General features: G+C 60.6%; 7 protein-coding genes and 1 long non-coding RNA gene across 12 annotated transcripts; 3 read left to right on the forward strand and 5 right to left on the reverse strand.

Annotated features, from left to right (window-relative positions):
• Positions 1 to 1,967: 1,967 nt before the first annotated feature.
• SGCA (sarcoglycan alpha) lies at positions 1,968 to 5,909 on the reverse strand. Of its 2 annotated transcripts, none has more exons than XM_054801739.1 (10): positions 5,737 to 5,909; positions 5,085 to 5,237; positions 4,374 to 4,516; positions 4,208 to 4,280; positions 3,920 to 4,118; positions 3,640 to 3,802; positions 3,353 to 3,558; positions 3,150 to 3,176; positions 2,482 to 2,661; positions 1,968 to 2,072 (listed from the first exon to the last, which is right to left on the reverse strand). In XM_054801739.1, exons 1-10 carry the CDS (start codon positions 5,774 to 5,776, stop codon positions 2,069 to 2,071), a joined length of 1,188 nt encoding a protein of 395 aa, XP_054657714.1. In that variant the 5' UTR covers positions 5,777 to 5,909; the 3' UTR covers positions 1,968 to 2,068. The 2 variants fall into 2 exon arrangements, with proteins under 2 accessions (XP_054657714.1, XP_054657713.1); XM_054801738.1 differs by having other exon boundaries at positions 4,374 to 4,519; positions 5,737 to 5,907.
• Positions 5,910 to 7,384: 1,475 nt separating this feature from the next.
• Positions 7,385 to 18,030, forward strand: PPP1R9B (protein phosphatase 1 regulatory subunit 9B). Its single transcript, XM_054801736.1, has 10 exons — positions 7,385 to 9,036; positions 12,317 to 12,449; positions 12,574 to 12,694; positions 12,842 to 12,946; positions 13,356 to 13,491; positions 13,640 to 13,792; positions 13,895 to 13,948; positions 14,675 to 14,904; positions 15,396 to 15,492; positions 16,813 to 18,030. The coding sequence occupies exons 1-10, from the start codon at positions 7,750 to 7,752 to the stop codon at positions 16,864 to 16,866; spliced, it is 2,370 nt and encodes a 789-aa protein (XP_054657711.1). The 5' UTR covers positions 7,385 to 7,749; the 3' UTR covers positions 16,867 to 18,030.
• Positions 18,031 to 18,815: 785 nt separating this feature from the next.
• SAMD14 (sterile alpha motif domain containing 14) lies at positions 18,816 to 23,794 on the forward strand. Of its 3 annotated transcripts, none has more exons than XM_054801742.1 (10): positions 18,816 to 18,952; positions 19,683 to 19,734; positions 20,735 to 20,892; positions 21,068 to 21,326; positions 21,431 to 21,518; positions 21,751 to 21,825; positions 21,899 to 22,055; positions 22,409 to 22,522; positions 22,620 to 22,775; positions 23,283 to 23,794. In XM_054801742.1, the coding sequence occupies exons 2-10, from the start codon at positions 19,695 to 19,697 to the stop codon at positions 23,436 to 23,438; spliced, it is 1,203 nt and encodes a 400-aa protein (XP_054657717.1). In that variant the 5' UTR covers positions 18,816 to 18,952; positions 19,683 to 19,694; the 3' UTR covers positions 23,439 to 23,794. The 3 variants fall into 3 exon arrangements, with proteins under 3 accessions (XP_054657717.1, XP_054657716.1, XP_054657715.1); XM_054801741.1 differs by having other exon boundaries at positions 18,825 to 18,952; positions 21,227 to 21,326; XM_054801740.1 differs by having other exon boundaries at positions 18,825 to 18,952; positions 20,756 to 20,892.
• Positions 23,795 to 24,242: 448 nt separating this feature from the next.
• PDK2 (pyruvate dehydrogenase kinase 2) lies at positions 24,243 to 30,637 on the reverse strand. The gene is made up of 11 exons (XM_054801911.1): positions 30,479 to 30,637; positions 28,951 to 29,092; positions 27,880 to 27,951; positions 27,406 to 27,590; positions 26,497 to 26,586; positions 26,119 to 26,196; positions 25,914 to 25,990; positions 25,735 to 25,833; positions 25,504 to 25,611; positions 24,996 to 25,109; positions 24,243 to 24,912 (listed from the first exon to the last, which is right to left on the reverse strand). Exons 1-11 carry the CDS (start codon positions 30,594 to 30,596, stop codon positions 24,772 to 24,774), a joined length of 1,224 nt encoding a protein of 407 aa, XP_054657886.1. The 5' UTR covers positions 30,597 to 30,637; the 3' UTR covers positions 24,243 to 24,771.
• Positions 30,638 to 31,122: 485 nt separating this feature from the next.
• On the reverse strand, positions 31,123 to 46,968 carry ITGA3 (integrin subunit alpha 3). Of its 2 annotated transcripts, XR_008573928.1 has the most exons (26): positions 46,584 to 46,963; positions 39,901 to 40,022; positions 39,721 to 39,803; positions 39,004 to 39,253; positions 38,528 to 38,611; positions 38,074 to 38,281; positions 37,614 to 37,807; positions 37,217 to 37,305; positions 36,919 to 37,055; positions 36,657 to 36,743; positions 36,497 to 36,564; positions 36,095 to 36,231; positions 35,656 to 35,802; positions 35,461 to 35,558; positions 35,098 to 35,263; positions 34,938 to 35,006; positions 34,766 to 34,845; positions 34,420 to 34,497; positions 34,162 to 34,264; positions 33,919 to 34,089; positions 33,669 to 33,782; positions 33,423 to 33,536; positions 33,137 to 33,235; positions 32,916 to 33,041; positions 32,268 to 32,429; positions 31,905 to 32,045 (listed from the first exon to the last, which is right to left on the reverse strand). XR_008573928.1 is itself a non-coding variant. In XM_054801817.1 (25 exons), exons 1-25 carry the CDS (start codon positions 46,757 to 46,759, stop codon positions 31,887 to 31,889), a joined length of 3,159 nt encoding a protein of 1,052 aa, XP_054657792.1. In that variant the 5' UTR covers positions 46,760 to 46,968; the 3' UTR covers positions 31,123 to 31,886. The 2 variants fall into 2 exon arrangements, 1 of the variants encoding a protein (XP_054657792.1); XM_054801817.1 differs by lacking the exon at positions 32,268 to 32,429 and having other exon boundaries at positions 31,123 to 32,045; positions 46,584 to 46,968.
• A 4,104-nt stretch (positions 46,969 to 51,072) lies between these two features.
• On the forward strand, positions 51,073 to 54,565 carry DLX3 (distal-less homeobox 3). Its single transcript, XM_054801689.1, has 3 exons — positions 51,073 to 51,604; positions 51,990 to 52,180; positions 53,811 to 54,565. Exons 1-3 carry the CDS (start codon positions 51,286 to 51,288, stop codon positions 54,150 to 54,152), a joined length of 852 nt encoding a protein of 283 aa, XP_054657664.1. The 5' UTR covers positions 51,073 to 51,285; the 3' UTR covers positions 54,153 to 54,565.
• A 5,972-nt stretch (positions 54,566 to 60,537) lies between these two features.
• Positions 60,538 to 63,906, reverse strand: DLX4 (distal-less homeobox 4). The gene is made up of 3 exons (XM_054801735.1): positions 63,553 to 63,906; positions 62,116 to 62,309; positions 60,538 to 61,218 (listed from the first exon to the last, which is right to left on the reverse strand). The coding sequence occupies exons 1-3, from the start codon at positions 63,842 to 63,844 to the stop codon at positions 60,967 to 60,969; spliced, it is 738 nt and encodes a 245-aa protein (XP_054657710.1). The 5' UTR covers positions 63,845 to 63,906; the 3' UTR covers positions 60,538 to 60,966.
• Positions 63,907 to 76,166: 12,260 nt separating this feature from the next.
• LOC129195679 (uncharacterized) lies at positions 76,167 to 83,611 on the reverse strand. Its single transcript, XR_008573939.1, has 3 exons — positions 83,497 to 83,611; positions 76,854 to 77,050; positions 76,167 to 76,379 (listed from the first exon to the last, which is right to left on the reverse strand). It is a non-coding gene; the product is annotated as an uncharacterized LOC129195679 (long non-coding RNA).
• Positions 83,612 to 135,794: the final 52,183 nt, after the last annotated feature.

The following is a 135,794-nucleotide window of genomic DNA, read 5'->3' on the forward strand; positions in this document are numbered from 1 at the left end:
CGTCTTCCAGCAGCTTTTTCTCATCCATCCATCCATCCATCCATCCATCCATGCCTCCATCCCTCCCTCCATCCACACATCCATCCATCCATCCATCCCTGCATCCTGCTCTCCATCCCTGCATCCCTCCCCGGGCACGGAGGGGCACGAACCCACCCCCGCTTGCCGGCCCATCTCCCGGCGGATGCTCTGGGCTCTCCCGGAGTCTGTACCTAGTTTGTATATGTATAATAAGAATTTGAATTTTTTTTTAATTATTTTTTTTTTTGACTGCTGAAATAAAGCATGTGAAATGATCCAACAAACCTGGGCTGCTCTTCGCCGGTCGTTCTCGCTCTCGGGAGTCGGGGTCCTGGGGGGTTGGGGGTGCGCTGGCGGGGGGAGCCCCTCGGCCCCGGTCCCGCTCTCGTCCTGGCTGGTCCCGCTCTGCTCCCGTCCGGCTTCTGCGCTCCCGTCCTGCCCGTCCTCCCACCCCCCAGCCCCGCCAGCCCTCCTCCTCCTCCTCCTCCTCCTCGCTCAGCCCCCCGCTGCCCTGGGGGGGGGGAGAGGAAGGAAGGGGGGACCCACCCCCCCCCAGCGAGGAAGGTTGGGCTGGATTTGGGGGGGGGGGCAGAGCTACTGCGCACCCCCGGGGAAGGGGACTTGGTTGTGTGCCCCCTCCCCGAGCGGGGGGAGAAATGGGGACGGGGGGGGACAGCAAGGGGGGCTGGGACAGTCAGCGCAGGGTGCCCCCCCAAAGTGAAGAGCTGGGCCAGGGGGGCACAGAGAGATGCCCTGAAACTGGGGCGGGGGCGGTGGGCTCCCCCTGCGCTGCCAGAGCCGGGCCACGAGGTACGGGGGGGGGGGGCCACGATGCGAGCCCCCCGCACCCACAGTGGGTGCCCCCCGCGTGCCAGCACCATCCAGCACCCGGCGTGCACGCTCACTCGTGCAAAGGGAGCCGGGCAACCACCAGCATCACACGCGTGTGCCCGGGGTGGACTGTGCCCGCCGTGTGCCACACACCTCTCCCAGGGCACCTTCGCGGTGGGCACCGGCGAGGCCCCGGCAGCACCGGGGGGCTGTGCGGGCAGCGCGGGCAGCGCGGGCAGCGTGGGCAGCGCGGGCAGCGCGGGCAGCGGGATGGGGCCTCAATGGCGCCTTTCTCCCGCCTGCCCCGGCCTGTCAATGCCTCCCCTTGTTCCTCCCCGGGCCCCCGTGTTTTCCTAACCCCCACCCTGGCGCCTGCCCCGTGCGAAGGGGGGGGCTGCTCTGAAAGAGGGCCTTTCTTCGGAGGCGAGGGGCCGGGGCTGGGCTGGGGGACCCCCGGGGGGGGGGGCGGGGAGGGGTTACGGGGTGCTGAGCGGGATGCCCGGGTCTGTGCGGCGGCAGGGGCCGGAGCGGCCGGGGGCTCCGGAGGAGATCCTGCCGGACACGGGCACCAGGTGAGCCGGGGGACACCGGGGCGCCCTGGGGTGCTATCGCGGGTCCCTGGGGCCGAGTCCCCCCGCGTCGTCCCCGTCCCCACGAGCCCCTTCCCCTCTGTGGGGCTGGGGGTGGGTGGCAGGGTCAGCCCGAGCCCTCGCAGGGGGTGCATGGCTTTGGGGGGGGGTCACGGACGGAGTAGGGTGGGAGTGGGTGCAAGCAGAGCACCCAGAGGGAGCAAAGCAGCTGAAGAGGGAGGCAGAGGGGAGCAGGACCCCCCCACACCAGGATGGACAGACCAGGAACTGCCCCCCACACCCCCCCCAGCATCCCCCCAGCCTCGGGGCGCATCCAGCTTTTGGGGCTGGCCAGGGCAGAGAACTGGCAAACTCAATGCACTGTTTGCAGCCAGAAGGAGCCCAGCAGTCAGGCTGCACCCCAAAACCTCCCCCAAACCCAATCCCCACCCCCCCTCTCCCCAAAACCACCGCAGCCACCAGGGCCAGCCTGGATTGCTGGGGGGGGGGGGGGGGGCGCGACAAATAAAGCAGAAACCCCACATCTTGTTGCCAAACAGTCACTTTATCAGCCAAAAGCCACCCCACAGCCCCCATCCCTCGGCGGCGGCCCCCCCAGGGAGGTGACAGCAAGGCAGCCGCTCACATTACCTGGAAGACAGGAAGAAAAAGGCTTATTCCCCACCCCCCAAAAAAAAAAAAAAACCAAACCACCCCGATACGATGCTCTTGTTCAAGGGTTTCATCGGGGCGGGTGGGACAGATGAGGCTGGAGGGGAAGGGACTAGGACGCAGGTGTCCTGTATTGCCCCACTGATGCATGTGGATGCTGATGAGCCCCCCCCCCAAATATTGATAGCCCCCCAAAATACTCCAGGCAATAGCCCGGCGGCGGGCAGAGCCCAGCCGGACGGGCTACCGCCCGTCCGGCTGGGCTCTGCCCGCCGCCGGGCTTTTGTCCCCCACAAAGTGTCCCCAAAAGCATCGTGACACCCTTTTGTTCATCCCTGGGGTTGCGTCCCCCTCCCCGGCATCGTCCCGGTGTCACCCCGATACCCACTGCGGCAGGAGGGGGACGCGGGCACCGTCCGAGGGACCAGGCATGGGGTTGATGCGTTGACCCGTGCGGACGTTGAACATGGGAAGGGTGGAAAGGGGACGTGGGACATCCCGGGTGCCGGCCATGTGCCTCAGCTCCTCCGTGTCACCGTGGATGGTGGTGTGGTGGACCAGCTGGATGCTGAGGGGGAAGGATAAATGGGTGCTGCACCCCGTGTTCCCACCCGCATCCCTTTGGGGAGGGGTTTGGGGGGTTCTGTCCTCCCATCATTGGGGTTTGTCCCCCATCATTGGGGTCTGCTCCCCATCATTTGGGGTCTACACCCCATCATTGGGGTCTGCCCACCCATCATTGGGGTCTGCCCACCCATCATTTGGGGTCTACACCCTATCATTGGGGTCTGTTCCCCATCATTTGGGGTCTACACCCCATCATTGGGGTCCCCCTTGCTGGCGTTGAGTCCGACTGCGGCCGTTGGAGAAGTAAACCAGCTCCTGTGCTCCAGCCCATACCTGGGGGGGGTTATTGGGGGGCACCGAGGTGTGGGGAGAGGAGGAGGGGGGTGGGGGAGGCTCTTCGGGGAGACCTTTGGGCTCCATCACCTCCATAACATCCCCCCAAGCAGCCCCCCACCACCCACACGGCTCAGCCCGGGCGCGGGGACTTACTCAGACGTCTCCAAGTCCCGTTTTTGCCTACAGAACAGAGGAAAAAGGGGAAAAAAAAAAAATAAAACGCTGGTGAGAAGGGCTCTCACCGCCCCCGGGCCGGCCTGGGGCCACGATGGCCGGGGAGGGGGCACCCAGCCCTGGGGGCCCATGCCCTGCCTGGGGTGGGGGGACCCCGACCCTGAGCGTGCCCCCCGACTCACACGCCCTCCCTGCGGCAGCACATGAGGTGGCCCAGGAGCAGGCAAAGCAGCGCGGCCACCGCCAGCGGCACCAGCAGCGTCACCAGGTAGCTGGGCAGCAGGTCCTGGGGGGGGGCCTCGGTGGGGGGCTGGAAATCCCCACCCTCCTCCAGCACCCCAGAACCCCACGTCGGCCCCGGCGCCGTGGGGCTGGGCCAGACCTGCAGCTGCAATGGGGTGACGGTTAGGGGGTTGGGGGGGTCCTCACGGGGGTTGGTTGTGTGGGGTGGGGGGGACGCGGGTCTCACCAAGGTGAGGTTGCACCAGCGGACGGTGAAGTGGGGGGCGAAGGTGTCGTAGCAGGAGGCGAGGGGCTGCTGGCCCAGGCTGCAGCGGAAGCGGCTCTGCGGCGAGGCTGCCGACACCAGGCACGGCGAGAAGGCGCCGCGGGAGCCCACCTTCACGTACACCCTGCCGGGGGGGCACCAGCTGGAGGCGGCCCCCCCCCCAAAACCCCACGCGCGGAGGCTGGGGGGGGGTCTGCCCGGGAGCAACCCCAGCCCCCCCCCCCCCCGGGTCAGCCCGTACCCCTCCTTGCGCCCCTCGATGGGCAGCGGGACGCGGCCGCCCCGGTCCAGGGCGGAGGTGATGTTGATGACGTGGAGGTCGTCCCGCTCCCAGACTCCAGCCGCGGCCTGGAGGAAGGTCTCCTGCGCGGCCGCCGGCAGCAGCTCCTCCACGTTCCTGTTGCCCACCAGGAACTCGCCCTGGTACGGCAGCTCCCCGCCTGCGGGGGACACTCAGCACCCGTGGGGACACCCCACCCCCCCCCCCCCGGGGGTGCTCCGGTGCGGTTTGGGGCTGCGCAGCCCTTACCTGGAGCGGGGACGACGGTGATGACGAGGCGCTGTGCCACGGTCTCGTAGGTGTGCCGGTTGTATGCCAGCACCTGCAAGCCAAGGAGAGACCCCCCCCCAAAGATGCCAGCCCCCCCCCACCCCGTGTCACCCCCTGCCATGGGGCCGTGGCGGCGGGTACCTACCTCGATGGCGTGGGTGCCCACCTCGGCGGCCGTGGGGCTGCCGTAGAGGAAGCCCGGCTGGCGGGGGTCGCGCTGGATGTACCGCAGCCACCGCGGCAGGTCGGGGTGGTCCCGGAGGTGGGCTTGGAAGGTGATGGGGGCGGCTGCTGGGCGCCGGGACACACGGACGGGCAGCACAGACACAGACATGGGGACACGCGTGCCATCGGGCTGTGCGGCAAGCGGACCCCCCGCTCTGCAAGCCCTTCCCCAGCAAACTGGTCCCAGCAAGGAAGTACAACTGGTCCCTGCAGTGGCTGTGCCCCAGGGGGTCCTGCTCCCGTTTTCGAGCTGAACGACCCCAAACTGAGGTGACCCCCAACACTTCAGTGGGGGGGTGAAGGGATGCTGCTCCTGGGTGGGTTGACAGCACAGTGGGGCGGCACTCGGGGGTCCCCAAATGGGTGGGGGGGAGGGGGATGGAGGGAGGGACGGATGGAGGGATGGAGGGAGGGAGGGACAGATGGACGGATGGATGGAGGGAGGGACGGATGGAGGGATGGAGGGAGGGAGGGAGGGATGGATGGACAGATGCCACAGCTGGGGTGATGCCTGGTGGGGAGCAGACATTAGGCAGTGCCCCCCATTAACTGTCCCGGACTCCCCTCCCAAGCCAGGCACTGCAGGACCCCCCCCGTCCCCTGTCTCCATGCCCCTTGGCCTGGCCCTCACCGCCATCATCCTCATGCCCGGTGAGGAAGGCCTCCTGGAACAGCTCCCGCTCCAGCTCGTGGACGAAGATGGCTCCGGTGTCGGAGGAGACGCGGTGGTCGGGGAGGACACGGTGGTCAGGGAGGGCGGCCCGGGACCCCCCCAGGGCCATGGCTGCGGCCAGGCACAGGGCTGGAGCCGGGGCTGGGGAACACGGCTCCTCCCTGCCTCAGTTTCCCCATTGCCCAGAGACCCCAGGACAACCCGCAGGTGCCCACAGCCCCCCCGGACATGCGGCTGGGGCAGAAACGCGTCCTGGCGGTGCCAGGCGTCCCGGGACAGGGGGGTGGGCTGTATTTAGGAGGGGGTGGGATGGGGCTGGGGACGGGGCTGGGGCCAGGGTGGGGGGGCCAGGGGTGGGGACAGCACCCTCCCTCGCCCTGGACCCAGCACGGAGAGGCCCCGCTCGGCCCCCCCGTCCCAAACCCGGCTGGCACCAGGGACGGGGCGGCTTTATTTAGCTCAGTCACGTCGCAGCCCCGTGTCCCCCCCGTCCCCTCCCGCCGGCACCCCCCATCCCCACCCCGCTCTGGGGGTCCCCCCCATCCCCTCCCCACTGGGGGTCCCCCCGGCCTGTCCGTGTCCCCCCCCGGGTGTCAGGGCTGCCACTCGCCTGCCAGCACCCAGGCCCAGCGCAGCGCGGGGGCCTCCATCTTCGCCACGGCCGGCGCTGATTGACGGAGGCAGCGGGCCGGGCCGGGGGGGGCCGCCTGGGGGGGGTCCCACCGGGGACGTGGGGGGGCCCCCGGTCACGGCCAGCTCCGGCCACCGAGGGCCCGTGGCCCCGAGCCCCGCTGGCACGCGGGCAGGAGCGGGGCTGCCGAGGGGCTTCCGTGTGCGCGGGGGGGTGCCGTGGGGTGTCCCCGGGTGGGCTTGTCCCGCCGCCCCCGCTCACGGGTAGTGGGATGGCAGCGGGGGCACGAGTGGGGGGGCACGAGTGGGGGGCACGAGGGGCACGGTGAGGTGGGGGGACACACTTGGGGACGGCTGGCACCCCCCAACTGGCACGGCAACCTGCCAGCACCACTGCCCTGCACACGCGTGTGCCCTTGTGCGGCACCGAGACAGAGCACGCCTGTGCACACGCGTGTGCACACCCGCGGGGGTGCGGAGGGACGAAGCGGGGGGTGCTGGGACACGGGGGGGGGGCGGGGGGCCAGGCCCGGCGGGGAGGGGGGGTGTCAGGGGGGAGGGGGGGATGGCGGCGGAAAGGGAAGATGGGGGGGACGTGGGAGGAACATCTCGCCGCGTCACGTCACGTCACGCCTCGTCACGCCGCGTCACGCACAAAGGGCCGGGAGGCTGCGTCGGGAGACGCGGAGCATCTGCAGGGTCCTGGCGCCCGCGCGCTCCCTGCCGGGGGGGGCCCCAACCCCCACCCCCCCCCCACCCCGGCTCCTCCGCCGCAGGGACCCCCCCCGCGCTGCCGGCTCTGCCCCCCCCCCTCGTGTCCCGGTGGGAAGACAGCAAATCCCCAAATAACGCCCCAAAATATCACCCGGGAGGCGCGGGGGGGTTGGGGTGCAGCACCCTCCTGCCTCAGTTTCCCCTCCTGCCGCCCCCGGGGTGGAGGCGTCGCGGGGGACTTGCTGCACCCCAAGGCCGCCCTTACGGGGACAGAAAGTAAATCGGGGCCCTGTGGGGACACCGGGGGACACCTCGAGATGGGGGGGCTCTGGGAATGGGTGCACAGCGGCCCCAAGGGATGGGAGCAGGGGGACACATGGACAAAAGTGGGGGGGACACAGGGACAGGAGCAGGGGGACACGGGGACGGACCCGGGACGGGCACAGGGACAGGGTGGGGGGACATGGGGACAAACTCGGGGGATACGGGGACAAACTCGGGGGGACACGGGGATGGGATGGGGGGACATGGGGACAAATTAGGGAGATGCAGAGACAGCGAGGGGGATGTAGGGGCAGATCCAGGGGACGTGGGGACAAAACTGGGGGGTAGAGGGACAGGGACGAGGCAACACAGGGACCACCCGGGGCCCACGGGGACAAAACTGGGGGGGGACGGGGCAGAAGCAGGGGGACAGAGCTGGGGGGGGACATGGGGACAGAGCTGGGGGGGGATGACACCGGACAAGCCGGGGGGACACACGGCACAGCACGGATGCTGGGGGGGGGGGGACATGCCACAGGGAGGGGACCCCCGTGCGGGTGTGCGGAGGGGACCGCGGGGCATCTCGGTGGCGAGCGGGGGGTCCCGGGGGGTCCCACGGCCGGGCCGAGGCGGTGACGGTGGCGAGGCCGAAGCACGGCGGTGAGGAAGAGGAAGAGCGAGCGCGCCGCTAAGACCCAGAGGGCTCTGCGGGCAGCGGGGCGGGCAGATCGCAGGCAGCGGCGGCTCCATCACCAGCCACAGAGAAAGGGGAAGAGGAGGAGAAGGGAGGAAGGAAGGAGGGCCGGGGCGGAGGGGGCCCCCCGGGATGGACATGGCCTGACCGGGCCCCGCAGCCCCCCGCGGGCCGGTGCAGGTGTGCCGGTGGCGGCCCCCTCCCCGGGCGGCATCCTCCTCCCCATGCCGCTGTAGCCGGCGAGGGGCCGCGGCGCGACCGGGAGGAGCGGCGGTGGCGGTGGCGGCGGCGGGCGATGCGGCGCGGAGGCCCGGTGGCGGCATGTTGAGGACGGAGGCAGGCGGCGGGGCGGCCGCCGGCGGGGGGTCCCCCTCCGGCGGGGCGACGGGCGGCGGGGGTCTCCGGAGCGCGTCCCCCCACCGTAACGCCTACGAGGCCACCATCCAGGCCCTGGCGCCCACAAAGGAGGCCGACGGCGAAGACGGCAAGAAAAGCCGGGGTAAGAAGTATGGCTCCAACGTTCATCGTATCAAGAACATGTTCCTGCAGATGGGGACGGCGCCCGGCCCCGAGGGCGCCTGCGACCTGGCCAAGGCCAAGGAGAAGCCCGTCCGTCTCTCCTTGCCCCGGGCCGGCAGCCTCAACGAGAGCATGGACCAGGGCAACCTCCTCAAGCTGGGCACCAGCGTCTCGGAGAGGGTCAGCCGCTTTGACTCCAAACCCGACAAACCCTTCTCCAAGCTGCAGGAGACCCGTAAGATCTTCGAGAGGAGCCCGCAGGAGAAGGCTACCACCACCAAGCTCTTGCTACGCAAGGAACGAGCTGGTTTCCAGGACCGTAAGCTGGACGTGGTGGTGAGGTTCAATGGCAGCACCGAGTCCTTGGACAAGCTGGACACCGAAGCCGTCTCGCCCACCGTCAGCCAGCTCAGCGCCGTCTTCGAGAAGGCCGACCTCCGTAACAACCTCCATAAGGCGCCGGGGCGAGCGGGAGGACCGCTCAACGCCAAGGTGGTGGGCAAGCGACCTCGGGTCTTCTTGCCGAGCCCCGAGGCCGGACGGTCGGGTGACGGCCATGCTGCCCCGGCCCGTGCCCGGCCACCGGAGGAGGAGAAGGCAGCGGGGAAGAGCGGCCGGCCGGTGGAGAAGGAGACAGCCACCCCGCGGGTGCAGGAGGTCTGCAAGATCAAGCCGGTGGAGGTGGAGGAGAGCGGCGAGGCCGAGGAGGAGGAGGAGGACGAGGCGACGGCCACTGGTGAACCGGTGCCCACGCCCCAGCCGGCCAAGGGGGCCGAGGGTCCGGTGCCCACCGCCCCCCGGCTGGAAGGGGGCTCGGGGACGGCCGAGGAGGGCGTCAAGGGCGAGCGGGCGGAGGAGAGCGATGCCTACGAGGAGGCCAAGAAGGAGGACTTCTCCGAGGCGGACCTGGTGGACATAAGTGCCTACAGCGGGCTCGGGGAGGACTCTGGGGGCAGCGGGCTGGAGGAGGAGGAGGAGGCCGAAGGGCTGTATGAGCCCGAGTCGGGCTGCGTGGAGATCCCGGGGCTGTCCGAGGAAGAGGAGCCTGTCCCCAACCGCAAGATCCAGTTCAGCACGGCCCCCATCCAGGTGAGACCGCCGGGGGATGGGGGGCAGCTGGGGACGGGGGCACCCCAGGGCGAGGGGTGGGGTGGGGTGGCTGGGTGACCCCCCCTTCCCCAAAACCGCCCCTTTGGGGGGCTGGTGCCGGGGCCAGGGAGGTGGGGTGGGGGTCCGTGCCCCTCTGCCCCCCGGCCATGGGGCACGGCATCCCGCTTGGCCGTGCCCTTGCGCTGAGGGAAGGCAGGCGGCCGCCTGCGCCTGGCTAACGAGCTGGCTAACGAAGGGCCCTGCCCCGGCGTGGCCTGGGCCCCCCACACGGGTGAGGGCCCACCCTGGGGCCGGTGTGATGGGGAGGGGTGGCCCTGGGACCCGCTGGGGTGGGCCGCGCACGGCACCCAGTGCCAACCCACCGCCATGCCCGGGACTGGTCCGGACCCACCCCGTATTTTGGGTGCGGATGCCCAAAATATCCGGTTATAGGGTGCTGGGTGCGGCGGCCGCACCGCCACCCTCAGTCCCCGGTCCCTGGGGGTCCCCGGGTGCCGGGGCTCCTCCCAACCCGGGGGTCCCCGAGGATGAGGCAGCGGTGAGGGGGGGGTATTTGCCCCCTCCGTGGGCCCGGCCCAGCGCCCAGGACTGTTTCGGGAAGCGGAGGAAGGGGAAGTGTCTCACGGCACGGCTGTCTCACGGGCAGCATCGCCCGGCCCCCCGCCATTCCCCGGCAGGAACCCCGGCTGGATTTGGGGTCCCCATCTTGGATGGTCCCCCAGCGATGGGGCGGGGGGAGAAGGGGGCCGTGCAGCTATTTCGGGGTGTTGTCTCCTGCTCGAATCCCCCCGACCAGAGGAGCAGCGATTGCTTTGTGCCGGAGCTGGGTTATTTTTAGAGCCCCGGCCTATATTCTGGCTCTGAGTCAGAGCGGGTGGGTGGCCCCACCTGGGACGGGGGGACGGGGACCGCCGTGGCCCGGGCAGGGGACGGCGGTGGCAGTGCACCGAGGCGGGGGCTGCACGCCGGTGGGGGTCTCGGTCCCGTGGGAACCGGCCAGCCCGGCTCTGGGAAGGGTGCCCACCCCCCCGCCATGGATTGGCAGCTGGGCTTTTTGGGGTGCTCTGGTCCTCCCCAGCACCGCCTCCGGCAGGGTGACGGTGGGGGTCCCACATGCACGGGTGGGGAGGGGACCCAGGCCTCCGAGCGCCCCATCTCCCCCGCCCTGGGTGCGTGGGAGATGCTGAGCCCCCAAACCTGCTGTAGGGGTTGGTGCCAGGAGTGCTGGGGACCCCCTCCCCCAGCCCCAGCGCTGGCCCCGAAGCGGGCACCCTGTGCTCGGGGACGGGGGCGCATGTCACCAGCCCCTTCCCTGGGCACGTGCTGGCTCTGGCTGCTTCTCCCTCGGAACCCGCTCCAGGCCCCCGGCACATCCCACCCCCCAGGACCCAGGGACAGGGGTGGGGGGCACAGCGGGGTGGGCCAGGACCCGCGCCCACGGCTGTGGGCTTGGGTGCCAGTGGAGGAGGAGACAGCCGCCCCTGGGGAGCACGTGCGGATGGGGGGACGGAGACATGTCCCCTGCCCTGCTCGTCCCCGGCACCCCTGGGTGCACCCGGTGGGTCCTGCCCATCTGTGGGTGTCACGGGGCTTTGTGCGATGGCCCTGCACACTCGTCCCTAATACCCTCTGTGGCGAGGCTTTAGCTTTAGCGCTGCGGTGTTAGCCCTAATCCACTCGCCCCGGCGGCGTGGCCGGGCTGGGGCCCCTCCGGGGACATCTGTCAGGCTCAGCACCCGGCCAGCCCAGCGCCATCCGGAGAGGGGTGCTGGCAGCCTCCCAGGGTGCAGGGACATGGCACCCCATTCCTTCTGGCTCCGGGCTGGGCACATCGTCCCGGTGGCACGTCTGACCTCGGCCAGGGGCACCTCGGTGCCTCGCACGGGGCACCCAGCCCGGGGGTGAGCGTGGGGGTGCCCCAGCCCCTCCTGAGCCAGCGCAGGAGGGTGTAGGGGTGCCCCGTGGTGGGATTTACTGCATTAGAGGACCATACGTGTATGTCCCCGTCCTTTGCCGTTCATTGCCCGGCTCTGACCAGCTGCCCCGCTCGGGTCCCAGCCTTGGACGGGGGCTGCCACGAGCCCTCGGCAATCCCAGCCGTCCCCGTCCCTGCTCCTTTGGGACTGAAGGTGCCTGGGGACCGCTGCGTCCCCAGACGCGCAGGAGGACGGGGGCAGCCCCAGCGCCGAGGCTGACCCCTCCTCGGTGCCCGAGCACCCTGCAAGTGAAGCCCGATGGGGAAAGGTGGGTGCCTGGGGATGGGGGTGACCCGTGGACCCCCCAAGGCCCGTAGAGCCCTTGGTGCTCCCTGTGCCCAGGCATCCTTCCAGGTGAGCACATGGAGGCACAAGTTGAACCTGCCAGGTGGAAACCCAGGGGAATAAACCAGCCCCAGACTTAGGGTGGGATTTACCCGTCCCGGGCACGATGGTGGGTTTGGGGCTGGGGGTCGGGGCTGGCAGCCCAGGCTTGCACGGAGGTGCCCAGGCAGGGGTGAGGTCAGAGGAGGTGAGGCTGCCCCAGGGGGAGAGCCCTTCCCTGCTCTGGAAGGTGCTGGGCTGAGAGATGGGGAGCCCCTGCCTGGGGAAGGGGTGAGGGGAGGGGGAGCAAGTCAGTTCTGCCCTCCCCAAACTGCGTGACTGAGAGCTGCCAGTGCTTGCACACCCCATCCTTCCACCCATCCTTCCTTCCATCCTTCCTTCCATCCATCCTTCCTTCCATCCATCCATCCATCCATCCTTCCATCCATCCTTCCTTCCATCCATCCTTCCACCCATCCTTCCTTCCATCCATCCTTCCTTCCATCCATCCCTCCATCCTTCCACCTGTCCATCCATCCTTCCTTCCTTCCCTCCATCTATCTGCCATTCCATCCATCTGCCATTCCATCCATCCGTCCATCCATCCATCCGTCCATCCACCATTCCATCCATCCTCCCTTTGTCCATCTCTGTCCATCCACCCCTGTCCATCCTTCTGGGGGGTGCAGGGCACCATCTCTCCTCCCAGGGCCACCCCCAAACCCTCTGTGCTTCTTCCAACTCACCCTCGCTCCATGACATGACTTGGGGTAGGGGAGATTCTCCAGTGTCTCGTAGGCTCAGTAACAGCCCCCCATGCCCCTGCCCAGGGCTCCCCCCACCCCAGGATGTCCCCTTGGCTGCGGGTGCTGCTGATGCCCGGGGGGGGGTGTGGATGGCTGCGGCGTTTTCCCACGCCGTCCTGCTGCCTCACTGAGCAGCTCCCTCCACCCCGGCAGGTCTTCAGCACTTACTCCAACGAGGACTACGACCGTCGCAATGAAGATGTCGACCCCATGGCCGCGTCGGCTGAGTATGAGCTGGAGAAGAGGGTGGAGCGGCTCGACCTCTTCCCCGTGGAGCTGGAGAAAGGTGGGTCCTCGCTCTGTCCCGCGCCCTGGGGCTCCGTGGGCACCTTGGGGACGGGTTGGAGGTGACTCGTCGGTGTTGGGTGGTCGCTGCCACCCCTCCAGGACACGGCTCTCTGTCTCCGCAGACTCTGAAGGGCTGGGGATCAGCATCATCGGCATGGGCGCGGGGGCCGACATGGGCCTGGAGAAGCTGGGCATCTTCGTCAAGACGGTGACAGAGGGTGGGGCAGCCCACCGGGACGGCAGGTAGGAGCTGCCGCACACCCGTGGGCTTGGGTGATGGTGGAGGAGCTGGTGTGGGAGCAGGCAGATGTGCCAGATGTTCCCCGGGGTGGGAGATGCCGGGGAGGTGGGCAAGAGGTGGCCCTGCTGTGACGGTCCCCTTGTCCCCAGGATCCAGGTGAACGATCTCATCGTGGAGGTGGATGGCACCAGCCTGGTGGGGGTGACGCAGAGCTTCGCCGCCTCTGTCCTCAGGAACACCAAGGGCCGCGTCCGGTAGGGCCCAGGGCTGGGGGGGTCTGGGGGGCCGGGAGAGCCCCACAGCCCGTGTTGGGCCCCCTGCGGCACCCTGCCCTATAGCCTGGCCCCAGAGCACCCCGGCGCCCGGGCTGGGCTGTCCCCTGCCCCAAAACACCCCTGTCCCCCAGCCCCATGCCCACTGCCTGCCCTGGGCCGCCCTAGTGCCCTCCTGCTCCCCAAAATGCCCCCCTGTCAGCCCAGGATCCCCCCAGCCCCCAACGTGTCCGCAGCCCCCATAACATCTCCCCCCCAAAACGTGCCACCCCCAGGAGCACTGCCTGTCCCAGCAGGGATGGCCCCCGGCTGTGCCCCCTGGGTGTCCCCCACCCCTGGCCCCCCGTGGTGGGAGCCCCCCGTCCCCGGCTGAGCCCCGCCGTCCCCACAGGTTCCTCATCGGGCGGGAGAAGCCGGGGGAGCAGAGCGAGGTGGCCCAGCTGATCCAGCAGACGCTGGAGCAGGAGCGGTGGCAGCGGGAGATGATCGAGCAGCGCTACACCCAGTACACTGAGGATGACGAGGAGGTGAGGGGGACGGCACCCACCCAGGAGGGGACGGATGTGGTCCCCCCACCTGACAGAGGGCCGGTGACTCGGTTTCCCCAGGTGGGATGGGGTGGGAATGCCAGGCTGGGGGTCACCGCGTGCCAATGCCGCTCCGTGCCCTCCGCAGACGGGCGAGTACGCCACAGACGAGGAGGAGGAGATGAGCCCCATGTTCCCCAGCGGCGAGATGGCCATTGAGGTGTTCGAGCTGGCCGAGAACGAGGACACGCTCTCCCCCGTGGAGATGGACCCCGAAAAGCTGGTGCACAAGTTCAAGGAGGTGAGGAGGGGTCAGAGGGTGCACACGTGTCAGCGCGCGTGCACGCCCGGCAGCGGTGCGGCGACCTGCCCGCCCTGTGCAAACCCCCGGCTCCTCTCGCAGCTCCAGATCAAACACGCCGTCACCGAGGCCGAGATCCAGCAGCTGAAGAGGAAGGTGAGCGGGTGCCCCGGCTCCCTGCGCGCGGGAGGGACCCCCCGGGAGGGACCCCCCCTCTGCCTCCCCAGGCCCCCCTGGATCTCCGTGTCCCCTGTCCCCTCATCTGCCCCCAGCCCCCTCCCCATGCTGTGCCGTGCCACGCCGTGCCGTGCCACGCCTGCTCCCTGGCTGTGCCGTGCCGTGCCATGCCGTGCTGTGCCATGCCGTGCTGTGCTGTGCCGTGCCATGCCGTGCCATGTCATGCCTGCTCCTTGGCTGTGCCATGCTGTGCCATGCTGTGCCGTGCCGTGCCATGCCATGCCATGCCATGCCTGCTCCCTGGCTGTGCCGTGCCATGCCATGCCGTGCCTGCTCCCTGGCTGTGCCACGCCGTGCCGTGCCATGCCTGTTCCCTGGCTGTGCTGTGCCGTGCCATACCGTGCCATGTCATGCCTGCTCCTTGGCTGTGCCATGCCATGCCATGCCATGCTGTGCTGTGCCATGCCATGTCATGCCATGCCTGCTCCCTGGCTGTGCCATGCCGTGCTGTGCCATGCCATGTCATGTCATGCCATGCCTGCTCCCTGGCTGTGCCATGCTGTGCCGTGCCGTGCCATGCCATGCCTGCTCCCTGGCTGTGCCATGTTGTGCCGTGCCATGCCGTGCCGTGCCATGCCATGCCTGCTCCCTGGCTGTGCCGTGCCGTGCCGTGCCGTGCCGTGCCCTGACCCCGCTGTCCCCCAGCTGCAGTGCCTGGAGCAGGAGAAGGCGCGCTGGCGGGCCGAGAAGGCCCAGCTGGAGCAGAGCGTGGAGGAGAACAAGGAGCGGATGGAGAAGCTGGAGGGGTACTGGATGGAGGCGCAGAACCTCTGCCAGGCCGTGGACGAGCACCTCAAGGAGACGCAGGCCCAGTACCAGACCCTGGAGCGCAAGTACAGCAAGGCCAAGAGGCTCATCAAGGAGTACCAGCAAAAGTGAGGGCAGCGCCGGGCCCCGGGCACCCATCCTCCCCCGGGCAGGGGCCCATCCCTGGGGCGCAGCCGCTCCCTGGGCACCCCTCTTCCCTGGGCACGGACCCACTGGGTACAAACCATCCCCTGGGCACGCACCGTGCCCCTGGTGTGCTCCCACCCGTGGGGGCACCGACACCTTCATGGGCACCCTTTGTCCCTGGGCACGGCCCGTACCTTGAGCACGAAGTGTTCCCTGGGCACAGACCATCCCCGGGCAGAAACCTGTCCCTGGGCCACCAACCCCCTCCTGGGCACCCTGCAGCCCTGGGTGGGGACCACCCCTGGGGCAGGGACCTTCCCCTGGGAGATCCTGGGGCACCATCACCCCACTGAGCACCCGAGGTCCCCCCCGACACCCGAGTCCCGGGGTGCCCCCTGCCCTGCCTCACCTCCCCGGGGTCTCCCCGATGCTGGGCGGGGGGGGACGTGCACCCACGTGCTGGCCCCCGCAGGGAGATCGAGTTCCTGAAGAAGGAGACGGCGCAGCGGCGGGTGCTGGAGGAGTCGGAGCTGGCGCACAAGGAGGAGATGGAGAAGCTGCAGGAGAAGGTGGGCACCGGGCACCGGGACGCGGGCTGCCCCTGAGCCCCGCGGGCACGGCCGGCCTCGGCCCCGCCGCCGCCTGGCCCCGCTCCGCCACGCCGCTCCCGCCACGCCGCCGTCGCGGCCCATGGGTTCTCGTCGCCGCTGGATCCCAGGATGGATCGCAGCAGATCTGCTCGGGCCCCTGCTCGCGCCAGCCGCTGGATCCCACGCTGGGCGGTAGCGGAGCTGCGTGGGGCTCTGGCTCTGCTCCGGACTGAGCTCCGGCCGCTGGATCCCACGCCGGATCGCGGTGGATCTGCTTTGGGCGCCGGCTCCCACCGGATTGTGCTCCCGCCGCTGCGCCCTGCACCGGATCGCAGTGGATCTGCTTGGGTGCTGGCGCACGCCCGGTCCTTCTCCTGGCACTGGATCCCACACTGGATTGCAGTGGATCTGCCTAGGGTTTGGGTCGCAGCGGATCCTGCTTCAGGGTCTGACATCCCATAATGGATCAAAAGAGATCTTCCCGGGCACTGGATCCCAGGCTGCGTGCATGGGATCCCGCGGTGGTTCCCAGTAGATCTGCGCGAGGCACGGGGTCGCACTCGATCCTCTGTCGGGAGCTGGATCCCATGCTGGTCATGCTGGATCCCACAACAGATCCCCCTGGATTCCGGGCGAGCTACGCTGGAGCCCCCCGCGCGTGGGGCCGGAGCTGTGCTGGGTCATAGCAGATCCTCCGCGGGATCACCAGATCCCCCGCGAGGCTGCCCTGGGTTGCAGCGGGGGGGCCGGCACCCGCCCGGCTGGGGGGCACCAGGGCACAGGCGGGCAGCGGGGGGGTCCCCTGGCACCCAGCAGAGCCCCCTCCATGCCCCCCCCCTTACGCCCTCCTCCGTTGTCCCCAAAATGTCCCCCTGACGTCCCACAGAGACTCACCCACCGCCCGCCTGCAGCCCCCCCACCCGTCCCTGTCCCCCCCAACTTGCCCCCCCCATCGCTGTCCCCCAGCCCCACACTGGCCCTCCAGCACCCTGTCCCCTGCCTGCGCTGTCCCCCCACCCTCCGTCCCTCCTCCTTCCCCCCAGCCCTGCGTCGTCCCCCCCCCAGCACCCCCATGTCCTGCCCCCCTTGTCCTGTGCCCCCCCAGTCCAGTCCCCCCATCCCAGTGTCCCCACCCCTGTAGCCCCATCCTGTCCCCCCCGCCCTGTCTCCCCCAGCCACATGTTTGCACCTGTGTCCCTGTGTCCCCATCCCCGTGGCCCCCCCATCCTTGCGTCCCCCACCCATCCCCAGCCCCCCGGCCCCCCCCCGCTGAGACCTCTCCCCTTTGCTGTTTTTCAGATCTCCGAACTGGAGGCCAAGCTGCAGACTTTGAAAAATTCCAACCCGACTTAAACCACCCTCAAACCGCAGCGATTTCGGGGGGGGAGCCCCTCGCCCCCCAGCCCTGTCCCGTCCCCCCCCCGCCCCTTCCCCACCGGGGAGGAGGTGAGACCCCCGCCAAGGCCTCCTGGTGCCCCCCACTTTCCCCCCCCTGGGGGGGCACAGACAGCTGGGGGGGGATGGTGCGTCTCAGAGGGGGGTTTTTGGGGGGCGGACACCCCGCGTTCGTGTCTGTGTCCAGTGTGAGTCTCGTGGTGACGTGATGGACCGATCGGGGTGGGGGACACGGCCCCCCCCGGGCCTCCCCCCTCCCCAAGTGCACCCTCCCCTCAACGTGACCCCCCCCCTCCCGGACACAGAGCTGGCACCCCGGTTGGACGCTGGGGGGGGGGGGGCAGGCAGAAATGCCCTCCCCCTCCAAATGTGAGCCATACTGGGGAGCAAAGGGGGGGGTACGCTGGAAGCCCCCCCCGCCCCCAGCTCCTCCTCTTGGGACTCTCCTGGAGCACCGGCTGGGGGGGCCGGTTACCTTTGGGCCCCCCCCCGCGGACTTGACCCCGGCCTCGCAGCGAGGTGCCCCCCTCGGGTTCGGTGCCTGAGACACCATGGACCTTCGCCGTGGAGGGGGGGACCCTCAGTACCCCCCAACCCCTGCGACCCCCCCAGTGCCACCACTGCCGGGCAGGAGGGACCCCCCCCGTCAGCCTTTGCCAACCCCTGCGGTGGGCATGGGGGGGGCACCGGCCCCACCACGGCCCTTCCCGGGGATGTGGGGGGCTGCCTGGCACCCCACTGCGGGGACACTGCTGGGGGGGTGCCCCCAGAGCCCCCCAGCACCCGCCACTACCCTCCCCAAGCCCAGGGCTTTTGCCTTCCCTGGGCAGGGGGGGGACACACGGGGGTCCCACCCCAGGGTGGGGGCGATGCTCTCACCCCCCCAACTGTAAATACCCCCAAATAAATCACAGTATTTCTCTGGGGCTGGGACACCCCCAGCCGCTGGCCAACTCCAACCGGGTCGGGGGGTCCCAGCCCCTCGGCCCGGGGGAACCCCTTTAGGTTTTTGTTTCTATTTTGCCCCCCCCACCCCCCCGAAGTACCGAGTCTCCGACAGTAACTGGATGTGGGGGCAACTGGGAGCCAGAGCTGGTTATACTGGGAGGGGGAGGAGGGGGGCACGTGGGGGGGATGGGGAGGGGGGGTCCGACTGGATTGGAGCCACTTGGGGGGGGGGGGGAGTATTTAAGGGGGGGCGGGGAGCGAGAGCCCCGGCGGGGAGCTGGGGTTATTTAATCTCACACGTATACCTGTGGGTGTATATACTATATATATATGTACGTATGTATGTACTGGTCCTCGTTTTGTAACGCAGCGTCCTCGCGTCCCGCCATCCCCATAAACACGGCCTGAGCGTCTGCCCGCGCCTCCTTCTCCCGGCCGGCTGGGCCGACTGGGGGCTCTGGGGGGCACTGGGGGCACTGGGGGCACTGGGGGGCACTGGGGGCACTGGGGGCACTGGGGGGCACTGGGAAGGCTGGGGGGACTGCGGGGCAATGGGGGGACTGCGGGGCACTGGGGGGACTGGGGGGCACTGGGAAGGCTGGGGGCACTGGGGGGCCCTGGGAGGCCAGTGTATCCGTAGGGGTATGGGAGGGCTGGGGGAGGCAGAGTGTGTGAGTGCGTGTGCGTGTGCGTGTGCCCGGGTGTCCGTGCCCACCCCGTGCCCCAGCCGCAGGCGCTGTCCGTTCAGCACCGCCGCGCACCGGGGCCCGGCTGAGCCGGAGCCTGAGCCTGAGCCTGGGCTGAGCTTGAGCCTGGGCTGAACCGGGCCTGGGCTGAACCGGGCCTGGGCTGAGCCAAGGCTGGGCCGGGCCGGGCGGGGCGGCTGCTCCCGGCCCCCCCCGCCCCCCCCCGGCCGCTTCCGGGTTCCTGTCCCCCCCCCGCAGCCCCCGGCCCGGCGGGGCAGCCCGGCTCCGCAGCGCCCTCCGCTCGGCTCGGCCCGGCCCGGCCCGACTCCCCGGCGCTTCCCCCGCGCCCTCGGCCCGGCTTGACCGCGGGCCCGGCGGCGGGAGGCGCCCAGGATGCCCGAGGAGCGCGGGTGAGTGGGGGGGGGGGGCAGGGCGTAACCCCCGGTACAGCCCCATCCCCCGGAGAGCGGCCCCGGCACGACCCCCCGCCCCCGCCCAGCACCCCGGGTACAGCCCCCACCCCCGGTACGGCACCCCCGGTACACCCCCCGGTCCAGCATCCCGGATACGCCCCCCCGGCCCCGTACAGCATCCCCGGTCCAACCCCCCGGTCCGGCACCCCGGGTACAGCCCCATCCCCCGTAGAGCCCCCCCGCCCCCGGTAATGTCCCCGCTCCCAGCCCAGCCCCCTCGCCGCACCGCTGGCCCCGGCTCCCTGGGGAGAGGGAGGGGCCGGGGTGGGAACCTGGATCTGGATCTGCCCCCCCCACCCCGCCAGACCCCATGATGCTGCCATGGCACCAGGAGCCCCCCCAGAGACCCCAAACAGCGCGCGGGGGGTGGGGTGGGGGGGTGTTAACCCCTTCCCTGCTGCCCTGCAAAGTGTCCCCAGCACCCACCGCCCCCAGCCTGCTCTTACCCCACCGCCCCCACAACCCCCCCCCAAGTCCCTGTGCCCCCCCAGTGCTGCGAGGCTGAGGGCATGGGGACACTGGGGACACTGGGACCACTGGGAGGGGGGGGGCATCCACCCTTCCCATCCCCACTTGCAGAGGGTCTGGGTGCACTGGGGTCTGGGTTCCCTTCCCTGGTCCCCCCCACATGGCGTCCCCCCTCCCTGACTGTCCCCTCTGTCCCCAGCTCTGTCCCACCATGTCGGTCTCTAAACTGCAGGACGTGGATGAGGTTTTCGGTGAGTCCCCGGGGACTCGTGGGGTGCAGAGTCACCCATGGGTGCTGCCCCCCATGGGTCCCCACCCGCCCTCAGTGTCCTCCTGCCTGCCAGCAGCGAGGGGGGGGACCCCAGAGCTGGGCCTGGGGACAACACGTACTGGGGGACACGGGGACAGGCACCGGGCGTGCAGTCACCTGCTGAGGGACACGTGTGGGGCAGGGGGACACGCGTGGGGCACAGATACACGGGTGTGGGCATGGGGGCACGTGTGGGGCCGGGGGACATGGGGACACGTATAGGGCACACGGGCACGTGGGTACGGGCACGCAGAGGGTGACAGGGACACGGGGCCAGAGCCCAGAGCCACTCCTCGGGCCGGGGTTGGGGCGCAGGAGGCTGCAGCAGGGCAGGGACATGGGGGTGATCCCGGTCAGTCCCTGGGCACATCCTCACCCCCGGGGTGACGGGGACGCTCTGTCCTGGGGGACACCCCCCTGCTCCTCTCCCCGTGCCGGGGCGGCTCTTTGAACGCTTCTCTCTGTCCCTCCGTCCCCTGTCCCACCCCACCGGGGTGCCCCGTCCATCCATGTCCCCAACGCTCCCCTCTCCTGTCTCCGCTGCGATCCCCCCCATCCTTTGACTCTCCTCCCCTGTCCCCGCGCCCTGCTGTCCCTCCGTCCCCTTTCCACCGGGCTGCCCTTCTCCTCCTGCCTGTCCCCCTCTCCCTCCGATGCTCTCCCCTCCCCTTCTCCCTCTCCCTACCTGGCCACCCCTCCATCCACCCCGTCTCCTTTTCCCTACCTGTCCCTCCATCCCTTGCATCTCCTTGTCACTACCTCTCCATTTGTCCACCCATCTCCTCCTGCCTGTCCCCATCCCTCCCTCCCTTGCACCTCCTTGTCCCTCCCTCCATCTCCTCCTGCCTGTCCCCGTCGCTCCCGTTGTCCCCTGCCCACCCATCCGTCTGTCCTGTCCGTCTCTCTCTCTCTCTCTGCCCCGGTCTCTCTTTCACCCCCAGATTTTACCGCTGTGGTTCCAGAGACGCCGCGCCTGGACAGCAGCCTGCAGAAGGCCCGAGCGCGGCTCCTAGCCAAGGGCCGCCGGCACCGGCCGTCCCGCTCCCGCCTGCGCGACAGCGCCAGCTCCACCGAGGGCGACGAGGGGCCCGAGGCCGTGGTGAGCCCCGGGGGGGGGGGGGTGGGGGTGGGTGGGGGTGCCGTGGCCCCCAGGGGAGGGTCTGGGGGGATGCCGTGGCTGGGGGGAAGGAAAGGGGAGGGGGTGCAGCCTGGGGGGGGGGGGGGGGGTACAGGGGTTTGACACCCCCTCCCCCCCCGTGCCGTGTGCCCCCCAGGGAGCCGAGGGCGATGGCGGCCCCCCGGCCCCCTCGCCCTTCTCCCACGGCGCCGAGTTCTCCTTCGAGGCGGGGGCGGTGCGGCAGGTGCTGGGGGACCCCCCGGCCCCCTCGCCCCCCCTCAGCCACTACCGGCCCCTCACCAACGCCTCGTCCCAGGAGGGGCTGGCGGGCACCCCCTCGCCCAAGTCCTGCCACAGCTCCGACAGCTCGCCCGGCTTCGCCCGCCGAGACGCCCGGCCCCAGCGGCACAGCGAAGGTGAGACCCCCCCCCGCCCGCCCCCCCCAGGTCACGCAGGGACCCTGGCACCCCCAGCGCCCGTGTGGGGGGCAGCGGGTGACACCCCCATCCTCCTCATGCAGACGACAGCCGGGACATGAGCCCCCCCGAGCCAGCCAGCCCCACCGTGGGGCTCGACAAGAAAACACGGAGGAAGTTCTTGGATTTGGGGTGAAAGCCGGCCCTGGGGGGGATGGAGGGGGGGGGGGAGGGGGGAAGATGGAGGAATAGATGGAGACGCCTGGAGGGACAAAAGGATGGAGGGAGGGACACGGGACTGGAGCAGAGCTCTGAAGGTGATGGGGGGGTCTCTGAGGATGAACAGAGGAGGGCTGGGGGCCGGGGGGGGGGCATGGCCATCAGGACACCCCGCTCCCCACCGACCCGGCTCCCTCCCCCCCAGGGTGACCCTGCGCCGGGCGTCCTCCAGCAAGAGCCGGAAGGAGAAGGGCAGCAACCGCCTGTCCATGGGCAGCAGGTGAGGGACCCCCCGGGGTGGGGGGGGCTGCACGGGGATGGCCCCGAGGCCCTGACACGGCTCTGTCCCCCAGGGAGGTGGCAGAGGGTCCCGGCCGCCCCTCGGGGTCACCCTTCCTGCCCTTCTCCTGGTTCTCGGACGGCGCCAGGGGCTCGGCTTCTCCCGGCTCCGTGTCGCCCGCCGGCTCCCCCCGGCACGAGGGGCTCAGCCCTGCCAAATCCGCCTCCCAGGTCAGTGCCCGGGAACGGGGGGCTCCTGGCCCTGCGGGGGGGGTGGCTATACGGGAGCCCTGTGGGGCCGGGGTGCCGTGGAGGAGGAGGTCGGTGTAGCTACAGGGACGGGGAGCAGAGCCCCCTACGTCAGGGCAGCTCCGGGGGTTCAAAGCCCCATCGGGCTGGGAAACTCTCGGGAGAGAGATCCCAGCCCACGGGATCAGAGGGTTTAGGGGCTTCAAAGCCCCACCAGGTCTGGGTGGGGAGGCAGAGCCCCGTGGGGACCCTGGCTACAGGGAGGGTGCCGGGGGGCTGTGGGCCGCTTTGGGGGCAACGGGGCCAGCCCTGCCCTCACCCCTCCCGCTGCCCAGGACTCGACGCTGAGTGAGGACTCCCCACCGCCCAGCGCCAGCCCCCGCCTGCCCGGCCCCACCGTCACCAAGTGCTCCTACCCCTACCATACCCTGTCACAGTCCTCGGACGAGGTGAGCCCCCGGGGGGGGTGGGGGGGCGAGGTCGGGGTGTCCCCCTCCCCTGGGTGCCGTGGGGACCCGCCGTTAACACGCAGCCCCCTGTGCCCAGTTCCTGGATGAGCCCCCCGGTGCGGCCGTGGGCTGGACGTGCCGGCAGGTGGGACAGTGGCTGGAGAGCCTCAACCTGGAGCGGTACGTAGAGGAGTTCTCGGCCCACGGCGTCGATGGTCCACGGCTGCTGCACCTCAACGGTGCCAAGCTTAAGGTACGGGGCTGGGCAGGGGGGGTCCAGGTACCCCAACAAGTTCAGTTGTAGGGCAAGAGGTTCTAGGTACGCCAACGTGTGACGGTTCTGGGAGGTTTCTAGGGATCCCAATGGACTCATCACAGGACAACAGGTTCTAGGTAGCCCAACAGGCTGCTCCATGGTCCAGGTGTTGGTAGGTTCTAGGTACCCCAACGGGCTCATCACGGGGTACCTGAAACCTGTTGCGCTAATTGGCTGCTCCGGGGGGCAGGAGATGGGGGGAGGTTCCAGGTATCCCGCTGAACGAGTCAAGGATGCAGACGGGAGGTTCTAGGTACCCCAAGGGGCTGGTGCGGGGCAGTGGGGGGGGTGTAGATACCTCAGCAGGATGATCCTGAGGACAGGCGGTGCAGGGGGGCTCCAGGTACTCCAACAAGCTGGTCCATAGGGCAGGGGGGTCCCTTCGCCCCGAGGCCACGGGGAGGGTCGTGCGGCCCCGCCACCAGTGCCCGGCTGTGCCGGCAGGCGCTGGGCGTGGGCAGCTCGCAGGACCGCGCGGTGCTGAAGCGGAAGCTGAAGGAGCTGAGCCTGGCCATGGAGAAGGAGCGCAAGGCCCAGGAGAAGGCGGAGAAGCAGCGGGAGAAGCAGAAGAAGAGGGACCAGGAGCAGCGGCGGAGCTAAGGGGGGGCCAGGAGCACCCCTGCACCCCCTCCCCTCCCACAGCCCCTGGGACACCCGGGGGGCACCCGGCTCCAGCACGGGACACGCCGCCGCGGCCAAGGGACGGCGGTGCCAGGCTGAGACGGGCACGGAGCAGCATGTGCCCCCCCTCCTCCAGCCACCCCCTCCCCGCCTGCACCCCTGTACCCCACAGGCACAGTCCGGGCCCCCCCGTGGGCCCCTTTTCCGGATGCAAATGGCACATTGGACCCCCCCCACCCCATCCCATCACTCCCATCCCCCCCACCCCAAGGGTCTGGGGGGGTCACAGCCGCCCCTCACCCCGACCTCCCGGCACAGCGTGGCACCGGCCGAGGACAGCGCGTGGCCCGACCCCCTCCAGACACGCACGCCCCCGAGTTGGGGTGCAGGGAGTGAACGCTGACCCCCCCCCAGCCCCCAGTACGGTGCCCCGGAGGACACCCCAGGAAATAAAAGGGTATCGAGGGCCAGTGCAAACCAGTGCGACCAGTGTGAGCCTGACTAGGACGGGGCCGGGGGACGAGATGGGGTGGGGGGAGCTCAGTGCCAGGCGGGGGGGGGGGGGGGCAGCCGGGGTGGGGGGGGACAGAGCACGGCGCCGGCCCAGGGCCTGTGTCCCCAGGTGCCACCCTGTGACCGCCCGGGGTGGTGTGACACAGCAGCCCCCTCCCCAGCCCAGGGGTGGGTAAACTGAGGCACGGGGGGGTGGGGGGGCAGTGACCCGCTCGGACGAGGGGTGCAAAGGGGGGGTGTTCCTGGGACCCCAAAGCACCACGCCACAGGCTCAGTCAACATCCAATTTACTGACAGCGGGGGGGTCGGGGGGGGGGGAACCCCCCAGGGGGCTGCGGGGGGGCACACGCGGGTGAACAGCTCAGTAGTGCAATACCAGGGATGGTGCAGGGAGCTGGGGGGGGCTGAGGCCCGGTCCCCCCGCCCTGTCAGGGCTGGAGGAGCAGGGAAGTGCTACTGGTCATACTGGGAAAAGACCCGTCCCTCGCTGCCCCGGGGTACCCTCGAGGTGCACCCCCCTGGTGCGGGTGCCAAGGGACGGGGGGCAACGAGGGCTCTACCCCCCCCCCAGCGACGTACCTAAGCGCCACCAAGGCGGGGAGGGGGGGGCTGTGCTGGGACCCCCCACCCCACTGGGACCCCCCCACCCCACATTTCACACCGTGAGCCCCAATGGCTGCGGCGGCAGGAGGCAGAACCGGGATGCTAAACCACCCCCCCGCCGGGGTGAGGGGGGACGCCTGGGGGGGGGCCCAGGGGCTATCGATGGCCTGGGGGGCAGCGAGCCCCCGGGGGGGCCCTAGGGGACGCGGTAGGTGGAGGTGTTCTTGGGCTCGGTGCTGGGGACGCACCAGTCGCCCGCCTCCTGGCTGGGCTGGTAGTGCCGCCACGCCGACTTGTTGTAGACGGGCAATCGCTCCACCGAGTCCGTGGACAGGGCCTGCGGGAGACACCGGGGCTGGGGAGGGTCCTGCGCCCCCCCCCGAGGTCGCAGACCCCCCCGTCCCGAGGGGAAAGACCCACCTTTAGGTAGATGACGGCGTCGGTGCCGAAGCCCTCCATGGAGAAGAGCTGCAGGTCCCCCTGGAAGTACTTGGCGTAGAGGCGGGAGATGGGCAAGCCGTAGCCAAAGCCGGCCTGGGGGGGGGGAGGAGATGGGGTGGGGGGGCCCCGGTGCTGGGGTCGGCACCCCCAGGGGACCCCAAGCCTCCCCACGCCACCCCAAGTAGCACCACGTGCACCCACGAGCGTCCATGTGCCACCACTGGCACCCTCAACGTCACCCTCAATGTCACCACGTCCCCATCTCACACCCAAGCGCCCCCACACCACCCCCAGGCACGCACATGCCACCCCAGGTACCCCAAAACGTCCCCACGCCACCCCCAGGCACTCCCAAAGCACCCCCAAATGTCCCCAGACGTCCCTATACCAAGCCCGAACCTGCCCGCACCGCCCCAGGCACCCCCAAACCTCCCCAAGGCACCCCCATGCCACCGCAGACTCGCGCCCCGTCCCCCAGGGCACCTACCAGGGGGGCCCCCCCGGTGCCCAGCTGCGGGGTGGGAGCGGTGGAGTACATGTAGCTGAAGAGACGCTCGATCTTCCGCAGGGGGACACCCATGCCCCGGTCACTCATCTGTGAGACGGGGGGGGGGGGGGTGACAACCCCGTTCCTGGACTGCCCCCCCCCCCCGCCATGAAGTGTCCCCCAGGCTGGGTTTGGGGACCCCCCGGGCTGGAGCCGGTGGTCCCTACGCACCTTGATGGAGAGGTCCTCCTGGCCCAGAGCCACCATCACCCTGACGGCCGGCAGCCGCGGGCTGTTCTCGTGGCTCTCCACGGTGGCTCGCATGGCGTTCTGCGGGCACGGCTGTGGTTTAGGGGACCCCCCCCACAACCTCCTGCCCCCCCTTCGCCCCCCTCCAGGGTTGGGGTTACCTTGAAGAGCTCGAAGAGCATGTGGTAGAGATGCGAGGGGACGTAAACGATGCTGATGGGCTGCTCCGAGTTGCTCGCTGCGGGGAGGAGGAGCGCAGCCATCAGCATCACCATCCTCTCCAACCCCAAACAAGTCACCTGAGAAGCCCCCTCTGCAGGGACCCCCCCTCCCCAGGGACCCCCCCCACCCCCAGCCCGGCCTCACCGTTCACCTCCTCGATCTCCAGGTCAGGCGAGGACATGTAGTACTTGTCACACAGGAGCTTGGCCATGTTGTAGGCGTCTGGGGGGGGGGCAGAGGGGTCAGCACCCCCAGCACCAAGGCAGGGGGAGGATTCCCCCCCCCCCCATATTTTCCATTCCTACAGATCCAGAAAATTTTGGGGGTCCTCTGGAGTGACCCCAAAGCACAGGAGACTGTGGACACCTTGGCTGAGGCCCACCCAAACTCGTGACACGAATGGATCCCAAACAGACAGCACCCAGGGCAGGGGGAAGATCGGGGGCACCTTCAAGTGCCCGGTTTCCCCACCCCCCCGTCATGCCCCCGCGGGGGGGGGGGAGCCCCCCGGTCCCCACAGACCTCTCACCACGTTGGCCACGCTGCAGTGGGGGTCGATGCTCCCGATGTGCTTGGGGTGCGCGGGGTTGGTGCTGCCGTCAAAGAGCAGTGCTGGGGAGGGGACGGGGGGGGACAGTGAGCGGGGGGACACGCCTGGGCCCCACAGACACCCGGGGCCACCCCCCCCCCCCCAAAGGCTGGGCTTACTGCCACCCCCCTGGGGGGAGGGTCAAGGGGATGTATGGGGCCTGTGGGGACACGGGGGACAGGGACACACAGGGGGGCAGGACGGGGGGCACCTGAGGGCAGGAGTGGGCAGGGCAGGGGGGGTGCTGAGGGTGGGGGGGCTCCGGGGGGGGGGGCTCAGGGCTGGTGAGGATGCTCAGAGCAGGATCCCTGGGGCTGGGGGGGCATTTGGGGCACAATGCCGGGGGGGGGGGGATGCCCGGGGCGGGGGGGGGGGATGCCGGGGGCGGGGGGGGATGCCCGGGGGGGGGGATGCCCGGGGCAGAGGGGGGGGATGCCCGGGGGGGGGGATGCTGGGGGAGGGGGATGCCCGGGGCAGAGGGGGGGGATGCTGGGGGGGGGATGCCCGGGGCAGAGGGGGGGGATGCCCGGGGGGGGGGGGATGCCCGGGGCAGGGGATGCCCGGGGCAGAGGGGGGGGATGCCCGGGGCAGAGGGGGGATGCTGGGGGGGGGGATGCCCGGGGCAGAGGGGGGGGGATGCCCGGGGGCAGAGGGGGGATGCCGGGGGGGGGGGATGCCCGGGGCAGAGGGGGGGGATGCCCGGGGCAGAGGGGGGATGCTGGGGGGGGGGGATGCCCGGGGCAGAGGGGGGATGCCGGGGGGGGGGGATGCCCGGGGCAGAGGGGGGGGGATGCCCGGGGCAGAGGGGGGATGCTGGGGGGGGGATGCCCGGGGGCGCTCACTGTGCTGGTTGATGAGCATGCGGATGGAGATGCGGCTCAGGTAGAAGCGGTCGAGGAAGTACTGGATGTTCTGGTTGGAGACGGGGTCGTCCCCGTAGGCCTCCTTGTACTCGATGACGCCCTGCGCCATGGTGGGCACCACGTCGTTGTGCCGGTTCCGGATGGTGACCAGGGCGTTTGTGAACCTGCCCGGACGGAGCCGGTCACCGAGCCGGGGGCACCCGGGCCAGGCAGAGCCCCGCTCCAGGCCGGGTTTCCCCAGGAGCTGGTGGCACCGAGGAAAACCCGGAGCGCAATCCGGTGACCCCGGGATGCCCAGGGCGCTGGGGGGGGGTGGGGGGGCAGTTTGGGGGTGATATAGGGTGCAGGGCCCCTGGGTGACACCAGCTCTCACCAGCGTGAGCCTGGGAGGAGGCGACACCACGGGATCGGGGACAAGGGGTGTCACGGCCACGCTGTCGCCCCCCAACTTACTGCCCCAGGGTGGCCTGGTCCTCGGGGTCCCTGTCGAGGAACTCCATGATGTCCAGCAGGCTCTGCACGTACCTGGGCAAGGGGACTGTTACCCCCCCGCTGCCCCCCGAAGACACGGGACACCCCAGGGACCCCATGCCAGGGGGGCACTGGGTGTCCCAGGGCACCACCCCACGCAGGGAGAGGGGGCTCAGCACCCCCACCACCAGGACACCCTCCCCCCCCCCCAAAAACCCTGCTCCCCACCAAACCACCCCCTGCCTGGCGGGGAGCCCAAGCCTGTCCCACCCCCCCCCGCTGGCACGGTGGCCCTTGGGGACGCGGCCCCTCTGATGGGGTGGGGGGCACGAGGGTCGCCACGATCCCAGGGTCCCTGCACGAGGGCTGTGGGAGCGTGGCGCGGCCGGATCCTGCTGCCGGTGCTGGCAGGGGCGGGCAGGGGCCGAGGACGCTGCACAAACAACCCGTCATGTGCAGCACTGGGAGAAGGTTCACGCTGCCGGAGCTGGGGGGGGGGGGGGACACACGGCGCTTAAAGGGACAACAAACCCCCCCACCCAGGACACAGAACCCCCCGGCCGTCGGGGCTGGCTCGGCCCTTTTGGGGGGAAGGAAGCGGGGGCAGGATGCGGGGGTGGCACTGGTGACCCCCCGATGTCTGGGGACACCCCGCTGGCATGGGGGGGGCCTGCAGCCCGTGTCACCCAAGGGCATGGCGTGGCACCAGCTGGGTGCTGCCCTGCCAGACACCCGTCCCCGTGTCCCCCCGCCCCGGGCAGCTCCCTCCGGACCTGCGGGGGAGGACAGTCGGTGGCGGGGGTGAGACCCCCCGGGTGATGGTGGCAATGGGAGCTGTGCAGGTGACAGCGGTGGGACCCCCGGTGGCACCCAGGTGGGACCCCTCTGGGTGACAACGGTGGGACCTGCAGCAGCGGGACCCCCCGGCAGCAGGACCCACACGGACGATGGTGGTGGCACCTCCACACCCAACCCCACGTGAGACCGGGCGGTCCCGGAGGCGGCAGGACCCCCGGAGGCGGCAGGACCCCCCTAGACCCCCCCCCGTCTCACCAGCTCTGGACCAGCTGGACGGAGGGGGTGCGCAGGACGCGGTCCGGCAGCAGGTTGATCTCCTTCATGATGTTGGAGAGGCGCACGGGCAGCTCCTGCCGCAGGAAGGCGAAGGAGGTCTTCTCGCAGGCATTGCTGGAGCCTGCCGGGGGGGGGGGGACACACGGGCTGAGCCCCCGCTCCACGCCCCCAGCCCCAGCGCTGCCTTCGCTCCTGCTCCTCCGCTGCTGGGGACCGGGGGCACCGGGAGGGCCGGAGCGGGGCAGGCGGGAGCAGGTCCCTGCCCTTGGCTGGAGGGGGACGGCGGAGGGGCTGGGGGGGCAGGACGGGCCCCAGTGCGGCCCAGTCTGGGGCTGGATTTGGTGGGGAGAAGGACCTGGGCCACCATCGGAGCTGGGGACACCCAAACCGGACCCTCGGCGCGGGGGTGCGGACAGCCTGCGCCCCAGGGACACCGCGCAGCGTCCCCAGGACGTGGACGACCCCAAGCAGGGGCCGGTGCCCAGCGAGGCCGGGGGGGGGGGGGGCAAAGCTGCCCCCGAGCCCCTGGAGGGACACGGGACGTGAGATGGATCGGAACCGCAGAGAGGACTCGAGGGGGGGTCCTGGCGCTGGCGGGGTGGGACAGAATGGGGGGGCCCGGGCTGGGGACCCCCAGGGTGCAGCTGCCAGCCGGGACGTGGGTAAATATAGCGCTGACATTAAAATCCCCGGGGGGGGGGGATGACACGGGGGGGCCGAGCCGGGTGACAGCGACGGGTGGAGGCATCTCCACCTCCCGGGGTATTTACCGGGGTGTTTGCTCGGAGGGGACCGAGTCCCCCACCCTGGGGGTGCGGGGGGGCCGGGCAGGTGTTTACCCGGCTGCGGGGCGCAGGGAACCCCCCCTCCGGGGACCCCACGCACGGGGAGATGCACCCGGGGGGGGGGGATGCCCACCCACCCGCCCAGCCGTTCCGGGGGTATTCACCCAGGTCCGCGGGGGGGGGGGGGGCACCCCGCTGTGGGCGGTTATGGGTGGGTCGGGGGGAGACCCCACGCAGCAGGCGCATATCAGCCCACGTTCCCTGCCCCGTTATTTACCCGGGAGTGGGTATTTCCCGGGGGGGGAGGAGGCATTTACCCGGGCCGGGGAGCTCCTGGGGGGGTAACCCCCCCAAAAAAATAACCGGGTACTGGGGGGGTGTGTGTGGGGGGTGGTACAGTTGCCCAGACACCCACTGGAGCGGGTCCCCCCCGAGGGCAGCACCCGCAGCACCCACCCGGGTATTTATTTACCGGCGGAGGGGGGGGGAAGTGCTTCCCGGGGGGGGTGCACAGCGGTCCCTCCCCGGAGCACCGCCCCCAGCCCGGCTATTTACCGCGGAGGCGGGTGCGTCCCCGGAGCGGGTGTATTCGGGGAGCAAAGCGGGGTGGCTCCCTCCCGGGGCAGCACCCACGGCCCCGCACCGTACCGGGGACACCCACCCGCGGCGGGGAAGGAGGGAAGGAAGGAAGGAAGGAAGGGGGGTGGTCGCCGGGTATTTACCGAAGTCCAGGAACTGCTTCATGGAGAGCGGCGACGGCGAGAACTTGCTGAAGTGCTCGATGTAGGTGGGCACCCCGGCCAGCGCCGCCCGCCGCCCCAGCCAGCGCAGCACCCGCATGGCGCCCCCCGCCCGGCCCCGCGCCCCCGGCCCCGCGCCCCGCCCACCGCCGCGCCGCGCGCAAACAACCCGCCCCGCCGCCAATCACCGCCCGTCCTGACGCAGGCCCCGCCCCGCCGCACGGTGCACGCGCCCCTCATCTTAGCACCGCCCCTAGGGGCGGGATGGACACGCCTACCCTGGCGCTAGCCCCGCCCACCCCCGCGCTAGCCACGCCCCCAGCTGTAACTCCCACCCGCGCTTAACCCCTCGCTGCCCGGAGCGCCCCCCGCTCCTGCCCCCCCCGGGCCGCACCCCCCATCCCTGCACCCCCCCATCCCTGCCCCCAGGACCGTACCCCCCATCCCTGCCCGCCCCCCGGGCCGTACCCCCCCATCCCTGCCCCTCTCCGGGGCACCCCCCCCAAGCCCCCTGCCTGCCCCAGGCATCCCCCCCCCCCCAGCCCCCCTTTCTCCCCCCAGCCCCCCCTTTCCCCCCAGCCCAGCCCCCGTCTCGCCGTCCGCCCGGACACGGAGCAGACAAGAGGTTACAAATCCCGGAGCGAGGCTTTATTGGGCCCCAGGTGAGTGGGGGCCGGGGGGGGTGCAGGACCCCCCCCAACCCCCAGTACCGACTGCGCTCTGGAGCTCATCCCCAAAACGCTGACGAGAGACACGGAATAACTTAATGCCCGGGGCAGCGTCCGTGGGGCGGGACAGACCCCCGGGGGGCACGGGGACACAGCCCCATGCTCTGCACCCACCGCCCCCCCAAACCAAAGCTGTGTCCAGTGCAGAGTGGGGGGTGCGAGCATGCAGGATCAGGCCCCTGCGCTGCTTTGGGGAGGAGGAGGCAGGGGAGGAAGGCACAAGCTCCCACCATTCCACGGGGAGTCCCACACCCGGCACCGAAGGAAGGGGGATGCGGGGGGGGGGGGGGGGGGGGGCGCGAGCGAGCGTGTCCCGGCGTGCGAGGACGTGTCCTGGTGTGCAAGGAGCCGTGTGGGACACAGCAGCAGGAGTGTCTGCATGGGGGGAAGGCACTCGGTGAGACCAGCAGCGGTCCCGTCGGGGTATGGGGGGCACATCTGGGGCTCATCCCCATAAGCGTGCAAGGCACGAGCGTGCAAGAGCCGGGCTGCACGCCGGTGAGCCCGGGGAAGCAGACAGGAGCGTGCAGAAGCCAGCGCCGGGGTGCGGCCGCATCCGAGCGGGGAGGCGGATGGGGGGCAGGGGGAGATGCACTTGTGCAAAGTCAAACACCGGCCCTGCGCTCCCCTCGCACGGGGGCCGGGGGGGGGGGCGGGGGGGGTCAGTAGTACTTCTCAGGCTCCTGCCACTTGGTCACCCAGTGTTTCTTGTGCCGGCGGGGCAGGAGGCCGCCAGGCTGGTAGCGCTGCTCCTGCCGGATCCTCACCGCGTGGTACTTGGGCATGATCCGGTAGTAGCGGGTCCGCTGGAAGAAGTCGCACTGCGGGGGGGGGGAAGAAGGAGGGGAGGGGGTCAGCGTGGGGCCGGAGCGACACCGGGGAGCCAAGGGGAGAGAGCCCAGAGGGGGCAGCAGTCCTGGACCCCCGCGGAGCCCCTCGTGCCCTACGGGGACCCAGCTGAGAGAGGCAGTGAGGAAGAGGAGGCTGAAGAGGAGGCTGAAGAGGAGGAGGATGCCGCTGCAACCAGCCCCACGGGGCATTACCAAGCGGGTGGCGCGGGCGCCCGGGGGGGGAGCAGCGGGGCTGCCCCCCCACTAGTAGCTGTCCGTCAGCCGCTTGGTTTCCGAGGGCTGGATCCTCATCTCCGCCTTCTGCCCCTTGGCTTCGTACATGGCGCGCGTGTTGGCCCGCCGGAAGAAACCGCACTGCGAGGAAGGAGGGGACGGGTCAGGGGGGACAGGACAGGGGACGGGGGGCTCCTGGCCGCCCCCGCGGGGTGGGGGGCGAGCTGTCCCATTGCACCCTCACCCCAGGGGATGCCGCGGGGCAGGGGGGGGCCTGCAGACCCACGTAACCCCTCCTGGCCAGAGAGTGGGGTCCCCAGGGTGCCGGGGGGTCCCCAGGGAGTCGGGGAGACCCCCCCCCCCCCCAGTCCTCGCAGCGCAGGGGGAGGGGGGAGCCACGGGGTCCAGCCCTGCTCTGGGTGGGATTTTTGCAGCTCCCAAAATGTTTTGCACCGGGGAACGAGTCAGGACTCTGCTCCTCTTCCTCATCGGTGCCTTCCAGCCAGGGGAGCACCTTCCACCCACCGCAGCCGGGGAGGACGGCAGCCACTGGTGACATGAGCCCGTCGGGTCTCAGCGTGGCTCCTGCACTCCCTCCCCAGGAGGGGGATCCGGGCCCCCCCTCACCTTCCAGAGCAGGAGGATGATCAGCCCCAGCAGCAGCAGCCCGGCCGCCACCGCCACCAGCACCAGCCACAGCGCGATCTCGGCCGGCTGCTCCTCCGTCAGCTCCGAGTCCACGTCCACGGAGAACTGGAAGGGCCGAGAAGAGCCTCGTCGGGGAAAGAGCTCCCAGCGGCCCCAGTCCCTGCCAGCCTCTCCCAGTACGGGGCTCCGGCGTCACTCACCCGCACCGTGTGGTTCCTCATGTTGATGGTGGGGACGTGGGTGCGGAGGAAGAGCGTGGCCGTACCGTCCACCTTCACCCGGTCAAAATTGCTGTACTCCTGGGGGGGGCACGCATGATGGAAGTGGGGGGACACGGACGACGGAAGGGGTAGGGGGTGGGTGTTAGCACCACAGCTGAGACCGGGCAAACTCAGTGCCCTGTTTCTGCACCATCCCCAAGGGAGCAGCCCAGCCCTGACCCCCCCATCGCCCCCCCATCTCCAGGCCGTGCCGCCCCGCGCTGACCTCGATGAAGGTGCTGTTCCAGACCCGGGCGCGGATGCTGAAGGTGGTGGGGTGCTGGGTGTGCAGGAGGGGGCACTCGAACCAGATGCAGCGAGCGGTGCCCTTGGAGCAGCTCTGGGAGATAAGGGGGGGGTCAGGGGGGGACCCGGAGCCCCCAGCGCATGGTGTCGGGGAAGCGGCGTGCGCAGCGGTCCTGGCGGAAGGCACGTGCTGCCGGACCCCCCCAGCCCTGCAGCACCCACTCACCAGCACCACCTCCGACTTGGCTTTCTTGGCGGTGGCCAGGGTGACGGGGGGCTCCGCCGGCTCCGGGGCCTCCAGCTCCCGCCTCTGCCTGGATGGACCCTGGTCCTCCAGCAGCTGGGGGGGGCAGGAAAAGCCCCGTCAGAGCCCGGGCAGCTCTGCCCACCCGGGGCTGAGGGGGCTGACAGGACCCACGATGGGGGGGGGGGGCAGGGACACATCCCCGCAGAGCGGCAGGGACAAGGGCGCTCACGGTCAGGTTGAGGGGGTTAATGACCCCCCCGGGGGGCTGGCAGGTCTCGTTGCTGTTGACGAGGATCTCGGTGGGGTACAGGAGCCATTTGCCGTTGGGGATCTCGTAGGGCCACTCGAAGCCCAGCAGGATGGTGCCCAGGGTGCCCAGCGACTCGCCCTTGGTGGTCACCTGCGAAGCGGAGCAGGGGATGGAGCCCAGCGCTCCCACCCCCCCACGGGCACCGGCGGCCCCCCAGCTCACCTGGAAGTCAAAGGCGAGGGGGCTGCCCACGTCCTGCTCGCTGCGCATGGCCGACTCGCCCACCACCGTCCCGCTGAAGTACGACTGCGCGTGGAAGGTGGCCCTGGGGACAGAGCGGGGGTCAGGCACGGCGAGGGGCGCAGGGACCATCTCCGGGGCGTCCGTCCGCCCCATTCCTGGGACACGGGGGGGCCGTGCCCGCTCCCGACGCAGCCAAATTCGTGCGGGGTGGGCGGAGGGGCCGCGGCCGTGACTCACGTGGTCAGCGAGGACTGGATGCTGTAGTCCACCAGCAGCTTGGCCAGCACGGGCTGCAGGTCCTCCTGGGTGCTTTGCCTGCCACGGCACTGGGGTCAGCGTCTCCCAGCACCCAACAGCCCCCAGAGAGCATGGGGCAGCCCCCCCCCCCCCGGCAGGAGCCACGGGGTCCCCATCCTGCCCGTCCCACGAGCCCTGCCGGCATTCCAGTCCTTCCCGGACCAGCAACGCTACCGGATACGACCCCGCTCCACCACCACCCTTCCACCGCGGGATGGAGGGAGGAGCCGACATCGCTCCAGGGACACCCCCCCCCCCATTCCAACCCCCCTCCCAGGACACTCACGTGGACAGATCCAGCCACACCAGGACCTCCCGTGTGTCCAGCATGATCCCGATGGCCTCGAAGGTGATGATCAGCTCTGCCTGCAGCACAGAGCGACCGTGGAGCAGCTCGGCCGGACCCCCGCCCGCCTGCCGAGCCCCCAAAAAGGGCTGGGGGGGGGGGAAGCACTCACCCTCTGGTTCCTCTTAAAAGGGTTGCCCAGCTCGCACAGCACCGTCTCCGCAAAGGTACAGGCTCCGCTCTGGGGAGGGGAAGAGGATGAGGAAGGCTCTGGCAGCGCCCACCTCGGTCCTTGCACCTTCCCGGGCCGGGAAGGGGACGCCATCGCCTACCGGGCGGACGGAGGAGGGCAGCAGGCTGGCGGGCACCGTGATGTTGAGCAGCGCCTCGTGGGCATCCTCGCCGTTGGAGGGGGCGGTGGGCACGTTGGTGATGTTGATGCTCAGGTAGAGCTTCCGCACGTCCCGGCTGTACTGCAGCACCTGGGTACCGTTCAGCCTGCGCAGAGACCGTCCCGCTCAGCACACGGGTGGCCCACCCCAGCAGGATGGAGACACCCCCCCGCCCCCCCCCCCCACCTCCCCACCACCACCACCCTGGGACAGCCCGGGGGGGCTGAGGGGTGACCCGTGGCCGAGGGGGGTGACACAACGGGTGGGAGAGGTGGATGGGGACCCGGGGGGACCCGCTGTCACCTGGGCAGGGGCTGGTTCTGGTCGGTGACGAAGCTGCTCTGGAGCTGGAGGTTGCTGTAGCACTTGTTGTCGAAGCCGCACTCCTTCTGGAACTCGACCTGGCGGGACAGGGACGTCCCCGTGAGCCTTCTGCCACCCCCGGGCCAGGCTCAGCGCGGCGCTTGCAGCCCAACATCTCCATCGGCCTCCCGGCACCTTGGTCTCGTTCTCGTGGGACTGGTCCTGGTTGAGGATGGGGAAGGCGTCGAGGGAGTGGGGACCCAGCTGGACGGCCCTGGGCTTCTCCACCAGCGAGTAGTTCATGGAGAGCACGATGGGGTGCAGCTTGTCTCGGATGTTGTCCTGTGGGGTGGCAGAAATCACAGCAGAGCCCCGACTCCCTCCCCGGCTCCCCTTCAGCTCCAGCCGCAGCCCCCGGCCACGTCCGGGCTACCAGCCCCTGCCCACGAGACCCGGCAGACTCATCACAGGAGGGACGGAGGGACGGATTGCCGCCTCTTTTCCCAGCCCTGCTGTTCCCAAGAGCCTCCGCACCCCACCATCCCGCTCCCCGCCTCCAGTGCCACGCGTAGAGCAACCTGCCACCACACACGCACACGTGCACACACGCACACGTGCACTCGCGCACGCTCACCAGCAGCAGGAGCTCCTTGGATTCGCAGCGGGTCTCGGGCATGGGGAAGATGCCGCGGTAGACGGCAGAGTGGGTCCCCAAAAACCTGACCCTGGGGGGGTGCCGGTCCTTGTCAGCCTCCAGGGTGTACTCCAGGGCTGCGGGGGAGCGGAGTGCCACGAGCGTTGCACACGCGCCTACCTCCAACACAACCCCTGTGCGCACGCATATCCCCCGTGCACACACGTGTGCATCCCCGCGCGCCGGCGCATGCTTGCCCTTCCCTAACCGTGTGCTCAGACACACCCCTGCGCACGCAGACGCGCGCGTCCCCGTGCGTGCACACACCCATGCACAAGTGCTGGCGGACGCCATCCCCCAAGACGTGCGCACGCACCCACGCCTGCACCCCCGGGCACTCACTGATCTTCTCCTTGTACTTGGGGTCTCCAGCGCTCTGGTTGTAGGAGAAGCAGACGGTCACCGTGACACTGGGGGGGGGAACAGCGGCCGTGAGCGGAGCTGGTGGCACCGCAGTGCCGCGAGCGGGACCGGCTGCACCGGAGCGGGGGGACGCGCTCACCAGGAGTCAGGCGTGCACCGGGCAGGGTCCACCTTGCTGGGGGTCACCGTGAAGGTCTTGTTCAAGATGTTGATCACGGGCCGAGCTCTGGGCAGAGACGGGGGTCGGCTGAGCCCCCCCAGCCGCGGCACAGCCCCCCCCCCCCCCTTGCCTGGTGCCAGCTCCGTGCCCAGCTCCCTGCCCCGGGGCGCTGGCAAGGGCAGGATCCGGCCCTGGGAGGCAGCAGGGAGCACAGAGGGCCGCAGGGTGCCCCCCCCCTTACCTGAGCAGGACGACCCTCTCCGCCAAGCTGCCCACCAGGAGGTCGGGGTAGGAGTTACCGTCCACGTCCAGCCCCCCGCTCAGCGAGTACCCGAAGGTCCGCATGCTGGCCGGGCCCAGATCCGCCCCGCTGATCACCTGGGGGGCACGGTGCGTTGGGGGGGGGGGGTGTCACCCATCGCTCATCAGCCCCCGGGAGCGGGGGATCCGCCCGCTGTATCCCACCCCGGAGCACGGGATGCTCGGAGGGGACGCGGAGCCCCGCTGCCTCGGTGAGGGGCTCCCCGTGGGGCCGTTACCTGCCGGGGTTTGGCCAGCAGCCCCTCTGCGCTGCTGTGGTAGATGTAGACCTTCCCGGGCCCCTCGAAAGGAGCCCCCACGGCGATATCTGTGGGGAGAAGAGCAGGGTCAGCCCCACGGGGACGGGCTGGGGGCCGCCCCACAGTGCCTTCGCACCTCCCCTGCCCCTCTTCGACCCCCCCCACGCCCAACCCTCACCCAGCCCCTCCCCTCCTTGAACGCACCCCCCACCACGCCACCCCCCATCTCCTTCACTTCACCCCAAACCTCTCCAGAGACCCGCCACGCTCCCCCCCCGAGCGGCATCCCCTCTTACTTGAAGACCCCCCCACCCCGAGGCAGCCCTGCTGCACCCCTCCACCACGGCTCCCCCCACGAGGGTCCCCAGCCCCTCACCCTGGAAGCCGTCCTGGTTGACGTCCCCGATGCTGGCCACGGCGAAGCCGAAGGCGGAGTAGCTGGGGCCGGTGAGGACCAGGCTGGCCTGGGGCTGGAAGTCCCCCACCTCGTTCATGTAGACGTAGACTGCGCCCCCCACCTCCTGCTTCCGCTCGAAGTAGTAGGGGGCCCCCACCACCAGGTCCTGCCACCTGCGGGGCAGTCAGAGCTGGGGGCTACGACGTAACCCACCCCCCATCCCGACACACCAGAACTGGGGGGGACCCAAACCCTAATCCCCCCCAAGTCCATAAAAAGTTGAGCCCCCCCCCCTCAAAAAAATCAGCGAGACCCCCACCCCTGGAGCCGTGCCCCCCCCCCATGCTATGACCCACAGAGACTCCACTGAGCTGCAGGATGCCCCAGGTCAGACCCCCCCACCCCCGGGAGCTGGGGGGTCCCGGCCCCCCGCCCTCACCCGTCGTTGTTGAGGTCTGCCAGGGCCACGGCGCTGCCGAAGTAGGAGCCGACCTGGGGGCCGGGGAGGAGGCGGCTGCTCTGCAGCGTCTGCTGGGAGCTGCGGCTCAGCAGGTACACGGCGCCCACGTGCTTGTACCGGGGAGCGCCCGTCACCACCGTCACCGCGTCCTGCTGCAGCACCGCGCTGCCCACCTCCACCGTGTACCCTGCCGCCAGACCCCCCCAGTGAGATGGGGGCCAGCACAGGAACCCCCCCGAGTCCCCCCAGGAGCCCCCCACAGCCCCCTGGCCAGCACGGCGTCACCCCTGCTCACACCATCCCTGGGGGGGGGGGGCTCCAAGCCCCCCTAAACCTCACGCCGGTTTAACATCCGCCCCCAAGGTCCCCCCTAAATCCACCCCCCCCCCCCCGAGGAGCCCGGGGACGCCCCCCCCGCCCTGCTGCCCCCCACCTATGTAGGTATTGCCGTTCTTCCTGTTGGGGTAGGAGAAGTCGTAGAGGTCCCACGTCTCCCGCTGCAGCATGTAGTCGGTGCCTGCGACGGAGGGGGGGTTAACCCCGCAGTGGGGGGCAGCCCCCGGCTCGGCACCCGCTCCCCTTGCACACCCAGAGCGCGTGTGAGCACACACACGGCTGTATGCATGTGCACGCGCACGGACACACTCACCCACGTGCAGAGGGTTTGCACGGGTGTGTAGGTAAGCACCTGCCAAGGCGCACACGCACGATGCGTGTAGCGCACGCTCGGGCACAGCCTCATGCAGAAGCGTGCAAACACGCGCACGCACGCTCCAGCACACGTGTGCGCTCACCATACCACGTGGGCACATCACTGCACACAAGCGTGCACACGCACACGTGCGTTCCAACGTGCCCGCACACACAGATGCTCGCGCACGACAAGGGGGTGCCCCGCGGCACGCTCACCTTGCCAGTTGTAGGCACCGGGCGCCCCGAAATAGATGATGTTGGCGGTGAAGCCGGCGCTGGTGCCCATCTGGCACATGCCGGTCTCGTCGGTGTCGGTGTTGGAGTTGCACATCTCGTTGTGGTAGGTCTGCCACTCGTCGCTGATGTTGAGGCGCAGGTCGTTACCCCGCACGTAGCACTTGCCCACCATGCGCCGCTGGTCCTCGCTGCCTGACCACAGCACCTTGGTGTAACGGTGAGCGCAGGCCTGCCGGCACGGCCCCGGACGTGAGCCCCTGCTGCGGCACCCCCACAAACCGGGGGGGTACGGCCACCCCCTGCCCTGGTGCGGGCGTCAGGCCGTATATACGCACGCTGCCCCGGCACTAAGGCAGCCCGTACATCGCAGCCCCCCCGCCCGCCACGGTCCAGAGTGCGCGGTGCTGTCCGGCCACCCGAGCACCGAGATGCTCCCCAGAGCATCGGCCCACCCGCACGGGCGCACCCTGCGCCGGGGGGTCCGGGCACCCCGGCACCCCACAGCTCCCTGCCCCAGGGGATTGGGGGGGGGGGGGTGACGGGGGAGCCCCCGCAGCGCCTCTGCTCGGTGCCACCGTGCTGGGGACACGCGCAAGGCGCACGTGCAAGGACCGCCTGCTCTCTGGTGCAGTTGTGCGAGGCGGCAGCTCAGCACCGGCACACGCGTGTGAAATATCGGGGTGTGAGCGCACTCACCAGCACCCTCCCGGCCGGCTGCCGCTGGCTGGCCACCGTCACCCCCAGCCACATGCCATCGATGATGGCCTTGTCCGGCTCACCTGGGCGAGGAAGAGAGAGCGTGAGAGCGGGGACCCCCCCGCCCCCCGTGTGCTGGAGGGGGTGTGTGTTTCGGGGTGCCCCGGGGTGCTCACGTACTCTTCAACTCGATGTCGAGCCGCTGGCAGTCGCTGGTGGAGGCGGTGAGGGGGCAGGCGTAGACGGCGCCCGTCCGCGTGCCGTTCGCTGGCTCCGCATCCTGGGGGGCCCCGACCAGCAGCCTGGGGGGCAGAGGGGGGGGCGGGTGGGTGAGACGAGGGGGGCAGTGGGTCCACCTGCCCCAATGCCCCCCCGGTCTTATTTTGGGGGTGCAAAGCCAGGCAGGCGGCCCTGGGGAGAGGGTGGGGGTGCGACGGCGGCCAGGAGACGCTCGGAGGGGACGGGAGCCGCTTCCCCAGAGCACGTCACGCCTTGACACCCCCAAACAAAGGGGGGCAGGGCACCCCCAGCCCCATCTCCGGAGCAGGAAGGGGGTTCCCCTGGGACGGGCACGCACGGGGCCGGCAGCGACCAGCCTCTCCCCACAGCACGCGGGGGCACGAGCACGCTGAAAGGCGTCACGGGACAGCGGAGGGACAGCCCCCCCCCACGGGTGGGGGACACGCTCCCCGCCCCCTCCTCGCAGGGCCCGATCCCAGCCCAGGCTCACGGCTGAGCCCCCCCATCCCGGCACGCAGCGGGGGGGGGGGGGGGGGGTGTCAGCCCGACACCGGCAGCGAAGCGGGGAGCCGCTCGGCACAACCCGGCTGCCGCCAGCGCCGGGGCCCCCGTGCCTGTGTAAACAGCCGCAGCCCTTCCCGGCCAACCTTTGAGCCGGCGGCGAGGCCGGGGCCCCCGCGGCACAGCTGTGGCGTGTCCGGCAGACAGGCTCACCGCCTCCCGCTGCCGTGCCAGGGAACGCCGCGAGAACCGGGTGTCCCGGCGAGGGGGGAGACCCCCCCCCCCAGGAGCGGGGAGGGTGAGCTGGGAACCAGCTCCGGGAGGGGCACACGTGCACCCCTCTTCCCGGGAGGTGTCTGGGCTTGCTTCCCCTCCTCCGGGCAGCACCGGGGGTCCCGGGGGGGCAGCACCCATCCGGGGGGTGACTCAGGGGCAGAGATGTCCCGGCTGAGTCACAGCGGTACCACGCGCGGGGAAGGACGTCGGCATCGCTGGAGGGATGCCCGGGCTGGAAACGCCACACCCGCCGCCCCGCTCACCCCCCGGGGGCCCTAAGGCGATGCTCAAGGGACCCCAGCACCCACCTGAACCCCCCCATCCCAAGGGAAGAGGCTGGGGACCCCAGGCCGCAGCAGGGCACAGGATGCGCAGCCCTGCCACGGGGCTGGGGGACGGCAGGAGGGCCCGGCGTGCCCGGGGGGCTCCGGAAAGGCCAACCTTTCCGCTGGGAAGTCCTTCGGCATCCCGAGGACAATGGCGTGGAGGAGGCACGGCCGCGCGTGCCAGCAGAGGAAACACGTCCCTCCTCGCAGGCAGGACGGGGACAGGCTGCCGGGGGGGATGAGACACCCAGGTAACTGCCGCAACCCCCCGACCTTATCCCAGGGCACTGGGGTAACGAGTTGGCTGGTCCTCAGCGCGGCCAGCTCTGCCACCAGCGAGGACAGCGGCAAGCCCGGCTCACGGTGCCTGTCCTGGCGCTGCTGTCGGGAAGGGAACCGCGGGCAGGCTGGGCTGAGCAACGCCAGGCTGGGAGCGCGGGCGCGTCGGGGCAGCGCCGGGGCGGCTGACTCAAAGCCCCGGCACAGGAGGAATGTGGGGCCCCAGGCAGCCCCCGCCCCGGCACGCCGGGGCCCCCCGCGCCCGCCCAGCCGGTGACGGGCACTGCTGGCGGCATCGCTCGGGCTGAGTCAGCCAGACGCTGCAGGTGGGGGGGGATGGCACCACTCAGCCGCAGCAGAGCCCCCCAAGGGGTGCAGCGGGGGGGTCCACCCTCCCTGGAAATGCTGGGCTGGGGGTGCCAGCGGCATCTGCATCCCCCCGGGAAGGCGGGATGCACCGGGTGCGAAGGCAAGGGCATGGAGGGGGCCCCTAATTCCTTCCCCCCCCCCCATACACCTGAGGGACGCGGGGGGAACAAGGGGCACCACTGTCCCCCCTTATCTGGGGAGGAGGTGACTCAGGGCGGCTGCGCTGTGACTCAAGGCTGGGGGGAGAAGTTGGGGGGGGGGGCGCGTCTTGCCCCCCCAGCGGGACCCACAGCCCTCGGGTGCTGCCCCACGGCCAGCGTGGCTCCCGAGGGCAGGGACACACGTACAGCCCCTTGCCGGGGGCTGCCCCCCGCCTCCCCGGGTGGTCCTGGCTCGGCCGGACCCCGGCTCCAAGCAAAGCCGTTCCCAACCACCATCGCTCCTCACGGCCGTGCCCCGCAGGTCCCGGGGGTGGGAGCAGACCCGGGCCAAGCAGCTCCGGCATCTCGCTGCCTCCAGCCAAAACCTCCCGGCACGGCAGCGGCAGCCCACCCGCAGGCTCTGCTCCTGGGGGCGGGGGGCATGGGATGCTGGGGGCTTCCACCAGAGCGGGGGGGGGGGGGACGTGCCCAGCCATCCTCCACCCCTGTGTGCCCCAGGGTGCCCCGCGGAGCCCAGCTACCTCGAGGAAAACCAGGAGCCGGGATGCTGGGGGTCCCATCGTGGGGAGGCCAGGACCGGTTTGTGGCACTGGTCCCACCCGGGGGTGGCTCAGCCCAGGACAGCAGAGCAAAGGCAGGGACGGTCCAACAGCAGCACGAACAGGAGGCAGGAATGCGAGAGGCCGCAGCCCGTCCTAATCCGCCCTGGTAAACTGGGGGGGCGAGGGGGGAGGCAGCGCGTGGGGGTGGCAGCAGCGTGGGGGCGGCAGCAGCGTGGGGGCTCCCCGCCAGCATCGGGAGAGGCGGCTGTGGGACGGACTCAGCACCAGGGCACTGACCGGCCCCGAAACGCAGCCGCCCCGGAGTGGGAGAGGTCTGGCAAGGATGGTGAAGGGGGCTCCAACCCAAAGGGCTGTGCCACAGGGGGTCCGCACACCCCCCAAATGGCACCACACCCCCCCCAGCCCCAAACACCCCCCGCCAGGGCGGGGAGCGGCTGGGCAGCGAGCACAGCACCCCATCCATCGCCCGACACGCTCCAGGGGTGACGAGCGGGCATGCGGGTGGGGGTCCACACAGCACCCCATCCCACCCATCCCCGGTCACAGGCAGCACCCAGACCCAGGGCTGTGGGGACCCTCCCCAGGGTTTCGCACCCCAAACCTTGCCCCGCACCGGCGCTGGGACAAGCTCTGCGTTTGCGAGCTCAGCCCCACAACCGGGCTGCAGGGTACAGCCCCCAACACCCCCCCGGAGGTGGGCAGCTGAGGGTGATCCCAGCACAGCGCACCCCTGCTCCAGACGAGCCCCAAACCAGCCACCCCCACCCCGACTCCCCCCCCCAGTGCTGCTACATCTGCAACGGGGGGGGGCCCTGCAACCATCGACCCCCCCGGGAGCCCTGAGCCGGCAAATCTGCTGATACCCAGGCCGGAAAGGAGGCGGAGAGGGGGAGAGATGGCTGCTGGAAGCTGCGAGGGATGGACGGATGGAGGGATGGATTGATGACCCCCCGGGCGCCGGCCCCGCTGCGGCGCATCCATCCCCCCCGCCTGGCAAGGAGCTGCGGCCAGCAGGACCCCGGCAGCTCTCGCCGGCCCCCGGCCAAGGCGGGGGGAGCGCGGCCAGGCCAGCTCTGGCAATCGGCAGAAAACCAGGCAAGGGGGAGGGAAAGCTGGGAATTCGGCCGGCCGCGCTGCCGGCCGCGCTCTCCTCCTCCCCACCGACCAGCCGGGACCAGAAAGACCCCCCCGAGCATCGGGCAGAGCCCCCCCAAGGCACACAGGAGGGGAACTGAGGCACCCGGAATGTCATCGATGTGGGTGTCGCCTCCCCCCAGGCTCCCTGGCACAGAAGCACCGTGCCTCAGTTTCCCCGTGGCGTTCAGGGACCCCCAAACCCACGTGGGTCTGGTTTCCCTGGCACCGCCGGGTCCTGCCAGCGTGGCCACCAGCCGAACCACCCCCCCGTCCTGGGAGCAGCCGGAGCCGGCACGGGCAGCCAAAGGAGTTTCTTAATCCCAGGAAGGCAGATAACGCTTCCACCTCGCCTTCACCTGGCCCGGGGAAGAGCGAGCAAACAAACCTTTGCATGGGCACAGCTCCGAGACATGAAAAACACCGCAGGAGCCGCGGGCGGGGCGGGGGGGGGGGGAACTCCGTCTCGACGCCGGCCGAGCTGAGCCGAGCCGTGCCGTGCCAGCCTGGGCGCCCAGCCGGGAAGTGGCTCTGCCCACCCCGCCGGGAGGTCGGGAACGCCAGCCGTGCTCCGGAGCATCGCTCTGGCCTCACCGCCACCCCCGCGCCACACGCACAGAGCTAGGTCAGGGTGAGGCCGGGCATCGAGTCCCCAAAAAAAGCAGGGGGCACCCCCCACGTGGGGATGATGGCAGCAGGAAGCGTCCCTTTCCTGTCCCCACCCCAGCTGCGGTGCAACTGCACCTGCGAGGGCCCGGCGAGCAAAGGGCAGGGGGAGCCTCCGTCCACTGCCGGGCGAGGGAGGGGAGCGAGTTCGCCCCCATGGTGCTGCAGCCCGGCTCAGCACCCCCCGCCCCGGCTGGTGGCTCGGCCATGGGGAGGGAGCGCAGGGCCGGGATGGGGGGAGCTGGGGGGCACACCTGCACCGCTCCCACCCCACGGCATCTGCCCGGCACGGCTCTGACAGCCCAGCTGGGGGACCACGGACACCCCCACGGATGGGACAAGCCCTGTGGCTCTTCCAGCCCTCTGCCACGCTCCTGCCTGCACTCCCCCCCCTCCCCGGGCAGCAGCGAGGGGCAGGCAGCTCCCCAGCTTGCGGGACGGTGGCTGGCTGTCAGGATGCCAACGCTGATATTTACCCCCACCCCGCTGCTTCCACGAGACGCAGGTGCCTCCCCAGACCTGCCCGCAGCGAGCGAGCCCGGCCCTGGTTAGGCAGGAGCTGCCTGCACTCGCCCCGGCCCCCTCCTGCCCACGCCGTGCAGGCAGAGCTGCCTGCGCAGCCCATCCGGGTCTGCTGCCCGCACGCAAGGCCCCCTGGGGAAGCAGGGACACGCTTGGTGTCCCGTGGCCCCCCCGCGCTCACAAGGGTCCCCCCGTGCCCCCCCCCCAACAGGGACAGGCAGCGGAGGGCTCCCAGGGGAAGGGGGTGCAAATCCCCCGGGGGTTCGGTGCTCCAAAGCCTTTCCCGCGCGGAGCCTCGGCGCCTCGCCGGCATCACGCTCAGACACGCACAGGCCACGTGGCCCACACTGGGGGATCGCAAGCTCCCGCTGGGGCCAGAGCCCCCCAAACGCCCCCGAAACAAAGCGACGGTCACCCCCAGCGTCCCAGGAAGACGGAGGAGCCGGTCTGCCCCAGCGCCAGCCAGGACCCTGACCACGACGCCCCCCCGCCAGCTGCTCCGATGCCACCGGAGCCAGGGGAACCCGGCCGTGGATGGGAGCCAGCGCGTCCCCACGGGGAGGAGGGGTCCCCGGGGTGCTGGGCTGGCTCCTGCACCCCCACAGCTACCCCGCTGGGAACAGCTTTACTCCCTCCTGGACGGGAGCAACAACAAGCCGTCCCACGGCAGGGTGAGCGGCCGAAATGCATCTCTGGAATGCGGAGCAGCAGATGCCTCCGTCCGGCAGCTGCCGCCGGTCCCTCCGCCACGGGTACAGGCGGAAAAGAGGGAGCCCTCCGGGTCTCCGAAGGGTGATCCCCCCCCTCCCCGCAGCCGGGAGTTCCACGGGAGGGTGAGCCAGCAAAAACCTGTGCCCTCAAGCGAGAAAAACCCAACCCAACCTCTGCGCCGGCGCCTGCACCCCAGCACGCACGTGCAACTCGCACCTTCAGCCAGAAGGGATGGAGGGGATGCTGCTCGGGGGGGGGGGGTCCGGCTGAGCTGGGGGGACAGCAGGGGACGTGGTGAGTGACAGTGGCGGGATTGCACGGGGGATGCACCGGCTGAAAAGGGCTTTTGTTGGGGGTTTGCTCAGCAGCAGGAATTACAGTTCAACAGGTTCCCCGGGGCTCCCCCCGCAGAACCAGGGCCGCTGGGTGGGGACGGGGCCAGCGGCCGCCCAGAGCGGGTGGGGGGACGCGAGGGGCTTCGCAACCGCCCCGGTGAGGGTCAGCGCAGACGGTGCCGAGCAGGGACCCCACGGGTGGGGACGGCTCCCACCTCCCGGGGCGGTTTGCCCAGCTCCGTGCCCACCGGTGCTGCCACAGCGGGTCCCTGCTGTGCTGCCAGGCCTGTCCCGTGTCACCGGGGTCCTGCACGGGGACCCCACAGCGGGCGCTCAGCACCCAGGGAATAAGGGTGGGGGGAAACCCCAGGGTCAGGATGGGAACCCTCTCCAACAAGGGGGTGCAGAGCAAAGCCCCGAGCAGGGAACAAACACCCAAGGAGCTATTTGGGAGCGTACACCCCCCCTTACCCGGAGCTCAGGGCTCTGGGGCCGCTTCCTCCCCCCCACTGCCACCCCAGCACCTAAACCCCCGGGACACCCCTCTCCCCGCACCCAAAGCCCTGCCAGCTCCCCCTCCCCTGCCCCCACGGAGCCCCGGGCCCTTCGCCCTGCCCCGGGGACCCTCACCCCACGCACCTCCCCCACGGGGACCCCTCCCGCGCTTCCCCCCCGCGCCTCGAGCCCCAGGACTCCGCTCCCACCCCAGGGCCCCCCCCGCCCGTACTCCCACCCGAGACCCCGGGACACGCTCCCCCCCCCCCCCGCCGCTGCACTCACAGGCACCGCTCCCGCCGCTCGGTCTGGCGGTGCAGCGCTACCGAGAAGCCGAAGAAGCCGCCGGGGATCGCGCCCTCCTTGAGCACCGGGAAGGAGCGGTCCAGGTTGAAGGAGGCGGCGGCACCGAGTAACGCGCCCAGCAGCGGCAGCACCAGCACCCGGCGGGGCCCCGCCATGTCCCGCACCGGCACCCGGAGCCGCGGCCGAACCGCGAAGCCGCTGAACCGCGCCCCACCGGGGCCGGTGCGCTGCGGGGGCGGGGCCGGGCGGGGGGCGCGCCCTTCCGGGCACAGCCCTTAAAGGCGCCGCACACCCCCCCCGCCCCCCGGGCACCTGCGGGGAGGGAGGGGGCCGCCTCGCGCGTGCGCACGGAGGGGGGCGTGGACATACCTGCGCGTGCACAGCGGGCGGCGGGAGCACGCGCGTTAGCACACGCCACGCCCACGCCGGGGCACCGCGCCCTTCCCACCCCCACAGCTTCCCCCCCCCCCGCCCACGCGCGGAGGTGCCCGTGCGCGCGGGGTTCGCCCCACACACCCCCTTCCTCCCCCCCCACGCGCAACCGCGGCCGCACGCGCGGGACGGCTCCTCCCCACCGGCCCCCCCTTCGCCCACCCTGACCCTGACCCGGCCCTGGGCTGCGGGGATGGGGGGGCAGCGCCCACCCCCCCCAAAAAATCCCAGACTCCCCGATGGGATGGGACCCCCCCAGGATGGGACCCCCCCCGATGGGACGGAATCCCCCCGGGATGGGACCCCCGAGGATCAGACCCCCCGATGGGATGGGACCCCCCCCCAGGATGGGACCCCTAAGTTGGGACCCCCCCCAGGGATGGGACCCTTAAGTTGGGACCCCCCGATGGGAATCGGAATCCCCCCGGGATGGGACCCCCGAGGATCAGACCCCCCGGGATGGGACCCCCGGGATGGGACCCCCGCTCCTGAGCTCAGCCCCCCGCCGGGAGGTCGGAGCTGCCGGGGCGGGGCGGAGGCAGAGAAAATCCCCGGCCGCCCACGGCGTCTGCCCGCCCGGGAACGCCGGGAATGCGCCGGCTCCTGCCCGGTACCGGCTGCGGGACGCTCCCGGCGGGAGGCACCGGGGGATGGCGGCAAGGGCCGGGGGGTCCCCGGGGGCTGGGTGCAGGGGGAGGCGGACGGACAGACCCCCCACGCTGATGGCCCGGCGGGGGCAGAAGGTCAAGGCTGGACCCCGGGAGCGGGACCGGGGCCACGGGGCCGCGGCCGGTGCCTCACGGCGGGGACGGGGACACGGTGCTGTCCCCGGGGGAAGGCGGCTGCAGCCGCAGCATCACCACTTCCCTCCCCGGGGGGGGCGGCGGCGGTGGCTGCCATGGTCCCTAACCCCGCAAAGGTCACCCGGAGCCATCGCACCGCTCCCACCCGTGCCAGGAAACCCGGGGGGGGGGGGGGCTGCAGGATGTCCTGTGCCCCACGCCCCGATGTCCCCACGCCCCAGCACGGCTCCTGCGCCGGACGATGTCACTGGAAAGAGTGACGGCAGAGGGGACAGTCCCAAGGGCAGCCCTGACCGCGACCGGCACAGCGCTCTGGCGTGGGGCCTGTCCCCCATCCCCTGCCCCCCATCCCCTGCCCCCCCCCATCCCGAGGTCCCCCCAGGGTGGGTTGTCCCCGATCCCAGCTCGGAGCACCCCAAACACCCACCGTCTCCCCGGTCACCTCTCTGACAGGTGACACAGCCCTCGGCATGGGGACAAAGAGCCCCGGCCAGGCCCCCTCCCAGCCTGGGGACATTTTGGGGTGCAATGGGTCTGTCTCTCCACCCACCGGATTGTCAAGCCCCACGGCCTTGGCTGCCACCCAGGAGGGTGCTAGCACCCAGGGAGGGGGGGGGGCAGCACCCCAGGAAGGGTGTTTCCACCCAAGAAAGTGTCTGCACGCAAAGGAAGGATGTTTGCACACAAAGGTGTTTTCACCAAAAAAAAAAAAAAAAAAAAGCGTGTTTGCCCCCAAAGGAGGGTGTTTGCCCTGTGAGGGGTGTCAGCACCCCAGGAGGGGGTGTCTGCACCCAAGGAGGGGGTGTCTGCACCCAAGGAGCGTGTTGCCACCCAACGGGGCGGTATCTGCACCCAAGGGGGGTGCTGGGGCATTAGCCCCCAGGGAAGGGTATTGTCTGCCCGGGGACGGGGGGGGTATTAGCGCCGAAAGAGGGGGGGGGGTGTTCGCACCCAAGGGGGGGTATGAGCACCCAAGGTGTGGGGAGCCAGCACCCAAAGGGGGTGTCATTACCCCGAAAGGCCACGAGATGGCGCCGCCCACCCAAGGATGCTGCGGGGACACCCCCCCCCCCCCCCCCCCCCCCCACCCGCGCACCCCCCGCCCCGCAGCTGTGGCAGAGCTGGGGACACGAGGGGACTCCCGTGGGCACTGCCGGGCTGGGGCGGGCCGCTTCCAACCGGGGCATCTGGGGGTGACCCCCCCCCAGCCTGACTGGGGACACGGGAGGGGACCCCTCCCAACCTTGGGGGGGGGGCAGAGGGGCTGGGGGGGGTGCTTGCTTGTCCCTGTGGCCAGCCCTACCAGCCCCCCCGGGTGTCCCAGTACAGCCCCTTCTGCCCCCCCCACACTGTCCCAGTTCACCCCAGCTGGCCCCCCCCTCCCCATGAGCTCCCAGATTTGGGGCTTCAGCAGGAGCCAGCCTGGCTGAGAAGCCTCGGGCAGCCAGAGGCACCAGTGCCTCCCAGTCCCAAACTGGTTCAGGACTGCACAGACCTGCTCCCCGTTTGCGCCCGCTCCCCAGCCGCGTTCCCCGGCCTGCAGCTCTCGAACCGGCTTTTCCTGCTGGAGAAACCCTCTCCCTGAGGAACCAGCCCCGGTGACAAGTCCGGCTGGGGGCACAGCCAGGCCGGGGACCCGGGGATGGGAAACCTGTCCCCGCAGAGCTCTGCGCAGGACAGGCGGCAGGGCCGCGCTTGGCCCGGGCACTTCTGTCCCCTCTGAATTCACCCAGCAAATCTCGAGTTACGTTTCCCATGGCGGGAGGCGAGTCCGCGCCTTCACCCGCAGCTTCTGGGTCACGCTTCTGCCTCCTGCCTCGTCCCGGCTGCTTCCCGCTGGGATTGATCTCCACTTCTATGGGTTATTTCTATCTCTATCTCTGTCTCTGTCTCGATCTCTATTTCTATTATTTAGATTTCTATTATTTCAATTTCTATTATTTCTATTTCTAATTTCTCCCATTCCTATTCCTATTCCTATTCCTACTCCTACTCCTACTCCTATTCCTGTTCCTATCCCTATCCCTATCCCTATCCCTATCCCTATCCCTATCCCTATTCCCGTTCCTGTTCCTGTTCCGATGCCAGTTTTTCTGTTTCCATTCACATTTTTTATGATTTTTCTTCACGGCCCCGGCGGTGGCGGCAGGGCTGGGACTCGAACCCGCGGTCCCGACGGGGGCGCAGCTCCCCTGTGCGGCCGTCAGGTGGCGCCATTGCACCGCGCTGCGCTGCGGGGGGGCCGGGGGGGCCAGGGACAATCCCGGGGGGGGCACGGGGGGGGCAGGAGGGGGGCAGGAGGGGAAAAGCCCCGGCCAGGCTCAAGGATCTGCCCGCAGCCCCCCCAGCCCCTCTCAGGGGTAAGGACCTGCCAGCAGAGGCAGAGACTCCCCCACCAAAATAAAAGCCCCCCTCCCAAAGCGGCCCCCCCCTCCGGTGCTGGGGGGGGTGTGTGTGTGGCTGGGGACAGCCCTGCGAGTGGCCGGGGACGGCAGGGGGTGGCTGGGGGCCCTGGGCTGGATGATGCTGCTGGGGGCTCTTACGGCAGTGGGGGGGTCAGAGCCCTGACCGGGGGTGGGAGAGGGGCACAGAGCCCTGGGAAAGGGGCAGTGTGTCCCCCCCAGAATCAGGGCTTGTCACCCCCCCCCCCCCGAGGTCCCCACGGGGCAGGTGGAGGATGGCAAGTTTTGGGGTATGTGAATGTCCCTTCTCCATGACGCTGGGAGGGGTGGGGGTGCTCTGCTTTGGGGATGGTGTGGAACTGGGACACACTGGTAACTGCTGGAAAAGGTGGGAGCTGGGGGGGGTGTGGGGTTCCTAAAACAGCCACCCAGCCCCAAGCCCAGATCCATCCTACTCCCTAACCCCAACCCTTCCTCCTCCCTACCCCGCAGCAAACAGCCCCCCAACCTGCTCCCCCTCCAAATCCCCCCTCAGCACCAAGAGTCCCCGGGGGGGGGACGACGGGGGACACCAATCCCCTTGAAAAAAAGCCCCCCCTGAATCACACGGCGTCCCCAGAGGCCCTGCCAGCCACCCCCCCTTCCCTGCTCCTGCAGACAGGAGCCTGCGATCTTTATTTATTCCTTCTCCTTCCTTCACCCACTCTTTGTTGTTTCTTGAGAGAGGGAAAGAAGGGAAGAAAAAAAAAAAAAGAGAGAAAAAAACACAGGCAGAGCGAGGAGGCAGGAGCCTGTTTTGCCTCCCAGGCAATATTTCTGGAGCCAATCGGAATGCGCACCCACCCTGCCCTGCTCCCTAATTAAAGGCTTTAAGCAGGCGGCCGGGGCTGGAGGTTTGGGCACAGTCTCTTGGTTGCTCCTTGCGAGAGCCGGTGCGGAGGAGCCGGCTCTGGGCACGCCAGGCCTGACGCGCGGGCAGCCGGAGCCGCCAGGTTGGGGGGTCCCCAGCCGGGCGGGCAGCTTCCCCCCTCCCCAGTTCCAGCAATGAGCGGCTCTTTCGACAAGAAGCTTTCCAGCATCCTCACCGACCTCTCGAGCTCGCTGAGCTGCCATGCCGCCTCCAAGGACTCTCCCACCTTACCCGAGTCCTCCGTCACCGATCTGGGCTACTACACCAGCCAGCACGACTACTACTCGGGTCAGTCCTACAGCCAGCCCGTGAGCCACTACCCCTACCACCAGTTTAACCTCAACGGCATCGGCACCGCCGGCACCTACTCGCCCAAATCCGATTATTCCTACAGCCCTTCCTACCGCCAGTACAGCCACTTCAGGGACCAGCAGCTCCCAGCACAAGAAGCAGGTAGGATGCTCAGGACAGAGGGGCCGTATCCGTCCCACCGGTCCCCTGCGATTGCAGCGGGAGCGTCATGAAGTTGCACCCGTCTAAGTTTCCCCAAGTCGGGGCCGGGGCGGCCGCGGGGCCGGGGAAGGGGGTGTCGTTGCCGCCGAAGGACGGGGTGGATGTTGGGGCAGGGCTCAGCCCCCTCCGGCATCCCCGGTGCTGCTGGGGGATGCAGCGGGATGGAGCCGCACTGGATGCGGCCGTCCGGGGGAATGCCCCAGGGGACGGAGCAGTGCCACCACACCGAGAGGGATCACCCTGGGCTGGGGGGGGGGGGGGAGGTGGGAATCTGCGCTGGGGTCCCTTCGCCGTCACCGGCCTGACACCTCCGCTCTCTGCCCAGTGTCGGTGAAGGAGGAGCCGGAGCCGGAGGTGCGGATGGTCAATGGGAAACCCAAGAAGATCCGCAAGCCCCGCACCATCTACTCCAGCTACCAGCTGGCGGCTCTGCAACGCCGCTTCCAGAAAGCCCAGTACCTGGCGCTGCCCGAACGGGCCGAACTGGCCGCCCAGCTGGGGCTCACCCAGACCCAGGTAAGGGCTGAGCCCCCCCTGACATCCGCCCCCCACCCCCCGGTTCCCAGCCACGGGCGGGAGGGATCGGCAGGAGCGGGAGCTGACCCCCCCCCTTGCAAAACCCGACTCAGTGGGGTTTGGGAGAGGGGTCTGCTCACAGCTGGATGGTTGGAGCCGGGAGGGGGCTGGGGTCCCCGCGGATGGATGGTCCCCTCTTGTGTGCCGGCGTGGGGGTCCCTGCCACCAGATTTCGCCCCGCAGAGCAGATCGGCTTTGGAGGTGGAGAGGAGGGAAGGAGCAGAGAGAGGGGACGGACCCCAGCTGCGTCCCGCTCCCCTGATTTCGGGGTTTATCCCCCCCTCTCCCGCAGCCAGCCCCATCCCCGACCTCGCTCTGCCCAGGCACCCGGGAGGGTCTGAGGCCAAATCCTGCCCCGGTGCCTGCGAGGGTCCTGGGTCAGCAATATGGGACGCCAAATCCCAGGCAGGACGGGACGCTCAGGACGGGGTGCTCAGGACAGGACGCTGGGGACGGGGTGCTCGGGACACCCCATCCTGGCAGCAGGTCCCGGCCCCGAGTCCAGCCAGACCGCGGGGTCCTGGGGGACGGACCCTGCCTGCCCCCCCCCAGTTGGACTTTCTGGGGCTCCCCGTGGGTCCGTCCTCCCAGCACCGCAGCTCCCCCATCCCGCTCAGTCCTGGCAGAGAGAAGGGATTTGGGGACAGGATCCACAACCCCCCCAAAGCCCCCGTGCTGGGGTGGCAGTTTCGGCTGGACTGGGAGAGCAGGGATGGGTGCCATGGGCTGCTCCTCCCCACAAGCCACCCGGATTTGGGGCTAAACCCTCCCTTTTGGGGTTTGCCTGCGTGGGGACAAATCGTCCTCGCCGATCCGCCGGGGTGAGGGCGAGCAGGTTGTCACCGGTCACCGCAGCGCGCGACTCCCCCGCACCCCGTCCCGTCCCCGGCGCCCTCCCTGCCTGCGGGCCGGCGCCAGCGCCCTTGTGCCGCCCTTGGCGCGGCGCTCCCCAGCGCCTGGCCTTCCTCCTCCTCCCTTGGGCGATGAAGCAATCGGGGACACTCGGCAAAGGGCTGACGGAGCACGTCACCTGCTCCCAGAGGGACATCCTGTTTGGGTGACAACCACCGCCCCCCCCGCCCCTTACCCGGGGGCCAAGGGCGTCCAGCGCCGCCGCCTCACCCAGCACCGGGGACGCTCCCGACGCCCGGCGTGCCAGGCCGGCGTGCCGTGATGCATGGTGCGACGGGCTTCCCGCAACGCCCACGTCCCCGGGGGGGCTTCCTGCCGCGCACCGCGTCTCTGGGGTCCCCCCGACCCCCACATCATGGGCACCTTCGCACGGTGCGTGGTGTGTCCAGGTTCCCCGTGACACCCACATCCCCCGTGCCGTCCCGCGACGCACCGTGTGGCCGGGGTGCCCGTGACACCCATGTCCCGGGTGCCTTCCCGTGGTGCACGGCGCGCCAAAGCTCCCCACGACGCCCGTGTCCCTCGTCCCTTCCCACGCACCTGGGGTCCCCGCGTCACCCCCCATCCCGGCTCCCCTTCCTGCGACCCCCGAGCGCCCCGTTCAACCCAGGCATCCCCTTTCGGTGGCGGGGTGCTGACACCTCTCCCTCCCTTCCAGGTGAAGATCTGGTTCCAGAACCGCCGCTCCAAGTTCAAGAAGCTGTACAAGAACGGCGAGGTGCCGCTGGAGCACAGCCCCAACAACAGCGACTCCATGGCCTGCAACTCCCCCCCTTCCCCGGCCGTCTGGGACAGTAACTCACACGGCAGCGCGCCGGGCCGGACCCCGCTCCCGCAGCCGCTTCCCTACAGCTCTTCCCCCGGCTTTTTGGAGGAGCACAACCCCTGGTATCACCCCCAGACCCTCAGCGGACCCCACGGACCCCACCAGCCGCCGCCGGCCACCACGATGCATCACACCTCCCCGGGGCCTCCCCCCAACACTGGTGCCGTCTACTAACAGCCCGGAGCGAGAAAAGGAACGAGAGACAGTGGCAGAACTCCTTTGCCTTCTTTTTTTTCCCCCTACTTTTTTGTTTCTTCTTCTTCTTTTTTTTTTTTTTAAAGGACACCCATGTACACGCACCCCTAGATATACACTTATATATCCTATCCTCTCCCAGCTCATCTCAGGAACAAGAGGACTGCAAAGGGTTAAACTCGTTAGCTCCCAGCCCAGGGCAGGCGAGGAAAAGGTGGCGAATTCTTCTTACGCATTTTTTTTTTTTTTCCTTTTTCTATCACACCCTAAAAAAAACCAAAAACGGCCCCCGAGGAGCCACATCCCCCCGGGGGTCCCTCGCTGGAGCTTTGCTTCTTGCGGCCACCCGGGTGAGCTGCCTTGGGGGGGGCTGCCCCACGCTGTGACCCCCCCCCCCCAGCACGAGTGGGCACCCAGGAGGGGTGCGAGGGGCACCGGCAGCACCCACGCTCCGGTCGGGATGGAGCCCGAGCCGTGGCAAGGAAGACGCGGCAGCGCGGCGCGTGGGTGCCCATTGCCGGTGCCGAAGGAGCGGGACGTGCTTCGCCCTCGTAGCACCCAAAATCCAGGGACTGGGAACAGTTTGGGGGGTGACGGACACCCCACGGGAGCAAACCGGGACCCCAGCCCAGCCGCTTCCACGGCAGCTTCGCGGGAATCGCCCGGGACGATGCTCAGACAATAAGGTGGTTATTTAAAAATAAATAAAAAGTGTGTGTGGGGGGAGAAAATATTTTAATATTTAAACAGTTCAGGAATGGCTTAAGTTATTTTTTAAAAAGAAAAATCGCGCTAATGTCCGTTTTCTAACAGTGCCTCCATCTGTGTCAGTTAAGCTAATGGCGAAGCAGAATGCCTATTTTTTAAATAAATTGACAACACATTTTAAAGAAAAAAAAAAAACCTCTTTACTATTTTTTAAGAGAATGATGCTATTTTTTTAAAAGCAGAAAGTGCAGTTTTAAGAAGTGTTCATATGTGTTGTACAGTCCCGAGGATCTTATTTATGTTGCCTTATATAAATAGGGGTGTATGGGGGAAAAAAGTGTACATAAGGTTCGTTTGTATAAAGTTGATCCAAACCAAGCTGGTTTCGGTCTGGTTTTTTTGTTTGCTTTTTCTTTTTTTTTTTTTTTTTTTTTCAAGTCAAAAAACCCAACAAACCCCTGGATGATGGGAGCCCCCTCTAAGGACAGGGGCTTCCTCCGAGCGTCCTTTGCTGCTTTCCCAGCGAGCAAAACCTGATCTAGCGGTGTTAATAGAAGCGCTCGGAATGCGAAGGCTCCCAACACCATTTTTTGGGAAGTTTTTGGTGAGCAGGGAGGAGCTCAGGAGTTTTCCAGGTTGGGAAACGCGGAGTTAAACCCCGTGTCCGCTGTGGCCCATTTTTGGGGGGCAGCTGGGGGGGGGGGGGCGGGTCAGGGACTGGGGATGGCACCGGGTGATGGGCACGGCGGCTGCCGGCAGCACCCCGAGTCCCGCTTTGCCTTTGCGGGGGGGGATTTTATTCCTGGTTTGCAGAGTTTTCCCCAGCCGCCGCGGAGACCTGCCGCTTGCCTCCCGCTCCTCTTACTGGGAACCAGTAGGCTCCTAAGCCCTGCAAACTGGGGGGGGTGGCTGGGCTGGCCGGTGTCCTCTCTGGAGACACCCCACGAGCGAGGGCTGGCAGGGGACGGGACCCCCACCAAGCACCGACCCCGTGGGACCAACGCTCGCCGCCCCTGCGGAGACGGTGACATTCCCTGGCGGCGTTCCGGGGTTGGGAGGGCTCGAGTGACCCAAAGACACCCACCCCCCCCCCCAGCGTGGGGCTGAACCGCGCCGGCCACCCCCCCCCCCCCCCCGCTGTCCCCGGCATCGTGTCACGGGTGGGAGTGCAGCAAAGGGTCGGGGGGCTGAAGCCCCACCAGCCACCCCAGTGCTGTCCCCACCGCGCCGCGCATCGCATCCCCACCCTCGCGGCCGTGGAGGCCCCCCCCCCCCCCCGCGCTGCTCCCCCCCCCAGCACCCAGCTCTCCGCAGGGATGGTCCCTCTGCACCGGCCGGGGACACCCCCAGCACCGTGGGGTGCTGGCACACCGGACACGGCTGTCGGCGTCCCCAGAGGCGTCCCCGCACCCCCCCCCCCTTCCCACGGCCGAGTCCACGTGGGGCCGACCTCGCACCTCGCTGGCTTTGCCCAGCCCCCCCCACGGGCTGCACCCCCATCCCGTGCCCCCGCTGTGCCGCCGTCGGGCGCAGCCGGACCCCCAGGCGTGACGGCGCCTGCATGACCGGGCCGGTTAGCAAGAATTAAGGGGTGCTGCCAGCCCCCCGTCCCGCAGCGCTCGGGGTTGGGGTTGGAGGCTGCGTGCAAACCGCCGCGGAGCAGGCAGACACGCTGGAGACACGGGGGTTATTAGGGGGAGGCCGCCAGCGAGAGCGAGGAGGCAGCGGGTTGGGAGAGGAGGAAACCGAGCAGCGTTGCCCGGAGTGAGAACACGGCATGAGCTGGCGCTGGCTGATTTCAGGGTGGTTTTTTTTTTTTTTTTTTTAATTTAGGGGGGGAGGGAAAAAGAAAAAAAAAAGAAGAAGATTACATATCCGTGGATTATATAAATGCTGGGTGCATCGCTGCCTGCAGACAGGCGCTAATCCTGCTCCCCTCCAGCACTGCCTGCGAGCTGGGCTCCCCCGGCAGCCTGTGCCGCCAGCCCTGACGCCCCGGGGATGGGCACCGAGGAAGATGTTGCACTCACGCAGCCCCTCAGCCCGCCTGTCCCGCTCCTCTGTCCTGCCCACGGAGCACGGCCCAGAGCCCACGTGAGGCTGGGGGTGCCCAGGGGTTGCAGCCCGTGGGGTGGGCTGGGTGCCGGGGAGCCCCGGCCGGTGCAGCAGCCCCTGGCACCTGCCTGATGAGCCACGGCAGAGCCGGGCACGGCCCCTCTCGGCTGCTTCCTCCTGCTCCTCCTCAGCCCCATCTCCAACAGCCAGTGGGGGGGTCACCACCAGCATCACCTGCAGCTCTTCCAGCCCGGAGGTGGCCAAGACCCCCAGAGCTCCCCAAAAGGGGCTGCAGGACCCAGACATCCCTCCCTGGGGCCAAGCTCGATCCTCCTGCCAGTGGCCGCTGCCCCGGTGTGCTCCCAAAAGCAGAATGGGGGCTGAGAGCCAGAGGCAGGACCCCCCAGGGTGGAGACGTCACCCCACTCCTCCCAGCATCCATCACCCAGCCCTGGTGCAGGAATAAAACGACCATCCTTCGTTATCCCAGTTATCCCCTGCTGGCACCAGGGATGGAGAGCGGCACCGGAGAGTACCGGGATGGGGATGCTGGGGACACCCAGCCCCTCAGAGGGGATTTTTGCCTGCGGTTGTGGGCAGGATGAGGGCTCAGATGTGGTTTCCAGCCCCCGTGGGTCCAAGCTGTGGGGCAGCAGTGCCCGGCGCCCCACCGGCATCCCCGCACGCCTCTGCCCCCCGCGCACAAGCCCCGGCGCGCAGCCCTCCCAGCGCGGCACACGTTTCCTGCCCCGTTGCAACACGCCGCTTCCAGCCGCTTGCGTCATGCCGCTGCCAGCACAAAGAGCGGGGGCAGCTGCCCGCCCACGGCCTGGCCTGGCATCTGCCGTGTCTTCATCCCCTCCCTGGCTCTTGGCTAACCCGGCACGCGGCAGCCAGAGCCAAGGAACAACGCCGGGCAGCCACAGCATCGCCGCCAGCCGGGGCTCCGTCACTGTCCTTAGCTCCGGAAAATAGGGCATAAACATTCCCGAGGGGCCTTGGGGACCCCTCTGCTCCCCGACTCCCCGGTCCACGTCCCGTCACCCTGCCTGGGCTGGGGACAGGAAGGGGACACAAGGTGTCCCGTCCCCCCCCAGACCTGCCCTGGCAATGCGAAGGGGCCAGGTTGGATCGCCAGCTGGCGCGGGCAGAGGGACCTGCAGGAGCCCAGGGACATCCCTGTCCCCCGGTGGGTTACACCCTGCCAGCGTGGGACATCTGGGGGCTCTGGGCCTTTCCGGAGTGTCCCCAGCTGGGGATGCTTTTGGGCGGAGGAGGAGAGCCAAGAGCAGCCCCAGCGATGCCGTGCTGGCAACGCCGCCCCTCTGCCGGGGCGCAGCGGGAAGCGGGGTCACCATCCAGTTCGGCTGCAGAGGAAAGGGCAGCACAGCCCCCAGGCTCCCTCCTCAGGGCATGGGACCCCATCCCTGTCCCTGTCCCCGTCCCCATCCCCATCCCACAGCAGCCTCCCGAGCAGGACCCGAGCGCAGGCGGGCAGCAGCGGGGGCGAGCTCCCCTGGGTGCCCGAGAGATGGGTCGGAGCAGGAATTTCCCTGCACCCAAGGGTGCTCTAACTGGGATCTGACCCCACGCGTCAGGGCAGGAGGGGTCGGCTGCGGCTCTCCCCTGTGCACGGCTGGGTGCAGGGGGGGGCCGTGGGCAAGGGTGGCCCCCCCGTGGGGTCCGGGCGCCAGCCGCCATCCCAGCCACACCGTGAGCGCCGGGCGGGCCAGATCCTGGCCCCGGGAGCCAAGGGCTGCTGCCTCCCTCCCGCTGCAAGACGGGACCTGCGAGCGGCTCTGGCTGCAGGTCCTTGGCAGCACATCCGTCGGGAAAGCCGAGTGGGCGCCGCGGCCTCTGCCTCCTGCTTCCCCCACCCCCCCAGCCCTCCCCGCCCGGGTGCGCCAAGCCACCGAGCCCCCTCCGACCCCACCGCAGGCTCTGCAGGGGGTCACCCCCAAATGCATGGGGCTGGGACGCTGCTCTGCACCCAGGTCCTCAACAGCAGCACCCCGAGCCGTCCAAGAGCCCTTTGCAGCCAAGACCACACCATGTTTCAGCCCCTTCCCCTGGCTGGAGAGTAATCCCTGGAGGAAAGCCGCCCCTTCCAGCCCAAAGCCCCTGCCCGGGGGAAGTCCCACCCCTGAGCAGCTGGGTTTTCCCAGCCTCTGGATGAGAAATTCTCCTTTCTGCCAACCTTGGTGCGAAGCGAGTCCATCCACCTCCCTAAAGCCTTGGTGGGGAGGACGGGCTCCATCACTTGGGGAACATAAAGCCCGTCTTGGCCTGCACAGCCCCCTGCTTCTGCCAGACTCGTCCCCACTCATGGCACCATCGACCCGTGCAGGGGACACCACGCACCACGTCTTGGCCCCAGACTGCAGTCGGTCCCGGCCGCGGTGTCCCCCAGGGTGCCGAGCCAGCCCGTGGGCTCCACATCCTCCACGTGCCATCGCTGCAACGCGCCCGTGGCCGTCGTGGGACACAGCCAGGGACAACCATGTCTGTGTCCCGGCGGGGTCACTGCCAGCACCCCAAACCTCTCGGCCGAGGGATCAAACCCGCTACGGGCCCTGCAGCTCCCAGGAGGGACCGAGGGCTTCCCATGTGCCTCCGGCCCCGGGGCACGCTGTTCCCACGCTTGGTGCCAGATCTCCAGCCCTGCCCATCTCCCAGCTATTGATCGCTTGCTCAAAAACCCAACTCCTCAGGTGGGAGCCAAGTGCTCGGAAAAAATCTGGCCCCACGCGCTGCTGAAGGTGCAAAGCAAACAGAGACGTGGATGGCAGCACGGCATCGTGGCATCGCTCCCCCCTACCTCGCCAGCTGGGATGGAAAATGCATCCCTGGGGCAGGCAGGGGGAAAGAAAAGGTGGGAATATCTGGAGCAAGGATCATGGCACGTGTGTGCAAGGGAGCAAACCTGGGTGCGGACCCGCTGCACCAGCAAATCTCTGCTGGGGAGAGCCCCGGCGCAGGTCTCATCCCCACCGTGGGTGACAAACACTGAGCAGGACTGGGAAAAGTGGGAAATGACAATAATGTATTTCCTAGTCAGGTTCTGGCCTCTGAAAAGCACAAAGGGAGGGCTTATTCGCTGTCAAACCTCCAGCAGAAAATTATCCCTCGCTCCGAAAGTGCCCTCGGTGCCAGGGCCAGGTATTCACGGGGGCTGCTGGAGGAGCGGGGCAGTAACCTGGGGCTCGACCCACCCCGGGGTCCCCAACCTGCCCCACATGCCCCCTCCCTCCCTCTCCCGCCCCTATTAACGGAGACATCTTCAACAGCTCCAAATTGCCCGTAATTACCCCGAGGAGGCGGCGAGAAGCCCCTCACCGAGGGGCCCGGGTCCACAATTACTATAATTGCGCCTCTATTTCAGGGGAGCGATTGCATGCCTGAAAATAGCGGTGGGTCCCGCACAGATGTTTTGGGGGGGGGGGCACAGCCTCGGCCCCCCTGCTCCAGTGCCCCCATCCCCGTGGGGCCGTTTTCCCAGGAGATTTTGGAGATGGGAACCTCTGAGGACCAGGACTGAAGCGTCTCCCCCAAACCGGGGACAGACCCCCCCAAAGGGAGTGGCAGGTACGGAGGAGCAGTCTTTACTTTACAAGTGAACAGCCTATTTATAAAGGGGGGGCACATATAATAATGGTCAGTATTTATAAATAAAGGCAGGCCGGGGGGGGTCTGCGGATGCCCCGGCCCCCCAGCCCCTCTGGGGGCCCCCCTGCCCCATGTCCATGAACGGAGGGACCCGGGGCTGCGGCTGGAGGCCAAGTCCTGTCCCACCGGGACGGGCGCACCGGGACGTCGTGCCGGAGCTGCCTCACTTCGGACCGTGATGGAGCAGGCGATCCCCATGTCCCTGCAGACTGCGGTCACCTTCCTCCTCCTCTTCCTCCTTCTCCATTCTCTGGGGTCTCCCAGCGCTTCGCTGGGCTCCCCGGTCCCTCGGGGTGCGGTGGCAGAGCATCCCCCCCCTGCACTGGCCCTCCCGGAGCCAGCGGGTGCTGGAGCCGTGGCAGCATCACATCATGGGGGCGCGGGGGATGGCGTCCTGCGGGTGCGGCTGGTACCAGGCTCCGAAGCTGTTGATGTAGCTGCTGGGGGCCAGGGGGGCCCCTTTGCCCGGCACGGGGATGTCCCAGAGTGGGGGGATGTTGGGGGAGCAGGGGGAAAGGGAGGTGGCGGTGTGGAGGTGCTCCCCGTCGGGTGCGCTCGAGCCCTGCTTCATGATCTTCTTGTACTTGGAGCGCTTGTTCTGGAACCAGATCTTGACCTGTGGGGGAGAGAGGGGTGAGTGGGGCGGATGGGGTCTGTGGCCAATGCTCCCCCATAAACCCCCAGCATCAGTAGCTGCAGACCTCTCTGGGGTCCCCGTCTCCCCCAGCCTCACCTGCCCTTTCCAGGGGGCACAGCCGATTCGGGTGGGGGTCTGTGAGATAAGCCGGGCTCTGAGCCCAACCCTTCACAAGCCACCAGAGACTCCACTAAGAGCAGCTGGAGGAGATTGTGGGAAGAGGCACAGGGAGCCCAGACGAACGTGCGATACATGGAGACCAACCCGGGAGTCCCCGGCCGTGCACATCCCCACGTGTCCCCGCGTCCCCCACTCCGGCACAGGCTGTGGCCCCCACCAGCCCAGCCAGGTGCCGGGTGCCGGGGCTGGGCCGGGGTGCGGCGCGGTGGGGCCCGCCGCGCTGGGGTGGTGGCCCCGCTCATTCCTCCGCGCAGTCCCCCCCGCGCTGCCGGCAGGTTCCCACTTGCCTCCTCTTCCCTGGCTTTATGAGCTCGCTTCGCCCCTGGCTCCGGGCTGCACCGCTGCCGCCTGCCTGTCTCTCCCCATCACCTTCAAAAACCCACTCGCCCCGTCCCGCGGCCCGGGGCCGCCCAGCGCCGGGCACGGCCGGGCCGGCAGCCAGGCTCCGGGGCTGGGAAAGTCCCGGTGCCACTGGGAGGTGCGAGCAGGGGTGCCCCGAACCCGAGCCCCGGGGGCCCACCGGCGCCAGCTCCCCTGCCGTGGCACGGCACGGCTCGGCACGGTTCCAGTTGCGCCCCGGCACCGTGACGCAGCCTTAATCCAGCGTCGCTCCCGGAGCAGCGATGGGCACGAGCCCCCCTGCATGGCACATCCCCGGGGTGGGGACCGTCCCCTCGCCCCTCGCAGGGGCCATACCTGGGTCTGGGTGAGCCCCAGCTGGGCTGCCAGCTCGGCGCGCTCCGGCAGCGCCAGGTACTGGGTCTGCTGGAAGCGCTGGTTGAGGGCTTGCAGCTGCAGGCTGGAGTAGATGGTGCGCGGCTTGCGCAGCTTCTTCCCCTTGCCGTTGACGCGCAGCTCCCCGTTGGCGATGGCCGGGGGCTTCTCGTGCTCTTGGGGTGGGAGAGGAGCAGAGTTAAACCAACACGCTGGGAGGTTAAAAAACCCCACAACCCCAAAACCATCCCACCCTGGCCTTGGGGGCTGCAACAGGTTTTGCTTTTCGGAGGTTAGTTTTGGAGGGGAGGGGGGACTTGGTTTTGCTGTGCTGGTTTGTTTAAGCCCCAGGTAAAGCAAAGGGGAAACAGGAGGAGGAAGGGAAGGATGGGATCTTTCGTTCAAGGTCACTATGCAAGCCCAAAAGCGGGCAGGCCACACGCCCCTCTGCTGTGCACCCAAGGGGGAGCCGGGCAGGACCCCACGGGGTGACAGAGGGGGCAGCAGGACAGACTGCCCTGCCCCGGGGGCCCTGGCTGTGGGCACGCTGCTCCCCGGCGTTGCACTGAGCCCCCGGGCAGCCCCTCGCTCTGAGGTCTGTGCCCCCACGCTGGGGCCCTCCCCGCTCCGTGGCTTTGAGCATCCCTGGGTCCTTCCTGGCCCACGTGGCTCGTGCGGGGCAGAAACCCGCCGGGGCTCAGGGCGGCACCGGGGACAAGGTGGTCCCCGGCCCAGCAGCATGGGGCTGATGTGGGTGAGCACAGGGCACGGCGGCGAGCGTGTCTGCACACCTACGTGCACCCGGCGCACAGTCTGCTCTGGCCACAGCCACGGCTCTCCGGAGCTGACGAGGACCCAGCCAGGCTCGGGACCCCTCCGTGGGGCAGCCCGGGGGCCGCTTCACCCCGGGGCGGCTCAGCTCGCAGTTTCCTGCATCAGCTTTTGGGGAAAGCAGTGGGGAACGGGGATGCGACGGGGCAGGGAGCCGAGTTCGGAACGCGTTGGTGGTGGGGCAGGGGGGAGGGCACGGGGGGCAGGATGCGGGCAGCCGGGGGTCTCGGGGGGGCAGGATGCGGGCAGCCGGGGGTCTCGGGGGGCAGGATGCGGGCAGCCGGGGCTCTGATGCTCCCCATCCCCGGGGTTTCCTGCAGCCACGCAGCCGCCCATCCGCACGGGGCTCCGGCAGGTCCGGGCGCTCTGGGAGCGGGGGAGACATCGCCCCCGGCCCCCGCGGGTCCCCTCGGCTCCCTCCCCGCCGGGCCGAGCCCCCGTATCGCCACCGCCCCGGCGGGCCGGCGCAGCCCCGACGCGCTTCCGACGGCTCCGTCCCGGCGCTTCCCGGCGAGTCCCCGGCGCTCCCCGCCGCGTGGGTGCCCGGGGGCGGGTGTGCAGCGCCGAGCGCCCCGCGCCCCCCCTTACCTGCGTCCTGCAGCCTGGCGCCGTGGGCCAGCCCGGCCGGGGGATGCTGGGCGCCGGGGGGCGGGTAGGGCAGGTAGGGCCCGCCGTGGGGCGGCGGGGGGGCACCGCCGCTGTAGGGGTAGGGCCCGGGCCGGCCGTAGGAGGCGAAGGGCGGCGGGTCGTGCTGGGGGTGGCCGGCGGGGTGGAGGCCGTGCAGCGGGTAGTGCGGCGGCGAGGGGTGGCCGAGCTCCAGGAAAGCGGCTTTGGAGGGGTCGGGCCCCAGCAGGCTCTCGGCCACGGAGCTCATGGTCATGGTGGGCCGGGCCGGGCCGGGCCGGGGCGCGCAGCCCCCGGAGCCCGCAGTGCCGCGCCGAGCCCCGCCGCCCCCCCGACGGGCTCCGCGCTGCCGCGCCGCGGCCCCGCGCCCGGGGGATCCCCTGCCCGCCCCGCCCCGCCCCGCCAAGCCCCGCCCGCCATGACGTCACGCCCCGGGGCACCCCCCTGCGGTTCCCCCCCCTCAGGGTTCCCCCCCTCGTCTGTGCCCCGGCCCGTCCCCCGGAGAGGAGACCGGGGCGGGGGGGCACCTCGGCCCCCCATGTCCTGGCTGGGTGTCCCCGGGGGGGGCCTGGCCCACGTGCTTCTGCCCGTGCGGGGTAACCCGTGCTGAGGGGGAACCCCTTCTCAGGGACCCCCTCCATCGGGGGCACGGGGGGGGGCGGTGACTCCCCAAGCACATGGCCCCGGGGGGGGCACATCCCCTTGAGGGGGGGCACGGGGCAGCCCTGGGCGCCCAGAGGAGAGACCCCGGGCGAGGAGCAGCTGAGGCCGTTCGCACTCAGCTCACCCATGGGAGAAGGATGGACACGGGAGGGACGGACACCGGACAGAGGGACGGACACGCAGGGCGTCGAGGCCTCGTGCATCCCCGGTCCCCGTGTTCATGGGTGCTGGGGGAGGATGCCGGGGGGGTGGGAGCCCCAGAGCCACCCGGTCGGCGCCCGCCCTGGCAGACAGGAGGCCCCTTCCCCTGGCGTCGGCAGCACCCGGTCCCCGCGGGGCCCCGCTCCCGGCGGCAGGCGCCGACCTGCCCGGCTGCTCCCTCCCACTGCCCCGGGGAGCCCTGACCCCGGCGGGGTGCGTGGGGCCCGGAGGAGCCCTGCAGCCTCCACCCCGGCTGCCAGCCAGGGCAAAACCAGGGGCAAACCCCCCCGCCGGGGGGCTGGGGACCCCCTCACCGCCTTTGGGGACAGCCAGCCAGAGCCCCGGACGGTGCTGGTGGGAGGATTTGCACCCCCTCAATCCCAGGTCTCACACCAAGCCCTGGACGGGGTCTGTGAGCCCCGGCTGCACCACGGTGATGGGTGTCGGGACACTGGGGTGACGCAGCGGGGAAGGGAACCGGGTGGCCCCGGGTGGCCCGTGCCAAGCCGAGCACCGGCCACGAGGTCTCAGCGGCCACCCTGTGTGGGGTTTGCCCTGGAGGAGCAGCCCCGAGGGAGCGAGGGGGTGACAGGCGGCCGGGGATGGTGGCAGGGAGGGTCCCCCATCCCCACCCTCCCATTAGACCATCTTCAAAACATGTTTCCATCTCGCCATCGTGCCGGGTCTGAGTCACTCCGAGCAGGGGCCAGGAGCTCCGATATAAATAGCCGAGCTCCTGGCTAACCCCAGGACACACTGGGACCGAGTCCTGCCCGGACTCCCAGTGCACCAACCCTTCCCCTGACCTGCCCCGGACCCGCCATGGCTGATGGCTTCTGCCCTCTCTCCCCATCCCAACCGCCCTAAACCTTCTCGCACCGGCGTCCCCAGGACTGTCCTCAGGGATGACAAGGGCTCAAAATCCTCTGTGAGCCCTAAATTTGGGTGTGGGGAGAAGGTGTCCTGCCGCCTCTGCCCAGGCCACCAAACTCTAGGGGCAAATATGGAAAACACCCCAACACCATCCAGGCAAAAGCGGGGGCGAAGCAGCAAAAAAAGAGAAATCCAGATGTTGTCCCGCTCTGCCCGGGCTGGCCGAAGGCATCCCCAGGGAGCCCGGCTTGGCCAGCACCGGGGGCGAAGCGTGGCCGATGTGAGTATCAAAGGAAACCTCCGCTGATCTGCTTTTATCCCGGCTCCTCACTTTCCCTGCCGGGGTGACTCAGCTCTCACCGGCTCCAGGGACGGGTGCCGGCTTGCTGGGATGAGCTACCGGCGGCTCCGCTCCCTCCGGTGCTCCTCGCCCCGGCGCTGAGGGAGGGAGGGAGATGCCAAGGCTGGGGGCTGTGTCCCCCCCCGCCGTGGAGGCTGCCCGTGGTGGCAGGGAGGCTCCCGGGGCTGGACCGGGGGGCTCTGAAGACCCAGACCCCCCTTCCCAGCCCACTGTGCTCTCCCACACCTCTGCGACATGGTGGGCATAATAAATACCTATCGATAAATATAAGGACCCCAAAATTTCCACCATGTAGCTGAGGTCCCAGGGAGCCAGGGTCCCGGTGCTGGGTGCTGGTGGAAGGACGGTGCCCCGTGGGTGTTTTGGGGCAATACCTGACTTCTGGCAGGAGGAGGAGGACCCTCAGGGTCAAATCCCCTCCTGGGGCAAGGTGTCGCAGCTCTGTTTCATTGGTGAGCCCCAGGGGGGGATCGCACCCCACCGTGCCTGGGGCTGGAGAGCAAGTGGATCCCCCCACCGGGGGATGTCCCAGAGGGTCCCATGGCACGGGGCAGCCCAGGGCGAGCAACGAGGCAGCAGTGACACCAACCGAGAGGCAGCCCATCTCCTCCTCCTCCTCCTGCCCGACTCCACACCACCCTCACACAGGTGTTTTGGGTCGGGGGGGGTCTGACGGTGTCGATCTCAGCATCCCCGAGCCCCATCCTGTGCCAAGGGGCCGCCCCATCTCCGAGCCCACCGTGGCGGGCGCAGGGACGGCGCTACCTGTTCCGCGTTCCCTTGGGAGACGGGGTCAGAAACTGGCCCCAAACCTTCAGGCTGCACAAAACTCCCAGCTCCCAGCCACCGCTCACCCGGGGCTGGTTCCCAGCGGCTTCGGCAGCTCGAGGGCAGGAGCCGTTGCCACCCTGGCACCTGCCCGGGGACGAGCACGGGGTGCGCGCCCGGGGGCCAGGTCCCAGCCCTCCAGTTTGCGTCGGCGCGGGCTGGCAGGGACAGAACACGCTGTTTTAGCAGGGTTTGGGGTTTGAGGGGTAACCCGCTGCCAAAATAAATACATCAAGTCAACTCGTATTAAATTAAAAAAATAAATCAAGGCCATGCTCGGAGCCAATTCAAAGTCTCGGTCTGGGGGTTGGAAGGTGCTGACAGATGCCGAGACCCACGCGGTGGCAGGGAGCGCGCCCGGTGCTGCCGGCCGGGACACGCGGGAGCCGCGGCGCTGCCGTTCGCCGGCCCGGCGATGCTCTTGCTTTGGCGGCAGGCGCTCGGGATGCGGCTTCGCCGGTGCAGAGCCGAGGCTCCAGAGGCTCCGGGTTTTTACCGGCTGCCTTGCCGGCACCGGCTGCCGAGGCTGATGAAAGCCGATGAAGGATTAAAGGGGTGCAGGGAAGGGGTGGGGGGGGCAGGAAAGCATGTGCCAGGTAACAAACCTACAAGATCCTCCAAGATAAAGGGAGATCCCAACAGCTGTAATTACGCGCTGGAGATAGAGCGGCGCGGGGAAAGCCTGAAGCCAAGTACAGGAATTCTGGGTTAATGGCAGCCCAAGGAGAAGTTAATAACAAGCCGAACAAAGTGGGAGCAGACAGCCTGGCGTCTGCCCTCCCACACGCCACCGCTGCCACACTAACGAACAACTGCGCTATCTCCAGCCCCGTCAATAATCCCGGGGGAGCGCGGGGAGACGGGGTGCCAGCACGAGTCGGGCTCCTCTGCGCAGCGAGCTGCGGCGCTGGCTTCTCCCCGGCTTCTCCCCCGGCTTCTCCCCCCGCTTCTCCCCGGCTTTTTTGGCTGGTTGGCAAAAGAAGAGCATGGCAAAAGGCATCCCGGGGGAAGGGGGAGGATGGGGGGGGTCGTTCAGGAGCATCCTCTGGGAGGGGGCTGGAGCAGGTAACAGCGCGGGGGAAAGGCTGTGCTGCACGACACCCTCCTTTCCCAGGGCCTGATCCTGCCCCACAGGGAAGCACCAACACGAGTGGGAGCAGGATTCGTCCCCCGCACGGTGTCAGGCACCTCCGAAGCACCCAGGACCCGTTCCCCCGCACAGCGAATCCCGGCATGAGCAAGGCGAGACGGGAGCTACTGATGGGGAGGTGACCTGGGGGCGCAGCGGTGGCCCAGGGGACACACGAACACGGGAGGTGAAAGCAACTTGGCCATCACAGGAGGGTCTGGGACCCGGCTTTGACAGGGGGGTTTAAGAGGGACGCAAGGAAGGAGAAAGTTCACATGAATATTTTTTCCCCCTTTACCTTTGCAGAACTCTTAACATCTCCAGGAGGGATTTGAAAGGGGTTTTCTGCAAAAAGATGCTCAAAAATGGGCTTGGCCCAGACGCTGCGGCCTCAGCAGCCAGCCTGGCTGGCGTCGGGCTGGTTGAAGCCCTGGGCTCGGGGGACTGGGGGGTTCTTGGTTTCCAGCACCCAGAGGCTCTGCAGCGGGTGCGGGGCAGCCTGGTGCCACCCAAGGTGGTGGAAACCGGCGTTTCCCCAGCAGCATGGCCACAGGCAGAGCCACCGCCACGGCCAGGATTTGTGCCCTGCTTCGTCGCCGGTTTGAGTTGAGAAGAATTCATAGAGATGTTCAAAATTCTTAAAATTAATAAGCATCCCCCCCCCCCATCCCTGCTTCATCCCCACTCAATAAAGGAAATATTTTGGTTTAGAACTTGAAATCCCAGGACATAGATCTGGTCTGGGTTTGGTTTTCACGGGGATCGCCGGTTGGAAATCAAAGGAATAAAAGGACCCTGATGTGAATCAGCAGCGATCCACCGAGGAGCACACAGTCCCCCTGATTTACACCAGTTCAGCCCTCGGCCCCTGCGGAGCCAGACGAAGCGAAGGACCGGGGCACGTTCCCCTTCGTGGCATCTGGTTTGGAGAGAAGCAAAACCGGCGCTGGCTTTGCCACCCCATAAATGCCCAGAGCCTGCAAATTTACACCAGTATCACCAGCTACTCCTGACCGGCACCGCTGAGGGCCAAACCCGAGAGGGTCTCCCCCCATCCCTGCTGTTCTTTGGGGAGTTTATTAAGTGCCTGGGATTAATTGCGGGAGCAATTTTCTGCTGTCTAAATTCCCCCCATGTCACTGTTCCTCCCCTTGTGCCCCGGCGTGCGAAGCCAGTTTGGGGGATAATTATGCCCCATCTGGAAACCTTTGGGGAAGGTGTGAACCTGTTAGGCAGAAATATGACATATTTAATCAATTATTCCATTCATTAGCCCCAGCCTCAGCGCCTTGCCCTGCTAATTTGACAAGAGCGCTCGTTAAAGAGGGTTTTTAACCCTCATTCGCTTCCCATCACCCTTAACGCAGCGAGCTGGAAGAGCTGAACCCCGACCTGTCAGGGGTTTGGTGGTCCCCAGTAACGCTCAGCGAGGAGGCTGGCTCTGTGAAAACATTTTGCCTGCCGATGCAAACCCAGAAAAATCCTTTGGGGTGCTCCAAAAAGTATTAAACCCCCCCCCCCATTTCTTTCTGTTCACACGGAGCTCCGTGGCTTGGCGTGTCGCCTGGCTCCAGGCTGAGACGTCACTCGTCTTTCCCACCTCGATGCTCTGCTGCCCCTTTCTGCCCCTGCCGCCTTTGCTGGAGCGGCGCGAAATCGCCTCTTTCTGGGTGGAACAGATAAAAAGGACAACACGAATTTATTGGGTTGTGAGCAGAGCAGTTAAATAATGGGAACTATTGATTGAGATTTTTTTTTTTTTCAGATAACTTGAATTTATTGTGCATTTACATAATGAACGATATTGGTTTGGATGTTTGGGGGTTTTTTTTTTTTAGATAACTGTTTGGAGGTTGATTTTCCCATAAGGGCGAGCCTTACAACAAGCCCAATTAAGATCTGGCCCAGGTTTTCTACGCGATTTCCAGGGACTCTTCCTTGCATAAACGGCTTTTCCTTTCCTAGCCAGGCTCTTCCTTTGAGAAGCTGCTATTTTCCCTTTGGTGAGACCCATTAAGGGGTTGCGACTTAACGTAACGAGGCAGTTGGGGATGGCTAGATGCAGCGTTTAAACAAAGAGATCATCAAGCGCTGGCCTCTCGGTGGAGAATTGGATCCAATCAACCTGATTAATTAGTTTTAAAACAACCTCTTGCAGCCACACGTCTCTAAAGGAGAAACTCTATAAACTTTGGGATTAGGACTGAAGTGGGCAGCACCCGTTTTATCACCTTAATAGCTGGCACCCTGGTGAGCCAGGAGAAGGGGTTTAACGGGGGGTTTTAGGGGCTGAGGTGCCCGGTGTGGTACCCAGGTGCTGGCACAGCCTCCCGGTGCCCGCGAAGGTGCTTCCTTCCCCTCGCCCTCCTCCATCCCAGGCGCTTGCAGAGCACCCACCCGGAGCACCCACGCGCAGGACGGTCCCCGTGCACATCGGCATCCCCGGGGTGATGCTCCGCCGCGGGGTCCCGCCGGGGCCAGCTCCGCTCCCACCGGGTGGGGGGAATTAAACCCCACGTCCCCCCCCCAGCATCCCGCTGGCGGCAGCGCCTGTTGAGATGTTTCTCTGGAAAGGGGCTTGGCCAAGGATGGAATTTAAATCCCACAGATTTTCTTGTTTGTTTTGTTTTTTTGGGTTTTGGTGTGGGGTTTTGTTTTTTTTTTTCTTGTTGTTGTTATTCATTTTCTTTTTTGTTTTGTTTTTTAATGTCCTAGCTGGAAAACTGAAAGCTGTGGCTGAGAGCTCCTCTGGCCGTGCTGGGCTCCATCCTGCCATTGCCAGGGTGCTCAGTGCCCCCAGCAAAGCACATCTCCGTCACCCACTGGGTCCTGGTGCTGGGCAGAGGGGCCAATTCTGCTGACATGGGAGGCAAAACACGTGAGGTGAACTGGTACGGCTGGGAGGAAGAGCTGAGCCCCTTCTGTCACTTGGTGCAGTGAAAAAATGGAATTTCTCACTTTCAAATCAAGCTGCATTTTTTGACAAGCAAAAACCCTGTTTAAATTTCAGTAAGTGGAACAAAATCCTTCCGTTTCCTCAAAGCAAAACATTTTGATGGGTCAGAAGGGTTGCAGGGGGAGCTCACCATTTGCAGGATATTTTCATTCTGGTTTTGTAAAAGGAGCAGGCAGAAACAGCAGGGTTTCTACGAAATCCCACTCTGCCCAGGCCACTCGGAAGCGCTATAAAAACCTGGGGAAAGGCCAAATCACAGGGTCAAGGACTCCACTGACCGGACCAGTGGAACGACGACTCACGGAGCAATCCCTGTCCTTGCTTTCTGGTGCGGAGAAATGGCACGAAACGATCTGATCTCAAGTCGGAGCAAGCGGGGAGAGTTGGGGGCTCTTCACTTTGGGGCACAGGTTGGGGACGCTGCGGCTGTGGCAGCATCGGCACCCGGAGGGGACGCTGGCCGGCAGCGTTTCCACATCCAGATGCCACAGGACAACATCTGGATCCCCCATTCCGGAGCACCTGGGACCCCCCAGTCCACCCCTGGCCTCTCCCAAGCGCTGGAAGCTGCATCTGCAGGCGGACACACGCACGGGACGGGGAACGCACGGACGACCCCGTATCCTCCGCATCGGATGCGTGGTTCCCGTCTCGTGCCCTGGGACGTGTCGGGGCTTGCAGGTTGGGGGAAGAATTTGCCGAGCTTTTAAAGAGCCGACAGGAAGGGCTTGAGCTTGCAGCTGACTGCACGTTCAGTCCTCGTTTGCGAGCACTTTGCATCGCTGATGACAGAAAATTGCTTTGTTGCCCAGGTTGTGGGGATTGAGTGATGGGAAATCTGCGGCGTTCGCTCAAATCGGCAAAGAGGGCTCCTTGGCGGCGGGGGGAGCCCAGCCCTCCCCTGCACCTACTCTTGCTGCTGAAAATAGATGAGCGATTTAATCATCCCCCCTCCTTGGATTTATCTTCATCAGAAAGTGCTTTCAGTGTCAGACCGAGCCGGAGATGCAGTTTGTGGCTATGGGGGATGCTCGGGGGTGAGCCAAGCGTGGCTCGCAAGGAACCACATGGGAGTCCCATGGCAAAAGTCCACGAGCAGGTGAACAGAAGAAGGGCGGGCGGTGGAAATCGCTGTGATATTTTACCGATGGAACGGAAACCTTTCAATAAATACTTGGAGAGAAAAATATATATTCTGTTGACATTTCCCATATTTGGCAAAATCCCAAGCCTTCCACCAAAACCCCAAAGTCCCTCAATGCTTTAATGAAGAGCAACGTCGCCAAATGTCCTCTTCTTTTTGGTGGTGAAGACTCTGAAAAAAAAATTATTTCAGGAATTTTTAAGAGGGAAAGGAGCAATACATCGGAAAAAGTTTCAGCATCTCTGGAGAAACGGGTGTTTTCCAACCCGCCCCAGTGACTCGTTCCTGTGGGTTGGCTGCTGGAAGGTGCCAAGGCCGGTGGCCACGCGTGTCCTCGGGGCAATGAAGATGCCCAGCTCATCTCTCGGTCCAGGCACAGCATTAGGGGAGGGGGGAGAAGCTCCCCGGGCCGGACCCGCTGCGTTCCCATATTCCAGCTCTGTATTTTAGCTCCGATGAAAACCACCGTGTTAACAGCCCCAGGCCTGGCTCCCTTCTCCTCCTTTGCAGCCAACGATGAATTTCGGAGGGAGCAGGCTCAGGTCAAGCCTTGGAAAAAAATGTCATCTCAGAGTCCTCGATTTACCCACAGAAGAGGTAACAGCAGGGTGGCTACCAGAGTGCAGCCCCGGGTAGCCACGTAGCCTTCCCAGGCAAGGTTGCCCCCTGCGATGCCGAGGCTGCCGGGGACCCGCGGAGGCTCAGCGCTGCGGGGTCACTTGCTGTCCCCAGCCGGGACGCGTGGGTTTGGAGAGACGTTAGGAGCATTATCATCAGTGACCCCACATTCTTGCTAATTAACAGGGAGAAAATTAGTGGTAAAGGAAATTGTTCCTCTTATATTGCTGTTTCTGGTTTGCTTGTTTTTTTGGCATGGGTTTTTTGGTTTTTTTTTTGTTCTCTGCGTGTACCATGTAGAAAGAATTATTTAAGCCTCTGGGGCCAAATTCCCAGGCTCGACTTAAGCAAAATTCTCAGCGTGAGTTTTTGGCCGAATAAAGGAGGCAGGGTTTTGCCCAGACGCAGAAAAGGGCAGAAGCCAACCCTCCGCTTCGCTCTCCAGCAGGCTCAGCCTGTGGTACCCGCTCACAGAGCGGAGCCAGGGGATGCTCGGCTCAGCCCAGACCCTCCCCTCTGCAAAGGAGGGCTCGGTCCCCGCCAAATCGCGCACGTCTCTGCAGAGGGCTTCAAGGGGAAGCCGGGCAGCTTTGAAAAGCATCCTGACAGTGCCGTGGGCACCAGACGCCATCTGAGGCAGGCGGGATGGCTCTGGCAAGGGATGCCACGAGGGCGGACGCTGGCGGAGCTGGCGGTGCGACATTTGGAGCTCGGATCCCCCGCAGGGCAGAGATGTCTGGTGGCCACCTCCATCCGGTGGCTGGCTAGTGCCTAGGGCTGGCAGCCACCTTGTAGCGTTGTCCTGCTGCGCAGAGCGAGCAGAGGGACAACCCTTGCATCCTGGTCCCCTCGCAGGACCTGACCTCTCCTCTTCTGGCCCGTGACAGCCATCTCCCCGACTCCCAGAGCCACCGTCCTTTCCTGCAGAGCTGGAGGCAGAGCCGCTCACCCCGGGGCCCGGGGACACCCCTACCGAGCCGGGGAGCCACCGCCAAGCCAGTCAGGGTGGTGTCACCTAACATGTCCCCACGCCACCGTCCTCCCTCCCCAGCACGCTCGCAGGCGGTCATTAGTGGAGCTGACAATCCCCGCAGCACGCGCCGGGTATTTCCATCTCTGGGGAAGCTGAACTCAAGAGGGAGAAAAAAAAAATGGTGATGGTAAATGTATAATTAAAGTCCTATTAAGAGGCGCCTAGGAGTCTCCTGGGGAGCAGGGTGTACGAGATCGCTGCCTCCCCGACGGCTCTCGGGTGCAAAAGTCTCCCCAGGCACGGCCAGGAGGGCCCCGGGGGATCTGCCCCGGATAAGGCATCGTCGGGGGCTCTGAGGCGCTGGGGAATCCCTCCCAAGGCCAGGCTGCGGGCTGGGAGGAGAGGACCATCCCGTCCCGTCCCATCCCACCCCCTGCAGCCTTGCTCTGACTTCAGAGACGCTGGGAGCAGGCGTCCGTCCGTCCCCGGCTCCCCTGGCAGCTGCATGTCCCCAGACAGCTCAAAGCGGTGGGCTGGGTGCCCAGCTCAGGGGCAGGGTGCTCCCTGAGTCCAAACCCCTCGGACCGGGCTGGAGCGAGGGGCCACCAACCTCAGGCAAGCAGAGAGTCCAGTCCTGGGCTTGGCAGGACGATGCCCGGCTGGAGCCACGTGGCTCAGCAGAGCTGCTGGAGGACAAAGGCATTTTAAGAGGCAAAAGGAGGGAGCTGCTCTCGCCTGACCTACGTTAGCGCTGTCGTGGACTCGGGCTTTCACCGTCTCCTGCGCCCTGGCTACTCCCTCTCCATCTCTCAAGCCCTTTTGGCATCTCAGGTCCTCACCCTCGCAGGGAGGTCCACGTCTTTCCTCAGAGACCTGCCCACAACCCACCACGCTCCCCGGCACCGCGCTCTTCGGGTTCCCTTCGCTCAGCCCCCCGGTCGGAGCCTGGCTCTGACCCAGCTCAGCGATCCACCTGCGCTGGGCGATTATTTTTCCTCTCCCTGGAAGCATCCTCATTCCGGAGGTGACACGTGAACCTCCCTGCCACCTTCACCCAGGGCTCTCCCCGGCCGCCCTTATTCAAAATGAAAAACACCCCAGGTTGCGGCCAGGTTTGATGGTAAATCACACCGTTTCCTCACCGCCCGCCGGATTCCAGCAGCCCGGCTTGCATCGCCCTCCCTTGCAGGTGGCTTTCCCATTCAACGCCTCCCATCTCGCCTACCCCTTCTCTTTACAGCTCCCATATTAGTCGTGGTTCACCGGGCACTGAAAAGGGACTGGAATTCCTTAATCCACCTGCGACCTGCCGAGGAGCTTTCCCAGCCCCAGCCCCGTAACCCAATCCCGCTCGGCACAAAGCCGGGGAGGCATCGCCCGGCGTTAACCAGCCGCTGAATCTCACCTCCTCCTGGTCCCGGGAGGGTGGGCGGCACCGCGGGCACCGCTCCCTTTGAACGTCCCCCGATAAGAGATTTGCCGGCGCGGAGAGGTCGGCCGAGCTTTTGTCTCGCCGTCGGTTTGGAAAATTCCACCTGGTCGTGGTCGGGCTTTCCAGGGGTCCCATTTCATGCAGTTCACAGCCCAAAACGCGCCCGTGGGTTGGAGTGCAGCTGCCAGAGCAGTCAATTGGCTGAGGGAGGGTTGGGAAGTTTTTTGTTTCGTGGGGGTTCTTTAACAGGAAAATGGAATTAATTATTTTTGCCAGGAACACAACTACTCACTTTGACCTGGGCAGAATTTCTCATCAAAGTATTGCAGAGGTGTATGAGTCCATCCCATAGTAACTAGCAGCTTGGGCATCCACACGGGACAGGATTTGCCCCCACTTTGAGACCCGGAAAGCAGCGAGGGTTCAGGTCTCGCACGCTCTCAGAGTCAGCCCAAGTCCTTCCCGTCAAAAGATTTTTCCTGAAAGATGTATTTTCTGTAAAAATACGCCGCTGCCTCCTGCAGCCATGCCAGCCTTCCCCAGCTCTCCGGTCTCTGGTCCTTCCTGCCCCATCTATGGACATCTCATGGAAACTCAGCTCAGGGAGGAAAATCTGGCGTTTGGCAAAGGAGCAGGTTGGAATTCCGACGTCAGTGAATTTGAGTGCTCCGAAAAGCCTTTCAGGTGGGAAGTGAGTCTTTCTCCGGCCCACAGAAGTCAGATTGTGAAATCACTTGAAATCCTGGCAACACCACCCGCAAATTCACTTGTACGGTCCAGCCATCGTGCCAGAAAACCTTCCCGTTGGGAAACGGGGATGATGTTGGAAAGCTTGGGGCGGGCGATCGTCACTGTGGGCTGTGGGTGGGTTTGGTTTCAAGGCAGCTCTACACCCCCAGAGCTGGAGAAGGGCTCAGAGCACAGGAGGACCCAGGGGCGGAAGGAAGGTTGTCAGACGACTTCCAGCACGGCTAGGGCACGTTTTCCTTCACCTTACTGTTGGGTTTAATTTTGTCATGAGTCTGGAAAGCACCAGCACATGGCAGAGGGATGAGCGGGGGTGCTGAGGGGGAATCCCAGGGCATGGGGTGAAGACATGCCTTACCCACACCTCTGAAGACGTCTGTAAGACACAGCCTTAGCCAGTTTCCAGCGCAAACAGCGGGAAAATGAGGTTTATCTCAGGTTGTACCTCGAATTCAGACTCCTGTTTTTCAGTTCCTTTGCCCCATCTCCTTCCCCTTTGCAGCCGTCTCCCTCCCAGGGAGGGAGCTGAGCTGCTGGAGCCACGTGCACCTCTCCTGGGGGGCAGAGCATCCCCCCAGTGGGTGCCGGTCACCCAGGGACCCTTGAATACGGGTGTCTGAGCACAGCTCCGCACGGAGAGATGCAAGGCACTCGTGCACACGTGTGCGTGCATGCACAGACCGCCGCATTTCTCTGGCGCGCGTGCAAGTGGGGGCCTGGCGGCTGCGTGTTCGCTCTCACCTCGATGTCCCTCAGCAGCCTGTCCCGGCTCAGGATGGAGACGCGCAGCCGAGCACGGCGTCCCCTCGCCAGCCGCCTGCCACCCGTGGCCTCGCACCAGGGCGTCTGGCTGAGCTCAGCTCCAGCTGCGGCGATGGGAAGACAAGGTCAGAGGCAAGCGCTCGCTTTCCATTTGCTCCGACTTTCCGCCCCTGCATCCCCCCACATCATCCCCATGAGTAATCGGGAGCGGCCAGTTCCCGTCTGGTCCAACGGGACACAGGGCCACCCAGAGCCACCCCTTGGCCCGGGAAGGCAGCTGGCAGGCAGCGAGGAGGAGGAGGGTGATGAGGAAGGAGACTCTGGGCTTTCCTGTTCCTCTTGGCTCCCTGGGGTTGTTTGGGGTCCTGGCCGGACACCCCTGGGAGCTGGCCAGCTCCGTTAGTCACGCAGGGAGGCGTGGAGGCTGGAAGGACCCGCAGCCCTGCCAGGGCGGTGGAGAAGGCAGAGCGGGCATCGTGGATGAACAGCATTGCTCTCTGCTGCCAAGGAGCCATGAGGAGGCACCTGGGACTTGAGACCTCCTGGCCTCCGCTCCTCCCCCCTGGCCCAAGTCTCACCTTTCCTGGCTGTGGCGCTGGCATCTCTCCCGGGGCAGGCTCATCGCATGGTGTCCCACCCTCAGGGCTCCTCGCGGAGGCTACGGGGCACACAGGGGGGAGGTTTGTGGCTGGAAGAACGCGGGTCATTTTGCGACGAAGGCTGGTTTCCAAACTTGCAGTGTTCAGAGCTCAAAGGGCAGCGGGAGACAAAAGCACTAAAAAAAAGGAAGCAAATTAATACTGACCACCTCCGGAGGCATTGCACCAGAGACCGCAGGACCTCGGGAGCGAGGGCAGAGCTATCGGCAGGGCAGTGCTCCTGCCTCCCTCCCCATCCCCGTCCATCCTCTCCAGGCTCTGCAGCCTCACGGAGAAAGACGCAGCGATGCCTCTGGCTCCCTGACGCCCATTATCCTCTGGTGTTTATTATACTACCTGTTGTAGCTCCAACTCAGGACTCCCATAAACCTTTCTCTGGGTGAACACCACATCCCTTTTCTGTTCAGGGCTGTTCTTCCATACCACACCGTCGTTTCATTTCCTCGTGTACTGTGGCCCTAATGTGATGGATAATTAATTAGCATTCCCATTCAGGCTGGCTGGCTGCCTCAGAGAACCATACCACTACGCTTCTCCATCCTCTTCCTCTTCCTTGCTTTAGGGGAAGCAGGGAAGGACCGTCACGTGGGGAAACTGAGGCACGCAAAAGTGCAGGTTCGAGGTCAGTAACTTCTCTGCTTGCAGGAACTTGCCGGCCAGTCGGACGTGGCCCAGCAGTGACGGGCACCGTGCCCGAAGCACCGGCGGGCTCTCGGCAGCCTTCCCAAGGGAACAAGCCCAGGTTAACACTAGATGGCTGTTCACACCTGCCCTGCCCACCTGATCGGGGCTGAAGCCCTTCACGTAACAGGTCTCGGCTTCGGCGCTGATATAACACCGGCAGCAACGATAACCGAAGGGAGCAGGGAAAGGCACGGGGTGTTTCCCGGCAGGTTACACGCTGCTGTGCGTTCCTGCGCTGCCTGGTTCCAAGCCAGCTTGATTCGGTCATGCCTAAAAGCCCTCAGCACCAGCAAAATCAGTGCTCCCAGCCACAGCAAAGACACCAACTCACAGACACTGTAACGAGCACGAAGGGCCACGCCGCACGGATCAAACCGTTCCTCAAGGTCAGACCCAGCCACGTTCGCAAGAGATTGCTTGGGGATTGCCTGAGAGATTCTGCAGGTAAACAGAGTCTCCAGGGATGGTGACACACATGTATGCAAACGCGTATGTGCACACGAGTACGTGTGTCCCGGTGCCGTCACCTCTCTGCCCGGTGATGCGACATCTGGGGACGCTGCAGCCAGTTTGCTGCTGATGGCAAAGCCACCGGCCTGAAATCAAAGGGATTTTAAGGTAACTCGCTTTCCTGACGCACGCCACTGAGTCCTGGCTAAGAGGTGACCCAGCAGCCCGCCGGGCCAGGCTCCCCGCCGCGGACCCCGCAGACCCCCCCGGTGTGGGGGCAGCGCTGTCCCGGTGCCAGCGGGGGGGGGCGGCCCCGGAGCACCCCCGGCCCCGCTCCATGCCCAGGAGAGGCGGCCAGGCTGCAGGTAACGTTGCCATCTAGTGGCTTCCCCACCCCGAGCCGAGGGAAGGAAGCCACTGTCGGGATTATTCGGGAAGAGGATGGTGGGGGGGGGGGGGTGGTGAAGCAGCAGAACTGCGCTGGTACCCGAGTAGCACCCGGTGACACCCCAATGACACCCCAGCGGTGCCCGGGGGCGCAGGGAGCAGCAAGGGCTTGGCTCATCCGAGGATGCGATGGACAAGCTTTGGCCTCGTCGCTCAGGCAGCAGCGATCCCATCCTCTTCCTCAGTGGCTTGGACCACACGGCAGCTCCCACCCCCCTGGGCAGCAGGTCGGTGTCTGCGCAGCCAGACCCAGGGCTCGGGGTGTCGGGGGGATGAGCGGCAGCTCCTCCAGCCTGCGACAACGCTCGACAGCAGCTCAGACCCCTGAATTCGCCGGGCAGAGGAGCAGGGAGTCCTGAGCTTTTGCACACCACGGAAAGGAGCCTGCCTCCAGCCTAAGGGCAGAAGGTGGAGGCTTGGCTTGAACCTGGCAACACCTCAGCTCCTGGAGCTGTCAGGGCTTGGTCACGGCCGTGACATCGCAGCCGCCTGTGGATGGTACTTGATGGGCAAGATTCCTGCCAAAGCATCTTTCTTGACAGAGCTCAAGATCAAAGGCGGATGGGGCCGAGTACATGTGCAGCTCTTCTCCGCACCGGGCTGCATCTGAACCGAATTTGGAACGGCCCTAGCAGGTCCTCAGCACGGGGGCACGCACAGAGGTGTAAATGCGTAACACAGGACGTGACGAGCTGCTTGCTTTTGATAAACACAGGAAAGTTTTCCCGCTCTCCTCAGCTCTACTTGGAGGCCAGAGGCAAGGCAAAGGGTCCTTCTCCCGGTTTGAGCAGCAGGAGCAGAGGTGGGGGGTCCTGCCCGAGCCAGCGCCTGGGGAGCGCTGCCCTCCGCTGCCTCCTGCTCCCCGTTGCCCCTCCTGTGCCGGCAGCACCCTCTGCTCAGCAATCCGTGCCTCCCAAAGCATGAGAGGAGAGAAGCAGGGCTTGTTTGATGCCCAGAGAGGAAAGCTCAACTCCAAAGCCCCTGTTTGGGAGGAACGGAGTCATCTCCAGCCAGCCTCACACCGCTGGCTCTGCAGACTGGGGGCATGCCGTTTTTTTGGCCTGAATTCCAGAGAAAAGGAAGCTCACGTGTTCACTCTGCATTTGCTGGCTTGCTCCCTCGTGGGACTTGCAGGTTTGTTAGGCAGCCTCATGCCCAGCTCACGCGGGCAGGCATCCTGACAGCAAACCCCCTACAAGTTCTGCACAAATGTCGTTTTTTCCATCCCCAGAGGGAACTGTGCTTTGCCAGGTCGGTACCAAGACTCATTTCATCCTAGAGAAGCAGATAGAAGGATCCTTGCCCTGTCCAGGAGGGTAAATCCAATAGTACTGCAGAAAAACCTCACAAGGGATAACTACTCCAGGATGAGACTTGGGATTCCTCCAATTCCTCCTCTGGGAACCCTAAAGGAAGTGGTTTGGGGATTACCTGGCCCTGGAATAAGCTCCTGCCTGTCCCTTCGTCTTCTGCACTGCCATTTACACACTCAAGCATGAAGATTTTATCTGTACCCAATCCCTTTATCTTTTTACAGCGTACTATTTTAAAACTCTCGCTGTTCTTGCTATCTTAATACCTCTCTAAAAGCTTTATTAGCCCCGCTAAGCCGTCGGTAGCAATAGCGTCTGGTGGCACAGAGCTTCGCACATCAACCGCACGCGGCTATGACGTTATTTCATCCTGGATGGAGATGCTGAGACCGACCCTGCCTCTCGCCTTTCAGGGGCCAGTGCCGTGGCTGTGCTGGCAAAAGCATTTTGCAGCTGCCCCCCTATCTCCTCTCTGCATCTCACAATGAACAGAGCCTGTGCCTGCATTCCTCACAACGTAGTCACCTTGTTTGGCTGGTGTCTGATCCGTCTTGGTTTCTCTCCTGCTCTGGAAAACACACCCACAGGAAGGCAGCCACCTCCCCTTTCCCCCTGTCATCTCCCTGTTCTCCATGGCGCACACGGGGAGCGGCATCACTCGATGCCTGGTTTGATTGTGGAAGAGGACGCAACGGCAGGGTGTTCACCCTTGCGTGCCCAGGATCTTTATCTCGTCAAGGCAGAGAGGAAGTACAGAGGATTTAAATTGGGAGCTGGAAATCAGCTAGGGAACAAGATCATCCCGCACAGCCTTCCAGTGGCTGTGGGTATCGCTTCATCTGCCTAACCCTTCCCTGCCTGCATCCTGTGGGAACTCTCCTGGCCTTGCCTGGCGGTACCCAGGCATCCTCCTGGGGGTACTGCAGGCAGCTCAGCCCGTGCTGCTCCAAAGCCACATCCCTGTAAGAGATCCAGGTGTCTCCTCTCCCCCGGCACGGCTGCACGGCCCCCAGGTCCTGGGGCTCAAGGAGCAGGCACCAGCCATCCCTCAGGCTGCGCCAGCTCCCCGCTACAGCAGGCACATTGGAAATGACCAACCCTACCCGTCCCTGCTAACTGCTACAGCCAGGTCCTCCAGCTGCCAAGGGCTTCCCCGTCCTCAGACTGCCTCGAGCCAGTGGAGATCATCACATCTGCTCAGCCTCACGTCCTCGGCATCTCCTTTTCCTGCTGCAGGCTACCTCCCTCGCCACCTGGGCCCCCAGTGTTTTCTGTCCCCCAGTGCAGAGGCAGCACGGGTCAGTGCTGGGCGTTAAACGGCCAGGAGGACACTGGGGCCCCGTGTGTAGGCTGCTGGATGGGGCCACGGGGAGTGTGCTGCAATCCCAGCCCGGCTCTGTTGTGTTTACTTCCCCTCCCAGCTTTTTTGCAAGCTCCTTGGGGCAGTGCCTGTTTCTCAATAGAGCCCTGCTCTCTCTTGGGGCTTGCTTTCTGCAACTGTGAGCTAATGCTTTTGCCAGAGATGATGCCCGAGATTAAAAAAAAAAAAAAAATCCAGGCTGCAATCCCATCCAAACCAGGACCCCATTGCTAATCTCTGTGAGCATTTCTGCACACGCAGGGTCAATCTCCAGGAAAACCCTGAACAAATTGCACGCTTTGGGTGAAGTTTAGCTTTCTCCACCCTGTAGCATCACTGCTATCGCAGAAGGCTACGGAAAGGCCACTCAGTATACGAAGGAAGACAGCGCAATCCAAGCAAACCAGACGAGACTCCCCGGGTCCCTCCCAGAGGTCAGCTCAATGCCAGCCCGTACCGGGGCAGCAGCTGAAGTTAATGAAAGGATCCTCACTTCCATCCAGCTGCAGTTTTGGCTCCCAATTCTTGTTCTCTGAGGGTGCAAACGCAGCCCTCTGGCAGCGCAGGGCTGTCACCAGCACACGGGCAACTCCCCAGCGTCATCTCCGGGTGCCAGCCCCTCTGCAGAGGCTTCGCTCTTCTCCAAACGCTGCTTTAAACCTTCTCGTGGTGGCCAGCAAGCCTCCGAAGCTGACAGCTCCTATTCTGGGGTAGATGGAGTCCAACACCATCATCGTCTCACGGTTTCTGTAGGCTCCCTAGGAGGTATCTGCTCATTTTTGCTCATTTTCTAACAGACTACAGAGGTCTAGGGGCAAAAATCACGTCTTGTTGCTTGCACTGCACCAGGACACTGGTTTGTACCAGGGACTCCTGGCTGCTACAACAGCTCAAATAAACCGAGGATGGGCATTAACTGTATGTAATGGCATCTTCCGCTATGCCTGTATGGCACCTATAGCCAACCTCGGTTATGGCTGGTAACCCAAAGAAATAAAAATGGAAATGGCACATCCAGGAAGGCCAACAGCCAAGTCAGTTTTGCTGTAAGATAACCAGAAGAGCACCCGTCCGAGACAAACAAGTGTGACACGGTCACGCTTTTCACGCAGGCTCGGGTGTGATTAATCCCTGAAGCCTGCCAGGGAAGCGCGCAGCTAAGCAAACGCAGCCTTTGATGTGCAGCTTGGGGATTGATGAAACTGAAGCACATTTAGCGCAGCGTAGCTCTAGGGTGGCCGGAGGAGGGGGGGGGGAAGGGAAGGGAGGAGGAGTGGGCAGATAGTCAACCTGTCTATTCAGTGTGTTATACAACTCACCCCGATGGACTCAGAGCAATGCCTAAGGTATATAATAATATTAAAAAAAAGATGCTACAGAAATTTAATTTAATTTAATTAAAAAAAAAAAAAAGAAAAAAGAAAAAGGCCGACAAGAAGAAAGGATTGTCCCAGGAAACTTCCCCTTGCCCAAGGGAGGTAGCGTGGCCCCGCGGGTGGCAAACTAGCCTAGGGATTTGGGATCTACTCCAAGCAAGGCTGGTAGCCTCTGTGTGGTCTTGGTCAAGTTCCCTTACCCTGTCCCACCGCTTCGGCAAGGTTATCTCTGTGGCTGGACATCAGCCCGCAGCGAGTCGGGCTGCAGAGCTGCCCTCTGCAAAGGGAGAGCACGCTGCATCAGGTGGGCTTTCATCCTTGCGGACCCGAGGTTTATGGCAGGCAGGACGAGCACCTCGCGCCGCCTCGCCGTGCAGAGCCGCGCTACCAGGAGAGGTAGCGAAGGGACAGGGCTGGACACGAGGAATGCAAGAGGTCACGTTGCTCATCACGTACCCCGAAGCGGGGACCACTCTGCCCGTGTCATCCCTGACGGGTGTTTTTCCAGACCCAGCGATGGAGACTTGACGCTCTCGCCACGAAATGGACCTGAGCCGTTCCCAGCTGAAGTCAAATGCAGGGCTCCAACTTTTCTAAACACGCTTCCTCAGGGGAGAAAGGTGAGATGTGGAAACCCTTTCTGAAGCAACACAAATCTGGACATCTTTCCACCCTCACTGGCTTGCCATGCTCGAGGGGTAAGACCGAGGTCAACCCCCCGTGCTCTCACCCCAGCCTCCAGCTCAAATCCCGCTGCTGAGCCCAATTCCCGTCCTTCTGGATTTAGCAAAGTGCAGGCACAGGATCAGAACCGAGCGCAGAGGATGGATGACCTGACCTGGGAATTTCCTTTGACTTAACCTCATGGAAGGAATTGCGGCAACTCCATGATTAAGGCTTAGCAAAGATAAAACAGGGAAAGTAAGCTATACCTGTGCTTCGTACGGACACAATGTTAAATCCCAGCCCGGCTCCGTGGTGTCGATCCTTCTCTCTACGTGTGCCAGCACCCTTTAGCTGGCTGTCTAAATTTCTCTGGTGTGATGCTCATTAATCTTAAAAAAAAAAAAAAAAAAGTGTCAGATTGTGAGGATTCAAATCCCAAACAAAATACACCAAAAATGGGTATTGGCTCCTTCACGAGCCCCAGACTAAATCCAGAGGTGCCGCACGCACTGGATGGAATAAAAAGGATGTGGCCGGCTGTCAACATGGACACAGTTCACCTCTCGCGGTGGCAGCAAGGCACAGTGGGTTCTTAGTTTGCCTTTTCCCAGCCCAAAGCTGCTTTCTCATGCTCCAGTCCCCAGCAGGGACAACGGCAGAGAAAGATGCTCTGAGGGCTTTTGAGACCAAGGAGTGATCCGAGCTGAAGGGTTTTCCTGTTGGCTGTTTTTTCTGTGGTTTGATTTAATTTGATTACAAATGTCTGTCACAACAAAAGCAGTCCCGGGAAGATGCAGGCAAACTGCAACTTGCATTGGAAAAAACCCCACGTGTTCTCTGAAACAGCTTGATGAAAACATTTTCAAATGTGTCCCTCTTCCCCAAAGTGAAATGTTTCCATGTAGTCCCCTCCCCACAACCACACGCATTTACAATTTTCCAACCAGCTCTGCTCATGGCCCTTCGCTTCACACAGCCCAACACACTCTAGTAAAAAAAGATTGACAAAACCTCCCTGGAAACCCCGGCCTGCATGACAGCACGATGGAGGACGTTCCCTCCGCAGCGATGTTATTCCATCCTCACACCCACCTCTGACCCTCTGTGGGCTCCAGAATTACTCATTGCACAAGGCTGCTCCATCTAAGTCTCCTGAAGCATCCCGGGATTGCTCCCATCGCACTAGAGCACTGCAGGACCGTGACTCATTTCTCTGTAAGATTAAATCAACTCTTCTCTTTTTTGGGGGGGAGACACTTACCAGCCAGGATGGCGCAAACTGGTTCAAGAGAAGTAAATGCACTCACCCCTAACCGAGACTCAGAGCCTGTGCCTATTTCCAAAACAGAGTCTTTGTGGTTCTACAAGGGCTAGATGTCCTCTTCATTTCAAAAGTTCTTCCAGGACCAACAGGAAATGTGCTGAAACACCGTGAGAAAGCTTGTTCTTGTGGTTATGTCTGGCCCTAACCAGAAACAGAATCGCCAGGAGGTGGGATGAGAGTGCTTGAAATCTCTCCAACTTCCCGTTACAAACGCAAAAGGTCTGCATGCTTCAGATGAACTTTTGGATGCTCCCATTGAGCTTTTGATGTCTGCCCTTCCCTACTCACAAGGCGCTGAGAACAGCAAAGCATCAGTGAGTGAAAGAGTCTAGAGCAGCAGTCCCCAAGGAGACTATGGAAGACCCTTGTCCCTGTGCGTGTTGCAGAGCCCGTAGGTCCCCAGAAACAGCTGCAGCTGTTTTGGCTCAGCTTCTGCTGCCAGCTCTGACAGCCCCAACTCAATCCCCTGGATGCTGGCCCAAGAGGCAATCTGTTGGAAGTGCTCCTAGGATTGCTGCATCATGTCTCAACCTGAGCATTTTCAGCTACACATGTATAAGGAAATCTCACCATGCTCCAGCATGGATGATATTCAAAATACCACTCATCTTTCCACTCCTGGGGTCTAGAATATCTCCTCTCCTTAGACCCAAGTCCTCCAAGAGATTCAGTCAAGAGTTCGTCTCTTGATTGGATGAGGAAGAGGAAGGAAACCCAAACAGAGAAGGGAACCCCAGAGAGGACAGTCTGAACAGATGTTGAATAGCACCTTTAACATCTTCAGTTACCTTATCTAACCTTCTGTACCAGCATCATGAGATGCTGCAAGAGCCGCATGGCAAGGAGAGACCAAAGGCCTCATGGGTGGCTCCAAAAAGCCCAAGCCATACAGGTATTTCGGCATCCCACTCTTATGTAAGCACCAAGGCCAGATTTCATGCCAGATGATTCAAAGCACCATCAGCTCCCTCTATGGGCTGTGGAAAGAAAGAGAGGTGGCTCCACCAAGGAGGGTGGTTCAGAGCCTAAGCGCAATGACTCATGGTTTGGAATGGCTGCACTCTCCATCTGCTCCAGAGGAAGGCTCTGGTGACCATCCTCCTTCCTTTGGCACCTCCAACACTCAATGCTCATAGGGTGAGCCCTGGCCCCAAATCCTGTAGGGCTCCTGAGAGGGAGGAAGGTCAGCACCTTTGTGGATTTAACCCCAAAAACCTCAAGTAATGACGCTGTCCCTAAAGCAAAAGGACTATCAACGCTCATGGAATTTCTCGTTCAAAACAATGCGTCACTGCCGGAGCGAGAGAAGGACCAGCTCTAAGTGACTCGTCACCTGCCCAACACCCCTGGGCAAAGGTGGAGTGGCTCTCAGTGGTCCATCCCTCGGCTTCCTGTTTGCTCTGCCCACAGCACACTCCCGGAGCACCTGGAATGGCCGGCAGTGCCCTTTCCTGCACACCAAGGTGTCTTGTTTGATTAGGAACAGGTTACCTGGATACGACGCTTCATCAAAGGGAATCCTGCGTTGATGGCATCCCGTAGATGCTTGGGTAATTGCAGGTTCCTACTGGTTGGAGCCAGTTCAACCCCTGGCCTTGGCTTTGCTGGAAATTGTTATGCTGGAGAGGAACACGACATGCAAAACGCAGGGGGGAAGAGCAGCGAGCTTCCCTGAGCTTCCACTGAAGAGATGCTATCATAAAAATAATGTAAATAGGTGGCCCCAAGAACCACTTTTCCTCTTGAATCCCAGCAGTTGCCTAGCCAAGGGAGCAGGCAACCGGGCAGAAAGGGCAGCGCTGCCCAGCTGCCGGAGCCAGATCCGAGGTCTCTCCGTGGCTTCCCACTGCTGCACAGTCAAATCACCTCCCTCACTGTCGCAACAGCTTCTGGCCCCCAAAGCTTGCAGGTCCCCTGCTTGTACTGCACCTTGCGCAGCGGGACTGCCAAGTATCACCGTAACACGCCGGGTGGTTTAGCCTATTGGCTCTAATTCACCAGTCCCAGGCTTTCCTGGGTGACCCCTCCTCCTCCTCCTCCTCCGGAGTATTACTGGACACGTTACAAGAAAAGAAAGTGAAATTAATCAGACTTCACCATTTGGAACAGCTCACGCCGCCTCGTCTAATTTTACTCTTTCCCAGGCCAAACCTACCCAGCCGAAGTACTTATTTAATTACTGTATTTTCTATAATCATCTGCTAGCAGCCCATAAATGCAAGTAAGACACCAGGCTCCAGTTAGCAGTCACCAGCGAATTATGATGTGCTTGAAATAAAGAATCACTTCAGACCAGGATGGCTGGCACCCTCGAGACATCAGCTATTATCTAATTTTCACCTCTTTGGTAATAACCTCAACCTTTTCTACGAATGCAGAGAAAGCCCTAATGCTTGAGGTGTGAGACACTAATAGCTTGATTCGGCTCTTATTTACACCGGTATAAATGAGAAGCAATTGCCCTGACGTCCATGCGGATAAATAACACGGGGTCGGGAGCGGCTTTAGCGGGTGTCTCTGCGATGCTGCTGGGAACGGCACCTTTAAGCCGAGGGGATGGGATGTTCTTTTCGGCAGGGCCGGGTTTACCAGCTGACAGCGGGATTGAGCCCTGCTTAGGGAGAAGCTGCTGGAAGTGGCCCTTTCCAGCACCTGGGGATCAGCGCGATCCCAGAACGTCACGCCCTCGGTATAACTCATCAGGAGGGCGGAGGTAGGAGCAGAAAGAGTTGAGCAATAACCAGCTGTTTCATTTTGGGAAGAGTTTCAGGATTTTGAAATTTCTAACTCTTTTGGAAAGAAAAGAAAACAAAAATTTATGTTGACGTTTCCCAAAATCCAAAGCTGAATAAACAGCAAAGAACAAATCTCTCTCCCAGCCCCATGCAGAAACGCAGCTACTCAAGGGCTGTCGGAGTATTTTGTTTCAGCAAAGTCTGGCCAAATGCAATGCCAGTTTCATTCTACACTACAACATTTTCTTTTCTGGAATGATTTCTTCTCAAAGGTCAGACAGTTTTGAAAAATATTTTCTTTTTGGCTTCTCAGCACTTTTTTTACCTTTTTTTTTTTTTTTGCATCAAGCGGTTCTTAAAGACAGACCTAGAGTTGGCTGAATCCAGTTGATTTTCCAAAGGTTGTTGGGTAACTCTTGAGATAAGGCTTTCCACCTGGAGATAAGTTGTCCAGGCATCAGGCTTAGGTCAGAAAGAGACTGAGCATTTCAGATTGGGCCAGATAGTAATTGCCTCCAGCACAGAGAGAGAAAAATCAGAGTGCGTTATTCAGCCCTGGGATGACCATGAATTGCCAGTATGGAGCAGCAGCGTGCACGGGGTAACGTAATCCTAGGATCACCAGGCTCAACATTTCCAGCAGAAACGGAGGAGTATTCCCTCAATATGGCTTTGAGAGGTCTAATCTGAAATACAGTATATTCTTTTAATGAGCCTTGATCAAGAAATTGGGGTGGAGGAGAACTACTGGGCAATGAAAGGAACAGAGAGCCCTTCTTGTAAGGAAGATGCCAGAAGACCTTGGCTTTCAGAGAGATAAAAGGGAACGGTCTTGTTCTGCTAAAGAAAGGCACAGCCCAAGTACCCAGGGGGTGGAAAAGCAACATCGAGTTGAAGGACAACGTTGCTACAAGGACAGGTTTGTATAAATCGTACATTAATAAATTTAGGCTAGAATCTAGCAGGTTCCTTATCAGCCACTTAGCCTTTAATGTATGTGAGAAATGTAAAGGGTGGTGTTTGTTTCACCCAGCTTTAGATGTTCAGAGTAAGGATGTCTGCATCTGAGAGCGGAGCACCTGGGGCTCTGTCTACAGTCCATAGAGAGAAATGGGCTCCAGTAATTCACCCAGCCTAATGCAGGCGCCTCGCTTGGCAAGAGCTGAAATCCTAAAAACGCCGAGATCTCCCAGTCAACTACAAAGGCAGGCAGGGTGCCTGGCGGAGAGATGCGCGGAAGGAGGGAGGTGAATCCAGACCCGGTATCACGCAGATCTCCGGGCAATGCTACGTACACGCAAGGTAAAGTGGGAAGCAGCACAAACTCCGCTGTGTCTGACGGCACCTTGCCGAGATGTCCCTGGGAGGCATCCCCGGCCCAGGACAAGCATCACTTCGAGATAAAAGGCCAGGTCAGAACACAGCCCAGCAATGCTGAGCAGAAACAGCAAGGGCTCTTTTAGCTTTTTAAGGAGGTAAAAAAGGAAGGGCTTGGAGTTGTAAGGACAAGAAAGCCTAAGGCATGAGGGCTGCTATTAGCTCAGCAGACCCATCTCATCTTCCTAGCCGGAGAACTGGAAAAATTGCAGACATCTTAGAGACGAGGGAAATTTTCTTCTAAACTCTTCCAGGAAGAGCATAAAAGGTCCCAAAACCTTGTGGAGGCTGTCAGAACATCACCCCACGCTGCTCGGTGCCAGGATGATGAATGAACCCTCACCACCCTTTTCCCGAGCCCGTGGTGACCAGCCATCCCCAGAGAGGTGCCACATTGCACACAAGCAGGTGTCACCAAGCCGCTTCATCCTGTGCGGAACGAGTTTACGGGCCTGATGCAATCCCCAGCGGGCGATCAGTCCATGGCAGCATTCCTGGGCACGGAGTCACCGGGTGCTCACGCAAGGCCATTGGAAGAGGGCACTCGGCGTGGGTGAGCGCGTGTGTGCTGGGGAGCGTAGCCTCGTGTGTTTGCAGGAGGCAGCGAGTGCCCGTGAGGGAGGGGTGTGTGTGTGTGCGCGCGTGCATTGCACACACCCGCGGCTGGATGCGTAACATCCTCCCTCTTAGGTGAAAGGGACCAGTGAGGAAGGCTTTGGCTGGCCTGGGGAAAGGGTGTCTGGGTCCAGCTCTGCCCCAGAATCCTTGGGTGATCCCAGACGAGTTGTTTGTGCTGCCTAACGTGTGCGCCTCATCTGGGGAGTGGGGCAGGGACGTGCTGGCACGCTTCGTCAAAGCCTGTTCTGTAGTCAAGTATAGGAAATCAGAAAACTCCCATTTCATTCATTCAACAGAAGCCAAAAGCATTTTGAAAGAGTGGGAGGCGTTCCCTGGGTCCTGATCTCAGAGCATCACCACGTGCACAAGAATCTGAATTCGATCCATAACTCACCCCAGCTCAGGTATAATTCCCAGAGATGTTATCAAAGCGGTACCCCTGGATACCACTGCCAAAGAGCTGAATCCAATCCATCAACTGTTATCTTAATTAAGTAGAACTTAATCTCACTAATCAGTTTTGTTAATAACAGTGCACTTGGTCCATCTGCGAAGGGATCGCAGAGCCACCTGCAGAAGGTAGGCTGTTGAGAGACTGAGCAACACACAAAATAACTGACTGTGGCGGGTCACCGCTGGCTTGCAAAGTCATCGCATGAATTTTACATCCGTGCGCTTGCCACCATTTCATTCTGCAAGGGATCCCGAAATTTTTAGGGAGTTTGGCTCCCAGTGAGGTTTTAAAGAAGCGGCTGCAACTCATGAGGTGCATTTTGAAAAACATGATGGGAGTTGCCAGGACCCAAGCACGTTGGAAAACCTGGTCCCACCTTGAAAAACCAGCTCCCATCTCTTGAAAATCTGGTCCACACAAAGCAACGATCGCTTCTCCCCTTGCGAGGCGCTCTGTGGCAAAACAGACTGTCTGGCCCCCCGCGTCTCCCTGCCAGAACTAAGCCTTCAAAGTTGATCTAAAAAAGTAATTTCTAGGATGACAGATAAGGAGTGTGAAAATGCCACAGGGAATGATTGGCATATGCTCCAGTGGAGACACCAGGCGAGGTGAGCTTTAATTACAGGCTGGCCTGGTGGCGGTACCTGTCAGATGACTCACTTCCATCGCATCCCGCGAGGTTTCTCCTCTTCTCTCTCCCCTTGCGCCTCTCTCCGCTGGGCTCTTTCATCAGATGCTGGCTCGCCGGCTTCCTTACCGGCCTTGAGGCATTGAGTCACTCGTCATCAGGCAGGAACCTGGCAAAAAGCAGCTCGTGGTCCACCTGACACCAGTGTCATGCAGCCATCCAGCTCTGCTGGTGGAAGAGTCCACGGTGGGGGACAACTGGGGAAACAACAGAGGCTCATGGAGGGGGGCGGGGGGAAGAGGGGAAGGAGCATGCAACATTTACCAAAGCAGTTAGAGGGGTTTCTCGCCTGAAATAATTCAATTCACAGACTGCGAGGGGGAAGAACGTATCTGGGATTGATGGGAAACCTCCAAGAAGCATCCTCACGTTGCCAGTTCATGGCATCCTCCTACTCCTATTTCTGCGTAACGAGTAAAGCACTGCAAACCACTGAGGTTTTAATGTTTATGGAAGATTCAGTAGAGTACCTAATCTCATCTTCACTGCTTTAGGGGTGGGGTTTTTTTGCTCAAACTCTTCTTATTACAGTTTCTGGCTATGGCAGTCCAAACTGGCATTTTGGGAAGGAAGAGAAGGTCCTATCGATCACAAGGAAATGGAAGCAATATATGGTTTGCAACTCTTATTTCAGAAGGAAGAAAATCCATTGACGGAGGCAAATACTAGCCTATATTGGAAGAATAACCTTAAACAGCACAGGACATGGAAATTGGAATAAAATGCAACAGAGGAAGATGGTGGCAGACTTGCCAAAAAGCTTTTATCAAAGTCACCAGCTCCAGGCAAAGGAAACACAAACTCATCTGGACTGCAGTGAGCATAGCAGTAATTGCCGTATGGCTCCGAGACGGGGATTAGCACAGGAAATCTGCCATGGGCATGGAAATGCCAAAAGTGAGACAATGATGAGTGGTGGGGAAAGAGGAGTCTCAGGTCAAAGAGGATTTGCCAGTGAGCTCTTCAGGAAAAGACCTTGAGAGAAATCCTCTCCGATATCATCATTAATGGCACCAACAGAGATAAAAATGCAATTTGCTGATGGCACCACGGTGTGTCCTGGGAAGAGCTCGCTGTTGCCATCAGAGACGGCAGCTCAGACCAGGACAGGTACAGAGAAGGACCACGGAGACTCAATTGTACAGGATGAGGGAAGAACAGCGGGGTTTTCCGACACAAACAAAATGAAAGCTGAAAGAGGATGTGTTACAAGGTAGGTCAAAGTTTCAAAGAGTGAAGATCCTCAAAGAGGGAATTATTTGACGTAACGAGAAGAGGTAGGAGGTTAAGCCAAGGAAGGACGCAAGTCAGAGCTTTTCTGTTGTGCAAGTTTCTGAAAAGAAGTGGAGAAAGTCTCCATTGCCTGAGAGACTTTCACAGGAGACGGAAAAGGATGCAAAGGACTGTTCAGGAAAGAGTGGCCCAAAAGCAGGATAGAAAGAGTTTGTTTTTTCCTTTCAAAACACTTTCTCATTTTTCTGTTTATTCCATTCCATATAACACTTTTTAAAAGATCAGTCTAAACTAAACATTTCAAGTTTACTGAATAAAGGCCACTTTCACAGAACCAAACAATTTTCTTTTCTGCACTTTTGTTTTACAAAAATGATTGTAGATTGTTGCTTTTCTTTTATCTAGGAATATTATTTGGACAGCAAATCCATTTCCCACTGAGGTCTTCTCCAAGACCACGTCTGTTGTCCTGGATACTACACACACCCCCCAACAGAATTTTCCACCTTCAGAAAATGAAAGGATTTTATGCATTTTTTTTTTTCCTAAGAGCAGTTCTAGGTGGGCCTGATCCAGTACAGTGATAAATTGGGACTATGACAACTTCCAGTCCAGCCAGTGTCCAAAACCAAGACAAGAGATTCTCTACTTTTTTTTTTAACTGTTCTAGCTCAGAGAAATTTTCTTCTCTAGGTTGAACCATGGTCCTGTTGAAGCTGGTGGGATTTTTGCCATGGACCTCAACAGCATTAGTTTGGCCAGCTATTTCTCTTTTGTTTCTCCCCTTTTCTTCTGAAGGGTCAAGAGTCAATGGGAAACAGATCGCCTTGGCACACAGCAAGCAAGAAAAATTAGAAGCACATGTTTCCCGCTCCCAGAGAGGTACACATGGTGCTGATCCTTTCGAAGAGTTCATTTAGTATCCTCTGTTCCTCCCGATGAAGGAATGGCAAGCTCCTTTGAGCCTGACCCTCCTTTACGTGCTCCCATTGCTGTCCTCAATGTCCCTTGCCGTACCCGCTTCCCCATCCTGTCCCAGCATTGGAGCTTAAAACGTAGCTCAGCTCCAATTTATGTCCTCAAGGTGACCAGATCTTTGAGAGTTCAGTTTTCACGTGGATCCCAAGCACTTTGGAAGAAGCTGGTGTTCCCTCCCCAGAGCTGGGTTTGCAGGCTCCTAAGGGGCAGCTCAGCCCTGGAAAGCTTCTCCTTCCTTGTGAGTCCTAACTCCTAGCACCAGCACTTGTCTCCTAATGCATCTCTTATGCTGCCACAATGAAAACATGTTTGTGTGATGTTTTATATCCCTTGCTATGGAAAATAAACCAGCTGTGCAAGCCCATGCACTGGAAAACCATTGGTTTCCTGCAGTTTATTGAACACATAATAATCCCCTCCCTACTAGATCCGACAGCAAAATGTCTACTGACTATAGTAGTAGAACCAAGGCCAAAGCATTGGATCTAAATTGAGATTAATTAACATCTCTCCAGTGGTTGCCTTGTCCAAGGCAAGGGAGACCCTGTGTGGAGACACGGGGCAGCACAAGCTCTGCAAGTCCACGTGGGAGGAGAGGAGAACCACAAGACTCACCTGCACTCAACAGCCTGGCGAAGGACGTCCTGCCTATATAGTACAGCTGAGCTGGCTGGAATCTGGTTCAAAACCAAAAAAGGTGAAAAAAAAATCATGAAAGTTATTTTGGTTGAAATTTCTGCTTAAAGAACAACATAAAATCAGAATTCTAATCATTCAGCTTTGACTTTTTTTTTTCTATTTCAACTTTCTAATTAAAATGGTGGCAAAGATGGAAAACAGAGGAGAGCAGGAACAGCAGAGACACACCAACTACCAGTAATAAAATATTCAGCTTCAATTTACAAAAAATTGGGAAGTTACATTTTGTGTACATGTGTATGTATATATTTTAAACAAATAAGTTACACTTTTTGTGTAAAACAGTTATTTTCAATAGGCAACCAAAGCTAGTTTTTCATGCAAGGGACATATCAGAGCCAGGCAAAGAAAAGATTATTAAACCAATTCTCTCTCCTCTCCAAAGACTAACATTTACTTTGGAGGGGAAAAAAAAAAGAAAGAAAAGTAGGAGATCCTCACATAACATTATGATTCCCACGATGCCAAGAACAAGAGGACTCTTGGCAGAGACACTGAACGCTGCCAGGATCTCAACAGCCCAGCGAGAGGCAAAACCACAGAGAATTAGAGCAAACTTTGGTGTCATTTATCATTTATAGCCCTGGAGCAACTACTATGGGATCCCCTGGAAGGCAAATGCTTTAAAGGCAATACTTTTCAAAGGCATTATGCTTTCACGCCATCTCCTGCCTGTCCCTTCAGAAGCTCCATAAATGATTAAACCAGATTCCTGAAAAGGTGAGTCAGGCTCACAGGACCGCAGATGAATGTTATGGGGGAAGCACCATCATTTTTTCTCCTTTTGTGCCTCCACGCCAACGAGCTCCTACATTGTTTTGCCGATGAAGAGGAGCACAACACATCTGGAGAACCTGCAGTAGCGGCAGGCGATGGGTCAGCACTATGGCATCTCCTCACAGATTGCATTTAGGAATGTTTCAAGCCAACACAGTGACACAGATCTCAAAGTACCTGACCTATTTCCCCTCAGGCCCATTGTCAGAATCGCCTTAAGAACCAATGAAGACGTTTAACCTGAATAGCTTTGGCAATACCCACAAAACACCTGATCTTAAGTGGGTCGCAGATACGTGGAATGGGCCCATATCAGGACCTTCAACCCAGTTGCCCCGATGCCAGCACAAAATGGGATTCAAACTCCCAACGCTTCCCATTGCAATAAACAAATCCCACCTGAAGAAACCAAACAGCCAAAGGAGTTATCTTGTACCCAGCAAAGCATCTGTCCTGCACGGATCAGGAGGGGAAGGCAGCAGCTCCCCAACCCAACCCTCACCTATGTCCCCAGGAGGGGACACAAAGCTCTACCCTAATTCATTGAGATGGCAGAGTGGGACAAAAAGAGGGGAAGTAGACAAGTGAAAAACGTAGCATTTTCCATTCCCACCCGTGCTGCTGAAGTGGTAATCCTCCGCTGCAACAAGCAAAGCAGCTCTGGCACCGTTCAAGGCTGCCAGTCCTAAGCAATCAGAGGCAGCAACTTTGCCCCGCTCCCCTTGCCCTGACAAAGAGATTCGTTTGAATACAGCAAGAATCAGAAATGAGCTGAGAGGATGCAGTGTTTGTGCTGGATCACCACTTGTAGCATCTCTAGAAGCTGTGATTTTCCTCTGCAGCCATCAGGAGCAGGAGCCTTTAACAAAAGCTGAGATTTTGATGTGTTTATTCAATTCCAAGAACTAGGACTTAAAAAAAAAAAACCACCAACACAAACCCAAGTACAACACAGAACAAATGTGATGAGACAGAGCTAAAATCATGAAAGTTTGCAACGCTGGTGTTGAAAGAGGAGCCCTTTGTATGTTAATGATCTTTCCCCTTCTGTGCCCAACTGCTAAAGGGCGATTCAAGCGTTCCCTGAGCTGAGAAATGGGAAATTAAACATGTCCAAGGACAGCCACATATTCTGGCACGTTGTTAAAACCTGCCCCACCCCAGGAGGCCACCACGAGGGAGCTGTGCTGCTCCAAGCCTCCTTCCTCTCCTCGGTCCCAAAAAAGAGAGGAAACAGCTACTTTGCAGCTATTTCTAGTCGCCCGCGACACCAGAAGGGCTCCAAGATGCTCAGGGAGGGAAGGGCTTGGGGTGCAATAAGAAGGTCCCCAAAGCCGTGTCACACGTGGAGACTGCAGTTGTGGTGCTGTCACTTGTCCTGGATCTCTCCTGCCTGGCACTAATAAGAAAGAGGTGACACACACGCACACTCCTGCACACATGGACCCCCCCCCGGTAAGTCCTCGTCATTCTGAGTTAGCGGTTTCGCTCTGCTTCGCTGCTCAAAAGCACCACGGCAGCAAAGCCCAGAGCATTTTGCTCACGTTAAAAAACCCAAAACGCAGGCTGATGTATTTGTTCCCCACTACCCGTTATCTTGATGGTCTCATGCACTTGGAGATGGGGATATATTCAGACACAAGGTCTCCTTTCAAATCCACACGGCTTCCAAGACAAGGGTCATCCCTGTGGTGGTGCTTCTTGCCGACAGATCGCCTATTTTTTCCTCTGCTCCTGTGGATTTTGATGTCAAGCAAGACCAGGCTCCCTCCACAACACATGAGCAACCTGCCTCGAGGAAGGCTGGGAAGCCAGAGACCTGCATGTTATTGCCAGCTCCTCCACATTGTGCAATCTTGTGCAAGACGCTTCTTATTCCTCAGTTTCCTTTTCTGCACGATATACGGACACGTGGGGCTCCTTCCCCCGCTCTGCACCGTGGTGGCACCCCGGGAGGCCAGGACTCATGGGAGCTTTTAACAGCAAGTCTGGCCCTACTCCTCACGGGTTGCAATGCCATCATCTCCAGTGAGTTATTCCTGCGTACTCCGATGCCAGTGAAATTGTAATCAGTCCCTACGATAAAATAATTAGGACTCCACGCCCACAGCAGTTACAGCAAGGCAGCGCCGTGTAAGCAGAGCCTGGCACGTTAGCATGGGCTCTGGAGACGACAGCGGCGCGTTCCTTCCCTTTGCCCACTGCAATCGTTGCCGGAGCGAGCACAAACCGTAGCTCTAAACCTGCTTTTAATTTGCACGGCAGGCCCAGGGACGAACCCCTTTCCTCTGGGCTTGTTTGTCAGAGCCCATACGGATCGCCGGGTGGTTTCTCCCCACCTCTGTAATTTTAGCGGGGACCAAACAGTCGAAATGAGACTCCAGGCTTTTCAAACCACAAGCCCTACAGTAAATAAGGGTTAAAGGCATTTCCAGGCATGTCTATCAATTTTCTGGTGACTGTTTCATCCTTGATGTTGGGGTTTTTTTGTCAGACAAGCTCTCTGCCCAGCTTCAAACACACAAATAGGTTCCCGTGCAAACTCTTCCACAGGCTTTCGGCATCCACTTTTGCACATTCTTAAAGTGCTGCGTTAGGCTGGGAGTTGGAAAAGGGAGCGATACAACAGAGTTGATCTTGCAATAAGTGACTTTGAGTTGCATTTTGAATTGGATTATTATAAAGAAGAAACTAACACCCCAGAACTGATCCTTTGGGACGTTTCACACGCGTTATTGGGGCAGCGGAGCATCGTCCAAGCTTCTTTCAATCTTGCCAGTATAATTTTGGCTTATTTGATGGTAGAGAGCAAAACTCCTTCCCCCTAAAGTCAAGCTATTTGCAGAAGCCGCATCTGTTAAGTGCCATGGTACAGAAGACCAGCAGCAAAGCTGGAAATAAAACCCAGCAGTCCTGAGCCCTTGGGCTCTATCTTATCCATAGTATTTAGCTTTCTAAATGTTTACGTTAAATAAACTCTTTCTGGAATTATTCAACATAATTATTGGTAGATAATTGCCTGTAACGTTATACAAGTAATAATAATCACAGATACACAATCATTTTTAAATAATGCCAGGTCATGACACCACCCAAGGAAAAAAAATCCTCTCCTGGTTTACAAAGCACATGTTCTCATGTCTAAGGCAGACACAGCCAAATCTTAATTACCTGCAGAACGCAGGTTTCTCTGCAAAACATCCTGACGACACGGCAATATTACACACCACTGAGGACCCACTCTGCAGCCCACTTGCATTCCCTCTTCACGTGCGAGGGATCACCCAGCGACGGCAGAGTGAGCTTATCTCAGCTCCTAGGGAACACGGGGACAACGGAGGCGACACAGAGGCTCTGCTACAAAACCCCTGGTCTAAGTCCATCTGCATTTGAGTTTCTCAGACTCCTAAAACAAAAGGGACGTCCACTCATTTGGCTCTACCTGACTCTTCGGTGAGCTGGTAAGCTTCACTTGGCTCTCCGCAAACCCTGGTCAGATTTAGCCTATAGGTAAGGCTTAGCACCACAGGACTTAAAATGACTGAGAAAACCAGCATCAGAGCCCGTTTGCACTAGACTGCCTGTGCTGAGCACCATTTCTGAAGGCAGAAGGGGAAGAGAGGAATGAGTGACAGGCGAGAAGGGGAGAAATGAGCCTCTAATTAGATGCAAGACAAGTCTACACCACACAATGAGCCCCAAGCTAGCTCCGAGCAGGCTGGTGCATCCACATAGCCCACACATGGAGGCACAAGTTCCTCATACTCAAACACCCCTCTTCTGAAAAAAACATGCAAAAATGAAGGGCCATGAGTAAATGCAGCCATTGGGATCCTGAAAGCACCAGAGGACAACGCGGTGGCTGAGCGACTGGGCATGGTGGTTGAAGCTATGTCGGGGCACAGGAGCACACCGAGGCAGACAGCAGCTCCCAGTCCTGGGGGAACTTGAGATATCAGCGGAAAGTACTGGTGCACGAGGGGGGCCTGCCAGCACGAGGCAAGGCCGGTGAAAAAAGAACCAGCTGAACCCTTCTGAGCGTACCAGAAACTCCCCAAGAGCCAGTAAAGCCCACTGGAAGAGTAGAACCACCGATGCCCTAATTACTCTTCCTGGCACCCCAGGGGGCTTGTGAGGCTGCAGCCGGTGTTCAGCTCCGCACAGCACAAGGGAGTCGGGGGAGAGGATGCCCGAGGTGACATTATGGTGCCCTTGCTGACAGGAGAAGGCTGATGAGACATGGTCACTCCTGCAGATGCTGGGTTTGTAGGTGGTCCAGAGCTGACCGCCCCAGGATGAATAGCCTACTTGTTCTCAAGATAAAGAAATGGAACAAGATGAAAGAGCACAGAGAGGAGAAAGAACTCCTTGTGATTATCCAAGCAGGACAAAGACACCCTACAAAGTGCAGTGGGAGTCGTAGGCACTGGGGTGCTCCCAGCAGCAGGTCCTAGCAGGGAGCGAGGAGTCACCCATCCAACTCCGCTGACAAGGGTGCAGTACCAAGCCGAGGGACTGAACAAAAAGCCTGGCTGAGAACTCAGGAGAGGCTCTTTGCCATGAAGAATCACTGAGTCTTATTGACACAGACATTCAGGGCTCTCTGGGGAATCCTTTGATGGGAGTCAGTGACCCCTGGAGATCTGCTCGCTTCCAGTTCTGCTTGATTCAGCATGATCTTTAATAAAGAACAAGGATCCCCCTGAGATGAGCCTCGGACTTGTAAGCCAGAAGCAATGATAGAGTAACTGGCTCTGGCGTTACATGCAACAGCAGATAGACAGCAGGTCTGCACCGTTGGGTGACAGGCAGCTGCTGCTCCCAGAAGGATCAGCCAAGGTGTTGTCCATGATCGGACCACCACCAGGCAAGTGATGCCAGAAGGCAGCAGGCTAGCCTCGCTGCACAAGGGATCACTCAGCCTGAGCAAAACTCCTGCCTGCAGAGCCACAAGCGATGCAAAGATCTCCTGTTGAGCAAACTCAGCTGTCCTCGCTCCATCCTCTAGCCAAACCCAGGACTAAGCACTTGACAGAGCTTCCAGGTCGCGAGGATAAAACAGAAACCCGAACTGCAGCAGCGCAAATCATCAGGCAGCTCTCAAACTGGTGTGTCAGCACCAAACAAGCTAAAAGGTGCTGCTGGTGCGAATGCAGGCTTTGCTGCCCTGGTAGCATTGGCAGGGCCTCTGGCTGACATAACGCTTCCAGCAAAGGGCAGAGCATTCATCCACGGCTGTGCCCAACAGATCGCGGTGCCCACGTGACGTCAAGCTGTGTCAGCAGAAGCGTGTTGCGGCGTGAGATGACATTGCGATGTCCTCCATGACATCACCCCGGGATGAGGGTTTGTGGCTGAGCCCACGGAGCAGGTCGTGCTGTGAGTTACCGGGATTACAACACACCCGCCAAAACTGGCCCGCACGGCCCCGAGCCAGGGTCACCCCGGCATGCCCAGGGAAATGAGGGTGGCAGCAACAGGAGAGCTCTGCCCAAAATCCCCATCCAAACAGAGCCAGCATGGTCAGACTGGCTATTTCCTTGGGCAGTTAAACGTCTACGGACTGAAAACTGACTTCACCAGTTCACTCCCAATTAACCTTTCCCACCCACAATCAGCTCAGTAGCTTTTGTTCCATGGTGGTGCTTGTGTCAGAGGTAGTACCAAGAAGCCAAAATGAAAGAAGGTAAATTCCCTCCAACAACCTTCCCATGGACTGGGACCTCCCCAAAAGGCTTTTTTAACGCCCTGGATTTAGTCTTTTGTGCTGGTGGTGGGTTTGATTCTTTCTTTTTCATTGCAATATACATCCTCACAGATAAACAGGCTGATGACATGTTTGATGACCACACTAGGGATGGAGGAAGTCTCATCCACAAGCTCATTAAAGTTCCATTTGAAAAAAGGGGAATCTCTAAGATTTTCCATTGGGTTCTGAGCAAAGTGGTTCAGCAGGTGGGAAACATCCTTGGGACACCACTCAAAAGGCAATGATTGACCAAAAGGACAGAGATGCAGGAAAACTGCTACCACACCTGAACCGAGACTCCACCACCCGTGCCAGCCCCCAGGAAGTCATTCTTGCTTGCACCAGGCCCCCAGTCCTCCAGCAATGTACACCTGGATAAGTCCAATAGCTCTCATGCCACTATACATTTCGCAGAGGTAAATTCCCCTTTGTCTCCAGAGGGCTTTGACTTGTAGACATTGATCCTTGGGCAATGGAGGTCAGGAAAGGTCAGCAAGGTGGGCACGGGGCTTTGAGCATTTGATTGCAAACTGGAGCAGAGAGCCCATTCCCCATCTATTCACACTCTTTTCAAGGTCAGCAACTCTCTTATGGGCAACTCCGCTTGCAGGCACGAGGTGGGGGATGTCAGTGCGTCTGTAAGCAGGATACAGGCATCCCTTACTTTGACCAGTGGTTTGCCTCAAGGAGCAGAGAAAACCCTGCCAAGGGCATTTTAGGATACAGTACCAGGCTAAGACACACTGCACATCGCTCCAATAGAAACAAGCCCCAAAACCTATGGCTACAAATTCCTTAATAACATCATTTCCCCTTCCTGTGTCACTTTGCTGCTACAGGCTGCAAAATGCTCCATAAACACAAGCAGAAACAGCTTCACGGCCCGCGTGGAGACAAACCGATGTGCTGCCTTCCCAGCATGGCAGAGAGTATCAACAGGCAGTGGAGCACAAGCCTGTTCAGTTGTAAACTTGGAACAGGGGAGAAGCAAGGAACAAGCAAGATGCGTACCCTGCCCTTAAAGAGCCAGCGATGTGCTTTTAGGTGTATTTGATGTGCCTTGGAAGGGCTGGCACAGTCATGGTCTAGAGGGATTCATCACCTCAGAGCACCCAAGATGGCTTCAAAGACCAATCGCAACTCTTCAGCTGTACTGCACGGATTTAAATATTGCAGTGAGCATACAACAAGCAAATAAGGAGAACAACGAGGGAGATGGGCCAAAATCTGGAACTCGGCTCTCCAAATACTCAGGATCTGCAGGAGGAAGAACTGAGCAGGACAGTTGCCCTGCTTCATGGAGAGGAGAGGCTCGTGAGGTTCATCTTTCCACACACTTAAACAGATAGAAGCTACATGACAGGTAAAAAACCCAATGGCACATTGACACCAGCGGAGACTCTGGGCCCCAGCTGAGGACTTGTACTGGTACGACCTTGGGTAGAACTTCACATCTGAGGAGGACAGACAAAAGCCATCCCTGTTTTAGAGAAGGAGAGCTGAGGCTTAGAGACAGGAGCAACACACAAGGTCACAACACACTTTAGACCCTGGCATGAAAGCGGGGTCCATCCCCGGTGTCTGGTCCATCCCACGCTGTCACAGCTGGGCTGCTCACTCCAGCCCCAGCCTTGCCCACCCACAGGCTTCCTCTGGGGCTCTGTGGGTACCTGGGGGGCCAGGGGGATGTTGCCATCACACGAAAGGTACGACTGAGCTAGGGAAATATTTACTTGGTCGCACTTTCCAAAACTCCTAGGCTAGGACTCTGATCAAGGACAAAAGTACACAGTGGGTTTGCCCGCTTTATGGGCAATTAATGCTATTAAAGTACGGTACTCCTAAGTTAGCAATCTTTGTTTTGACTCCCAGCCTTCCAAGGAGACCTCAGCAGAACAATCAAGGCGAAACCCAAACCCCAAGTGTTAAAGAAAAAGAAACAAACCAGATTCACACTTTAGCACACTACAGTTTTCCAGCCTTCCAGGGCAGACATAGCACAGGGATCCCTTCCCCTAGACATAAATATCCAGCTGGGAAACATCCTCTTAGTCCCGGAAAACAGAGGAAGGCGGACCGGATCCCTGCGTATCACTGCCTTTCCATTACGGGTCACCTGCTCCCATGCCAACCACCACCCCAGCACAGGGCAAATACGAGACACCAGCACCGCCTGGATATTGTTACAGCCAGAACGAAGGAAGCCAAAGGGTTAAGAAACCTGTCATCAACAACCCTGGATGCACCCCAAGTCTCCGGTGTTGGTACCTGGGCGCCTACCTCCGTCTCTGGGGTGGAGTCCTCCTAACCACAGGGCAGCCTCGCCTGCATTCCTGCTCCCTGAGTGACAGCTCGGGAGAAGCTCGCTCCAGCCTGAGCCTTGGCAGGAGAAAAGATGCCTCCTGCAGGGCCAAGTCAGACTCGCCCTGGAAATCTCCTTACTTAGTAGAAACAGGTTAAGGAGCCAGGAGCCAAGGGCTTGGCACCGGCGGGTGTTTTGCTGGAGATGTTTAGGAGCGCGTTGAAATTGCCAGCTTGCATCTCCTTAGATGTCTGAGCAATATCCTAGCACGGAATTAGGCAGGTAATAAGGGCTTGAAAGCAGGAACAACCACAGTTGGATTAAGATATAGGCACTCTAGGCCTTTGCTCAGTTCCCTGGCTCGCACAGACCCGGGATGACATCAGTCTTTGCTTTCGCTTAGTAAAAGCGTTTCTGGCACTGTTTGCAAAGAGAAGCTGGAAGGAGAACTGTGCGAGAGCCGCTGCTCCAGTGACACTTGCCCAAGTTCAAAGACAGGGTCCAGCAGAGGGAAGAGCAGCAGTTGGCATTGCTTGAGCCAGGAGAAAGACTCATGGGTGCAGGCCCGTGACCTCCTTGTTATGAAGGTGGTTTGGCTGGCAAGGGCATCAGAAGAGCTGCTGCTACCACGTGGAGGCACCACACTGGTGGGTGGTAGCTCTGGGGCAACCACAGGCAGTCTCAAGGGTACCAGATGGTTTCCATCAGCCCTGGGAATGGCCAGAGGTGTACAGAGCTGGACTTCTCACCTGCTGGAATTTGCCCAGGTCTCTGCCCTCACCTTTCATCTGCTCATTCATCAAAACCATGAGGTTGGCTCTAAACCTTCTCCCTGGCAAAGCCTGGAGGTCTTCCAGCCCCAGCCCTTCCATGCTGCCCCAGCAGTGGCGCTGGCTGATGCCAGCCAGGAAAAGTGCCACAAGCGACAGAGCACCGTGGGCTGAGACAAGGGACCTCACGGCACCCGGGGGCAGCTGAGGCCATGGACACGTGCAGTACTTGGCTGGGTAAGCTCAAGATGCACAGACATTTGCTCTCAGTTCCAGTGCTCCTCTGTGCTAATCAAAGTGGGGATTATCATCACACAGGGATTATCATCACACACGTACTGGGTTTCAGGTCAGGAACTTTTTACCTGTGTCCGTTGGAAGAGGAGGTCGTTTCCTTGGGGAAGTGAGTGTCCACTTCAGTCAGATGGGGCCAAACATCAACTTTAGGAGAAGTCCAGAGAAGGAGGGCTGAGCTGCTGGGTTTGCAGCCTACACACCAGCTGAGCACACACAGCCAGGGTTTTTAGACAACCTGTACCATTATACAGCTGCCTGCTGCTTATCCCCAGAGAGAAGGGCAAGGATGCTGGTGTTCCACAGCCCCAGCCTGCCCAGCAGCATTTCCCTGGATCTGGGGCTGCTGGACTTATCCTTACCCAGCAAAATCCACCCAAAAGAGCACAAGAGAAGCTTTATCTCACCTGTCCCTCATGCAGGTGGGTTGTTCCCTGCCAGAAGCCTGGCTGAGCACCATCACCTTGCCCAGATAAATCCAAAGAATCAAGGTTCATGCTGTCTTCCAGCGAGGCTCTGAGTTAGCAGGTCTCTGCAGCACCCAGCTCTTGCAGACCCTGCTCTCAAGCACCAGCACTCGGTCCATCCCAGCTGCAAGTGCAGACCACACTCAGGGCAGCTGATTAATCTGCCCCAGCTCACATGAAGCTCATTGATGATATTAAGGGTCCCAAGTGAAAAATCACTGCATTTCAGGGCATGGGTGGATGCTGGCACGTGTTCTTGCTAGTGTGGCTTAATGAGTTACTGAACATCAGCTGAACCATGGTAGCTCAGTTCATTAAAATGCAAAATAGGAACAACTGCAGTAATTTGATCACTTGTAATCCTCCACACATTGTCTTAAACATGTTTTGATTCACTTTCCTCCATAAGTAATGTAGTGAAACTGCTGCCAGTTTTTGCAAAGTGCTTTGATTTATACAGATGAGGAGCATAAGTCCAAGGTATATTTCCTCTTCCTGCCTTTTAAACTTGTAAGATATTCAGAGTCAGAACAGAAAAAGCACTCCTAATCTGACTTGGTTCTCCAAGCTATCTTTTTCATAACTGCTTCAATCCCAGAAATTGTTGTTTCTTTGACTCACCCAAGAGCAGCTGAAACACCTCTAGAGAAACACAGATCTCATCCACTGAGCTTACTCAGATCTTTGCAGCTACTCCCATCAGAGCTGCATGACTGTAGTGCCAAACTCTGTGTTCCCACTTAACTCCACTAGCTCCGGTGCCATTAGTCCTCCTTGTTACTGCACATCATTCATCACGAAAGGGATGCTAGTGAGGAACAAGAGCAGGGCTGCTCCAAGAGCGAGGTCAAGCCAAGGGCTGAGGGCAACCACAGCAGAGTCCATCAGCAGTCCCGAAAGACACAAAACAATCAGTCAGGTCCCAGGTCCACCCAGTGCATCCAGCCAGGAGCAGCAGGAAAGAGAGACAAATCCACAAGGTAGGTCTGAGAGGTCCATCTAGGAGACAAGCTACCTCCAGCATAGGTCCCAGAGCCATCCAGGAGACAGATGCAGCCACACACCTCTACAACATAACTCAGAAGAAAGCTATAAATCCAGGGACTGAGCTTAAATGGAGCTCCTCGGCCTATAGGCAGAGGGAGAGGGTGGAGACCCCAGGTGAGGGTGCCCAGGGTCATTAAGGTCTATTAATGCTCTTCAGGCCCTGACCGCAGGTTTTCTAGATGAGGCAAATGTTTCTGTAGGTGGGTTTCTTCATGCTTGGTGCTCACAGGAGGAATAAAGAGGTTTTAAAGACAGCATCAACTTCCCAACCCTCTCTGTTCTCTTGGACCAAAGTCCCACCATCTTTCACACAACAAACTTAAAAAGAAAATTCACAATGTTTATATAAGCAGTTCCTGCCATTTATAAGGCACAGTCCTGACCTACTCCATAGAAACCCTCCACGTTCCTAAGGCAAGTTGACAGGTTTTCATAATCCAAGCCACTCAAGCTTGCCGGTGGCAAGGAAATCCATCTACCTGAGTCCTGGTTCAAGAAATCTAGTTCTGGCCAGGGTGATGCTGAACCTTGGCCCCTTGGTACGAAGACCCTATCAGCCATGTGAGGATGCGTCTGGTGCTGGAGCTTTCAGGAAGCTTTCAGTCCTCTGATCATGTCAGGCTTGTTTGCTCTGCCTATGCCCACCAAGGAATTAAGGAAGCAATAGCCCTCCAAAGTGCTAAAGGCTGGCTGTAACCCAGAGTGGCTTCATGAGGGTTTCGAAGAGATGAAGCTGGTGAAACCTGGACTACTGGGATCCCAGGAAGGAATGGCTCTTGGACTACCCCAAAGGTTTCAGGTCGGGACTGAAGAAAAGGGGTCTCAGAGAAGACCCTCTCCCTTGATCAGGGAGAGGGTGACCTCATAGAATCAGAGAATGGTTTAGGTTGGAAGAGACATCAAAGCCCATCTAGTTCCATCCCCCTGCCTTGGGCAGGGACACCCTCCACTAGACCAGGTTGCTCAAAGCCCCATCCAACCCGGCCTTGAACCTCATGACCATACGTGACCACCTTCGTACATTTTCTGCTCAAGAAGTGCTACAGGACTCTCTGGAAGGACCTGGCTTTGGCTGGTGACAAACTTCTGCCCATGCAGTGTCCTCTGCTCTAACCCCATCAGAGATGGGGAAATCTTCTGTTCTCCTCGATCTTGCCTAAAGCAGCACAAATGGCTTTCCCCACCTTGTCCAAACATGGTGACCCTCCCTCCAACAGAGGACCAAATTGCTATCTTAATTTTATCTCAGTGCTGCACCCCTGACAGATGGAGAGAATCAGAGCTGAAACTGCTGGTTCCAGCTTTTGCCAGCTGACACAGAAATGCTTATTCCTCCTGGCTTTCCTTTGCTCTTCAGACCTCAGCTCATTCATGTTCACAGGAAACACTTTGCCAAGGGGACTCACGGGGACTATAGACTAGTTTTATCCAATTACTTTTTAACTACACCTGGGATTCCTGGTGAGGTCTGGACACTGTCAAGGAGAGCAAGGCTGGCTTTGTGTTCATAAATTAAATCATTTGCTGGGAAGCAGCCCAAGGAGCACAGGCTCTTCCCTTTATGCCTCTGTTCCCTATTCCAGATCAATGTGGACATGACAAGAAAAATGGAAACGTTCCAAAACAAAATTTCACCCCCAAATCTGTTTCTGTTGAATCATGTCAAGACCTGATGTTACAAGAAAGTACAGTAACCCCTTCCCCCCCACCCCGATTTAATGGAAAACAGTGAGACAAAAAAATGAATCAATAAACACTCTTCCTAAAGAGAATGAAGGCAAGAAACCTTCAGAGTTTCTAACAGAACGGAATAAAAAGGTGAATCAATCCTTGCCCGAAGTGCTTCATTCTGAGAGAGTTTGAGGATCTTTTTCAAACACTGCACCAATAGTGAGGAACTCCAGAAGGGACTCACAAAACTAAATAAGCGGGCAAAAATCAGGGAAATGCTCTAAGCGTACATAACATTAACACACCTAGGAAAAAGTAATATCTAAACCATGGCTACACAGTGCTGAAGTCAGAACTGGTAGATACAGCTCAGGGAAGAGAGTCATCCTGGAGTCATCATTGGCAATTCTCTGGAATCATTATCTTAATGTATGGTGGCAGCCAAAAAAAGCCAACAGAATTGGGTATCACCAGGCAGGTGGTACTGAGGATAACCCAGAGGGAGCTGTTTTGCCGCTGTATAAAACCTTGAAGCGCCCACGTTTGGAGTACCATACGCGGTTCTGGCCACTGTGTCTCAAGACATGGAGTTACAGAAGGTCCAGAGAAGGACAACCAAGATGATCGAGGGCATGGAGAAGCTGCCTTACATGGAGAGGCTGGAAAGACAATTTCCTCAGAACTGACATATTTTTCAAACTGTTGAAAAACATCTCGCATCCTTTGACCAAAATCTAATTCCAGTGACAGCCTCTCTGGGTCCAGGCTATGTCACAGTAACTGGGACACTACCTGAGGAGGAAGGTGCTAATTTCACCTCTTCCACTCTTCTTTTGTTTCTTCTTGCGCAATTGAGGGCGGCTGCTTGGGAGATGCCAGGTTTGAGCGACACGGGGAAGGCTGGACTGCACACCCGTGATCGAATTGTGGGTCAGATCCGCAGCTGGGAGCACTTGGCCAGTGTCACTTATTTTGCTTGTTTGTTGTGCACATCGCCCTGAAAGGGCACAGTGAGTGTGTGATCTGCTGCTGAATCATACCAGAAGCTTGCAAATCCAAGAGCTGATGAGTCTGTGCTAAGGGTAAGGCCACTGCATCTTATGTCACTTTTGCCAGCAGGGAAAAAGAGGACACGAGGTGCCAAACAGCGTTGCTCTCGTTAAGTATATTTGGAAAGGGTGCAATGACAACACAAGAGGGCAGGAGAAAATCAGACACACAGGTGAAATCTTGGCTCTTCGGAAACTGCTAGCAAAAACCTGACGCCTCTGGTGTGCTGATATCTGACAAGTTGCACCCAAGTACCCCATGAAAAAGGAGACATGAAAGAGTAAGGCACTGGCAGCGGGAAGGAATTATTGGGGTGATGTGTACATCGAGAGTGTTGCAGAGGAAGGCAAACATCTAGACCAACCGTGCTTTTTTACCAGCTGGAGGGTCACTGGGAGTTTTGCCTCCTCTGGAGATTTCATGGCTTTGAATCCAAAGGAGAGCACGCGTCAGAACTCCCCTCCACATGGTCCAGCCTCACCAAAACTGCAGGTCCCTCTGGTCCCTGTAATTCTCCTGTAATTCTCCAGCAGCGTTACCCAAAGTTTTACTTTGGAAATTCAGATGCTTCACTTTCTCGGTAAGATTTGTTTGTCCTGCCATGACTCACCACCTTTTTTTTTTTTTTTTTTTTTTTTTTGGTAAGGCTCTCCTAAAACTAAAGGATTCCCTGATGCCATGCCATCAAGACACTCTGAGAAGCAGACAGGATGTCCCGGGGAGGCTAACAGGCTCAGATCATTCTTACCATACTCTTCAATGCCATATAAAACCGTATTATTAATAAGAACATTAATAAGGAAAAGGGAATTTGGTGGGCAAGAAAACCCAGTGCTGATGAAGTCTGCTAGGGAGATTACTGAAAGCAGAAATGGCATTTCAGAGCCCAATTCCCATACACAACCCCCTAAATCCACTTGTGCATTTGAAAAACCCTTTTGAGTAGCTGCAGGCTGGACATGTCCGGATTTACAGCAGATTTAATCTCAAAGTGGTCGTGAAATTCCAGCTGGAATCACCAAAACTTACCAGCCTTGTCATTTGGGCAGAAACAACCGAGAGGGGATTTGGGGATGCTTGGGGCCAGGCTCCTGGCATCCACTGAGATCATTGCTGTCTGAGATATTAAGCTTGGACCAGAATGGACGTCTCCTTTTTCTCTCATTCCACCTCCATCGTTGTACTTAAGCCAACGTAGAACGGTGGCTCGTAACACTGCAAGCTCCAAGTTCATCCGTCCAGTGGGAATGGGAGAGGCCAGTCCTACGGGTTGCCATCTGGCTCCAGTTCTCTGTGGAAGCAAGGCAGGTGAAGGCTGGTTATAATTGACCCCAATTCCTTAAATAGCCCCAATTGCCGAGGAGATGGATAAATAGCAGTCTCCGAATCCGCTCAGAATGGACCCAGGTGTCCTGGTGCCCTGTGGCCTGGGACAGAAACCTTTTAGCACCCCTGTCTTCCCTCCAAAGAGCGCTGGCAGTGTCTCATTCAGGGAGTACCTGTCAGTTCGAGAAGTTTAAAAGCTCTGGATCAAATTCTTAATTACCCTGGACAGACACAATAGAGGCTGTCAGCACACCACAACTCATGGGCTGGCATTGTCAAAGGGACCAAAGTGTTAAAATACCGCGCGGCTTTGCCAGAGAAAGTTGACTGCTGGGGAGGGGGATAGCATTGGTCTGGTTTTTTCCTTTATAAAAAGGTTAAAACCAGGTCAGACTTCACAAGTGCCATTTCAAAGAAGACCTGGGCACTGGTAGGAGGCAAAAAGATACGTCATGTTTACAAATAATTGTAAATTCTCATCAATCACAGGGTTTCATGGCAATTCTAGGTGATTACTTTCATCAGAAAAATAATTTAAAGAATGAAGATATTTTGTTTATGATATTAAGGTCTTCTAGTTTTCTTCCCATCCCAAATCATGTGCCATTAAAAGATTGATTTTGATTGTATATAGAAATGAGGTATTCCTCAAAATCTTCATTTTTGAAAGAAAAGGTTCAGTTGGCACCAATTCTTTTTTTTTTCCCCTTTTACTCCTGCAGAAAATTCACTTTCGGTTACCCCAAAACAAAGAGGAAGAAAATCCTTGAACTGCCAGAGAGTGGAAATACCAGACATTTGCAAAGCTCTAATTATGGGCAGTTTCTCCAGGCTGGCTCATCCTTCTTCGCATCACATATTCCAGGTCTCTAAACCCAAAACCTGTAAAATGCACTCGTATTTACCCTGGAACTGGATTTGTTTCTCAACGCTGTTGACAGTTTTGAGCTGTGACACCTGTGTCAGTTAAAGGGTGTGAATTTTTTACCTCAGTAGTCATGTACATATAATCACCAGTCTGGTTATCATTACACTGGTGTAAACGTACCTTAACCAACGTGGCCTATTCCCCTTCCTTCGCCAGAATCGTTACGGCAGCAGTAAGCCTCTCTTGCCACCAGCCACGTGCCTACAGTCAACGGGTCCTGCTGTTCAACTCTAATAATAGTGAAATACGTTTCTGGGGTCCTGCTCTTTGCTGCTTTTCTTTCTACATTTTTGCTGGAGCTACAGGAAGCATGGAGGACCCGTGACAGGCTTGATTGCTTTGACCATCGATTGGCCCTCAAGGGCCAAGGGCTTCAACTTTGGCTCTCTACCCAAGCCTCCATATGCATCAGGGCACATATAGCACACGGGGAGCAGCCTGTCCCCGTCTCCCCAGTCATACCGTTACCACAGTACGGCCATGGTACCCAACAGCAGAGAAGGTCTCACATCCACCTCAAGGTTGCGTGCTGCCATCGGTACCCAACGCGCAACGCCAAATGGCAATTCCTCTTCTCGTTCCTTGGTAAGGCCCCGCAGCCCCGCTTGGCACGGCTCCTTGGGACATCCATCAGCTGGTGTCAGACTCGATGTGTGTCTCAGCCTTGCCCTCTTACCCCTGAGATGATGTCAGGGAGAGGTTGGCCCAGTGGCCAGCCAAAGATCTGTCACTGGCCCTGCCAGAACTAACAACAAAGACAAATGGGCCCATCACAGTAAATGGCTCTTAATGGGCTGCAGGAGGCAATTGGTCCTGCTGGCTGGGCACCATATGTGAATTCTTCACTAATCACTCCAAATTGGTCCAATTTGTTCGAGAGCTGTGTAGGGACTTGTGCACCAGCAGCCGTAGAGTTTTAACATGAGCAGAGCTCTGCATGGAAATAATTTTGCACTTGTGTGGATGCTTCCTGGGGCTCCGGTAAAAATGGGGAAAAAAAAAAAAAGAAGCAGCAAAGAGGAAGCAGGAGCTTTCAGCTGTACGACTGGGGCTTTTCATCATTTTTCACTTAATGCTCCTTGTCTTGAGGAGGAAAAAAAGACAAGGATCTAAAGAGATTGGATGTGAATGAATGAGACAGTGAGGTTCCAGGTGATGGCTAATAATAGCCTTGATCTAGCACTGGAAATACACTGTGCTTTACTGCTCGCAGAATGAGACCTTACCCATGAAAGCTCCACGTCAAACGGAGTTGGGGAGGCTGAGGTGAAGGGGGAGTCGTAAAAAAGGAATATTGGGGAAAATGAGCCTTAAGGAAGAACTTTCATGGGCGCGAGGATGTCCGTGAGGAATCGATGCTGGGACAGTGATGCACAGCGGGGGATTGTTCCTACATCTTGAAATTGTACGGTGAGTCCCATGCCGTCTCTGAAAGCCCCAGCTCCCGGAGACACTTGTTGAGAGAATTTATCTTTCTGGCATCTCCAAAGCTTGGAGGTTAGGCTTGTGCACGCTGACAACACACCCAAATAATGCAGATTTTAAACAGATCTTGTCTTTTTGGGGAGAGCGAAAGGATTTATAGGTTTCTGAATGCCTAATACTGAAATATGAGAAATTTGGGTTGAAATTCCCATCTGTGTCAGGGCAATGGAGTGAGGCTGGGCCAAGCAGGGGAGCCCCTTCTGCGTTAGCTTCTCCGTCTGTAAAACACAGCAATCAAACTCCCCCAGCTCGGCTGATGGAAAGGCGAGCTCGTTCACGTGCACGAGAGTCGGCAGCCGGGATGCCGGGGTGTCCTGCAGCCCTGGGGAAGATGGCTGATACCCAGAGCACCCATCTGCCCCAGCAGGGAGATTAAGTCACACCTGCAGTCTGAATGGCACTAGGAAGATAACAACCAGCTTCCTGCACCCTTTATTCAAAAATAAGCTACTTAACCCCCCTTTTAAACCCTGCACTCCTACCCCCTCCCCAGCCCCTCTGTGACCATCTCCGCAGTCACACCCGCTATTGAAAAGAAGCATTGTTCTGCCCCTACCTTGCCTTCACCTCTCTCCTGTGATCAGATGTTATGGCTCTAATTATCTTGCTCCCTGCCTTCTGGACTATCAAGACAGTCAATCAAAGGTCACCTGGGTCATCTTTCATTGGGAAGAAGAGACGTCACCAGGAAGGTAAAGTTTCAGAGCATCCTTTGATGCTAAGCTAGCAGGAATTACAGTCCAGCTCTCCCGGGATATTCGCCACTCGTGGCTGCTCGAAGGCACTGAAAGGTTTCTCTCTTGGATTTCAGGGTTTTTTTAAACTTTCTGGTTAACTATCAAACCGTTGAAGAATCTGCAAGTCCCACGAGAAACAAGAGTGGTGTAACAGCAGAGATGGCCACTGGGCCTCCTGGAAAACAAGCTGTCACCCTTCTGGGTCAAGTACTGGGCAGAGGGGTCAGTGCAGTGCTGGCTAACGCCTTGTGTCCTTCGGGTTCTTTTTGCATGAATTGCTGAGTTTTCTATCGATTTATAACCCTTGGCTTTAAAACTCCAGCGACAGCCAGCTCAGGTCTTTTCAACTTGATGGTGGGATCTGCTGCGCTCAAAGATCTCCTGGGAGGAGATCACCGTTCATGGGCTCCAGAGTCATTCTGCAGAAGCCATCACAGACAACTGCAAGTGAAGTCTTGAAGACTACATTGGAGACATCTCTCGCCGCGTCTGGCCAGAGCTTATGAGGGAAAAAGGGCTCAAGAGCACCCAAACTGGGAAGCAAATTTTCATAAGAATTCGGTGCGATGGGAGCGGAAAGCTTTGAAAAAACCAGGGCACTCCTTTAAGGACTCTATGGACTGAAAAGCCTCTTGCTGGGTGTCCAGCAGTGGATCTGTCTGTGAGCGCTCGGCAGTAAGGCGCTCTGCCTCACTCCTGCCTGACCTTCCTCATCCCAGGAGCCTGAAACAGGCTAAGAAAGCAAAGTGCTTTAGCTTCCACAAGCTAAGGAGGAGATACGGTTTCTCCTTGTTTGCATGCTGATGAGACCCACAGCAGAGGTGCGCTCAATTCTGATATCTCCTGCCTCATCGCATACAGAAAGATGGAGAGATTTCAGCCCGGCTCCAGCCTGCAGGGCCTCGCAATTTGAAGGGAAGGACAGTCTGACTTTGCTGCATCACCTTCCCGAGGGGACTGCAGTTTAAAGAACTTCCCCATCCACGCGGAGTTTGACGCTGAGGCTCATGGCTGGGAGAGGAATCGCTGTGTGGCCAGCTCTGCTGCGCCCTGTCTGGATTCAGGCTTGCACCGTGCACTCTCTGGGACAAGGTCTTTCCTATTTGGTACCTTCTTCTTTGCCAATTTTTCATCCTTTCCTTCCACCCTCATCTTCCTGCTCTTTTGAAATCCACAGCTTTTACGCAGGTGCCAAGGCTTGGCACGTTCTCTACGATGTTTCCCTCTGTTGTCTCCTTTTCTCTCAGATAAGCTTCTTCCACCTTGAATAGGAGAGAAAGAGAAAGAGCCAAGAGAGAAAAGAAAAAAGAAAACAAAATGTCCTGGAGGGAATTGGTTATGACCCACTAATCTTGCAGAAAAACTGCTCAGACATTAAAGTAACAGAAAACTGGAGAGTCAGTCAACATTTTTTACCTGGAAAAGCTTCTCCAGATGATGCTGGTATTTTTCTTCAGCAAACACCGATTTCAAAAGAATTTTTGAATTCCAAAAATGGGAAACACTTACTTAAATCTCATTGTATCCGCTTCTGGGCACTGCACTTTAAAAGACTACATAAATGAATTCAAAAAGACAACAAAAACAATAAAGAGGATTAAGAAAACACAATATATGAGGAAAGATTTCGTGTGTCCTCATGCCAGAAACTGTCATTTAGCCGTGGGCAAAGAGGCTGAAAAGTGCTATTGTTGCAGAGGTGCAAGAAAATGAAGAATCGTGTCCGCTCTGTGCAAAATGGAGTGGACAGACATGACCCAGCCTGACCAAGAAGGTGCAGAAGTGGTGGGACAGAAAGCAGCCCTGGGAGAGCCATAACTTATCCTAACCCAAGAGGACTGGAAAAGGAGGCCAAGATCTGTCCCCCCCCCCGAGATGCCTAGAGAGAATTGGTCCCCAGGCTTCCTCTAGCATCCAGCTGAGAGGATGTAAAGTGGGATGAACCACCCTTTGAAGGTGTCCTTCTCCATCTGTGGGTGCTAGACAGAGTCTACGGAAGCTGTGCTCCTAACTCCGGTCACTCCGTGAAGAAAATCAAGTGGCAATGAGTCCAGCCTGCGGTACAGAAATCCGAATCCCATGAAAAGGTATTTCCCCTCCTCTTTCCCAATTCCTTGGCTCAGAGGAGGTTTCCACCTGTTTCACAAAAGGGATGTGAGCCCTCTGGTCCTGCACCGCTGGCAAGCGGGGCTCCGCTGCGAGCCTTTGCAGGAACAGCGATGCTATGGCATCCCAGCGCTGCAGCCGAGGAGTGCTGTGGGTGCTCTGCACCAGCCCGTGCACCCCCAGGGGAGGGTCATGCTGGAAATCTCTTTGCTGACAAGAGGGGACACACGCTCATGCCCCTTTGCCCGTGCAAAGAATACTGGAAATTTTCAAGGAGAAGAGACAGGTACTTAAAAAAGAAGAAAATCTTCACATTAATGAGCCTGGAAAGGGAGAAGAGTCAGACTTAATCAGATTGTGTGGGAGAACATAATCACAAGGGACTTGGCGCCGGGGAATCGATACCAACTGTGGCTGCAGGGGCCAGGATTTCGGTGCAGGCTGGAAAAGTTGTTAATTTGTTTAGTTCCTGTCGATTTTGGGGAATGGGGGAGCAAAGGGGGGGATGGCATGGGATCCAGTCAGTGGGGATGGGAGAAGGAAAGGCCGCCTGTGCCTTTAATTTCTGCAGCCCAGGTTTTAGAAATGCAGCTTTGCTTGGAATGCTGCTGAGTGTGTAGCCCTGGGACAACTGCGATCCCTTTGATTTGGCAGACTGGAGCCTCTGCAGGTTGCTTTGTGGGTGTATTTCATAAGAAAACAGAGGAGGCAGCAGTCCTGCCCTGTAACAGCCTCCAGACATTCTGGCCGGGTGCTGCCAAAGCAACAGCCAAGAAAGGCACCGCCTGGAAGAGTGGAGTTTCAAGAAAGCCTTCTCTGGTCGGGATGTTTGCCCAGCTTGCAGAAACCTTGGCTGAGTTCTGGTTTCTCCATTCAACGCAGAGGCAGAAAGGTTCCTGCAGGTAATTACATAAATTCTGCCTCCCTGCCCCCTCTCTTCCACCTTCGTTTGCTGCTCAGCAATGCTGAGATGGAGCAGGAACATGCACGTTATGGGAACTGCAGTTGCAATTCAGATTTCTGGGATGGAACCTCAGCTCCACCACGAGGAGCGATGCTGATGGTTGGGTAACACGTAGCACTCGAGGGCCAAGCCCTGGTGTCCATCTCAGACCGAGAAGCTGTGCAGTAGGTCTCCAAAAGTGGTTTGACACGAACGCTTGGGAGAACCTTAAATCGAGGTCCTGAGATGGGTAAATACAGAAACTGTTGGATTTTGTGATTGCATCAGGGCTACCGAGCAGGATCTCATACACTTATCTGAGCACGCACGGAGCCCAGCCTAGCACCAGAGAGGGATTCTCAGCGTCCTTCGCCTTTTCCTTTGGCCCAGGCCGGGGATCTAGGGAGAGAGCACAATCGGCAGCACAACACTTTGCCGTATCGTGTCACATGAGGGTGTGAGTTCACGTGTTGCGAATCAGTGCCAGGCAAATTCCCCTCGCTGGTAAGGAGTAACAGCATGCCCTTGGGGTGAGTCAGCTTTTCCTCTGAGCCCTTAATCATTGTTGTTCAGCAGCACCGCTCGATTAATGCGCATCCTCAATAACCTAAAGAGACGAGTCTGTGCGTAAGTGTGTGTCCCAACACGCCTGTGATTCCCTCTTTCACTGAAAAATGTTCAGTGCCGGACACCGAAAAATGGATGGGGTGATAGGGGAAGCGGTGGATGTCGTTCCTCTTCGGATGCTGAGTGCGATGGGCCACGCCGCCCCACACGTGCCACCCGGAGCGGATGAAAGTCTGAGCACAGCACAGTGCAAATGTAGGTGTCTGTCTCCGGATAATTGCAATCCAAGTGAATCAGGCTGGAAGTGGAGCTGAAACAAAATACCATCTGCAAACACCTGAAAAAGCTGGAAAAGTTTGAGGCTAGCTTCAGAATCAAAGGCTTGGCCCAAAATACGTCAACGCTCATGGAAAGGCTCCCGTGGACTGCCCTGCATTTTCCATTAGGTCTGCAAAGCTCAGGCCTAGCTCTGCATCACTCCAGCTGTCTCACAGCCCAGGAAGGCTCCTTGGCTCCAAGTCCTGGCTTGCCACCCGCCCTGCCTGGGCCCCTGGCTTGGCGGCTCATGGACCGGGATGTGCTGCACCATGCACCTGCTACGCGACGTGGATGTCACCCCAGGGCCTGATCCTGCAAGGTCCTAATTTAGCCCAGCTCAGTGTGAGACTCAGGCGTTTCTGCACCTGGAGAAAGTCCTGGGCAAGTTCACCGGGGCCAGAAGAATTGCTGCAGGACAGGAGGCATGCCGGCCAGCGGCCGCTTTCACCGAGAGAGGTGTGAGCGCCGGTCACCGTTAGTCATCGCTCTTGCTCATTCAGGTATCGGAAAGGGCCAAGGAAAGATTGGGCTGAAAGGTGACCGGGACAAAGAGCAGACACCCAGGTGAGGTCTCAAGAGCTGCGATCTGTCCTGGCTCTGCTCAAAGGGAAAGGATCTGCAGAGCTTCTGCTCGCGGGCTGGCGTCACCAACCTGGCACTGCTCCTGCCAGGTACCTTCCCGAGCTCCACCACGTCAGATCCTCCACCAGAAGTGCACGGTGCTGGAGTTTCATGGGTCTTGAAGGAGGGCAGAGAAACCCTACGGCAGCTACTGCTGCTTTTGTGGAGCTTTTCACGTCAAAAATTATTGCAGCCAGCTATAGGTAAGGCCGTATCAAAGGGAAAAGCTCAGAGCAGCAGTGGTCAAGGCAGTCCTGATGTCCTTCCAGGAGCAGACAGGCTGACCAGATCAGCATGGTCCTCCAGCTCACCGAGCCGTGCTGGTGCCCCCGACCGATCCTCCACAGAGGTTCCCACGGGCCATTTCCACACTGTACAGTGAAATTCCTGATAAGACCTTTTTTTTTCCTGCTTATGTGCAGACCCTGGTAAAGCAGCGCAGCTTGAAGCTGGAGCCGTCACCGGACTGACTCAAGCACGGTGGCTGCAGCAGTCGTGCCGGCGGGGTGGACGAGGATCGGTGGCGGAGCGGGTGAAGGGAGGAGTCAGGGAACGTGTTTTACAAGAGAGTTACACAACCTGCACCTGGTGCAGAGGCTTCTGGCTCCCCAATGGGTCCCCCAAGATTTTAATAAGAGGGGGAAACGTGCACATTGGTGCCAGCGTGCATCTCGCCTTTCCTGGCTAAAATGATCTGTAAATTAGAAACCAGCTGCCCACCAGGCAGGTGAGAAGGGACCTTCCGGGCCGGCACGTGCAGTGTGGAGATGCAGCAGGCATCCTGCTGTGTAATCCTTTTCCTAAGTAAGTGCCATCACGGGGTTTCACCCCCTCCTACACTCAGATGCTGCTCCAGACCTCAGTGCTCAGAGGGTCAGAAACCGCCCGGGCAGCCACGAGTTGCTGCTGGCCAGCTCGTCTCCACGGCTTGGTAGAAGCTCAGGAAAGGGGAAATGAAGGAGAAAGCCCAGTTCACACCCGTGCGCAGGGCACTGTGGGCACATCGGCTCCCTCCGTAAGGAAACCTCCTGCTGGCACGCCGGCGTGGAGCGACGGCTCTCCTGGCTGCGGTAAGCCAGGCAGTGCCTGGGCAGCTCAAGAAGTCGCACCAGCTCTGGAACAACCAGTTTTCCTCACAGCTGAGCCTTTCCTGCCCACCTCGTTCTTCTGGTAACTTCAGCATTTTCTGCCAGGCAGTTTTGGTCATATGACCACTCCGCTTCTGGTTTTGTCTTCCCAAAAAAATGCGAATCGGCCCCCCGGAACCTGGGAGGCGGGGACCGCGCTGCCTGCAAAGGGAGGGCTCAGGACTTTGGTGACAGTCACCCGGTAGCTGGTGACAAGCGTCTTGAGGAGATGCACGTCCGTGCCGCAGCGAAGGGGCCAGAGCTGGAGCGTGGCGCAGCCGCGGTGGGCACCGTGCGGGTTCCCGCAGGCAGCGGGGATGCTGCCACGTTACCCTGGGCTCCCCCGGCTGCCTGTCGTTACCCGCTGCCTGTCGTCTGCTGCTTCGATTGGGTGCTCTCAGGGATATCTGCGTCGGAATTGTACGGCGCGGAGAGCAACGTGACCTCGGTCCCTGACTGAGGCTTCCTGGTGCTGCCACAACACAAATAATAAATAATAATTATGCTGGGCTCAGAGCAGCTGACGTAGGAGTGGCTTGGCTGGAATCACCGTCCTATCCAGCCCAGCGTGGGCCTCGCTTATCCCCGTGAACTGGGACGAGGAGGAGGAGGAGGACAGAAGAGGAAATCCACTGCAAACATTCACCGTCTTCCTCCTGTGTAGGAGGCAGCCCGCAGAGAGAGAGTCAACGCACCAGCTAGTTTTTCTTCTGATACGACGCCAGTTGCTGCACTGGAGCTGCTCCTGGGATGAATCTGGCCCGGTGTTTACATGAATTATTATTATTCATTAAGATTATCTTGTGGTTAAAACACAGGAGCGGGAAGTGAGCGATATGTTCCTGGCTCTGCCACCGACTCTGAGCATGGCCCTGGGCAACTCACTTTCCCCCATTACTTTCCGGAAATATATTTTCAAGTGAACAAACACTAGCATTGAAATGAGGGAAAATGACACAGATTATGAACATCTGCATAAATACCTGATCGACATCCAAATCCTACTGAGAAACAACAAAACAATGATCTCAAGGTTCAGCGAGAGCCGCTTTTGTTTCTTTTATTTGCTAATATATTTGTGAATAGGGCTTGGTTTAAATGTTACTGCAATTGCTGGGGGCCTAAATTTTCAACTCATTCATATTCTGTCAGGGAGATTGTGGAAAAGGAACGGGCATGGATACTCACAAGCTAGAAATTTCCCCATCCAAAAAGTCAGAGAAACGGCTAAAAATACTACAAGGGTGACGAAGAAAAAGCATTGCAATGAAAAGAGAAGATGCAGCGTAAATATTAGTATTGGATTCCTTCTTGTGGTCTGGCTACTTCACACCGCTCATGTGAGCTCTTGCTGGAGAATCTCGCTTTTTTGGGGGGACCCCCCCCAGCCCTGAAGCTGGCAGAAGGCCCCCAGCCCCGCGCAGCCCGTCCTGCCGGTGCTCTGCCCTGGCCTCTCTCGCCGCAGGTGACAAACGTCGGAGCTGTGGCCGTGCTCCAGCCTGGGAGAGACGAAGGGGGTTACAGCTGGCTCCTGGATGGGGTTCCCTGTGCGAAGCAGAGCTCAGATTTAGGGAGGCTGGTCTGTTGTTTCGGTGGCGGATGAAAGGAGCTTGTTTCTGCCGTTCCAAATCTGACAACTTTTACATCAAATAAAGGGCACGGGTTCCCTTTCACAGAAGAAGGAAAAAAAAAAATCAAACCCAACTATTTTAATTGACTCTCCCTTAGGGGAGGGAGGAGAAATGATGCAATTATACGAGCGAGGTGGGGAGAGGGGTAGGATCATGAACTGGATCCAGTTTTGTGAACCAAATGGTTGAGAATGTCCTCAGACCTCCCACTCCATGGGCTTAACGCAGCTCCAGGAGAAGGGTGCACCCTTCGCGACTTTCCCCACCATGATTTATGGTGATCCCTCCAAAAGCCCTGCACTGCTTTCAGCGTATTTTCTTCCTCAGCCAGGGCATCCTTTAATTATCCTGTTTGTAAATTTGCAATTAATTAATTAGCCTGTGTCTGAAAGGGCTTAGAAAATGTAAGTGTGGCTGAGTATTGTTACTGTCAAGTTCAATTATTATCATTAAATATTTATCTAGCATTGTAACTAGTGGCTGGCATTTTAGAGAGATTAAGAAAGATACTGTTCCTGCCTGGAAGGCCTTGTCATCCAAATTAGACAAAGAGAGAACATGGAGATTGACAAAAGAAAAGGACCGAGATGGAAAGGATTGAGACACCATAAATAGAGATAGTTGTGAGTCACATTGTAAGCAAATACCTCTAAGTAGAAGGATGAAGAGGAGCAGGAGCAGAGCAGGGACACCAGTTAGATTAGACCTGTCAAGATGCTGCTTCTCAGTAAATCAGAGGAAGACCCCCCCAAGGGAGCTGCGATACCTGACACTGCCTTTTGCAGCACGTTTTTAAATACGGGGCCACGCTCGGGGCAGCACGTTCTGCCCTTAACTCCCTGCAGGTAAATGCAGCACCACAAATCCCCTCCTACCCCTTTGCTCCAGACCCGGCTGGACACGGGGGTGCAGCGATGCCCCAACCAGCTGCCTCTGGCCCGCGGCCGACGGAGCAGGGGGACGGCGAGGCTTTGCAGTGGAAGTGCGTGAGATGCAGAAGGACACAAGGATTTTTGCTGAACGCTGCCAGATTAGCAGAGACACTGCTTGGCGCTTTCGGGGAAGGGCACATCTGTCCCTGCGGAGCTCGATTCAAATGCCAGCCCTTCCCTCTCCTCCACACAACTCACCATTGCCTTCCCTCATTCCTGGTCTGGCTCCAACCACAGCTGGGCTCCCTGGGCAGGAGGAAGGCGGCTCTTGAGCCCCAACCAAGCTGGCCAGGCCCTGCGAGCTGGGGGAGGTTTGGTAATGGGAACGCAGCGCGTCCCCTCCCCTGCCCACCTGGTTCTTCCGCCGGGGAGGATGCTGCGTTCCTGCCATCCCGCCTGGCCCCGGCGAGCCAGGGCTGCTGCTGAGCGTGGGGAACACTCCCCGGGTGACACGCTGCCTCTGGGACATCCTTGCCCAATGATGCTGCAGTGAATGAAAAACAAACAAGAATCCCATGCTCTTTATTGCATGTTACGAGGTGACATGGTTATAAAAATACGGGAGAGCAAATTTGCCAAGAAGGGCATGGGAGTGAGCAACAGAGGAGCTGGTTTCCTCCATGTGTTCACTCTTTCGCCTTATGCAAATCCTGGTAATATCCATTTCTCTTTCCTTAAAATCTGAAAATGACAGCGCTGCTCCTCTGGGCACTGGCTGCCGCTCTCTCTGGGTCTTGGTCTTGCCTCACCGCTCAGCGATACCGCAGAAATCACACGAGTCTGTTCTGTGCTATGTGTGCATGCACTCACAAATTCTGTAATCACTGCTTAACCTGATCCAAACACGGACCTGGTGACTTATTCCCAAGAGTGAGGGATTTTCCCAGCCTCAGTTTTCCTGTCTTGTGAGTTTCTATCCATTTGGGACAAAGAGAGCTGGGTGGAAAATAATCTTCGATTTTCTGGTCTTGGCTCCAGATGTCGGTATTAAATTCTACCTGGAGTGCTGAGAAATCGCACTAAGTGATAAGCAACATCAAGGTAAATTGGGTTATAATAATCCTTAATGATTATCTGGTGCTTTACAATTCCAAAGAACTAATCAAACATTAATTAATTCTTATAATGGCCATCTAAATGTTATCTTCTCTCCGGAGATGGGGAAGCCGACAGGTGAGCCTTGCCCAAGGCTGCGGAGCCCAGCAGAAGCAGGGTCAGTGCTGGAGCCCGAGGATTTCTGCCTTCACAGCCGGCCTCTGCCCGCACCGTGTCCCTGTTTTGGTCCCTGCCCACGTCCACAACGCCATGACCTGGATTTCTGAGGCACCTCAGGCTGGAGGAACGGGCATGTCGAAATCCAGGGGAAGCACTGTTTACTGGAAGCCAGCCTCCACACGCATGCCACACGGTCGCATGTGGCAGCCTGGTCAGACGTGACACGTGGTCGACGAGGTCGTTAAAACCCCAGGCTTCGGCCAGCTCAGCCAGCCATCAGATGGAAGGAATGCAGGAGGCATCCGGGGCTGACCGCCAGCGTCCCCAAAGTGGGACGGCCCCTCTGGATTTAGGGACAAAGGGAGAAGAAACCTCAAAATGGGCAAAACAGGCTCACAAAACCTTCTGCCAGTCAGTTCTTGCAGGGCTTCTCCTGCCCCACCACTGCCCGCATGAGGATCAGAGGACGGCGTTTCCTTAAATACTTTCTGCGTTCTGGGGGAGATCCAAATCCCAGCAAACCGACAGCCTGGCGAGGCTCCGCGTGTTTGCATCTCGCTGCACCAGAGCTGGCCCAGGACTCCAGTGGGCTGAAATACGGGCTCGCTGGCTCCTCGTCTCCAGCTAACTCCTCTAAAGCTCGTTCAGGTCTATCCCTAGCACGCTACAGTCCCAGCAGCGACTACAATATAGCTGTTCCCGCAGATAGTAAATGTGATTACACAGAACCCGGCTGTGTTTCTGCGGTTTGCTCTTGCTACCAGGCTTGTCGACATGGAGCCACTCTGGAAAATTAATTCAAATTAATTAAAAGTATGAATTTAAAGTTGATCAGTTAAAGCCCGTTAAACTCATGATTCAGATTTCAGAATTAAAATGGTTTTAATTTAATCTAGTTCAACACACTCTCAAAGTAAATTAAACCAAACCACATTAAAGCTATTTTAATTCTCAATAAGCATGTTTAATGTGGTTTAATTTATCCACTTTCAAAGTGAATGCAGATTAACCTTCCTGAATGTCCCCAGGTAGACAAACCCTGCTATAGGAAGCAAAGATGCAATTTAAGTCCACCAACAAAACCGATCAAGAGTTTTGATCTGGACTGGGACCAAGCCCTAATTTAACGCTTTCTCCCAGCACAGCCAGATACGTCCACGCTGCAATTTCAGGTCTGTATGGTAACTGTAATCCAGCCAGCGAGGCTAACGAAGGCTGCGGGCTTCAACGGGGATGCACAGGCTGCCAGGGACCCTCGGGTCGCCGTGCCCTCCCAGTGGGTTTTGTTCTTGGGGCAGTACAGGTATCCGTGGTACTCATCCCGAGCCGCGGTGGAAGCATCCCCGCAGGGACAGCCGAGATGCTGGGATGCCATCTACAGGGGATAATCCAGCTCAGCACAAGGCCCACGGGGCCAGACTCGGCTCAGCTCCCCAGCAGCCGGGGCCAAGCACTCCCAAGGAGCCCAGCGCCGGGTGCTCCCACACGGAGCTCGCTAGGAAGCTCAGGTCTTTGCGGAGCTGCTTAGGAAAGGAGCTCTTTGAAAATGCAAAGCCTGGGGGTGATGGATGTTGAGCTCTCCTAGAAATCCAGACCTCAAACTGCTTCAAAGATATCAGACACGCAGCCCTGAATACTTCCAAGAACAGAAAAGTGTTCTAGGACATTTTTTTTAGCATGCTCCATTCCTTCTAAAAAAACATCAGTCACTTTATCCCATACAATCCACAGCCGCTCTGCTGAGCTGGAAGCCACGTGAGCATCAGCTGTGTTTCTGATGCAAAACCTTTTTTTTTTTTTTCCTTTTTTTTTTTTTTGTCTCCCTCTGACATCTGACTCGCAAGGAATCAACTCCCAATCCCTAGGAGGAAGGTGAGGGACCCAGACGGCACCATTCCTTCCCCAGATCTCTGCTCCATTGGACCCGCTGACACCACAGGGACCTGCAACTGGAAGCAGCGTGGCTGAGGGCTTGGGAGGCAAAGTCTGGGGGTTAGTCCCTTTTTACGCTCGGGCTGGGCTTAGTGCCAAGGTGCTTTCTATGCACACGAGATTCACAGTGATTTTGTGCCAGTGTATACTTAACCCCACACATAAATAATAGCTCTGCATTCAGTAGGTAATGCCATTAATTGCCCTCACATTACCTTTCCCTTTCAGGCTGCACAGAAGGAATCCCAGAAGGGGAATGGAACCTCGTGTCAGTGCAGAATCGGAGCCGTCCCCTGAGCTGCACTGTTTCTGACCTGGGCAGGAGCTCTGGTGAAGTTATAACTTCACAGACGTTACCCAGCTACAGGCTTCTTGCCCCGAGTTGGTTTTCACGGTACATGGCTGCACGCTGCCTTGAACTTCGCCTCTGATAAAGCCCCATCACACACAAACCCTCCCTGCAGGGGCACAGCGTGCCCACACGGGTCATGTATTTCTTTGCACGTGTATATCATTTCTGCTACATGCGTACCCCCTACCCCAGACACGCCGCTTGGACTTTACGTGACTTCAGCCCTTCTCTGCCAAGCCTCTCCTTATCCCCATCCATCCCACAAGGGAGCAAGGAAATTTTTCCTCCACGGTCTTTTCCCGTGGCTGCTCACAGATCGCAGCAGCACGGAGTCCCGCAGCCACCCTGCACTCGCGATGTCTGGGAGGTGGGTCAGAGCCCCCAAAGCACCGACGTCTCTGCCCGAATTAGCCCCGGCGGCTGCAAGTCTGCCCACCAGAGCAAGGGCAAGAAGGATGGAGCACAGGGAGAAGAGGTGGCCCAGGGTATCTACTTCTCAGGGGCTTGAGTGAGGCTGGATTTGTGGGCTGCTGAGTAATTAAGAGAGATCTTTATCAGCTAGGATCTGGGGCTGGCTGGCAGTTCCCGCTGTTGATATTGTGGCAAAGCGGTTAAGGGTGGGTAAGGGGAAGAGAGAAAAACAAGTCTGATTTCTGGAGCCACTGCAGGAAGGTCCTGTCATCTTCTCGCCAGTCGCCTCAGCTGACTACGAGCCCACGGGATCCAGGAGCCAGGCAAGGCTCAGCCCTCACCCTCCACGGTTTTGGCACCAAGGAAGTGTCTCCTTGCACCCCCTTGGGAGCACGCAGCCCTGGGTCCCCCTCCTCCAGACTGGGAAAGCAGCATAGCACCGGGATGTGTCACCGACCCGGAGAGATACGCCAACGCATAGGTGTCACGAGAGACACATGGATCAGGACACACGCACGGAGACACACGGCTGTGAGCAGCAAAGGCTCACAGGCTGAGAGCATGGCAAAGGGAAGGGACGCGTATACAGCGCCGAGACAGAATTCAGCTTTTGCGGTCGAGCGTGCTGGTTCCCCATGCGTTACGTTAAAATTAGGACTCTGACTCCCAGCTTTGCTCCTGCCCTGCTCCTGCGAACCGCTGCCCCTGGTCCCCATGCAATCCAGCCGGCTGAGCCGGGGGACGAGCAGGGGCTGTCCGTTCAGGTGGGACCAGGGTCTAACCCAGCACTGCCCAGGGCTCCTCCGCCCTCGGGCTGCCCTGCCCAGACCCCACCGGGGTGGTTTCTCCCTTTAGCTCACATCCACTCCTGGCTTCCCCAGTCCTCCCTGTGCAACATCATCCGCTCCGCTGCCGAGTACAGACCTGCCTGCATCAGCCTCCATCTGTGGCGCAGCGCTTGCTTTGTTCTTAACACTGTCTTTACTCCCGTCTTACCTCCCCTCCCCCAGACAGGGCAATACAGCCATGGATGAGGATTTAGGAAAGCTGAGATCTCCTCCCAGCTCCTGTTAGTAGGTGGATGATCGTGATGGAAACAACACGCTGCTTTCTGTCCCCATTTCCCCATCTGCAGGATGGAAATCGTGTGCGAGGGCTGGGCCGTGGTAATTCTTCACTCTGGCTCTTTACAGGACGATGCCCAAACCCCAGCACTCCTTCAGCCCTCGACCACACGGGCTTTAATATCACCCAAACCATTTGCTAAGCTTTGTCACAGTCACCCCTTGTCCCCTCCCAGCCTCAGCAATGCCACTGGCCACGTTGTTCCATGGACGCCAGCCGTCCAGCCGTGCTGCTGCCTGCTCCGAGCTGTGCAAGCACCTCGCGTCGTCCACAAGCACCTCGTGTCCACAAGCACCTCGCGTCCACCCTGGCCTGGGGGAGCTGACACGCTGCTCTTCATTCCAGCAGGATGAAGAGTCTTGCAAGTTTCCATGGCCCGACCTTGCATCACCAGCAGGGAATTTCTCTGGGGCACCTTGCTGGGAGCAGTAAATCAATCCCTGGTAGTAACCCGACACACGTTACACTTCATACCTCTCCATCTGCAAGGCCAGCCTGCCTGGCAAGGCAGTTACGTAGAAACTACCTTTCCCTTGTGCACAAACCAGCCCTAAAGGAGCGCTGGAGCAGCCTGGCACGAAAGGCACCGGTTTTGCACAGCACCGCGCTCCCCCAGGCTCCAGCACGGGCTGGAAGTGCTTTGTCAGCACTTGTGAACCCGGGGCTTGCCGGGAGTCCCAGTAAACTCCTCCTCCAAGCCTCATCCCTCTGGAAATAATGAGCAGAGGATGGCCAGGCTCCCCGCAGACACCAGCTTGGGGTTCAGTGTCTCTCTCCTGAGCGCTGTCCCACCACGCTGCCGGAGATGCGGTCTACCTGGGAGGGCTGCGGCAGGGGAGAGGGAGCCCTGGGCTCCCGGCTGGCTCCACGGAGGAGCCTGCCCCAGCTCCTGCAGGGAGGCGAGAGCCAGATCAGCTGCATTCCAGGGCATGAGATGCCCTGTGAAGTGGGAAGGCCCCGGGCCAGACCGCTCCTAAATCCTGAAGGTGCCAGAGTGGTGTGGGTTGGAAGAACAGGTCGGGGCTGCCGCCCGAACGAGGAGTGTGGGGACAGTCTGTTTGTGCGAGGTTGCACAGAACAGACGGCTCCGTGGTTGAGAAAGAGGAGAGGGTGGGAGGGAGGAGGCGAGGGGAGCAGTGGGACCCCGGGGTGTAGGAGCTCCTCCCTCGGATGTCACCTCCGCACCCGGACCGTCCCCTGGTAATGCAGGTCTGGGATGAACCACGGGGATTCGGGAGGGAGAAGGACGGTGACGCAAAGGGCTTGTGTTTGGCAGCGGACGCCCGCGCTCTGAGCCACGCGGACGCCGGCTGGGAGGCACGCAGTGACGCTAGCGCAGGGCTAAGCCCAGCCTAGCTGGCCCGGGTGTATTTATTCCGTCTTGGTACCATGCTAACCCACTCATCCGGCTTTGGGATTGAAGTGACTTTGTGCCTGGCAGGTTCGGAGCTGTGGGGAAACGACCACGTAGGCGTGAAGTCGTGGAGAGATGGGTTTCAGACAGGCTTGAAGAGGGCAAGTTTGGTACCAGGACCCATTTCTGATCCCATTCCCCAGCCCTTAAGAGCTGAGCTGCCATGGGGCAGTCTGCAGACGCCTGGCTCCTGGACAAGGAGAGCCCTTCGGCTGTCTCCATCCAGGATGCACAGATGGACCAAGAGCTGGGGAGGATAAATGGTCCCTCCTCGAGCCTCGGAAGCAGGATTTAGCTCTCGCTGTGCCTTCCCTCCCGCAGGGTTAGCCTCACCCTCCCCACAACCGCAGAGCCCAGCACTCCCCACCCCGGCACCCTGTGTCCCGGCCCCACGCGCTCGCCCCACATAATTGCCCCATCACACAGTCATACCGCTGCACCATCCCCAGCAGCCGGCATCTCACCACACCATCACACACGCGCGCACGCAAATATTTATGGAGAAGACTCCCATTTCTTTACCAACAAACTTGAAAGCATTTAAAAAAAAAAAAAAAAGCCAATAAAAGGATACCTTCCAGCCAACTCACGGTGCCTGGGAGTGATGCTGCTCTTGCTCCCTCCTGGCCTGAGTGGTTAGCCGATTTTTGGGGCCTTGCCAGGGTGTTTCCGTTAGAAGGGGAAACTGAGTATATGAGTCAGGTGTTTCTTTGGTACAATCCTGGTTATTTACAGAGCTCCCAGAGAGGCAGCTGCCTCTTTCAGATACTCGTATCTACTTTTCCAGGTGCGCTATACCCTTAAAATACATCTTTCCCTTGCTCCTTCCCTTGCCCAAATGGACAGAATCGCCTGTGTTTGCTGTATATTCAAGTATAAAGTGATCAGCCATGCCATGAGGCCACCATGAGCCCTGGGACAGCCAATTATTTCAGCTGTTACTGTCTGAAGAGGCAGTTAGTAATTTCTTCCATTATCTTTGAATACAAGATGGCCGGGAGCCCCCTCCACTTTTCTACAGAGCAGTCCATGTACGGGATTCATCTGTTTGCTGGCTGAACAAAAAGGAAAAGTGTCTGTGCTGGAGCATAACCTTCACCTAAATTTATTTTATTGTCTTTTTCACCTTGAAAAAACCCCAGATTAATTTGAAATCAAAACAGTGCTTTGAACCCCCAAAATTTAATTTCATTTCTGATCTTTTTGAAACAAAGCAAACATTTGAACTTCCTCCAGATTTTCCCTCCTGCCTTCTCCAAACTAAACTGCCAAATTCAATCCAAATTCATGAGTAGTTTTGGTCTCTCTTTTGATCATCATGCCCTGAAACATCATTCCTGGTGCATTTGCTTTTACCAAAAAGGCTTTGTTCAGTTCTGAAAAAAAAAAAAAAAAAAACCCAAAACCCATCTCTGCCTGTTCCAGAGAACATGACGTTACCCACAGCATCTCGCAGCGTAACAGTGCTCTGCGCTATGATCTGCTCTGACATACAGCCCGACGCGGACTGCTGGCGTGGACCATCACGCCCAGTGCCTGGAGCCTTCCCCTACGGCCAGATAACCTCGCGCAGCTCGCACATTCGCCCTCCAGGTATATCCCGCTATTTTGGACAGCAAACATCAGGGATCTTACATCTATACATTCAGCCCAAGCAAAACTCTGCAAAGTTAGCTGCTTCGACACCGGAGTACTGAAATTGGTAAAAGACCCCACAGATTCAGAAAAGCAGCAGATTCTGCACAGCGTGCTGAGGACCCCACGATCCAGTCCGGATTGCCTTGGGAGCACTGAGATCCCAAAGCTATCCCGAGCAGCTGAGTGGCTCTTATAAAGGAGTTATAACACAAAACCTCAAAATGGTGGCAGCGTGAATCTTAGAGCAGCTGCCAGATCTTCTGGAAGTGGCATGATGCCCCACAGGTGTAAGAGCTCTGCTCTGGGTATCACAGGGGAAGTCCCCAACTTTTTAAGTCCTCTCCTCAGCAGGATGCTGAAGTGACTCTTCCAAGGAGCTTCCTTCTCCTTGGAGTATAAAGCCATTGTACCTACGCTGGACAACCTCTGCCCTGGCTCTGGATGTAGTTGCAGGCTGAATTGCAAGCTGAGTTTGGCTGATCTAAATCCATAAGGAAACACATGACACAGAGGTTTTTTGAGAAGTCTGATAACGGGTTTTGATCACGCCTGTCTCTAGACTGAGGTTTCTTCCCCGTGCATCCACAGAAGAGACAGAGAAGCACCGAGATGGAATTTAACAAAGACAGGGAGACAAGACTGGGGCAACGTTCCCCAGGAAAAACATTCAGGCTTTGGTGTGAAGTAGAGATCCCAGTATTTTGTGAAGCTTAAGAAGCCCACTGCACTTCAGATGAGTCAGAAATCAGGAAGATCATACTCAATCTCATCTTCTCCGGGGCTCCAGTGCCTCCTAATGAGCCCTGTGCATTGTTTTCATTCTGGTGTTCTTGGTTAAACTTTATCTCTAGCCATGCTTCATTATTATTTATATTAGGATAGCGCCCGGGGGCCTTCACCCAGCTCCAAGCCCCACTGTGCTGAGCACTGCACAGACATGCTCGCAGAGGGAGCCCAGCCCTGCAAGGCTTCCAGTCTCACTAGACAAAGGAAATATTATTATCCCCATCACCCCCACTTTGAGGAGCAGTCCAGAAAGACTCGGGGAAGTGCCCAGGGTCACAGAGGGTTTCCACCTCCAGCCTATGCTCTATTGCCTTGAGCTAAATTCCCAAGTGGCCAAATCTGTCATGACTTCATTGAGTTGAATGGATGCCACAAGCTAAAAGGTCCTTTGTTTCCTGCTGCACAATGTGGGGCAGAAAAGCAGGGAAGGGCAGGAGTCCTTTGTCCAAGCACCCCATCCAAAACCTGCTAAAGTCACTGAGTCTTGCCATGAGTTAAGTCATGAGTCCAGTTAAGACTGGACCAGGTCTCTGATATATACCCTGGGTAACCTTCATGCCCGTCACTACTTTGTGACTTCGTTTCCCCACCACCATGAAGCTGCTGGGCTCATGTGCAAAGCACAAGCATCGGTTTCGCCGGTGCCGGCACAGGCAGAGGCAGAGCAAGATGAGATCACCCAAGAATGTCCTGGGAAGAAGAGGACTCCTCCGGGATGTCTTCATCCCCATGAGGAAGGAAGTGGAGGGGGTATAAATCACCACGGCTTCGCCTTATCAGAAATCAAAATCTCTGCAGCTGATCCAAGCCCAGACTGCCGTGGGCATCCCTATTGCTTTTCCTGTCAGTTCCCTTGTTGTTAGAAAGGCAAGTACAGAACAGCACATGCAAACAACACAATTAGGATTGTATGTGCTAATAAGGGTTTCGGCACCACGCGGCTTTAATATGCAGCGATCAGAGAATTTTCCCTGGCTCCTCTCCCCAAAGAGTTATTTGCTTAGGCTGCCTTGCTCAGTTGCCTGGCAGCTCTCAGCACCTCGCACTCACTCCAGCAACATCCTCCACCCCAGCAAGGCCACCTATTGAGGTTCTCCCCACCACATACGCTCCACCGAGCAGGAATGAAAACATTGCTCCAGACACAGTCTGAACTGCACCCTCTGCCTGGATCCCCTTATCTCGTCTCGGAGTCTGGGAGGTTCGTTTCCCAAAGGGGCTCCCTCCAACATGCCCCCGGACGTGCCAGCAGCTGGCACTTCGTGTCTGTTGGCACCATCTCCAGCAAAATCTGAACTGGCAGTGGCAAACTGGCATAGCAGGATCGTGCACCGGCCGTGCTCTTTGTAACAACAATCCTTAGCACATGTGGGCCCGTGCTCCTCATCCACCCTGCCTTCCTGCACGTGTGGAGGCCAGAATGACTTCCAGGTGGGGAAACTGAGTCCCAGAGCAGGGAACAAACATTGTGACAGTATTGCCCAGCGGTTACAGCACTCGGTGTAGGCTTCAGCTTTGCCACTGCGGCTTGTGTTGTCCCTGAGTGTCACCTCACCCTTGGCAATTCTTTGGCTTCTCAGAGTCGCTTTGAAGCCTGTTGATGAGTGATGCTTGTGTTGGAGCTGAGATGGATGTGAGGGACCTTGTTCTGGTCACATCCCATCCCCATGCCTCAGCTGCACTCCAGCCAAATTCTTTGACGTTCAGATCACAAATTGGCACATAATTAAGATCGACTCGGTCCCTCTGGTTGCTGGGAGCTGATCGGCAAAGTCAAAGTAATTCCCCCCGTTTCCAGGCATCACTCATTCCCAGCAGTGAGATGGCTCTGGGCCATGGAAGGCAGAGGTGGACACTATATTTTCTCAGGGTTTTTGCTAAGAGGATCTCTAAGGAGGCAGAAGAGAAGGGGATGGAGGCCACTGGACTCCAGAATAGTGAACTTCATGGTCATTTCTGACCAGTTTGGGATTTGGAGCAATTTTATCAGGGGATTGCTGCTACCACTAAGGCAGAATCAGAGACAGGCTGCAGGGCAACACGTGTGAGCCCCGGGGCGAGCCCCAGGACAGCCGCAAAGGGTCACAGCACCATCTCCTGTCCACCCCAGCTGCAGTGGCTGGGACCGGGTGGTGGTTGCTCTACTACGGCTCAGGGATCTCTGCACCTCCCTGTTCCGCTCAGGAATAAGCAGAACGATGCTCCACAGAAACCTTTTGGATGCAAAAAGTTCTATCACTCACAACAGAGGTGGCACCCGCAGAATCCACTGCCTGCCTTCTGCCAAATAACGTCATGCTCTTCGTTTTCCCCAGGGACCTAATTAGCTGGGTCCAAGCTGGTCTGCAAACCCCTCGCACCCCATGTCAGCTGTGCGCCTCCTCCTCCTGCCACCCACCCGCCCGCGCGGATGAGGCAGGAGCCAGCTGAATGACACAGCCGCACGGTGCCGTGCCCAATGTCCCTCTCCCTTGGGTGGTTCAAGGTCCGAGCGCGCCAAGCAGTGCTGACAAACGGGAACGTAACAGGTGCTGCCTCTACAGCTGCGGAGCAAGGTCAGTCGGGTGCCTCTCCTGAAAGCAAAGTGGGTGACCAAAAACTTCCATCCGCCCGGCTTTTTTTCCTTGTAACGTTCATGGGAGATGCTTGTGTCCATGAACACCCTACACTGATTCTTGCTGCTGGGACTGCATAACTGCAGCTGGTAGGCTCCCCAAGTCTCTGCAGCCATTGCACCACACCATTCCGGGGGAGAGGACAGGGACTTGGGGACATCGAAGCTCCTGCAGGATGAGTACCCTGTTACTTCTCACTGAGGACCCTGCTGAGGAACGATTTTAGTCCAGGCAGGATCTCTTGAAGCCCCTCAGACATGTGGGGAGATGCAAAGGTGCCTCGAGCCGTGTGATGCCCCAGCAAAGCTGCTTGCTCAAGGGCTTCAAGAAAGTCTTTCTGAAGGAAACCTCAAGCTCTGGGAGGCTCCGGCCGCGGTGCCAGCGGGATGCACATCTCTCCGGAGGAGGGTGCGGCCCACTGAGGAGCTTAGCACAGCACATGAAAGAGGACGCCAGCGAGATCAAGTAAGAGATCTTTGGGAAGTTGCTGAAATTTTCTACCCTAATTCCCTCTAAGCCAAACAAGATCTCCCTCATCTGGCTGAAGTTCCCCCCTGCCACCCATCCTTCTGCAAAAATGCTGGGCTCTGCCTGGGCGCAGCTGAACAGAGACATCTTGCGGTGGTGAGGAATTGGGGAGGGGAAGGAAAATCATCCTTGGGCCCGAGAAGTGCAAACAGACCTGTCGGATGGGGAAGACTCTTTACCTGTGGTAGGAAACACTGCAGTGCTCTGCAGCAGATGGCTGCCAGGGATACCCACGGGGTAAATATTGACAATCAATCAGCTTCTGTCATCTGGGTTTACGGTACCTACAGACCTGCACGCCTTGCCGGCACTAACTGGATTGCCTGCGAGGCAAGGAAGAACCAGCATCCTAAATTCACAGACGGTGGGAAGGGGACTGGGAGGTGTTAAGGCACCGAGGAGAGATGTGTCCTATCCAAGTCAGCCAGAAAACGTACGACCAAGCCAAAAGCTGCACTCGGGGCGGTCAGTACCCTCCCGTCAGCACTGCCTTTTCCCTGCAGTGACTCATTCCCCTGCAAAATTCCCCTCCTGTGACCCTGCACAAACAAACTGGCCGCCACCGTAGGGGATGCTCTGCAGCACAGAATGGCCGTGTTGTCTGACATGGGTGCGCTGCTGTCCTTCACACAGCCCCGGGACTCGCGGCTTTACGTCTGGTGTAACGGGTAATGGCTAAGGAACAGGAGGGGAGGTTAGGAAATAGGCTCCACATCCAAAATCTATTAGGACAGCATAAAGGCACTGAGTGCTTGCCCTTCTCCACCCACAGACAAGCTCTCTCTCCATCCTGCTGGTGTGCCAGCAAGGCTCAGTAAAATGTTCATAATTAATTGTAAGAAATACTGAGATGCTAGAACCTAAAAAAAAAAAAAAAAAGTCATTCCCCAACAGCTGGCATTAGACCAGCTCTAATGTTTTTTTGGTAGCACAGTGATGAAACACTTGGCTTTCTTTGCATCTAGTCTTGTTGGCATCTCAGTGGCCTGGACAGCAGCAAACACAGCCTGTGGCTGGCAGCCGGATCAGGCAAAGCAAAGTGTCTTAGTAAGAGCCAGTTGCAACTTTCTAAACTAAAAATTAAAGATCTCTTAATATTACCGACTTTGAAATTAATAACAAGAGAAGGTATTCCAAATATTTTCCTACAAGCTCCCGTTTTTCTTCCCCATTATCTCATATTACTTCTAAGTATTATTGCAATGACCGAACCCCTTTATCAGAATATAGATCCCATTGTTCTAACTGCTGTGTAAACACAGATGAAAAGATAAATTATGCTCAGGGGCCTGAGGGCATCTTTAAAGCATCACAATTGTTATTATTATTTAAAAACACAGGAGCGGAACTTCAGCTGCTAATAACCAACAACAGTTGAATTCATCTCAGTGAAGTCATGTGCATTTCCATCTGCTGGGAAGATGAAGCAAAAAACCTCAAAATATGTTTTTGAGTTCAGAATATGGCATTGGAAGTGGGAACATAAATTATGAAATAATACTAACAGATTTTAGTTAAAGCTTGTGTTGTTACGGAAAAAAACTATTTGCAAAAAGCAACCATTTGGTACTTTATAATTAATCGGGAATTACTTCAAAGCCAGGTTTACCTTATTTTCAGTGGTTTCCTTTTGCTAAGACCATCCATTATTAAGATTTCCCAAAGCACTCAAAGTGAACACACGTCTTTCCCAGCTGGAACTACTAACCAATGGTAACACCTGCCTGTTGTAATCTGAATTGTTGCATTTTTCTAGTTACTTTGAAGGTGGAAGTCACACATGCACATGCATGTGCACAGACACCCACACACGTCTCCTGCGTCTAAGAGTGCAAGCAGAGCTCCCAGGGTGTTCAGGGAGAGGTGGGAACCACCAGTCCCACCCGGCCACCTGGCTCCTTGACTGCTCCTGCCGTTCTCGGTGGTCAGACAATGCAGCACGCGATAGTCACGGAGGGTCGGTCATTTGGTCAATGCCTTGTTCGATACGGAGCTCACCTTCCCCGCGTGCAGAAGACCCAGTCTCTCTGACATACATTTCCCTACACTCCTGCTCAGAATCACACACCTGAAGTTTTCTGCATCGCTGAAAGATGACGGGAAGCTTTGCACAGGCTCTGGATTTGTAGGCAAATTTTTAGTATTTTTCTTTTGCCCAATATCTGGACATTTGGTGCCTGGGCCCTGAATAAAGACCCCAAAGCCCAGGAAAGATTGCCGCTGGGTTGGTAGAGGCAGCATATAATATCACATTTTTGGTAAACAACCAGCCTCATCAGCTGAGAGCCTTGCACCGCGTCCCATGCAGTAAAATGAAGAAATCAAATTCACTTTTGCTTGCTATGGAATTGCCTTCAGTCCTGGCTTTTCACGATGCTCTCAAAGTGCGTTAGACACATGGGTGTGTGGGGCTGGCAGCTCGCCTGCCTCCAGAGCGTGAAGGAACGACACGACTCTCAATCTGAACCGACTTGTGTGTTTTCCTGGGCTGTGAATCTCATGCAAAGACTCACACATGGCTAGCTTCCAGTCCGAGCAGGAAATACCACAAGATCAGCTTTTCCCATCAAGTTTCAGTCCTTTCCCTCTCGGCTCTGGCAGGAAGCTGAAAAGACAGGACATTTGGAAGTGCTGGGGAAGCTCATGGAAAGGCTCGGTTAGAAAGGCATGGCAGGTTAAGCAGGCATCCAGAGAATCCTTACTTCAACTTAGGGGTTGTCCTGCACCACTCTTTCTTTTGCAATTCATTTTCTCCATGAAAAAAAAAAAAGTAGCTTTTTTCAGACCTGTCCTGTTGTGTTGGAGTCAGAGCAGTGAGCATCCTTGGGGCAGACGTAGCTGTTTCCTATGGTCCATCCTCTCTGTCCGGCTCCTGAGAGCCTGTGTCACTGCTTTGGGACTGGCAGCAGCTCCAAAAGATAGCGTGGCCCTGCCTTCCCCTCTCCTGTGCTTGCTGTGCATCTAACGGAGAAACGCCAGGGATGGAGGCCAGGGGAAATACTGGTTTGGCGGCGAGGGACAAGTCACAAGCATGGGGCGGTGGGGGCTGCGATGGAGCAAGCACGATTAACTCTCACTGAGCAGTAAGCAAGCTCTGCTTTGGAGAAAGTCCCTAATCCTTCTACTGTTCATAAGAAGCAGCCTTCTAACCAGAGAGGAAAGGATTTTTTATAAACCTCAGACCAAATTACTGCTCCCCAGGCCTAATCAAACACAGTTCCAAGAAGTATTGGCTGGCTGGGGGCTAAGTTTAGGAAGGTGTTTCCTTCCCTGCCTCCACTTTCAAACTAACCAGGATGAGGAGGAGTTCAAAGACCTCAATTGTTTGTGGAACACTTTGAACACAGAAAGGGCCTTGGGCAGGGAGATGGATTGTGGCTAAAGCACAGGCCCAGCAGGCAAGAGACCTTGTCTGCATTCCCTGCTCAGCCACAGAATCAGCATATGACCTCGGAGTGTTGTTCCGTGCCTCAGTTTCCCCACTGAAGAAATCAGGCTGAGGATCTGCCATGTAGGGCTGGTTAGAGCGTCTCGAAGGCTCAGCGAGTCCTTTGGATGGAGAATGCAAACTGTTCTAGTTCAAAGGCTTATTCC

Source organism: Grus americana, chromosome 22 (assembly GCF_028858705.1).
Source record: "Grus americana isolate bGruAme1 chromosome 22, bGruAme1.mat, whole genome shotgun sequence".
Lineage (NCBI taxonomy): Eukaryota > Metazoa > Chordata > Aves > Gruiformes > Gruidae > Grus > Grus americana.

Bases quoted from the DNA above. Each gene is read 5' to 3' on its own strand.
- SGCA (XM_054801738.1), bottom strand. From the start codon at position 5,776: ATGGAGGCCCCCGCGCTGCGCTGGGCCTGGGTGCTGGCAG. The intron at 4,520-5,084 runs GTGAGGGCCAGG...CCCGGCGCCCAG, and splicing joins CGGGCATGAGGATGATGGCG to CAGCCGCCCCCATCACCTTC. The intron at 3,803-3,919 runs GTACGGGCTGAC...CCCCCCCGGCAG, and splicing joins ATCGAGGGGCGCAAGGAGGG to GGTGTACGTGAAGGTGGGCT.
- PPP1R9B (XM_054801736.1), top strand. From the start codon at position 7,750: ATGTTGAGGACGGAGGCAGGCGGCGGGGCGGCCGCCGGCGGGGGGTCC. The intron at 12,450-12,573 runs GTGGGTCCTCGC...CTGTCTCCGCAG, and splicing joins CCCCGTGGAGCTGGAGAAAG to ACTCTGAAGGGCTGGGGATC. The intron at 13,492-13,639 runs GTGAGGGGGACG...TGCCCTCCGCAG, and splicing joins ACACTGAGGATGACGAGGAG to ACGGGCGAGTACGCCACAGA.
- SAMD14 (XM_054801742.1), top strand. From the start codon at position 19,695: ATGTCGGTCTCTAAACTGCAGGACGTGGATGAGGTTTTCG. The intron at 20,893-21,067 runs GTGAGCCCCGGG...TGTGCCCCCCAG, and splicing joins ACGAGGGGCCCGAGGCCGTG to GGAGCCGAGGGCGATGGCGG. The intron at 22,056-22,408 runs GTCAGTGCCCGG...CCCGCTGCCCAG, and splicing joins CTGCCAAATCCGCCTCCCAG to GACTCGACGCTGAGTGAGGA.
- PDK2 (XM_054801911.1), bottom strand. From the start codon at position 30,596: ATGCGGGTGCTGCGCTGGCTGGGGCGGCGGGCGGCGCTGGCCGGGGTG. The intron at 27,591-27,879 runs GTAAGTTGGGGG...CCGTCCGGGCAG, and splicing joins GACCAGGCCACCCTGGGGCA to GTTCACAAACGCCCTGGTCA. The intron at 25,110-25,503 runs GTAGGTGCCCTG...CCCCCCCCCCAG, and splicing joins GCACCGGGGGGGCCCCCCTG to GCCGGCTTTGGCTACGGCTT.
- ITGA3 (XM_054801817.1), bottom strand. From the start codon at position 46,759: ATGGCGGGGCCCCGCCGGGTGCTGGTGCTGCCGCTGCTGGGCGCGTTA. The intron at 35,803-36,094 runs GTGAGCGTGCGC...GCCACCCCACAG, and splicing joins CCAAGGAGCTCCTGCTGCTG to GACAACATCCGAGACAAGCT. The intron at 34,846-34,937 runs GTGAGTGCTTCC...TCTGTGCTGCAG, and splicing joins CTTTTAAGAGGAACCAGAGG to GCAGAGCTGATCATCACCTT.
- DLX3 (XM_054801689.1), top strand. From the start codon at position 51,286: ATGAGCGGCTCTTTCGACAAGAAGCTTTCCAGCATCCTCACCGACCTC. The intron at 51,605-51,989 runs GTAGGATGCTCA...CTCTCTGCCCAG, and splicing joins GCTCCCAGCACAAGAAGCAG to TGTCGGTGAAGGAGGAGCCG. The intron at 52,181-53,810 runs GTAAGGGCTGAG...CCTCCCTTCCAG, and splicing joins TGGGGCTCACCCAGACCCAG to GTGAAGATCTGGTTCCAGAA.
- DLX4 (XM_054801735.1), bottom strand. From the start codon at position 63,844: ATGACCATGAGCTCCGTGGCCGAGAGCCTGCTGGGGCCCGACCCCTCC. The intron at 62,310-63,552 runs GTAAGGGGGGGC...TCCCACCCCAAG, and splicing joins CGCCAGGCTGCAGGACGCAG to AGCACGAGAAGCCCCCGGCC. The intron at 61,219-62,115 runs GTATGGCCCCTG...TCTCCCCCACAG, and splicing joins TGGGGCTCACCCAGACCCAG to GTCAAGATCTGGTTCCAGAA.